We start from the raw sequence: 107,425 nt of genomic DNA, 5'->3' as shown, positions 1-107,425 counted from the left end.
ACTGGGTATGATGATGGAAAACCCTAATTCATTGATAATGGAAGGGATATTAACAGGTGGGGTATTGATATATATGGCACTTGTGGATCTAATAGCAGCTGATTTCTTTCATAATAAGATGATGGGGATTAAGCCACGGGGTTAGAAAATTATGTTGTTACTAGTCAAATCAATTCCCTATAACCCTATAACCCTATAACCCTATCATTGGTCTTTGCCTATAAACCCTAATCATTGGTCTTTGCCTATAAACCCTATAAACCCTAATCATTCTTCTTTGTTTTGCTTTGACACGTACATACACATTGAATATTGCTTTGTTTTTAAATCAATGTACAACTACTTAATAGTAAAAATTTCTAGCAATAAATTCTTACCTTAAGATTAGCAAGGAGAGAGACAAGAAGGAGACAAGAAGGAAAAAGGTGGTGGAAATACAACCGTAGGAGAAGAAAAAGTAGGGTTTCATATGGTCTATTCGTTATTTATATAAATAATTAGAAAGAAGTTTTTTATTTTTGTCTATTTTAACCCAATATTTTCATGTACACCCAAATAGAAAGAATTTCAAAGATCCACCTAAACTAGTGAAACTTTGGATTTGACAAAATTACTATAAATTTGTCTCCAAAAGTGCTTGGGTCGGATCTTTTGCTAAAAGTTCTAAATTTTTTTCTAAAAAATGAATAACGCGGAATTTTAAAGTTCTTAAAAAAAAATCCAAACCAATAACACTAAACTTCGAAGTTCCCAAAATAAGGTCTAAACCAATAACGCTAAACTTCAAAGTTCTTAAAAAAAGACTTGAACCAATAACACCGATCTCCAAAGATCTTAAAAAAAGGTCTAAATCAATAACACCAAACTTCAAAGATCTTAAGATCTCACGAAAGCTCCGAACGAATAACCCCCACTAAGTACTTTTTTTAGTTCCATTTTTTTTTTTATTAAAATTGAATAAGAATCAACATTAATAGATCGCTAAGATATTCATACTTTTTAGTTTATGTTCGTAAATGTCAAACTTGTTTCACTAAAAGTGTATTGATATATGATACGATAATATGATATAAATTATTAAAAATCTTAGGAAAAAAATTATTAAAAAGTCATCCATATGAACTTCAAATGTTCTTGAAGCGTTCCAAGAAGTCGGCTTGATTTCCGATTCTATAAACTAAAAAGGAACTTGTTAGCATCAAATAAATATCGTCAAGGAGCCGCCTATTTTGCAGGCTAGGCCGGCCTGTGGTCTTCATTGAGCCTGTCCGAGACAGTCTATTTTGCAATATACACGTTATTTAGAATCAATTACGTATATTTCTACAACAAAACACATTTAGTATAGTTAAAATATGTCTAGATGTCAAAGTTACAGTGTTTTTTGTGTATTGATTCTTGTTTTGTTTCATAAATAACGTGTTATTTATTGTTAAAGTTTCATACTTCATTTCATTTTTTTTGTATATGTGTCATACATAACATATTATGTATTAACAATGTTCTTTCCAAAAAGGAAAAAGACTACTTGGGCCTTTGTCCATTTCGGAATTTTATTTTGGACCTAAAATTTGTGGACCCTTAATATAATCCTCTTGGTTGAGTTTTCTAACGATTTAGCTTTGGTGAGCCAAACTCCAACGGTTGGATTTCTATTCCCTGCAGACTCCTCTTCTATGTGCCATCTCAAAGCCTCCATTTAGGTCCGTCTATAATTGCCGAGTTCTTTCTAGCCTTCTTAAGCTAAATTTCTCTTCATCCTGTGGACTGAAAATGAAAAAAAAAAAAGTGTTTCAGCATTACTAAGATTACACGGTTGGGTTTAATCGTAATGAACTTTCACGTCTCATCTGGAATGCATGAAAATTCATGGTCGCTTCAATGGGTATGGACGTTGTGTATATACATAATTCATCGTGTTTGACCATGCACAAAATTGTATTAGATCCACTAAAAATTTGTGTAAAACCTCAAAATAGTTACTTCAGTAGTTCGAAAATTTTTGAAAACCTAGTATGGAAACAAAAATGTATAGAAGTTGACGGGTGCTTTGAAGATGATCCGATATGATTGTTGATTTACGTGTTCCACAGGAATAATCACATAAATCACATATCACAAGAACACAATGAGAAAGAACTTAGAGTAAGTGATATCAAAAGATACTCTCGGTCTCCAGCCTTAATCTTAGGTTGTCTAGACTCTTTCAAGGCATGCCTTATATTGCCTTGTCTACCATGAGATGGCGCAACAGGTTCAATTGAATCTACAAAATAGTAATTCGTAAATTTCGAGAAACTTTAGTTTGTCTTTGTAAGAAAAGAGAAATTGTATTGATTTGTATTGATATTCATAGCTATTACATAAGATCATTATAAGGAGTAGTACAAGAGAAAAGTTTAAGCAATTGGACAATGTGGGACTATATTGGACTATATTTCTAACATTCCCCCTCAAACGAATGACTTTTACTAGTGAAAATTTCATGAGTTTGCTAAAAAAATTTGTAGATTTTGACTTGATGGAGGCATCATTGTGAGGTTGTTATGTTGTTGTTTGTTGTTGATTTTGCTTTTCTTCACTTGAAGAAAAGTTGGCACCATTGCCAGGTTTTGTTGATGTTGATATTGTTGTCGATTTTGTTTTTCTCCACTTGAAGAAAAGTTGGCGCCATTGCCAGATTTTGATGTTGATATTGTTGATTTTGCTTTTCTCCATATGAAGAAAAGTTGGCACCATTGTCAGGTATTGACAATTACTAACCATTGTCAGATTGACAATTACTAACCATTGCCCGGTTGACAATTACTAACCATTGTCCGGTTTTGGAGATCTTCCTACCTTGGTTTTTAATAACCCTCACACATGATTATTACTCCAACATCATCAATCCAATTCAAGTTTTTGATCTACTTGATTTTATGTGATGTTGAACATAAACACTAGCAATCATTCAATCTTGACCTTCCCACTTTTATTCTTCATTTATACTCTTTCTCATGTCTCCTCTTCTTTTGATCTTATAGAAAATATAATGGAATCAAGTAGCTTACTAAAGTAACAAACATTCGAGAGTTCTCATCTTGGATATAAGAAGTATGAGCAAATCAATTTAAGAGAATTAACTCTTTTGCCATAAAGGAACCCACAAACATGTTTTCAAAAACATCAAAAGAAAACCATCTTTGAGAATAAGCATGATTTCTTTGATACATTCTATCAAACACTTCATGTGCATCATATTGTAAATCAAGATTTTGGAGAACTATAAGTATAGTTTCAAAATAAACATGGGGTATATAACTATTCTAACAAAGAAATCCATGAATTCTTTTCCCCCTCTCTAATAGCTTTCCAATTTCTCTCAAATAACTTCATGGACCATGGATACACATAGATTTGATGTTGGGGAGGACTTGACATTTGAAATGCTTGAGATCATTGAAGAGTATATCATGGGATTTCTTTAACAAATCACTCTTCTTTGGATCTTTCATCTTCTTGTTAATCTTCATCATCTTCAAATACTATTGATAAAAGTATTGAAGAATGATTAGATCTCAACACTAGAAGAGAACTACTCTTATTTGAAAGAAAAAAAACACTAAACTTGAACTAAAAATCGATAAAAGTCCGGCGGACGATAGCCATTAATGGGACTACCGCAGCCGGCTAGCGGAAGACTATAAACGACTAACCCAAGAAAGAAACCTAGAAGCTCTGATACCATGTAAGAAAAGAGAAATTGTATTGATTTATATTGATATTCATAGCTATTACATAAGATCATTATGAGGAGTAGTACAAGAGAAAAGTTTAAGCAATTGGACAATGTGGGACTATATTGGACTATATTTCGAACAATCTTTTTTGCTATCTACAGGGAGTTCTTACCAAATTTTCTTAAGGATATCCCAAAAGAATTGTGAATTTATGAGAGACGGAGGCAAAATAATGTATCCCTAATAACACTTTTTTTGTAGCGAGACTTAACATTTTTGTATTGTTGAAAGGTAGCGAGTTAACATGTTTACCAATATATAATTGGGTGCTTTTAAAGGCACCGGGCCAAAAGGCTGTTAGAATCCGGAAATTTTATTGACTCGGGTCAATGACCATTGATCTGAGTTCTATAAGCACCGGGTTTAAATGTGGGTGACGTTCACCTTCGCTTGCTTCTTCTATCTTCTTCCAAAATAATACTTATTTACATCAATACTCTTCCATTTGTAAAAACATATTTGTTGTTTTTGTGAAGTCACCATCTATTACTCTATTTCATTTTGGGGTTCCATTTGCATTACCTTTCTTCTCTGTTCTAACTCTCCTCAACATAAATACACCTTCCTCTATCCATCTTTCTCTCTCTCCCTAGAGCTCAGATCGTTCTCCACTTTCTCTCTCTAAAATGCTAACAAAAAGTCTCCAGCATTGCTTCACTAAACTCCAACGAACATCTTCATTTGACACTGACTGACCCATCCCACTCGACAGCAAAAATCACAACCGTCAGTCCGTCACCCCTTACCATCCGCCACCCCCGCAACCACCACCTCTTCATCATCATCAATTTTGATGATGAAAAACTTCAATTCTATTTATGATCTTACCCTGATTCTTCAACTTCAAAGTCAATAATCAGTTACTCAAGTGATTATTTCTCCTCCTCAGATTCCGACGCCACTAAACCAACACCACCGGACCTAACCACCGTCTTCGCCTCTCAACGTTTCTTCTTCTCATCGCCTGGCCGTACAAATTTCATTGTAGAATCATCAATACATGAATCCCCACCACCTCAATCTGACACATTAATCGGCCGCAAAATTGTTGTTCCATTTCCGACTTACTCGTCTGATCCTTACATGGATTTCCGACTATCAATGCAAGAAATGGTTGAAGCTAGAGATTTAATGGTTGATGTAAAAGAAGATTGGGACTATTTACACGAATTACTCTCTTGCTATCTTACCCTTAACCTTAAAAACACTCACAAATTCATAATTAGAGCTTTCGCCCATCTCCTTGTTAGTCTTATGTCAACTGCAACAGAAAAGACATAGTTAATTATCGATTCTTCCTTCTGATTTTCACTTGATTTGAGTTTTTCTCTCTGTATAAAGAGATTGATTTTTAGAGAGAGAAAAAGAGGATGAGAAACAGATAAACGAATTAGCCAATCCATGAGCATGTGAAAAGTAATAATGGAAACGGACGGACTGGTCCAGTCCGTCTAGTATGTCTTAGGGCATTATTGTGATTGAATTTTGCGAGAATTAGATGGAGGGGTTAGAGTTAACTCCACTTGACCGGTGCCTACATAATTGGACGGTGCTAATAGAGAAATAAGCGGTTGGGCCTGGTGCTAACAGAGATGGATGCTAACAGTCTTTTGGTCAGGCGCCTTTAGAAGCACCCATAATACCCAAATTCGAACCATCACCATAAGACTAGCAGTACATACCTCAAATACTTATCTATAATATGGCGACATTCTTTTACTCGCCTCGACCCACCAAAAAGTTAAGACCAAGTGATGTGGGCACTACACCTAAATTTAGTAAAGCATTTTGAAGAGAAAATTGGGCCAATTATCAATTCATTTCAAAGTTTTTTTTTTCCCTTTGTGGCAAAAGTCATTTCAAAGATAGATCACCCATGCAACAGTTGGTGGGAAAAGAAGGAAAGACGAAAACAAAACCCTTTTTTAGGAGTAAAAGACAAGAGAGAGAAAGTGAGAACAACACTAGGCAGTCAGACTCCCAAACTAGTGGCAGTTACATTTCTACCTTATTTGTCTTCGTTCTCATCGACAGAGAGATTGAAAGAGAGATAGAGATCCAATTTGGGTTTGGGTTGAAGAGAAGGAAGAAGCACAAAAAAACTATAGTAAAGATGTTGATGAAAGGAGTATGTAATGCAGATCTTGTAAAAACCCTAATTCATAACAAATTCATACCCACATCATCCAAAACCCCTCTTACTAATCCAAGATTATCTCTGATCTCCTGTTCTTCACGAGGTGCATCTTCTGATCTAGTCCTCTCTGAAGGTCTTGTGGGTTCTGCTGGAATTTTGAAGAACAATGGAAATGGTACTTCTGTAAGTTTGGCTGATAGACTTCGACTTGGTAGCTTAACTGAAGATGGGTTGTCTTATAAAGAGAATTTCATAGTGAGATGTTATGAGGTTGGGATTAATAAGACTGCTACTGTTGAAACAATGGCCAATATCTTGCAGGTAACTTCCATTAATGATTTTGTGGGGTTTTAGTTAAATACAGAATTAATTCGATCTTGGGTCTGATTAAATTTAAGTTAAATTTAAAATCTAAATCTTGGGTTTTGTTTTAAAACATACAATTAATTGTGGGTAGTTTTTGTTTTCTTCAAATTCTGTAATTTGAAAATTTTGAGGTAGATGTTCATTTCAAGCTAATTGTAATAGAATTTAAGTGAAATAAACAATTGATCCTTTAGATATCTGTTTGTTTGATGCAATATTTGATTATATGAATGCTTTGGGGGATCTGTTTGATGTAGGAAGTTGCATGCAATCATGCTCAGAGTGTTGGATTTTCTTCAGATGGATTTGCAACAACTCCCACCATGAGAAAATTGAATCTTATATGGGTGACATCTCGAATGCACATCGAGATTTACAAGTACCCAGCTTGGTGAGTTTTACCTTGTTTTCTTTATTCTAATTATGCTGATTTTAGATTTCTAGGGTTATTGAAAGATTTGTTTGTATCAAAATGTGGCTGGATAGGGGTGATGTGGTAGAGATTGAAACATGGTGTCAAGGTGAAGGAAGAATTGGTACAAGACGCGATTGGATTCTGAAGGATTTTGCTACTGGTGTTGTTATTGGGAGAGCAACGAGGTAATTTCCAAGTAAAATCTCCTCTTTTACTTTCTTGCTGTCTTGTTTCTTAGATCAGATCAGAGAGATGGGATATTGACTTGTTTCTGAGATCAGTAAAGCAAGCATATCATGTTCTATAAAATCAAATCTTTTATGTATTAGGCATACTAGGTTCTGCGTTTGGTGGAACAACTTTGTTATAAGAAACGAATAAAACCATACCGACCAGTATTTATGTAGGTAGATGTCATCTTTTCGTCTTGATAAGTTCTGTTTTCTACTATGAAGGCTTAAATTATACTTCAAAGCTTTCCCATTTCCACTCAGATTATCAACAAAAGTACCCAATCGATTCATTTGGTGCCTTGGAGATCCCTTCTGTTGACCGAATAGAGTACTTATTGTGTTTAGGATTTTTTCTTCAGTATGCAGTTATCGATGTGGGGGACGGACTATTTCCCCACACATTTATCGAAGTGATCTAAATTAGTAGTTCTTGTAATCTTCTTCTCAAGTAAGGTTCCATTTTTTTTGGTTGCAGCAAGTGGGTAATGATGAACCAGGACACAAGAAGACTTCAAAAGGTCAATGATGATGTTCGTGATGAGTATTTGATTTTCTGTCCTCGATCACCTCGGTAAGCTTGTTTAGCATATGGGCAACGACCTTTTCTTCATTTTCCTGGTTCACGGATATTTAATTACGTTATGTGGTAGATGTGAAGACATGCCCGACTCTTTTTCTTTCTTGTCCTTTCTAACTCATGAGTAACTTCTCTAGATAAATATTTGTCCATTCTTGTTTCTATATGCCTTGAAGTATTTCTTACTGGTTCTTTCCGTATATAACGTGTTAGAAATAAAGATCCAATATCATTATAACTTCAATTGGAGTGATGGTATTTACTATTTGTTCTGTTCTTCGGTTAACTTTTCCTACAAACTGCAACAATATACTGTTACTCTAACCCATACAAATTTATTTATTGTTTGATAAAGAATTACCGATATGTTTACCTTATTCAGATTAGCATTTCCTGAGGAAGGTAACAGCAGCCTTAAGAAAGTACCTAAGCTTGAAGATCCTTCACAATATTCCAAATTAGGTCTTATGGTAAGTTTATTTGATTTTTTTTTCTCAATTTTATTAAACTCCATAGATCCTCTTTCATGTTTAATTTTATGTTTTCTTGTTTAACAGCCTAGAAGAGCTGATTTCGATATGAATCAACATGTAAACAATGTCACCTATATCGGATGGGTGCTTGAGGTACGTTGAAATTTCTAGTCATTGGTAATTTATTTCTTGCTCTATATAAAGAAAAATCTTATTGTCACCATTTCAAACTCATGGATGACTGTAAGCAAAAGCAAAACATTAGGAACTTTAAGCACATTTATGGACTTGGAATCCGTCCCGTAACGAGATAGTCTCTTTCGGAACAAACACAATATCATGATTTGAACCACTTTGTTTAACTGCATTATCAAATTTTCGAGTATTGTGAACTTTTGCATATTATGTAGTTTCCTTATGCTGAAGTAAGGGTTCAAAAGATCTTGTTAGAATAGGGGTTGTTTTTGTTTTAAACAGCAAAGTTTATATAACCTCTTTTTGCCAGAGCATTCCTCAAGAAACTATCGACACTCATGAGTTACAGAAGATCACACTAGATTATCGACGAGAATGTCAACATGACAGCATTGTCGATTCCCTAACTAGTCCAGAACTTGAAGGTGAAGAAAATGATCCAGGGCATCAAACAAATGGGTCTGCCTTTAGCAGTAAAAATCGTCTCGAGTGCTGTCAGTTTCTGCATTTCTTGAGATTATCGAACGATGGTCTTGAATTAAATCGTGGAAGAACCGAGTGGAGAAGGAAATCTGCAAGATAAAAAGTAAGGCAAGTCGGTCTCTTCTATTTCTTTTTTATCTCTTTCTTGTGGTTTGTAAGTTTTGTTTATCTTTTAATAGTGACCTAAGTATGTGATCAGGAGCAATGGGTTGTTTGTTTATAAGCTTTTGGACTTCTTTTTAGTTGTGTATTGAGTTTGATCTTTAAGCTTCATGAACCGTATCTCAGACATTTGTGTCATTAACTTACACTTTTGTAGTTACTTATTTGAGTTTGGCAGTATATTTTTTTTAAATTGAGATCTGAATAGGCTCATATCAGATTTCAAAATGTTCGGATTCTTATATGATTTGTGCGTCTGTCTCGTGTAAATTACTTGTTCATGTGACTTTAGGCCCATCTGAGTCTGACAGAGAATGAGTCTGAACTAAACACCCATTGTTTGAAATAGTATTATTGTGCCTCTGAAGTCTGAACGAAATAAGTTGGACTGAGGCAAAACAAATTTAGATATCTGACAGGTTAGTCAAGGTGAGAAGATTAAAAAAGTCCCTTCTCATAATTGTATTTTAACTTTCAAATTCCATTTTTCCTCTGTTTGTCCTCATCATCTTCAACAATTATCTCTTCAGTTGTTCTGTAACAGAAAAATTCCTCTTCCATTCTTCGCCCACCTCATCCTCCTCCATTACCATCCAAAGCTGAAGCAACTCCAAAATCTGAGCCAACAACCCTTGGTTGGAGTTGTAAGAGGTATAGTCTTCCACCTTAGATGTCAAGGGTTCGAGGCACGCTCAACAATTCAAGAAAAGAACTCCAAAATCTGGTACAGTGAATCTGGTACAGTAAAATCACTAGTAATTTGGAGTTTGGCATATCTAGAAAAAAGATAGACCAATTGAGCACTAGTTGTACCCAATAACAACTGTATTTATTATTCTCCACCAAGAAAAGTCGATGCTGTTGCCATTTAACTTCATTTCCGTCCTTGGGTTTAGGTTTCGTCCAGCTTGAACGATAATTAGCTGGTGCGTGCACCTTGCGGGTTGCCTGAGTCTGACTTGTCAACTTGAATTCGCCATTCCGACGAACCAAACTCCACAAGTCAAAGAGAAACAGTTGAATCAGATGAGAAGTGGAGTCAAATTTTAAATCGTAACTTAACACTACCATAGTCTTTAGAATTTGATTTATATCAAAGCTGATTCCCAAAATACAGCACGATTCCAAAACAATCTCAAATCAATACTAATGCCTTGTAACATCACAAAAACATACAAATGCTAATATAAAATGTTCCTTCTCAACAAAGGAAAGTATAAATCTTCAGGATGCTTTCCTGCACTCTTCCTATCAAGAATGCTCTAAAGCTGTTGCTTTCTAAATTATCAGCTATATACCCATGCATAAGTTGAAGAAGTTACCTGCAAAAATGGCGAAACCAACTCCAAATTTAAGTGTGTATACTAGGACCAACAATCTTACAGATTACAGAATACAGACACACAGAAGTCGAATCATTCAGAAGATAATTAATAATGCTGGAGGTTGTTTGTGAAATCAATCCTATCTTCGCATTAACTCTCCATTCTATGTGTCCTTTTTATTTATTGGGCTTTTGTGGAAAAAATGGATGGGATAATCTTTGGTAGACTGTGTCCAAAAGAACACAATTGCTTATATCCGTTGGAAATTTTGAATGTCAAAGGAATAGTTTCACAAAACAATTTGATGGGTTAAAGGTTTTAGAGCAATTCGTATTTTTTTGTAAACGATTCACCCTTTGATAAAATCGTTATTACAAAAGCACAAATACGATTATCTCATAGTGAACCACATACTTTGGAGTAAACAAGATGGCAAATATAAGTGAGGTGCTTGAGAAAATGAAGTGAAGACTCAACAAAATGTCTATTAGCCTTCCAAATAAAGAAATAAAATGATGAAACTCACATATTTGGGTGATGGGTAGGACTCAGCTCAGTTGGCGGTGGCCGGAAGGTAGATTCTAAAGGTGTCTTTCATTGTGAGTTTTCGTCTACATGTAGGGCATTTATTCTGTGCTGTTAGCGAAGCTTTAATGCATTTCTTACAGAAGATGTGTCCACATTTTGTAGACACTTCCTCCACAAGTGTGCCCATGCAAACTGGACAAGTAAAGGTAGGCTCCCTCGGTGGTGGTGGTGGTGCTGCTGCTGCTGCTGCTGCTGCTGATGGTTCAATTTGGATTGGAGGTTTCGCTGCATTTTTCTTCTGCCAAATACGTTGATCATAAAGTTAGGCTTTTGTCATGAATTCTAATCACCTTTTCACTCTCACAGTTTTATGAATGCAGAGTATGGATATTAGTTTATACTGATCATGGTACCAAAAAAACCTGAAAATTTACGAAATTCCGACATTGTCCCAGGAGAAACTATAAATTAAAAAATAAAAACCCAAAAGTAAGATGAATAAATATGAAATCCAAAATACTCGAGCTAGTTCTTTGCAATCATGTTTAATAGAGGAAAGACAGAAAGGAGCGTTTATCAGAAAAAAAAAGAATTTAATACATCAGGCAAATGACTTGAGCCACAATTCAACGACTTTTGAGGTGACAGAAACCATGATAAGACAGAAGTACCAAAATAGCCCAAGATTTCACGATTGAGAGCATGCGAGTAAAACAGAACAAAGAACCTAACATGAGGGTGAAGCTATAACAACTGAACTATTTGTTGCTAATAAGCAGTGTTAGATGAACATGAACCCTTAATTTACGTACAGAGGGGTGAAACTGCATATACACTCTTAGATATTTCACAAGTGACCTGATAGAATGAGACCGTCGATAGAGTTACAAGGGAAAGTAACCCAAGACAACTGGAAATTGGAATAAACAAATATTACATCATATCAACTGTCCAGGAATAACATGCTATTTACATGGCTGCCCTCTAGTGTAAGTTTATTACTTAGTTAATCTACACAACCCGACATCTTGAAAACTACTAAAACAAAAAAAACTCGTACTGATATACATCAGTAACATCTTAAGAAGACGCTTACGTAAAACTCCTAAACGGATGATTAAAAACAGTAAACCTCGTTTAAAACAGTAAACTCTTTCGTACAAGAAAAAATTTATGGGTATCTAAGATAACCAACAATTCGGTTTGGAGAAGGCATTTACAGTGATTACATTCATATGATGATCTTTCAAATTACAGAAACCACAGTTCCCACCAGATTGAACTAACAAATATTACAGTTCAAATAATAAAAGGTCATTCTGAAGACCTCCAACCGAATGAATATGTTTAAAGGAGACAATTAAATTAAAAACAAACAGAGCAATAATATTCAATATTCTGAAGACAATAATGGAGACATAAATGCAACTATTACACGAAATATGCAAGATGTTAAGAAGGATTTTGCAATGAAAAATGCGACATTTTTATAAAGAACAATGAACCTACAGATTAAGAAGAGAAGAAACGAAAATTCAAAGAAATTAAATTATGATAAAAAAAATAAAAAAAAAAGTTTGACCGAGAAGGAGATAATTTCCGAAAAACAGTGGTAAATATTTGTCAAATATTAGCAATCTTACCTTGGCACTGCTTCTGGCTTCTAGATTTATGCAATCACCATCGATAATTGTCAGATTCAGTCGAGGTCTTCTGCGCATGTTGTACGTATTGAGAGTCGATCTAGTTCTTGCTTCCTCTACAATTATTCACATGGAGAAGAAAAACATTATCAAACAAGCCCCTAAATAATGGTTTATCTAAAAGAAGAATACAGAAATAAGAAAATGAAGGACCTATAACTAAGATATGAAAATATAAGCACGGTTGATCCCCCGTGACCTATCTCCACTCACTGTGGTTGACACTTCGTACTGGTACGGATATCAATAATATTTTGCATCTATGAACTTTTGAGCAATAACAAATACATATTAGTTAAGAACCATCAGCATAACATATTAAAGGACATAAAATTGAGTTGATAAGATGTATAAATAATTAGGGTCTTTTGAGTTTACCCCTCAGTAATTGGTAATTGAGTTAACCCCCTTGGATTTACTATTTTTGCTAAGAACACTAAGACAATGTTTGACGTGTGGAAAAAGAATATGACTACCAAGAATAATGATTGGGTTATGTGATTTTAGTAATTGTAACACCTCATTTTGGTGTTGGTTTTAGTCAGAATATGATTTGTAAGGACTTATTTTGTCCATACATTGTTTAGTTTATGATTCCAATTCCTTTAGCCAAACATGACCCTAGTATTTTGCCGACAATGGTAATTAAAAAGAGTTAAACTCAATTACCAATTACTGAAGGGGGTAAACGCAATTACCAATTAGTGTTGAGCGGGTGAGGTAAAAAAACCCGGATAACTATCCATTCAACTAAATTCCATGTAATATCTGAAATTTCAAATCAGTTACGCTGCATACCAGTATGGGGAGGAATTTGAAGGTCAAAATATGGACCACAAAGTAACTACCCTTAGCATACTGTATAATTTTAGTGTGGGCGCGACATAGTAATCCTAATTATTTTCAACCATTTGACCTCGAATTGTGCCTCAAACGACACATCATTGTAATAATTTGTTCCAAAATTTACAGTCCAAAAAGTGTTGTCCTTAACTCTCGATGGCGCTCAAACTCAGGCGGAGTTTGTCAAAGCTACTCGCTCCTATATTGGAAGGAGTCGGGCACTCGGGCTACCTACAAGCGCGACCCCATCCAGAGGAATTTGACTGAGTCCGAGTTTGACTGCCTAAGATAGTAACCTCATCGCAGTGGAGCACAGAAAAAAAGTAGTTACCTCGACGAGCTGGTGGAACTTCATCAAGCATGGTAACTTCCTCGTTTCTTCGTGACTTGTTTCTTCTTGCCTAACAACAAGAACCAACTAACAAAAATCAGTCCAAAAGATAATTGTAAGCCAGCCACTGAAAAAATACAAAAAAAATTCAATATAACAACAAAAAGGTTAAGAATTTAACAATTCACACACTTCAGCAAAGCTCCTAGGTGATGTAATCACAACTTCGTCATCAATTTCCTCAAGATCCTCAAGATCAATCGTAGCAGGTGGTGGCGGTGGCGGTGGCTGTACATACTGCCCTCCTTGCTGGCTGCTACCACTCAAAGCAGCTTCCCGACTTTCAACAGCAGGGTTAAGGTTTAGGTCTAGGGTTATCTTTCTCCTCCGATTATCTCTTACATAAGCCTTCATAGGTCTACTTGATTCTTGAGTATTCATACTGAAAAACCAGAACTTTTTCTGAAACTTTAAAACTTAATCAACCCTAAATTAGAGAACAATTTCATAGAAGAGATAAAATGAAACCCTAAAAGTTATTCAAAGAAAAATCGAAAATAAACAGAAGATTGAATTTAAAGATGATTACCTAATAAAGAGTTGAGACGATTGAGTTTGTGTTCTTGGTTCATATTCGATTTTTTATTTTTACTGATAGATTATATATTTGGGCGGTTCTATAGGCGCCCTTGATTAACTCTGTTAGCGCTCCATCAAAATGCAAAGTTCGATAGCCGTTTATTGTATTTGGGGCGCTGAACGCAATCATATAAGGCGTGTTTAGAGCTTTTACTTTTTTATTTTAATTTTTTGAGAAATCGACTACGTTAGTCGTTATAAGGCATTGATACATCATGAAGATTTGATAAGCACGATAACCGTCTAAATTAAATCAATAATGAAAGAAACCTAAGGGTGTGTTTGATTCCAAGTTAGGGAAAGGAAAAAAATAAGAGAAAGTGTTTCTCGGAGAAACATTTTCTTCTAGAATTTGATTCCTTGAAACATTTTCTAAATTTTCTACTGTTTGGGTCACCGAAGAAAATAAAGTTATTTTTCTCATATTGTTAGTTTCCGTTGTTTGTCTGGCATATAGAAAAATATTTATTTACTAAATTATTTTTCTATAAAATATTATCGGTAACATAATACTTCATTAAACTAAAAAGACATTTTTCTTAAAAGCTTAAAAATGACTCAAATACTTGTCTTACATTATCTTAATTAAAAAATTTATCGAACTAACTTATTAAATATCATCATAGTAGATGTCTTCACTTCAAAGAATGTCCCCAAGCAACAAAAAACTTAATAAAATAAATTCAAAAGTTTTTACCCCTTTATCACTCTTTTGACAACTTTCCTCTTAGCCATGTTCCTCGAAATCTCTCAGAAAGTTCTAAGAATAGCGGTGCAAGTTCTGGGTTATCCAAAAACAGGACCAAAGCAGCTTGAAACTCGGTATCTGTCAAGTTTGGAATGGCCAATAATGCATCTTCTACTCCATTAAGTGAAGGAGTTTGACATGCTTCTGCAAGTTTATTTGCAGCATCTGCAAGCAATGCGCCTGTATCATCTGATCCTGATCGCCGTTTACGTTTTGGTGTTACAGATCGGGCACGTTGAGTAGAAGTAGGAGAGCCAAGACCATCATCTTCATCCAAATTGATTGGCTCTACATTTGCACTTTCACCTAAACCAAAATTAAGTAAATATGAAAATTTTAGGAAAAATGACACAACTTTTAGATGTTAATGTTGACATTAACCACTAACCACGTGTCTCGGTCGAAATATCATCAGCTTCAATTTGTCGACTGCCAGTGGCTTGTTCCGTTCCAATAATCGATCCTAGTTTTTCTTGATACGGAAAAGTCCTAGTGCGCAAGTCTTTTGCATTTGGGTGCTCCTACAAAACAAAAGTCAATAATACTAATATACCTTATTATTAACAAATTCTGTATACGGAAATTAACAAGTTGAGTACACCTTACCGCTACATAAGCATTCCATGAATCATCATCAGCCTCAATATGAAAAGTCTCAGTATTAAACGCAAAACCGCTAGAATTGATTGCAGCTCTCGCGGTAAAGTAATGTTTTCTGAATGTTTTCATTCGAGCTTTGATGTTTTCAATAGTAATGGTAACTCCAACTTTCTTGAATATCTCATCTATTACTTGTTGATTTCCATTTCTTTTTCCGACCAATATACTCTCGTAAAGAGTATTCACTAAAATGTCGTCCATTAGATTGCTCCAAACTACAGTGGGTCTCTTAGTCTTTTTGGTTGAGTCCATGTTATCAGACTGAGAAGCCATCTTCATTGAAAAAACACTCACAATGTCATCAATTTTGACTAGACAGATTAAATCTAATAACAGTTTAATATTAAAAACTAAACATATCAAATATTCTATTTTAATTTAGTAATAGTAAAAGAAACATCTCTAAAATAAAATCATAATCTTTAACATGCTAGAAAGTACGAAACACATAAATATCAGTTTGAATACTCGGCCCACATGTCTTCTGCAATCGAATCCCTATTAGCTGTCCACAATTGTGATGGAACAATGTTAATTTCTGCGTCTTGCACATCATGATCTTCGTCTTCTTCACCACCATTTTCTTCTTCTTCTTCTTCTTCATCACTACTTATATCATCAGGATCTCCATCTCGTAAGAAATTATGCAATGCACAACATGCTATTACTATTTTAGCTTGTGTGTCGATGTCGTGGAATGGAGAATTTCGCAAATATGCAAATCTTTTCTTCAACAACCCTATAGTTCTTTCTACAACATTGCGCAATGATGAATGATAATAATTAAATAACTCTTTGGGTGTTTGGGGACGATGACCAGCGTGATCCTTAAGATGATATCTAGTACCACGGTATGGTGTGAGGAATCCAGGCACAAGAGACAATCCCGCATCAGCAAGATAATATTTGCCTACATGGACGTGGTTCATTATGATTATTATTAGTAACGTAAAACTTCAGTAGTATCTTTCATTTAATATACAACTAAATCAAACTATCTACCTATTGGAACAGTTAGTTTTCGTCCAGAACGACTGACTGCACATCTTAATAGACGACCATCATGAGCAGACCCTTCCCATCCGGCAAGTACGTAATGAAATTTCATATCAAATCCACACGCTACAAGAACATTTTGAGAAATGAAACCCTTCCTATTTCGATATCTAGGTTGGTCCTTGATTGGAACATTTGCTCTGATGTGTGTACCATCAATTGCACCTACAACATCCTATATGATATCACATAATGTCAATTAAAACTAATTAAGTAAATAAAATTTAACTAGATCAGTTAATTTCATATTCGAAACTAACCTTGAAGTTATCATGCCAAGATTTTCGACGACTTCCGTCTGTAGGAGAGTTTGTTATTGTTGCTGGTTTCACAATATCTTTGTAGAGTCTAAGTACGGATGTTAAAACTAAGTGGAAATACCTACTCACAGTTTCTCCTGATCGAATGAATTGAAGAACTGAATTGCGGTTACGTTGGTCATGGCCAACAATATTAAAAAAGATAGCTACTTGTTCTTCTACCTTTACATGGCGTTTGTCAACTAACCCATAACCACGCAACCGAGCACACAGACGTTGAAACGGACCTCGTTTCATTCGCAGTTGTTCATGACAATAGCGGTCACTCTCTAAATACATCCTCTTTAAGACACTTGTTCTCTCTTGGTCTCGATTAATATGAGGCATTCTATTGAGATTTGCATTTCTTCTACGACGATGACTCCAGTATGCATATATGATGATAATCATCATCATACACGCAACCCTTAAGCGCAACTTTCGCGTAAGCATTTTACACCGTTAACCGAACTAAACCAAATAGTTATAAAAATTAAGAAATGAAGTACATAATGAAATAAAGATATATGAAAATGAATTGTATATGTTGGTCCATGCTAGGTAAGACTCATCTTAGAAGTGATTTGGTTGACCTAAATACTAAAACAAGCCATATACAAAATTTGCTCTTTACAAAATTAAAACCTAAACAAGAATGAAATCAAAACCTAAACAACAAAAGAGACACAAAGAACTCTGAACTATTATTAGTACTACCACCACCATGAAATAATCCAATACTAAGTAGAATAGAGAACTCATAAGCAATACATCATAAGCAATACAAATTCAAATGATCAGTGAGTAAGAAAGTTAAACAGAAAATCCATCTTAGAAAGTATAGTAATTAATAAAAACTATATTTATACTATTGCATAATTTATTTCAAACCTTCCCCATCAATAATTATGTAACAGTGGATGCCATTTTAGTTATCATTCTTTTCTTTTTTTTTTACTTTTGGGATTATCTATGATGGATTTTTTAGTTCTCTCTAAAGATTTGAGTTTTCCAAAAATAATTTAGAAATGATATTAATATGAATATGAAATCAGACCTCCAAATGCCAAAACAACTCTATCTTTCTCTGCAACATTCTCTCTCTCTCTAAAAACTATGAAACTCTTTACAAACACAGAAATTAATTGAATACTATTGTTTTTGTTTCTTCCTTCTTGTATTCTCTTTCTCAAAATTTATATTCTTTCTTCTTATAATCATAACAAGAATCAACAAGAGGAAGAAGCTTTGGTTGCCCTCATTGAACACAGAACTAAAGAACTTGAAAACTTCAAGAACAGGTTCAATTATTACAAAATCCAGGTTGTTATTTTTCATAATTTCATTACTCTCTCTATATGTCTATTTGTGTTATCAAGAACCAGAGTTGTTATTTATTTTATAAGTTGTTACTTGAAAAGTAGCAGTTCTTTGATTGAACCTTTCAATAATCTAAAATTCTTTATATTCTAAGTTGAATTTGGTAAGGACTTACTTAGATATTTAAAGACTGTGATCAACTCTAAGTAAAGAATCATGTTACTATTGGTTATATGAAATTTGTAAACCGAAAATGACCTGTATCAACTTATGTCAACAATCAAGTAACAATTTGTCCAAGTTAATACTATCATTATTATATTCAAGTTTTAGTTTTGAAGGAAGAACACTACCATATATTTGAAATAACAATATAAATTAAGACTTTGATATTAATGACATACCTGGAATTGATATTTTGTAAACACAAGATAGTTCAAAGAGAGAGAGAGAAACGTGTTGAGATTTTTAAACCGAGTTGTTGAAAGTTGTTGCTCATATATTCAGTGAAGAAGTCGAGAGATAGAAGAAGTGATTTAGATTGAGAGAAAGTTGTTGAGAGAAAAATAAGGTGAAGTGGGAAAAATGGTTACTGAGAAAGAGATTCTTTAGGGGGAGGTGGGTAACAACTTTCCTTGTTTTTAGAGAAAAATAGAAAATTTTGATCACGTGAGTGAAAATCTCATTTTCCCTAAAATACTCAACAAACACATGAAAAATATATTTTTAAGGTAACTGATTCCCTTTTCCAAGGGAAATTTCCGAATCAAACACACCCTAAAATCCAACAACAGGAAAGAGACCTAAGAGCAATTGTAGTGCAAAACTCAATCTTAGAAATTCGGAGTGTCACATGGGATTTTCTGAGTATTTCTTAAAAAATCATCTCCAATACAAATCTCAACTAAGACCTCAAAGATGATGTGTCCAGGGTGGAATAGAGATATCTCAAGAGGACACACTATTTCTAGAGTGTCCTCTTGAGATTTCTCTAATTGTCCAACTCATCAAATATTTAAATTTCAACCAATAGAAATCAGTCTTCGTATATTAACAAAATAACTAATTATTTTTCTACAAAAATAAGCATGCCACATAAGTAAAATAAAAAAATTTACAGTTTTGCATTGGAGAATTGAGGATCTCTATTTCGTCACTAAGGAGTGAGAATCTTAATTGGAACTCGACAAATAAGACGAATACAGGGTTTTTTGAGTTTTACATTTGAGATGCTCTAAAACCCGACATACTTTATTACATTACTAGGGTATATCCCGTGCCCTAGGGCATGGACACTCGTATCAATCAAATGTTACGAAATTTATTGATATATTTTATTGAGAGAGAGAGATTTTTATTAGTTATTATTTCTTTGTATTACGTTTTTGTTTCTTTTCTCTTAAATTAGTTATTATTTTATTGAGAGAGAGATAGAGAGAGAGATTTTAATCTCTTTTTAACCCTTGAAATTTATTTTGTTTCTTTTTTTCTTAAATTAGTTTTTTTTATTTCTAAGAAGGAAAGGATTATTGTTTTTTAAATATGTCACTTTAGTTCTACGAAGGACTATATTTTAAATTTTGAGAAGGACGTCTAGACAATATCATTTATTAAAAGGATGTTTGTCCCGTGCCTTAGGGCACAAACACTTGTATCAATCAAATGTTACGAAATTTATTGTTATATTTTATTGAGAGAGAGATTTTTATTAGTTATTATTTTTTTGTTTCTTTTAAACTAGTTATTATTTTATTGAGAGATAGAGATTTTAATTTTTTTTTAACCCTTGAAATTTATTTTGTTTATTTTTTCTTAAATTAGTTGTTTTATTTCTAAGAAGGAAACGATTATTGTTTTTTAAATAGGTAACTTTATTTCTACGAAGGACTATATTTTAAATTTTGGGAAGGGCTTCTAGACAATATCCTTTATTAAAAAAGGATGTTTGTCCCAGTCATCGTTTTCCCTTCTGTTTTATTATATAGATTTATACTTTTAATAACTCAAATTCAATAACCATGGACCCCGACACCTCCATGCTTTTGGAGTTTATGTCAACACTATCAACCACTTGGGCAACCAAATGTTGTCAAAACTATTATTTCGATTGGCGCTAGACGGAGACTCATTTTGCCTTTGACAGATAACCAACATCTAAAAAGAGTGTTTAGTTGAATAAAATAAGTTATATTCTTGACTAAACTTAACACTAATGGTGTGTTCGGAAGAAGGAACTAATAAGAATTCTAGGATTTAAAATTATATATGTCTTTTTAACGTTAATTTAAAAAAAATCGAAGAAATCTTTTTTCAAATATTATTTTTGAAAACCGTTTTTTTTTTCAAATATCATTTTCTTTGAAAATTCGCCTATCATTTTCGAAAATTGATATATTTTTTGTCACAAACTGTTTTTTCTAAATGATTTTCTTTTCTTTTTTTTCCCAAAACAAATTTTTTCAGAATTTTTTCTTTTCTTTTGTGATATGTTTTTCTCGAAAACCACTTTTTTCTGAAAATTTTTTTTTCCCATCAAACCATTTTTCTTTTTCCCTGAAAATCTGTTATTCCCCGAAAACCCGTTTTTCTCTTTAGAAAACTATTTTTCCCTAATTTTTTTTTTTGAAAAATTAATGGTTTTCAAGGAAAAACGATTTTGGGGGAAAGTGGTTTTAAAAAAAATCAGTTTTGGAGAAAACAGTTTCGAGAACAAAAAGAATGATTTAAACAAAATCTGATTTCGAAAAAAAGGTTTTCGGGTAATAACGGATTATTAAAAAGATCCCATTTTAAAGACAATTATTTTGTAAAAAGATTATTATTTTTTTGTCTATTTTATAAGTTTGAAATTTTAGTTTATTGATCCAAAATCTTACCAAATCTTAGAGGGTAGGGTGAGATTTTGGTCTAATACAAATTTTGGGCTTAAGAATCCTTAAGATTTAAGAGCCCTATGATTTTTGGTAACCAAACAGACAAGGGAATTATGATTCATACTAAATCTCATTTTTGGTAGGAATCCTATTTAGAAATCCTGCATCTAAGCACACCATAAAGTAAGAAATTACAAACACTCAAATTATATTACCCCACATTTCTTTTGTTAACTATATTCTATTTACACACGTCAAACACCTTCTTAGTGTTCTTAACAAAATTAGTAAGTTAAAGCAAGAAAACACAAGTAGAAATTATTAGAGGGGTATACTTACTAATTAGTATTGATGAAGTAAAGTCAGAAAACATTGTTTTGTTTCTCAAAGCTTGATTTGGATCTCACTTGCTTTTGGTATGATGAGTTAAATTCACAAATGAAAAAAGAGAGAAAAAAAACAAACACCTATAAGAGGCCTTAATGTTAAAACTACCATGCTTATTACTCCTTACTTGATTGGGCTAGGAAACCGTTTGGAAACCCCGCGACCCGGGCTTGACCGTCCAAATTGCGAAGGTCCGAGGACTAAAAAAAGTCGGGTCCGGACTTACCAAGCCTGAAGTTTCGGGGTATACCGTTGCCCGGAAAACCTGACATGTACAAGTCCACGACAACAACCCAATAACCCATCTGATTTTTCATCAGCCCTCTTAACTTTTGTGGTGCCCCTCACCGTCAGATTTAGGGTTAGGTTAAAAGCAATATATAAACCTGTTTTGAGACAAAATCTCAAATACACCTCTGCTGTTTTAGAGTTTAAGAGAGATAGAGTATTCTACAGAGGGAGAAAGTAAATATTCTACAGAGAGAGAGAGTATTCTACAGAGAGATAAAGTAGATCGAAAAGGTATTCTAGAGAGAGAAAGAAGATCAAAACTAATTCTCTTTCTTTTGCTTTCTCTTATTTTTTTAGTTTCACGTCTTTTTAATTTCTATTTTATCTTGTACTTCATCAAGATGTAAGTTATCTTTCATTCGAAGATCCATTATGCACATAATTTTGTGGCAAAATGACGATTAATTTTGATATCTAAATCTATTCTGTACATCTTTTTTGGTTTCATACGTATTTTTTGGTGAATTTTTGGTATTTTTCTATGTAAATCTTTAGATATCCAAGATGTAAGTTATCTTTAGTTTTAAATGTTATAGATCTAGAATATCCCATCTAGGATATCCAATCTTGGATATCTAAGGTCTTTTGTTGTATTTTTAAGTCTTGGAAAATACAAGTTTGTGTATTTCTTTTAACCATCTTTTTTTTTTTTGTAAAATTTGTCTTATTTTACAAATGAAATTTAGTTTGTCGTTTTAATTTAATTTTTTCTTTCTCAGGTAGCTCGAAATCACACTGTTGCTCACGTCTGGTAAAGCTCGAGCTGCCTCGCAGGCGGAAACGGGCCACAGACACTCTGAGTGTCAAATTAATCTGGCCTGAAGTGCCCGCCCGAGTCCGTGAAGGAGTTGTTAGAGCCCGAGCGGGCCGGCCCGATTTCCACCCCTAGCTGGTTTTGCAGGTTTCACTCAGTTGCGGATAGGGAGGGGCTAACGGCCCTGGTCGGAAATGTTGTAGGCCCCCAGATTATACATGGGACCTCTCACCATTTGTGCTTAATCTGGGGGCCTACCACGTTTGCGACTGGGGTCTTTAGCCGCACCCTTGCGGATATACCAACCAAACTATTTCTCTCTCTCTCTCTCTAGCAGAGCGAACGAACCAGACAGCAAGAAAATGATGCTAAAATTTCAATTGAGGCATGAATACTGGGTGGTTTTACTTGTAGTGATTCTTCTTCAGTTAGCTAAATCAGAGGAGTTGTTCTTCAAGCCTTTCAACGTGAGTTACGATCACAGAGCTTTAATCATCGACGGGAAACGACGGATGCTTATCTCTGCTGGAATCCATTACCCTCGTGCTACTCCTCAGGTCAACCCTATTTACAGTTCTCAATTCATCAATTGATTCAGTTATCATCACTAAATGAACATTGACCAAATCAAATAATTCAGGTCAAACCCTTTTGACTCCACGAGGCCACCCAAAAACCCTTGACATTTACTAAGATTGAGCTTGCACCTATAGCCTAGGCTCCATGATGAAGCGAGCTTGCACCTATATATTCCTCGACTCTTGTACTATAACTATTTGTAACAACCCAAGCCTTGGTAGTGTCTCCACTTCGGATACCCGGGCCCAAGCCCAATGAGTACGAGATTTTGTTCTTGTTACCTACTCGAACGCCTCGACACTTGCTAAGCTTGAGCTCCCGCATGCAACCCAGGTTCTGGACGCTCTCCCAAGCGATGTTGGACTATCTTTTTGAGAAATCGACTACGTTTTATGTTAGTCGTTACAAGGCATTGATACATCACGAAGATGTGATAAACACGATAACCGCCTAAGTTAAACCATGAAAGAGGCCCAAAGCCGAACAATATGAAAGAGGCCTAAATCCCGACAAATTTATTGCATTATTTATACTAATAATAACCCATGTTCAATATTCCCGGATTCGCACTTCCGGTGGATTGAAATTGGGACCTCTGCATTGCAGAGTAATGCACTAACCAACTGGGCTACCAATTGTTGGCAGCGATGTTGGACTATTGAACATCCATATGAATAAGACTTTTTACCAGCTCCCTTAGTTTTAGTTTGATATTTTGATTTTAGATAATGTTTATAAAAAAATTAAGTTTCAAAAAAAGATAATGTATATATAATTTTAGTTTACCAACAACCTTAGACACCTGATTTTATTTGCAAGAGTGAGCTAAGCTTGATTTTATTAGTGAAGTTGGTCCTCAATCTATTGTTCAGATTCATGTACTGCTACCCTTCTCTCATCAAGTCTAATGTCTATAAGATGATGTAGGTATGGCCTGATCTAATTGCGAAAGCCAAAGAAGGTGGGGCAGATGTTATCCAAAGTTACACATTTTGGAATTTGCATGAGCCTATTAGAGGTCAGGTACAAAATCTTTTCTGACTCAATAAGTTGTGTCTGGTGGTAAATATTGATCTCTGTAATCAGATTTAAATGCATTGCTTTTTCCAGTATAATTTTCAAGGAAGAGGAGATATTGTCAAGTTCGTAAAGTTGGTTGGTTCTTATGGACTTTACTTCCATCTTCGAATTGGACCCTATGTTTGTGCAGAGTGGAATTTCGGGTATTCCCTTAATCCCTTTCTTTCCTATTTCTATATTATATTATAATTTCTACCTTGTGAAATATGTATATTGTTTCTTATTACTATTTTGATAATGCTTGACTTGAATCTTATTAATGATATTTTTCTGATTTTTTATAATAAGTATGATTTCAACTAAAAACTAAAAGAAGAAAACGGAAAGTGGGAAGAATTCTTTTTATTACAAATTGGGCCATGCATAAAAGTTATTTGCTTATGCTAATGTGGTGGAATAATATCTGAATTCTGAACATGACAGTTTATGAGGTCTTTATCTTTCTTTGGTTGTTAATCTTGCAGGGGTTTCCCAGTGTGGCTACGTGATATACCTGGCATAGAATTCCGAACTGATAATGCACCATTCAAGGTATTGCATGGCTTGGATACATGCACACAGTATCGTGGATAATCTATATTACCGTAAACTCTAGTACTCTACCCCTTTATGTACCACAAAACAGACTCGATGTATTGTTTTTGGGTACTTTGATGATCCAATACTCTGGATCTGGTGTTACCAAACTCTTGAGCCAAATTTATACAATCTTGTTTTTGTAAAAAGTCTATTTGAATTTACAAATTGAGTAGGTAACTACAAGTTTTTACTTATGTAGTTAAATGATCAAAATTTTAAGTTTAATTCACATCGAATTGTGGTAGTGTAAGGCATCTATCATGGGGATCGTAAAAAGGTTACATAGTAACTAGAATACAAAATGGCATTCGAACCGAAATAGCAAAGTGACGAGGTACATGCATAACATACATGGTAGGATCCTGCGTACCTGAGTAATTTGCTTCCCAAATAACATTGTGCAAAATCTATTATGCATGTATTGCCATCATTTTCTGGATTATTAGTTGCATTGTCTAATTATTACTACAGTTCTCAATCTTTTCGGATGTAAAAGGGTACAGTTTGGAACTAGTTTTCCTCTAGCTGATTAGATACTTCAAGACGAAATCCAGTTGGAAAACTTAGATATTAAACTTTGCTTAGCTTTTTCTGTTGTTGATTTAAGGCTATCTAAACATCAGAATGACTCAACTAATGAATCCCAGGACACAGAGTCGATGGCATTTCATAATTTTTATCTGGAGCTAGAACTAGGTACACAATTTCATGAGTTTTTGACTTCTACAGGAGGAGATGCAGAGGTATGTTAAAATGATGGTGGATCTGATGAAACAGGAAAAACTGTTCTCTTGGCAAGGTGGTCCAATCATATTATTGCAGGTTGTTCAGCATTTTTATCAAGCATAAATAAGTTGATTGTCTTAATTCCCTTTTTGTGATAGTTTGTGGGTTCTGTTATTTTGTACTTCCCAATCTAGTTTAGTGCATTTGAACATTTATTTAAACAATTGCTTAACTTGTGTTGAGGCTGTCTCCTTGTTTGAACCTTGGTACTTGAAAAACTTGAATAACATGGAACAATTTAACAGATTGAAAATGAATATGGAAATATTGAGAGCTCTTATGGACAGAAAGGGAAGGAGTATGTTAAGTGGGCAGCCAGAATGGCGCTTGGGCTTGGTGCTGGTGTTCCATGGGTTATGTGCAGGCAGACCGATGCCCCGGAAAATATTGTAAACTCTTCACTTGCGATCTAAAGTCCTGTTCTGGTTTGGTGATGACTTAGAGTTATTCTCTTTTCGTTAAAAACGTAAAGCTAATTGGTGATCTGAACATTCAGACTAGTACGCCTAGACACTTAGTTATTCATGTTTTGTTTCTCTCACAGGTAGATACATGCAATGGATTTTACTGTGATGGTTTCAAGCCAAACTCGTACAAGAAACCGACATTTTGGACAGAGGATTGGAATGGATGGTTGCTTTTTTTATTCCTTAGTATTGATTCTTTTATATTTGTTTCAAATTCGTCTTAAAGGTCATGTCTTATTCCATTTTAAGTCGATAGCCATTTAAACAATGTAGTGACTTAGCAATCTCTAGAAGATGATTATTGTTAGTGTTAGGTGGGGTGTAGAAATCATACCATTAGGCTGTAATGAATTGTGGTTCGCTACAATTCTCTGCCATCATCTAAAGTTGTGTAATATGGAATTTTCAAAAAAGGAAGATTTTGTGTAGCATGGATATACAAGTTAGCTATTTTTGCCGTGTCTACCTGCGAACACGGTCGTACACGGCATGAAACAACTCTTAGTAGGGGGAATCAGTGGAAGCAGCATGAAAAACCTGCTCTGATGCTCCCACAACTACGATAGTGGTAATTGTCTAAGTTACTAATCTTTTTCATGCACCTTTCCCGGTTTCGGTGAAGTTGGACTAAAATTAAGCCTTATCAAGCCGAGCCACTTCTCTTAACCCCAATGCTCTCTATTGCCCTAGGCCCAAATGAAAAAAGAAGAAGATTTATATACGTATAATTGTATATTATACATATAACACACATGCATCTTATATAATGTATAAATTCACTTCCTTATAAAGTTTTATCATATGAGAGTATCACCATCTTGGATTTTTTTAGGTTGTCGTATGAGCATCTGATACCTCGTATAGGAGTCGAAACAGATATAGGTTCAGGTGTCAGGTGTCCATGTTTCTTTGATCCAAACTAATAAGGTGGCATCAATGAAAATTTAATACAATACTTCTACAGCAATTTTGAGATGGTTTCGTATTCAGACTGCCATAGGTTAAATGCATTTGCCATAGAGTTCTTAAAGTTTATAGGCTTTTGTGTTTTTTGCTTTCATTTTTCCTTTTTTGATTGTATTATTCCGTATCATGCTTCAGTCTTCGGCACTTAATTTGCAAAGTTATATTTTACTTGTCCGAAGAAAAGGGCAAACACGGGATTCATAAATAATTAGCTCTATTTTTCTATCCATTTCAAAATAAACTTGATTGTAACTTTGTAAAATCTTGCCTCTAACGATGCCTAAAATTTATATCTCCTTGATTTTATATGTTCTTTCAAAGGTATACAACTTGGGGTGGAACAGTGCCCCATAGGCCTGTTGAAGACAATGCATTTGCTGTAGCTCGCTTTTTCCAACGTGGAGGAAGCTTTCACAACTATTATATGGTATATACGCTTTTTTATATAATAAAATCGACACAATAACTGCTATTGTATCAAATAAAGCAGAGGTATCTGTGACGATTGTTGTTAAATTTTTATTAGACAACGCAGAGACTAATATAAATTGAGAGAAAATAATTCACTACTATAATCTACAAAACATGTCAGCCCAAGCGGAAAACAAGAAAATACACTCCACCTAGGCATCATAACTCGCAGTGTTATGTCCATTTCATCCCAATCAAGTGTAAACCTGTAGGAGAGGCATCCAATGTTTTCTCTTACACCGTACTGGTAGAAGGAAAGAGTTGCTAGTTTGTTCTTCTCAAAGCCCAGAATCGCTTCTCTGAAATTAGCCCTGCTTCTGTCATTCCAGATGGCTAGTCAATTTTTTTCTGTACAATTGTTGCAGTAGTTTCCTTCCTGTGGAAATGCAAAGTTTGCAACTTCAGTATCTTAAATTGTTCGTGCTAGCCTACTAGGTGACATAATTTAGAACCACAGTGTAGTCTTTGTATTTTGTGATTCCTTTGTGATGAAAAGTGCATACAGACTTAGCTCGGCAGTTTCCATCGTTATATGGTGACAATGATGCAATTAAACATTGACGTGATCAAATGGAATGCTATTAGTGATAGATACAACATTTTTGTTCTTTTTAAATTTTAAAAATAGGTTTATTTCACTTCACGTCATGTGTTTTTATGTGGTTTTCGTATGCCACAAACTGTTTCCAAGATTAACAATTGATTATTTGTTACATTGTTGAGGTGATACATGTGCCACAAGCTTATCCCTTATTCCTGTAACTGATTGCAGTACTTCGGCGGCACAAATTTTGGCCGGACATCTGGTGGGCCTTTCTACGTCACCAGTTACGATTATGATGCTCCAATTGATGAATATGGTATGTCAAAGTCAAACTATTTTTCTGTTTAGTTTCTCAGCTACAGATTATAGTATAGGGTTTGCTCTCGATTATCAATTTTAATCTCATAATTTAACATGAATTTTAAAATAACCACTTGGTATCTGGTTTGTTTGTGTCGTATATTATCTTTTCAGGCCGAATAAGCCAACCTAAGTGGGGCCATTTAAAAGATCTTCATGCTGCTATAAAGCTTTGTGAACCAGCTCTAGTTGCTGTTGATAACTCGCCTCAGTACATAAAATTGGGATTAAAGCAGGAGGTTCGCATAATTGCATCAATCTATATATCCCCACTAATTGAAGGACACTCCTTTTCTTAATTACCAATTGTTATGTGCATGTGGGCGACATTTCTTGCTCTGGAAATCGGCTCTTCATGTGTAGTTCACTTCTTTGTCTTGATTCTTAAATTCACGTTATTTGTTTTAGATGGGTTATGGATCAGAAACTTAGGAATACAATGGTTTGACAATATTGGTGACTCTAGCTGTCGATAATCTGATGGTCTAAACATGGTGAAGTATCCTATTGGTGATTGAAGCAATAAGGGTTATTTATTAGAGTACCATGTGGTACTACTGTCACAACTATATATGTCAAAACTCCTACAACCAAACATTTTCAAATTCAATTTAATCTTTTTGTTTTAACAACATGAAGAGTATCAATATAACTTAAAAAAATCTTGAGTACCCAAATTTGGAGTGTTGACTAGCCGAAGTACCCAGGAGTGGAATGTGGTACACAAGGAAGGGCATGATATCTGGAGAACAGGTCACATAGGTCCAACAACCTAATTTCTCGGAATTCATTAAGAATTAAGATCCATTACAGTTATCTCTTATAATTTATTTTTCCAGTGTTTCACTTATTTCTTCTAATATGCATGTTTCAGTTAGAACCTTGTTGTGGTCGAATGATACAAAATAATTGGTTTTTTGAGACAATTCTTTAGGAACTTTTTTGGTCTTTTCTAGTTCTATGTTTTCTTTTACTTGCATTTCAGCACCCTTTGTTTTGCTCACTTCCAGGCACATATTTATCATCGATCTGTTCAAACTGGGGATCTGAATTTAAGTCGGTCAGGAGATGGTATAGGTTTATGTTCAGCATTTCTTGCAAATATTGATGAAGTTAAAGAAGCTACAGTGAGATTCAATGGTCGACAGTATACTTTACCACCATGGTCTGTTAGTATATTACCAGATTGTAAGACTGTGGCTTTCAACACAGCGAAGGTAAGATGCAACCACTTTCAGTCTTTCACTTAACACTTCTCAAACTAGTTTTTGATTGAAAATGGTTGGTGTGATTCCTCTACATGGTTTCCATTTTTGTCGTGAGGATGCAACAACTGTCTTCTTTCTCGCACTTTTCAAGACAATTTGGAATTCTAGAAGCAGGAAAGTTGTGAGTTATCTGTATTTTCACAAGGAAAATGCCTAAGATATAGCCAAAAGAAAAAACCCAAGGTAGCATTAACACATATAAAAGAAATAACAAATGTGCTCTGAATAACAGATTAGTATCAGTGTTTCTTGAAAAGGATCTACTGTTTTCTTTACATCTTCATTAGTAAGGAGGTTCATTAAATTCATGATCAGTCTCCGGATGTGCATTCTGATTACATATTTTTCCCAGGTTGGAGCTCAGGTGTCAGTTAAAACGTTATCATATTATTCTGGTTCAACTAAAACTGGACAATTGTTGCTTCAGAATGAAGTTCCATATTCTGCAAAGGCCTGGATGGCTCTAAAAGAGCCGATTGGTGCATGGGGCGATAACAATTTTACTGTGCAAGGTATACTTGAACATTTAAACGTGACAAAGGACACCTCCGATTATCTTTGGTATGTTACAAGGTATTTATATCTTACTTTTGTTGTATGATATTCTTATAGTGAGTACATTAGCACTTAACAGTAATTTAATTGTCAGCTGCTACTCCCTTTATTCCTACAGTGCATCGAAGCTAATGTTAGCAAAAGTGCTATAATCTGATTTCCTTTCCTATATGTGTCTTTTTAGTGGAAATGAGAAAAATCAAAATTTACATCAATCAAATTATACAAGAGACGACAATTCCTAAGAAGTTTCTTCCTTTAAAAGGACAGAGCATTTTCTATTTTGTATAGAAAATTATGGGACTCAATCCTCAGCAGACAATATTCACCAACCTAAACACCCTTTGTGTTGAATAACAATCGACACTAAACTGAACAATAATACAGCACATTGAGTGTAATAAGCCAAAATAGGGTATAAAAACTAATAAACAGAGATGGAACATCATACGAGACAGAAAAGTAATTCAGTGAATACCCTCTTTGTGGAATGTGATAGCTTCAGGAGGTGCACACATCATCAGTGTACATGAATTATGTAGATATGTTGATGGTTGACATGAATTAAATGCTCCGTTATCTGAAAACATGACTAGCTTCTTCAGCAATCTTAGCGGATGGTTCACAACTTCACATTAATTAAGCATTCAGTTGTTTACCAACATTTCTTCCTTAATGTGTATGATTTTTTGTGATCGCTAGCGAGTTCTTGAATGAAGTGCTTTTACTGTCATTTAGTGTGTACTTTTAATGTGAAAATTTCCTTGCTTGCTATTACTTTTGATTAGTTACTTCTCTTGTTTGTGAAATCGAATCTAGAATACACATTTCTGAGGAGGATATTGCATCTCTGGAAGCAAATGAGGATACTCCAACTCTTGTTATTGGTAGCATTCGTGATGTAGCTCACATTTTCATTAATGGGAAGTTTGCAGGTAAGATTAATGGGCAATTTTCTCTATGAAATATGATACACATTTCTAGCAGACAACTGATTTGGATTGAAAAAGAATTAGCTTAATCGAAAACATGAAAGTAGTATTGGCCTACAAAACACTTTATGCAAACCCTGTGGTTTAATGATGCTTGTAGATTTCCAGGAAGATAATTCAACAATCTTAGATATCTTTAAATCTAGTTATTTTAGTAGTATAATATTTAAGGTTAGTAGAGAAGTATTATTTTTATTAGTTTTATATTTTTAAGTAACTATCTAAGTTTTAGATTTTAGTATTTATGTATTTAGAAGTTGTTAATTCTAGTTTGATTAGGTTTAGGAAACCCTAGTGCTATATGAAGGGGATCTAGTAGTTGTTTAAGCATAAAATTTAATCAATAAAATTGAAGTATTTCTTTTACTATTTTTGAGTTTTTTTCTCCTGAGTCTCCTCCACTTCCTTGTAGTTAGGTTTAGAATATCAACGTTTCCATCGTCATACAATACTTTATGCTCATTGTCATCAGATTAAAAGAATCAACTCGACCTATATAGTACTCTTTATCATGGGGCCACCATACTTTTATCTTGTTTCCAACTATGTACTCACCAAGTCCACTAGTCCCTTCTATATCAGTAATCAATTTCCTCACAGGAAAACGTTTTCTCTTAGGTATTGTGTTAAGAGTTTTTTCCGCCTCACTTATATCTTTACTAGATGATTTTGCTGTCTCTGGTGAAGACCCCACTCCCGCGTCACTCAGTTCTCCCGTCACATCCTTCTTGGATGTATGGTTATCCTTCCCTGTCTTTATTGTGACATCCTCTTTCACTTGAAAGGGCTCATCCTTCTTTGATTTGGGGTCATCCTTCCGTCTCTTTGTTGTAACTTTATCTTTCCCCAGAGATTGTTCAATCCTAGAAGGGTGAAGTTCAATCCGAGAAGGAAGAAGTTAAACCCAAGAAGGATGAAGTTAAACCCAAGAAGGATGAAGTTAAATCCCTAAAGGATGAATTAAGTCCAAGAAAGATGAAGTTAAATCCATGAAGGATCAATGCTCCCCCCTTTAAAGAGGAACATACAACAAGTAAAACGAAGGATGAAGTTAAATCGAAGAAGGATGAATCCTCACCTTCAATTAAAGAGGAAGTTACAACAAATAAACGGAAGAATGAATCCGAGAAGGATGAAATAAATCAAAGAAGGAAAAATCTGTTTGTGTTGAAGAGGAAAAATCCAAAAAGGATTAAGTTAAATCCAAGAAGGAAGAATGTTCTTCAAAAGAGGAAATTACAATAAAGAACGGGTAGGATGACCTCAAATCCAAGAGGGATGAGCCCTTTCAGGTGAAAGAGGATGACACAATAAAGACAGAGAAGGATGACCATACATCGAAGAAGGATGTGACGGGAGAACCCAGTGACATGTGAGTGGGGTCTTCACCATAGACCGCAAAATCATCTAGGAAAGATATAAGTGAAGCGGAGAAAACTCCTAATACAAGAATCTAAGAGAAAACGTGTTCCTGTGAGGAAATTGATTGTAGATATATAAGGGACTGATGGACTTGGTGAGGACATAGTGTATACAAGATAAAAGTATCGTGGCCTCTTGATAAATAGTATTATGTAGGTTGAGTTGATTTTTTAATCCGATGACAAATAAGCATAAGGTGTTGTATGGTGATGCAGACGTCGAGATTTTAAACCTAATTATTGTGAAGTAAAGGATACTGACGCAACAACAACTCAAAAAAGCCTTTAGATATGTGCTTCAGACTTAGAATACTCGGAACTCACAAAGAGTAAAAGAAGTACTGCAATTTTATCGATCAAACTTAATGATTTAAACAACTACTAGATCCTCTTTATATACCATTAGTGTTTTCTAAACCTAATCAAACTACAATTAACAACTTCTAAATAAATAAAATCTAAAACTTAGATAATTTCTTACAAATATAAAACTTATAAAAATAATAATTTTCTACTGACCCTACATATACTACTAAAATAACTAGATTTGAAGATATTTAAGATTCTTGACTTATCTTCTGAACAAATTAAGTGACACATGAGGAATTTGGGAAGTGACTGTTAAATTAGAAGTTGTCTAAGTTTAGTAGTTTTAGTTATACACTTATAGATCACTAATTTTCTGTTTTGATACTTCATTGATGATTAGAAGTAAGAATTAGGAAGTCTAGTACCATTCAACCTAATAATTGAGTAAATTGGCTATAGGTAAAAGTAGTTGGCCGGATTTCAGCCTGAATAGGAGATGTAAATGCTAACAGATCTTAGAGAAAGAGGGATAAAGTCTTTCCGTCGAAGCCTCTACCTTACAAGAATTAAATTTCAAAATATTTTGGTCGAAATGACCAAATTGTTATCCATTCCATGCCTATCGATTTCCGTCGCTATCCGAAATTTAACTAAGTTTCTCTTGACAATGTCTTGTCAAGGAAATAATTTCGAAATACTTCAGTCGAAATGACCGAAATGTTTCCATTTCCATGTCTACTGAAATTTCCAGCAAAACCGAAATTTCCAGCGAAACTGAAATTTCATTCCTTGCTAACCTATACAGCAATGCTACCTTGCTCCTAAACTTAACTTTAGACTTCACTCAGTCATCCACTTTTAGTCCTTGTTCCTTCGCTTGTCTACATGTGTGCTCTTTATGTTTGCTACTAAGGTTCTGGTTTTCGTGTACTAACAATTTTTTGGTAATTGAAGGCAGTGCAGCTGGACATTGGGTTCGAGTCACACAACCAGTTCACTTGCTGACCGGGCACAATGAAATAGCAGTATTGTCTGAGACAGTGGGCTTGCAGGTAAATAACCTAAGAATGTCCACAACTGTAGTGAGAAAAATAGTGTATACTGAAGCTCTAAATCATACATAATTCATCCGACTTCTTTCTTTTGCTCTCATGCATTTATTATGAAGCTTGGTTATCTATGTTTGTGGCTATCCTTGAATTTTTTCAGGATAAAGAACTCTAGGGTACTGTGTAGCTTTTATAGTCTTAATTTGGTAAAAAATCTCAGTAGAACTTAGAATCCTGAACCCTAGAGAATCCAGTCTTTCATGGCCGCTTTGTTATTAGAATCCAGGCTTGACCAATTATTGGGAGGTTAGCATTATGTAACATATGCTTCCTCCCCTTGTATAGTTCTTTTCCTTTTTAATGATTCAAAAAATGTCTTTACCAATTACGTTTGACTATATATTAAAGAGCAGGAAGTCTGTTGCATCAACTTATTGATTATATATTAGTATTTTGATTACTAAACATCTTCTTCTGATTGTAAACATAGGTGTAGGAACTGAAATTGAGAAACACTCAGATACTTTCCTGAACCCTAGAGAATCTGTCCCGAGTACCTCTCTAAATTGCTTAATAGAGAGTCCGGAGAATCTATCCTAAACGTTTCTTATTTAATATTCTAGAAAAACCTCTCTAATCCCAATAGCTACTTGCTCGTGGCACTCTAGCTGCCCTTATGAGGCCCAAGGTGTTGTTTATTGGGAAACTTTTATATTACAATTGTATCAGAAAGGTTCAACTACTCTGTTTCAAACCGCACAAAAATTTTCGAAGACGGCAAACTCGTTCACTCCCCAGAGCAACAGAATCAGGAGGTTTCTCCATGTACACTTCCTCTAGATGTTCACATGAAGAAATGGATTCTTGATATCCAGTTGATGCAAAGACCAATTATATGTAGCTTCCATCGAAAAAAACAATTGAACAGATGTCAATTTCGCAACAGGAGAAAAGGTTTCCGAATAGTCCGCTCTATAGGTTTGGGCAGAACCATTTGCCACATGACGAGTTTTAATCGTGCAGTGGACCCATCAGAATTGACCTTGATTGCAAATACTCATTTGCAACCTATAGGTCGTTTCCCTTCTATCATTGCATTATGACAACCTATAGGTCGTTTCCCTTCTATCATTGCAGTATGCCAAGGTATAGGTCGTTTCCCTTCTTGATTGCGAATACTCATTTGCAACCTATAGGTCGTTTCCCTTCTACCATTGCATTATGCCAACCATGATGAGATATGACTTCTTTAACAGTTTTAGGAATGGAAATAGGACCAAGGGAGTTAATAAAAGAACACGAGGAAGATGACAAATTATTATATGAAACAAAAGGAGGAATAGGATAAGTACATTGCCGTTTACCTTTACGCAGCGCGATAAGGAGATCGTCGCTTGAGACGGGATTTATTGCGAAGGAGCATGTGCAGGACAGGAATTCGAAGGTTTCCGTCTGTAGTAAACTTGTATAATAGGAGGCTTAGCCCGCCCTGTTATGGAACACGTGTGGAGGATGTAACTCAATAGACCAACACAAGACTCTATCTTAGGAAACCCAGTTAGGACTATATCTTAAGAAACTACACAACCGGGTAACACAATCTTAGGAAACTATACAATTAGGAAACTGAATTAGACAGCTAATATGTAACTATATCTAGCATTCTAGCTAATAACTAGTATACAGCTAACATGAGCCAATGACGTTGAGTTTCAAAGTTCTTAAAAGAGGTTCTCAACCAGTAAAGTTGGATTTCGAAGTTCTTAATAACTTTGAAAATCTAATAAAAGTTCTTAACAAATAACCGCCACATAGTTTCTTTTTATTCAATTTCCATTTATAATCTCCTAATTTACCAAAAAGTGTTCCGGGTGATCATTGGTTCATCTTGTTTTACCATGCTTTCATTTTGTGGTGCAGAACTATGGTGCATTCTTGGAGAAAGATGGAGCAGGATTGAAAGGACAAATCAAGCTGACCGGTTTGAAATCTGGGGAGTTGGACCTCTCAAATTCTTTATGGACGCATCAGGTGCATTTAAATGTGTTTCTTCATAACTTTTCTTTGCGTCATGTTATATCGCCATAGAGTAGAGCAAGGTGCATCAGTTAGCTCGCTCATTTGTTTATAAGTGCAAGTAGGGTCCTTTTGGCAATCCCAGAGGATTTAAAAGCTCTTGTAGAGTCATGGGGATAAGCGCCAATGTACGCTAGGGTGTACGACCCGTGTTGTCTTTCTCTGTGCTTTACGTTTTCTTTTCATCTTGTTTTCTTTCTTTTTTCCCCTTTTCCCCTCTTTCTTTAGTTTTCTTCTTTTTGTCTCATAGTTCTTTCGTTGTTTCTGTTTTTCTTATCTGAATTTTGATTCCTTTTTATATGCGTGTACATTTTTGACACGAGAATTTTGAATATTTCGTCATTTTCATGACTTGCTTCCTGATGTAAATTGTGGAAAACTTGTGGGCACTCCCATAAGGTTTGGCTAGACGAGTAGTTAATTTTCTATTGTTTTTCTTTACTCGTATGTTTTATGTAGTTTACTTAATTTTGTGTTCTTGTTGCTTTAGACTATATGATAAGTTTTCTATTTCTTATGTATTTTCTTAGTTGCTGTTGGGAGAGTATTTCGGAGGTCTAAATTTGTTCTTTTGGGTAAATTTGTCTCTGAAATGAGTCATGTTTGTAATAGGTATCTTAGGTAGGAATCTTTATGAGTTTTAGTATGTTCTTAGATCTAATACGAATCTTAACCTAGAGCTTAATCTCTAGTCTATTTTAAAGTTTTCGGATATGTACTGTTCGAGCAGAAAACTATGTGATTGTTAAATATTTCTAGTTGAAGTTTTATCCTATTCTAAAACTCTTTTAAAGCTTCCACCGATGTGCTTACTTGCTTCCTTTCTGCTTTTGGGATACATTGAAGCTTATCCAAGAAAAAACGAATAGAGAAAATTAGAAACATTGTAGTTAAATTTAGCAGATTATTGTTTCTGGATTGTCAAACAACATAAAGCTCTTGGATTTATTTTCAGTTCTTGTTGTTAGATCTTATGATCACTGAGTTTACTATAGGTTTGTCTTCAAAGTTGCAGCAACCATTTGGCCAGTGTCTCTATGTTGCAAGGCTTAGTTTATCATGAACATTGATTATGTTAGTTGGTATTTGTTTCGGCTTCTGGTTACAGGTTGGGCTGAAAGGAGAGTTCATGAAACTATATGATCCAGACCGACATGATTTGGAAAATTGGGTCAATTTGTCACCCGATGCATTGCCATCAAGGTTCACCTGGTATAAAGTAAGTCAAAATTGTTTCAGAGAGTATCCATTCTATCTTCAAGTATGTTGGATAGTAAGATGTGTTCATTCTACTTCTACCAGATTAGAAGCATATTATGTGATTTGCTTTTGCATTTGTATTCTTACCTTTATCTTTTGTTGTGCACTTATCGAGCTAATACGATTTTTGTGACTCTATGACTGAAATTTCGTTTTGATATTCAGATTTCTTACCATTGACTAAATTATTCATATTGAAAAAGAAAAGTCAGTAGAAATTATTTATTAGATGATGATTGAACTGCCTCTGATTCTTCTCATACTTTCTCTGACGACGTTTCCATGAACAGGCATATTTCAATGTTCCTACTGGAGTGGATCCAGTTGCCATAAATTTAGGGAGCATGATGAAGGGCCAAGTGTGGATTAATGGCCATCACATTGGGAGATACTGGTCGCGCATTGCCCCAGAACATGGATGTCAAGAAACTTGCAACTATCGTGGAGCCTATACTGAAAACAAATGTGCTAAAAACTGTGGAAAGCCTACTCAAATCTGGTATATACTTATCTTCATAAATTTAATGCTTTAATTAACTAAGACAACAGAGTGTTGTGCTCTTGTAGTTTCTCACATTGAGAGATATGAAATTAGAGTGTTGGTCTTGTTAAAAGAACATGCTATCATTTTTAGGCTTGGTTTCCATGTTCAATATGTTTATAAGCTTGCTATCCTTGACCCCTGTGTACACCTGGACAAACCTCTGCAAACCCGTGTAAACCTCTATAATTCCATGCAAAGCCGTACAAACCAAGTGCAAAATATGTGTGAATTTTGCAAACCTTAATGACGAGACCTACTTTAGCATTGAAGTTTACTATTGTTAGATTTCGAAGAGTTTCGAGATGGTTTCTTGGGAACTTTTTAGTTCATCACTTAATATTTATAATTATAAAACTGCAAGCAGATAACTTATCCTTGGGAACTACTTTTGTCATCCTTTATGTTTAAAGACTCCTCCATTTGAGCGATAAGTTGCATTAGTCTTGATGGGGTGTGGAATAATCACAGAGTACTAATAGTTTACTGCCAGGTACCATATTCCAAGAGCATGGTTAAACTCAGAAAAGAATCTACTTGTGATGTTCGAGGAAATAGGAGGAAACCCATTTGATATTACAATCAAGTTACATTATACAAAAACTCTTTGTGGTCAAGTGTCCCAATCTCATCTTCCGCCTCTCCACGTCTGGTCTCATCCACAAGGGAAAATCTCAAACGATCAGAAGACACCAGAAATGCACTTGCAGTGTGATAATGATTATATCATCTCTGAAGTAGCATTCGCCAGCTATGGGACGCCTCATGGTACCTGCGAGAAGTTCTCCAGAGGCCACTGTCATGCACATACTTCGCTTTCTGTTGTGTCCGAGGTATACTTATCTTTTGCACGATACTTATCTATTCTTGGATTGATACTTGCTGCAGAAGCGGGCATTACAAACTGCATTAAATGTCTATCACACAAGACATTGTTCAAGAATTTCTGTTCTCTTTCAGGCGTGCATAGGGAAGAACAGTTGCGCCATTACTGTTTCAGACGAAACCTTTGGAGATCCATGCAGGGGCACCATTAAGACTTTGGCTGTCGAAGCAAGATGCATTTCATCTTCAACCTCAAACGCTGATGGTATAGCTCAGTTCTGATGTTGTGACAGGACAACGAGATGAAAATGGTGCCCGTATGCTGTCCCATTCTGCTTTGATATCTGTATAATCAGGGGGCAGCATTTTCTGTAAGAGCTTGTAATTTCTCTGACAGGGTATTTTGGTTCACAAGAATATCCATGTAAAAAGATGAACTGTGTGTTAAATAAATATGTAAAGTGATAACTGCATTTGATACGGCTGACTGACTCTCTCGAACTGTGTGCTAAAATATTATTCACATTTGCCGTTAAACCCTTTAAGATTTAAAATGTCACATTTGCCGTTAAACCCCAAATCCACTTTCTTAAATACAAGATTACATGAGCTCCAGTGACAATCAAACATCACACGTCTATGGGTTTGAATACATTACAAAGATCGAATATGATTACAATAATCATAACAAGGCTCTAATGATACTCATTCACACTAACCTAAATATAGTTCTACACTAGTAATCTACTATTAATTATTATTTAACAGGGTTGGGCTACAAATCCACCCCCGTACTCTAGAAATGGGCGCCACATCTTGGCTCGAAAAAAATTGGGGAATGAGTTTTAGGTCTACAGGGTTAATGGGTTTAGAGTCCAAAGATAATATTAAATAGAAAATAAATCTACTAAGAGTAATTTACACGGGATTAGAAGATACAAATGTCTTTTCAGTTTCAAGAAAATTTTTTGACTTGAAATCCAATTGGCAAAACTGACAATTTTGTCCCTTCCTCTTTTCTACGAGGCATGAGAGAAATAACGTGTTGGGAATAACATATTATGAACAATTACATTGTCATGTACTTGTTCATAATGTAGTAATTCTATTTATAATGCATTATGACGAGAATCAAAACTTTGTTTAGGAACTAAAACCATTCTGTATTAGGATTTCGTCAAAATCCATTATGACAGTTAATAATTATAAAAATCATGAGAATTTATGGGAATTCACATGATCATACACCAAAGGGCTATTTTTGTCAGAAAAAAGTTAGATTTTAAACTTGCACTCAGTTACGATTTGTTTTTCCAATAATTTACTTAAAACTTGAAGTTTGTCCATCTTTTGTCGAATCAAGACTAATTATCTATTTCGTGACACAAAACAAATTGTATGATTTTCATTATTTATTCCGCTAATAGCATGAGTCAAGAAATAAGAGATTTATGTGCACCACCAATTCTTTTTTGTTTGTTGAGCATGTCCACCACCAGTTAGTGTTGTAGTTGTACACCTCCTATATATACCCGAGGTCTCAAACTTGATTACCATTGAAATAGAAACTTATGATTTATTAGCCAAGAACTCTTGGTTGGAGTGGCAAGAGGTATAATCTTCCACCTAGAGGTCAAGGGTTCGAGGCACACGCTGAACAGTTCAAAAAAAAAAACTCATGATTTATTAAATTTGAGTGTTGATAATGTAGGGGAACCAATAGGCTTTCAAGTCCCAAATAATGGCCTTAAGGGCCTGTTATTCGTTAAGGTCTTTTTACTAGATCTTCAAAGATCCAAAAGTTTTTTATGTTCCGGGACATTTTTTAATTAAAATTTTGAAGGTCCGGGATCTTTTAGGTGGTGAAACTTTTTATGTTCATGGGCATTAAAAATCCTAGATCTTTAAGTTCTGAACCATTCTTATTAAAAATTTGAAGTTCTAGATCTTTTTTGTTAGAAATGTAATGATCTATTTTAAATCTAAGTCGTTCAAACAAATGGTTAAGATTAAAACAAAAGTTATATAAATACTTGTTGTTTCTTTTATTCTCTGCCCTCTCTCTCTATCTCAAACTTATGTAAATACAAGATAACATAATTTTTTTTTATTCCCTCTCTCACTCCTATGTAAAAAACGAGACGACATAGAAAAAATATCAAATCTCATTTATCTCTCTCATTATTCTTGCGCAAACGCGAGATGCCATAGAAAAAAAATGAAATTTTATGTTGCTTTATTACAGTTACATTTTTTATTTAGAGCCGGAATAATAACTTGGTCATGGTACGTTGTTGAAAGGGCACTGTCTTTGCCGTATTTACCGTTATTCATGGCTTCAACAATAAGTTGCAACAATGATTTTCAATTTGAGACCATTTCATGTGTTTCTTTTGTCGTCTGTGAACTCATCTAATACAACAAATTGAATATAAAAAATTTTATCTCCAAATCTGTCATAGAATAACACAAACTTATAAATTTCGGCTCTATCTTCTTAAAATTACAATCGGACGACTATGATAATAAGAATTTATGTTAGTAATATGTTATGCAATAGTTGCCTATTGCCTAGTGTACTAATAAAATAAATAACAAAAACCAACTTTTAAGAATAAAGAACTCCTAATTATATAGTAAAGAATTTATTATTCCCAGCTACTAGGATTATGCATGGATTTAAAGAAGTGGCTACTACTGAGTTCTACTTGTTTTTGGGGTTATTATCGAGTTTCACACTTATTTCTTGGCATCATTGTCTGGGAAACCAAAACTGGGTTTAGCGTACAAACACCTGTTTTTAGGGTTACCACCTTTCACAAACAATGGTTACTTATTAAGAGTTTGTAGGATTATGAGTAATTGAGATGGCTACTACTGAATTCTACCTAGTCACGTGCAGGGACAGATCCAGGATTTTCACTTAGGGGGTGCGGATTTATATGCTTAAATTTTTTTTTCAAATATAATAATTAATAAAATATTTATATTTATTAATTATATTATTACATCAACGATTACAAACGCAATAGACCTCTACGAGAGTTTAATTTTACTAAATTTTTTTTTGGGGAAATTGTGGTTTTTTGGTTGAAATGGACCACGTTGTAAATAGTATCTACGAATTTCATCTCTGTATTTGGATTCATAACTTGAGCGTAGTCCAGGATCAATTCTTAAAGATGATAAAATAGAGTTGGTCGCGGTGTTGGAATGAAAATTAACGTTGAAGTCGAGTCTAGAACTTTTGGTGTTGAACTTGATGAATCTAAAGAAAAATTTCTTTTAAAATATATAGGATTTATGGTGGATGGGTTGAAGTTTATAGGGTTTAGAGTAGATGAATTGAATTTTATAGAGTTTATGGTAGGTAAATTGAATTTTATAAGGTTTATGGTCGATGAATTGAAGTTTATCCAGATTTATGGTAGATGAGTTGAAGTTTATAAGATTTATAGTTGAATTGAATTTTATAGGGTTTAGGGTAGTTGAATTGGATAATTTCGATGTGTAACGCTTTAAAAAGATTTTTATATATAAAAGTTAAAATATTTCAAATTGCTTATAGTGGGACTCGAACTCAAATCTCAGGGTCTCATTCTCCCACAACTACACTCCTTAATCATTGGGCCAAGCTATACAAGATGTTATCTAGGTACACACGATTGAATATATTTTTTTTTTTTTGATGAAAGCACACGATTGAATATATGTAGACATAGACAAATATACATAAAAAAACACTTAAAGTAAAAAAACACTAAAAATGCTTGTAGAGGGATTCGAACTCACACACTCTAGGTTGTGACCATAGTCCGATCATCTCTTAAACCACTAAGCCAAGTCATCTTCTGTGTTATTGCTGTACATGAGAAGATATCTATGTTTCATACCTGTATATATACAAAAACAATTTGCTACTACTACTATTATAATTTTTCTTCGGGCGGATCCAGGGGGTGCGGCCGCACCCCCTCGCACCCCCATGGATCCGCCCCTGGTCACGTGGGTAATCTTCTTTGACTACATAAACGTCATGATGAAACATGGTATCAAAGAATAGTGGGTAATCTTATCTGCTACAAAAATAAAGATTACCTTGTAGAAGCTCACAACTTAGAAGGTGAAGAAAGCGACTACCAACAGAGAAGAAGAAGAAAACGGCCACCAATGGAGAAAGAGAAGATTACCTGTTGTTTCAGGGTTTTTGTGGACTTGGTCTTTTTTAATTTATAATAGAGAAAAGAGTTTTCTTTAGTTATTCAACCCATTATTTTTAATATCCACTCATGGCAGTAATAACTCCAAAGATCCACCTATATAGGTGAAACTTTGAATTTGACAAATTATGAGTAAATTTGTCTCCAAAAGATCTTGGGTCGGATATTGGATTAAGAGTTCTTGATTTTTCTACAAAAAAATGAATAACACGTTCTTTTAAAGTTCTTAAATAAAGGTCTGAACCAATAACACTAAACTTTGAAGTTCTTAAAAAAAGATCTCAACCAATAACGTCAAACTTTAAATTTCTTAAGCAAAGATCTGAACCAATAACACGAAACTTCAAAGTCCTTAAAAAAAGGTCTAAACCAATAACGCCAAACTTTAAAGATATTAAGGGTCCCAAAATCCACTAACTCAAAAAAGCAAAAAATGGAATTTGTTATGGCAACAATCTCAAATCGATGAGAGACGGAGTGTGGTGCTCCTCTTAAGAGGTTAAGCACCCTTTCCTAGTGAGGCCTTTTAATAAAACTGTGAGGCCCAGGTGTGCCAAAGCGAACATTATCACTAGCAGCCGGGAAGGCTGGTCCGCACCATCCTATAACACGTTATCAACACGATTCACTCTACTGTGATGTGGTTTTTGGAGGGTGTGTTGTGGGAACAATACCACATTGGTGGGAGACGGAGTGTGGTGCTCCTCTTAAGAGGTTAAGCACCCTTCCCTAGTGAGGCCTTTCAGAACCGTGAGGCCCAGGTGTCCCAAGGCGGACAATATCACTAGCAGCCCGGATGACTGGTCCGCACCATCATATAACAGAATTGAGAAAATAGCTTTACTTTGGGTTTGCGGAGGAAAAATCGGTTTTTGCAAAGAAATTTTTATAAACAGAGATGCCCTTTACTTTGGGGTTCCCTTCAAAGTCTAAGACATTCAAAAGTGATCAGTTGTAGAAGGATTTCATCAAAGAAAACCCTTTTTCCTGTGAAGTCCAAAGCTTTAATTTCAGAAGGAAATATCGGTGTTTCTTTGGGGAAAGCGCGAATGAAGAGCTTCTAAAGTTGGTACAGACAAAGATTTCAGGCTCGATTGTTGGTTTGAAGACTGAACAATGTTTTAATATTGGAATTACTTCGGCATTGTCGAATGAGAAGCTTGAAGTTCTTCAATGGCTTCTAGCCTCTAGGAGAGACATATGACCTGAAAATTTGGGAAAACAATCAAAGAATGATGGGTTTTCTTCTGTGGTAGTCGAGGTTGGTCCTTGTTTATCATTTACAACAACATGGTCTTCTAATGCTGTATCTATTTGTAATGCGTGTGGATTGACGGAAATTACCCGTTTAGAGAGATCAAGAAGGTACATTTTAATTAGTTCAGGAGACAAGATAGATGAACAACAAATTAATGAGTTCGCTGCATTTATTCATGACGGAAAGACGGAATGTGTCTATTCTGAAAAGATATCATCATTCAAAACGAGTGTCGTTCCTGAGGAAGTTCAGTACATACCCGTAATGGAAAAGGGACGGAAAGCATTGGAGGGGATAAATGAGAAAATGGGTTTAGCATTTGATGAACAAGATTTACAGTATTATACGAGGCTTTTTAAGGAAGACATCAAGAGGAATCCTAACAACTCTGTAATCAGATTCAAGAAAAAATCTGTTTCGGAAGACAAAATATTTTTTAGAGAAATATTATTATTTTGTAGAAAAAAATATTTTTTAGAGAAATATTATTATTTTTTGTTGATTTTTGAAATTCTGGTTTATTAATAAAAAAAATCCAACCAAATCTTATAGGGTATGGTGAGATTTTGGTCCAATACAATTTTTTTGACTTAAGAATCCATATGATTCAAGAGTCATAAGATTTCTTATTGGTAGCCAAACAAACCAAAGAATCATAATTCTCTTATCAAATCCCATCTTTAGTGGAATCCTGTTTAGGAATCCTTCATCCAAACACACCATGATTTGTTTCTCAAAAGATGATTTGGATCTCCTTTGCTTTCGATAGGACGAGTCAATTCACAAATGAAAAAGAAAGGAAAAATGATCGGGAAATACGGCAATTTGGTCCTGACCGTCCGAACCGCGAAGAGGGGCGGCCTAGGCCCAAAGCCACTAAAGCGCGAGCTTTGGATGGAAACACGAGGCCCCCTAAATGAACGGACTATATAATAACTGAATGGTACAGTATGACATGTGCACACTTAGCTCAGTTAAATCTTTAAAGACCCAAAAGGTCATGAGTTCAATCCTCATTGTTTACATAATTTTGCTTGTTTTTTTTTTTATCGCAACTCATTTATTTCGTAAATATTTTATCTAATTGCTTATTTTAATAAATTCTCTTGATCGTGTTTTTTTTGTTGAAATCTTGATCATTAATACAAATCAAATTGAGTTTTACTTTTCGTAAGTAGTTTTTGTTATTCATATGTTATTTTTTTTACGTGTTATACGTACACATATTAACATTGGCAAGTCATACTTTAAGTTCTTGTCTTGTGCATCATTACTTGACATTTTATGTGATCAAAATATTTCCGTATGGTGATTCACGGCATAGTTGCAAATAAAGTTTAACAAAATTTTATAGTTATTTTTATAAGAGTTTTTTTTGTGGCAATTACAAAATATCGTATACATATTATTACCAAGAAAATTTGTTCTTTTGAACCTAATTTTAAAAAGTTGAATACCAATTGAACTACAGCAATATAATGATCTCTCGTTTTTCATATTAGAAACAAAGTGTTAAGTAAGATATATAATTTTTACAAGTATTTGAAATTAATATGCATTTCATATTAAAATTAACACCAGATTTATATTTTATCAAACAAAATATTGTTTTTAAGTTTTCAAAATTTTCTGCAAAAATTTATTTATAGAGCCGATGTAAGAGCATCTCCAATGGGACACTCAATCTCTAAGACTTAGAGTGCCACATATGATTTTTTAGAGCTTTTGTTAAAAAATCATCTCCAATAGAAAACTTTGTTAGACACTCTAATATAGGTGGATACATTTAAAGAGTGTCTAGAGAGAGAAACTCTAAAATGAGAGTGTCTACTTGAGACTCTCTAAGTGTTACTTTAAAATTCCAACCAATAGAAAATTTTGCTTTTCAACTACTTTTTATCTATTAGATTGAAGAGGGACATGGGTATTAAGTGTAGAGACTTTAGAGATCTCCATTGGAGACCAACAAAAATTAGAGTGTCTCTATATTGACATTTAGGAAAGCGAATCTCTATTGACACTTGACAATTAGGATTTATAGAGTGTCTCTATATTGACATTTAGGAAAGCGAATCTCTATTGACACTTGACAATTAGGATTTATAGAGTGTTTGTTAGAGTGTCCCATTGGAGATGCTCTAACTTAAAAACAAGTACACCTTATTACTAGAGATAAGGTAACAAAATTATATAAATTTTTCTTTTATTTTCTTTAAAAGGCCTTAATTTCAGAGTTCGCTTTAGGCCCACCACGACCTAGGGCCGGCACTGCCGCGAAGGTCTGAGGATTGAAGAAAGCCTAGCTCGGACTTATCCGACCTGAAGTTTCGGGGTATAGCGCCGGGACTCGGGCAAAGCCCTTCACCAGACGTCCGCCCCGAAAAACCCGCCAAATATAAGTCCACCCGAATTTTCATCACCCTATAACTTTTAGGTCATGTTTGACGTGCGGGAATCGTGTGGGAATGGAATGTGATTTCTGGGAATCACAATCCCGTTCATTGTTTGCCTCGCGGGAGTGCAGGGGGAATCCTATTACGAAAGAATACAAATCTCCCTAAATAGGCCAATAGCAAACCCAGCGAGGGGGTGGGTTTGTCATTCCCAATCCTGGGAATGATACGTTTTAATATTTATGGACAAGATTATCCTTAATAAAATATTGGAAGAATTAATATTAAAATCCTTCTTTATATAATATCACAACTAAAAATAAATTAAAAACTTAGGGTTTCAGCCAACACCATAGAATCTCTCTCTCACTCGAACGTTATATTTTTAGTTTTTTCCTTCTATCTTCTTTTTTGTTCATTCGATGGATTTCATAACGTCTAAAAAGAAAACGATTTAACCGAGACCTTTATTTATTTTAAATAAATTTTTGAGTATTACTTAAATTGGTGTATCGCGTTACTAATTGATATCTACAAATTTGAATAGACAATACCGATTAAAATACATAACAAAGTTGACGTATAATTTATGTAGTTTAAGTAAAAAGGCATAACAAGACTTCCACAAAAATTTAAAATCTTATTCTTGTACGAACCAAACACCAAGTTAGGAATCTACCAGAAATCGAATTCCTATTACTGGTCAAACCAAACATCAAACAAAAATAATCTGATTCCCAGGAATCGCATTATGGGAATGCGATTTTCAAGAATCACATTCCATACCCGCCCACCAAACATGGCCTTAGAGTGCCCCTCACCGTCAGATTTAGGGTTAGGTTATAAGCTATATATAAACCTATTTTGAGACAAAATCTCTATTACGCCTCCAATTTTTTAGAGTTTAAGAAAGAGAGCGAGAGAGAGAGAGAGAGTATTCTACAGAAGGAGAAAGTAAATATTCTACAGAGAGAGTATTCTAGAGAGATAAAGAAGATCAAAAAAGTATTCTAGAGAGAGAAAGAAGATCAAAACTAATTCTCTTTCGTTTGCTTTCTATTATTCTTGTAGTTTCACCTCTTTTTAATTTCTATTCTATCTTGTACTTCAACAGGATGTAAGTTATCTTCATTCTAAGATCCATTATGCACATAATTTTGTGGCAAAATGACGATTAGTTTTAATATCTATATATCTAGAACTATTCTGTACATTTTTTTGGGTTTCATACGTATTTTTTGGTGAATTTTTGGCATTTTTTGATGTAAATCTTTAGATGTCTAAGATGCAAGTTATCTTTACTTTTATATGTTACGGATCTAGGATATCTAAGATATTATGTTGTACCTTCAGTTGTATTTTTAAATCTTAGAATTTTTTTTTGTGCGTTTGGATGTCGAAATCATGAATTCGTGGACTTATGAGTCCCTCAGATTCATGATTGCACGGATTCATGAGTTCAAGTAGTAATTTGTTTGGTTTGTTTGGTAACTAATAAGAATCCTAGGATTTATTAGTGTTTGAGTTTTGTAAACGCTTCTCTAAATTATTATTTTTGAAGAAATCTTTGTTTTGAAATTCATTTTGTCAAAATTGTTTTTTTTAGTTCAAATATCGTTTGTTCAAAAGTTGTTTCTTAATTGTAACTTTTTTTTCCTAAAAACCATTTTTTCTTCGAAAATCGATTTTTCTCGAAAACAGTTTTTCAGTTGAAAATCTTTTTTCCCGAAAATATTTTCTTTCCGAAAACCGTTTTTTTCGATGACTGAAAATTTCTGAAAACTCTTTCTTCACGAAAATCTATCTTTTTCCTGAAAACCGACTTTTTTCCAAACTGATTTTTCCTTTAAAAAAATGTCAAGCGGCCTCGCGGGCAGAAACGGGTCGCGGGCACTCCTAGTGTCAAATTAGTCCGGCCCAATGTGCCCGCTAGACCTAACGGACAGCCAAGCTTCGAGCCCGAGTCCGTGAAGGAGTTGTCCGAGCCCGATCCCCCCCCTCCATCCCACACATAAGACTTCAGAGTCACCCAAACTGGTTTTGGGGGTTTCACTCAGTTGTCCGTCAAGGATCTACTGTTTTCTTTACATCTTCATAGGTCAGGAGGTTCATTAAATTCATGATCAGTCTCCTGATGTGTATTCTAATTACATATTTTTCCCAGGTTGAAGCTCAGGTGTCAGTTAAAACGTTATCATATTTTTCGGGTTCGACTAAAACTGGATAATTGTTGCAAAGGCCTGGATGGCTCTAAAAGACCGATTGGTGCATGGGGTGATAACAATTTTACTGTGCAAGGTATACTTGAACATTTAAACGTGACAAAGGACACCTCCTATTATCTTTGGTATGTTACAAGGTATTTATATCTTACTTTTATTGTATGTTATTCTTATAGTGATTAGTGAGTACATTAGCACTTAACAGTAATTTAATTGTCAGCTGCTACTCTTTTTATTCCTACAGTGGATCGAAGCTAATGTTAGCAAAAGTGTTATAATCTGATTTCCTTTCCTATATGTGTCTTTTTAGTGGAAATGAGAAAAATCAAAATTTACATCAATCAAATTATACAAGAGACGACAATTCCTAAGAAGTTTCTTGCTTTAAAAGGACAGTGCATTTTCTATTTTGTATAGAAAATTATGGGACTCAATCCTCAGCAGACAATATTCACCAACCTAAACACCCTTCGTGTTGAATAACAATCGACACTAAACTAAACAATAATACAACACATTGAGTGTAATAAGCCAAAATAGGGTATAGAAACTAATAAACAGAGATGGAACATCATACGAGACAGAAAAGTAATTCAGTGAATACCCTCTTTGCGGAATGCGATACCTAGAGGTCCACACATCATCAGTGTACATGAATTATGTAGATATGTTGATGGTTGACATGAAGTAAGTGCTCCGTTATTTGAAAACATGACTAGCTTCTTCTGCAATCCTAGCTGATGGTTCACAACTTTACATTAGTTAAGCATTCAATTGTTTACCAACATTTCTAAAGTCTTCCTTAATGTGTATGATTTTTTGTGATCGCAAGCGAGTTCTTGAATGAAGTGCTTTTACTGTCATTTAGTGTGTACTTTTAATGTGAAAATTTCCTTGCTTGGTATCACTTTTGATTAGTTACTTCTCTTGTTTGTGAAATAGAATCTAGAATACACATTTCTGAGGAGGATAATGCATCTCTGAAAGTAAATGAGGATACTCCAACTCTTGTTATTGGTAGCATTCGTGATGTAGCTCAAATTTTCATTAATGGGAAGTTTGCAGGTATGATTAATGCTCAATTTTCTCTATGAAATATGATACACATTTCTAGCAGAAAACTGATTTGGATTGTAAAAGAATTAGATTAATCGAAAACATGAAAGTAGTATTGGTCTACAAAACACTTTATGCAAACCCTGTGGTTTAATGATGCAGGGAGATTTCCAAGAAGATAATTCAACAATCTTAGATATCTTTAAATCTAGTTATTTAGAAGTATAATATTTAGGGTTAGTAGAGAAGTATTATTTTTATTAGTTTTATATTTTAAAAAACAATCTAAGTTTTAGATTTTAGTATTTATTTATTTAGAAGTTGTTAATTCTAGTTTGATTAGGTTTAGGAAACCCTAGTGCTATATGAAGGGGATCTACTAGTTGTTTAAGCATAAAGTTTAATCAATAAAATTGAAGTATTTCTTTTACTATTTTTGAGTTTTTTTCCTGAGTCTTAAACACAGATCTAAACAATTTTATGAGTTTCTCGATGCATCAGTCTCCTCAACTTCCTAGTAGTTAGGTTTAGAATCTCAACGTTTCCATCGTCATACAATACTTTATGCTCATTGTCATCAGATTAAAAGAATCAACTCAACCTATATAGTACTGCTTATCGTGGGGCCACCATACTTTTATCTTGTTTCCAACTATGTACTCACCAAGTCCACCAGTCCCTTTTATATCAGTAATCAATTTCCTCACAGGATTACGTTTTCTCTTAGGTATTGTATTAAGAGTTTTTTCCGCCTCACTTGTATCTTTACTAGATGATTTTGCTGTCTCTGGTGAAGACCCCACTCCCACGTCACTCAGTTCTTCCGTCACATCCTTCTTGGATGTATGGTCATCCTTCTGTGTCTTTGTTGTGACATCTTCTTTCACCTGAAAGGGCTCATCCTTCTTTGATTTGAGTTCATTTTTCCGTCTCTTTGTTGTAACTTTATCTTTCCCCAGAGATTGTTCAATCCTAGAAGGGTGAAGTTCAATCCGAGAAGGAAGAAGTTACACCCAAGAAGGATGAAGTTAAACCCAAAAAGGATGAAGTTAAATCCCTAAAGGATGAAATTAAGTCCAAGAAGGATGAAGTTAAATCCATGAAGGATCAATGCTCCCCCCTTTAAAGAGGAACTCACAACAAGTAAAAGGATGAAGTTTAATCGAAGAAGGATGAGTCCTCACCTTCAATTAAAGAGAAAGTTACAAAAAATAAACGGAAGAATGAATCCGAGATGGATGAAATAAATCAAAGAAGGAAAAATCTGTTTGTGTTGAAGAGGAAGAATCCAAAAAGGATCAAGTTAAATCCAAGAAGGAAGCATGTTCTTTTCCAAAAGAGGAAATTACAATAAAGAACGGATAGGATTACCTCAAATCCAAGAGGGATGAGCTCTTTTAGGTGAAAGAGGATGTCACAACAAAGACAGAGAAGGATGACCATACATTAAAGAAGGATGTGACGGGAGAACCGAGTGACATGTGAGTGGAGTCTTCATCAAAGACTACAAAATCATCTAAGAAAGATATAAGTGAAGCAGAGAAAACTCTTAATACAAGACCTAAGAGAAAACGTGTTCCTGTGAGAAAATTGATTATAGATATACAAGGGACTGATGGACTTGGTGAGGACATAGTTGTATACAAGATAAAAGTATCGTGGCCTCTCGATAAACAGTATTATGTAGGTTGAGTTGATTTTTTAATCCGATGACAAATAAGCATAAGGTGTTTTATGGCGATGCAGACGTCGAGATTTTAAACATAATTATTGTGAAGTTAAGGATACTGACGCAACAACAACTCAAAAAAGCCTTTAGATATGTGTCTCAGACTTAGAATACTCGGAACTCACAAAGAGTAAATAAAGTACTTATATTTTATTGATCAAACCTAATGATTTAAACAACTACTAGATCCCCTTTATATATCATTAGTGTTTTCTAAACCTAATCAAACTATAATTAACAACTTCTAAATAAATAAAATCTAAAACTTCCTCCCCTTGTATAGTTTATTAGTGTTTTTCCTTTAATTCAAATGATTCAAAAAGGGTCATTACCAATTACTTTTGACTATATATCAAAGAGCAGGAAGCCTGTTGCATCACCACTTATTGATTACTAAACATCTTCTTGTGATCGTAAACATAGGTGTAGGAACTGAAATTGAGAAACAACACTCAGATACTTTCCTGAACCCTAGAGAATCTGTCCCGATCGAATACCTCTCTAAATTGCTTAACAGAGAGTCCAGAGAATCTATCCTAAACGTTTCTTATTTAATATTCTAGAAATTACAGAAACTACTTGAAAAACCTCTCCAAACCCAATAGCTACTTGCCCTTGTGGCACTCTAGCTGCCCTTATGAGGCCAAGGTGTCTCTCATGTATTAAAAGAGAACAAGATTCCAGTAGGTTATAAAATATTAAATATGAAACTGAATTATACAGAACAACCAACTAAAGGATGGGGTAATTGTATCAGAAAGGTTCAACTACCATTTTTTGGATTTGATCTCATTTGGTTGTTTGTTGGGAATGAAACCTTCATGGATTTTTATTTTTGTGTAGTAGCTTTAGGGACTGTTACTGGTTAAGAACTTTTTGCTATTTCTCAGGATTTGAAAAGATTTTATAAGTTCTAGAACCCAAAATTTTTTAGTCGTGAAGGGCCTGTTAGTGAAGGTTATTTGTTCGGAAGTTAGGTCGGATCTTTAAAGTTTTTAAGAACTTTGAAGTTTAGCGTTATTGGTTCGGACCTTTTTTTAAGAACTTCGAAATTTTGTGTTATTGGTTCAGATCTTTATTTAAGAATTGTAAAGTTTAGCATATCGATTCAAAACTTTTTTTAAGAACTCCAAGCCTTTGAAATCAATGTGAAGTAATTCTTACACGTTCTGATTGCAACTTCCTGGGATGTTCTAGTAACTTCTTTGGAAGCAGCATACAAATTTTAGTATGGCTTGAGATCATATCAGATTTCCAGAATGTATCCGAGAAGGTATGTGAAACAAAACCTGGTCTTATTCTAAAGTTGGTTAAATCAAATGCTTATATCTACTTGGGGTTTATGAGGATCGATTTGAGAAAGAGAGGGGGAGAGATATACTTGGGAAGAACAGTGGCGAGGCCAGGATTTTTCTGATGTGGGGGCACATTTAAGTCAAAGTAACAAAAAGTTTTTTTTGTTGCAAATATAAAATGAATATTCATATGCTATAAGAAAAAAAGGTTTTCTATGATGGCATATCTTTAAGTGGTTTATAGCAATATCTTTTTGGTGGATCAAAAAACTCAAACACATTAAAAAGGATATTAACAATCACCAATCATTAGCAAACATAAACATAAAGTAATTATTTCAAGATTAGTAATGAATTAAAATTACTTTGAACTTAATTTATAAGAAATTAATCATTAAAATATTTTCAACTTAGAGAGATAAAGAGATGTAAAAGGAAAAGATACCTTAGAGCAACTCCAATGTGTATGGGCTCCCAAATTCAAATTTGGAAGCGCTAGCCTAGCCTTGGGTTGCTCCAACCCGGGAGCCCCACCCTCCCGGGCTCCCAACCCCAAATGTTACCGTTAGGTAACTCCGAACGGTAACAAATGGGGTGGATCCCACAAAAACGGGAGTTCAGCCCACTTACTTATTTTTTTTGAAAAAAAAATTTAATTGATTTTTTTTTTCAATCTTGTTTAATTGTTTTAACTCTTTTTTTGAAATTATCTCTCTCGAGTAATATCAAATTTAAATTTTATTTGGAACTAATAATTTATGGTTAAAAATATAAATAAAAAATCCACGTGCATCACACGTACATAATTTAAATTTTGGAGCCTCTGTTGAGAGCCCGACATTGGAGTTCAAAAAATTCAGGGGGCTCCCCAATTTGGGACCCCGAGCCCCCACATAGGACTTGCTCATAATTTTGAATGAAATGAACTGAAGGTGTTATGAATTTCAATTTAATCTAAATAAGATGTGAACAAAAAGATTATACCTTCGTAAAAAAAAACTTAATACAAAAATTTTGAAAGTTTTTGTAAACTTTGTTTCGTATTTGGGTTAGAATTAGGGATTAAATTAGTAAACGATTAATTGAGTGAGAAGTTGGTTTCAACCAAAATTGAAACATCTATAAAAAAGAAAATCAAGGATTTTGGTGGGAAGTTGATTTAAATTAGTATATGATAATCGAATTTTAAGCGTTCATAATTAATGGTGTTGGTGGGTTGAAGTAGGCGGGTCATTTGAGTTCTTACACTTTAACTTTTATAAATAATGATTGTACTGAAGTTTCTTTAGTTACCGATGCACTCCTAAGGACTAAATGACCTCACATTTGTGCCTGTGGGGGCACGTGCCCCTATGTGGGCCCGCCCCTGGGAGAGAAGAGTGGTTTGGAGATGCTTTCTTGTGTTCTATCAGTGAGTGAAAGGGTAGAGAAAAGAACAAATTCTTATGGGACAGTTTTTTGGTTGTTTCAACCCCAAGAGGTTTTGATCTGGACCCCTACTACAAATATGTTGGGACTTCAAAGTTCTACCTGAATAAGTAGAATTGTGAAATGAGCAATATTTTAAGTAAAATGGTATCCAAAAGTTCTCAAGAGTTCTTGGCCCAGATTTTGGGTTAAAAGTTCTGGATGTCTCATAAAAGGCGAATAACATGTCATTTGGAAGTTCTAAGAATAGTTCTGAACTCTATACCGCTCAATTTTGAAGTTCTCAAAAGAAGTTCTGAATTGTCAAGCAACACACACACGCACAAGCACACACACGCACATGCACACGCACATGCACACTCACAAGCACAAGCACAAGCACACACACACACACGCATATATATACAACTAGGACTCTCTATCTTAGGAGACACAGGTAGGACTATATCTTAGTAAAGTCACAACCGAAAGACACAATCCAAGGAAACCGTATAATTAAGAAGGAATTATACAGTTAATATGTTAATAATATCTAGCAAATAACTAGTTTACATCTAACATTCTCCCTCGAGTTGGAGCATAAATATTAATCACGCCCAGCTTGTTACAAAGATGATCGACTTGAACCCCGTTTAAGGCTTTCGTAAAGATGTCCTAGTTTCCCAATGTTCACATATCTTGTAGAATTCGAGCCTTCTTTAATTTTCTCATGCACAAAATGACAGCCAACTTCAATGTGTTTAGTTCGCTAATGAAACACAGGATTAGAGGAAATACGAAGAGCAACTTGATTATCACACCGTAATTTGGCTAGTACTGAAGTCTTGAGACCTACTTCGGTTGAGAGGTGATATGCTACATAAATTTTCCTCCAACAAAAACCCAATAATTTGAAGTTGATCTCCTGTCTATTTTGGAACCTGCCTAATCGGCATCTCTAAAAAATTCAATATGATTGTGGCGTGATTTGCGTACACAATTCCACGTCTTGGTGTTTCTTTCAAGTAAAGCAAAATTTGTTCTAGCGCTGTCCAATGTTGAGTTGTTGAGGATGACATAAACTTACTAACAACACTGACCGAACATGCAATATCTGGGTGAGTTAGTGTATGATAATTCAGCTTTCCACCCGACCTTTGATATCTCTCAAGATCTTCAAACGGTTCTCCATCTCTCGTAAGGTGTACAGTCAGAGTCATTGGAGTGCAGGAAGATTTTGCCCCTAATTTCCTGTCTCACTTAATAAGTCAAAGACATATTTTCTCTGAGATTGAAATATTCCCTTTTACTCTTTTAACTTCGACACCCAAGAAATATTTCAGCATCCCCAAATCCTTCGTGTGAAACGGTGTATGAAAAAAGATTTAAGAGATGAGATTCCCATAATATTAGTTCCGGTTGTAACAACGCCATCCACATATACAACTAACAAAATGATACCATTTTTTGATTGTTTATAGAATATCGAACGATTAGACATGCATTTCTTTAAACCAAAATTCTCAACATCACAACTAAAATTCCCAAACCAAGCATGAGTACTCTGTTTCAAACCGTACAAAGATTTTCGAAGACGACAAACTCGTTCACTCCCCCAGAGCAACAGAATCAGGAGGTTGCTCCATGTACACTTCCTCTAGATGTTCACATGAAGAAATGGATTCTTGATATCCAGTTGATGCAAAGACCAATTATATGTAGCTTCCATCGAAATAAACAATTGAATAGATGTCAATTTCGCAACAGGAGAAAAGGTTTCCGAATAGTCCGCTTTATAGGTTTGGGCAGAACCATTTGCCACATGACGAGTTTTAATCGTGCAGTGGACCCATCAGAATTGACCTTGATTGCAAATACTCATTTGCAACCTATAGGTCGTTTCCCTTGTACCATTGCATTATGCCAACCTATAAGTCGTTTCCCTTCTATCATTGCAGTATGCCAACGTACAAGCCGTTTCCCTTCTATCATGGGCACAACACTTTGCCACATGACGAGATTTTAATCGTGCAGTGGACTCGCTAGTCTTCGGTTTTCCACTCACTCCCAGGATACTTGTATTCGTATGGAAAGTGCTCATTCATACTTAAACTATCCGAGCTCGTGACTTCGAAGGAAGCGAACTCCTCTGGGTGAGTTTGTGCTTTAACAAAATGGATAATATAATAAAGGGCATGATTCAATCTACTAGGTATAGTTTATATTCTTCTAAAATACGCTCTTCAGACCCATCAGAATTGACCTTGATTGTGAATACTCATTTGCAACCTATAGGTCGTTTCTTTATGGACTCATAGAATAGAGCAAGGTGCATTAGTTATATCGTCATGTTATATCGTCATAGAATAGAGCAAGGTGCATTAGTTAGCTCGCTCATTTGTTTATAAGTGCAAGTAGGGTCCTTTGGGCAATCCCAGAGGATCTAAAAGCTGTACGACCCGTGTTGTCTTTCTCTGTGCTTTACGTTTTCTTTTCATCTTGTTTTCTTTCTTTTGTGCCCTTTCCCCCTCTTTCTTTATTTTTCTTCTTTTTGTTTCATAGTTTTTTCATTATTTCTGTTTCTTATCTTAATTTTGATTCCTTTTTATGTGTGTGTACATTTTTGACACGAGCATTTTGAAATCTGGAGAGTTGGACCTCTCAAATTCTTTATGGACTCATAGAATAGAGCAAGGTGCATTAGTTATATTGTCATGTTATATCGTCATAGAATAGAGCAAGGTGCATTAGTTAGCTCGCTCATTTGTTTATAAGTGCAAGTAGGGTCCTTTGGGCAATCCCAGAGGATCTAAAAGCTGTACGACCCGTGTTGTCTTTCTCTGTGCTTTACGTTTTCTTTTCATCTTGTTTTCTTTCTTTTGTGCCCTTTCCCCCTCTTTCTTTATTTTTCTTCTTTTTGTTTCATAGTTTTTTCATTATTTCTATTTCTTATCTTAATTTTGATTCCTTTTTATGTGTGTGTACATTTTTGACACGAGCATTTTGAATATTTCGTCATTTTCATGACTTGCTTCCTGATGTAAATTGTGGAAAACTTGTAGGCACTCCCATAGTCCCATGAGGTTTGGCTAGACAAGTAGTTAATTTTCTATTGTTTTTCTTTACTCGTATGTTTTATGTAGTTTACTTAATTTTGCGTTCTTGTTGGTTTAGACTATAAGATAAGTTTTCTATTTCTTATGTATTTTCTTAATTTTGAGGTCTATATTTGTTCTTGTGGATAAATTTGTTTTTGAAATGAGTAATGTTTGTAATAGGTACCTTTATGAGTTTTAGTATGTTCTTAGATCTAATACGAATCTTTAACCTAGAGCTTAATCTCTCGTCTATTTTAAAGTTTTCGGATATGTACTGTTCGAGCAGAAAAACTATGTGTTTGTTGAATATTTCTAGTTGAAGTTTTATCCTATTCAAGAAAAAATGAACAGAGAAAATTAGAAACATCGTAGTTCAATTTAGCAGATTATTGTTTTTGGATTGTCAAACTAAACAACATAATGCTCTTGGATTTATTTTCAGTTCTTGTTGTTAGATCTTATGATCACTGAGTTTACCATGAACATTGATTATGTTAGTTGGTATTTATTTCGGCTTCTTGAAACTATATGATCCAGACCGACACGATTTGGAAAATTGGGTCAATTTTTCACCCGATGCACTGCCATCAAGGTTTACCTGGTATAAAGTAAGTCAAAATTGTTCATTCTACTTATTGAGCTAATGTGATTTTTGTGACTCTATGACTGAAATTTCGTTTTGATATTCAGATTTCTTACCTTTGACTAAATTATTCATATTGAAAAAGAAAAGTCAGTAGAATTATTTATTACATGATGATTGAACTGCCTCTGATTCTTCTCATACTTTCTCTGACGACGTTTTCATGAACAGGCATATTTCAATGTTCCTACTGTGGAAAACCTATACTGGTCGCGCATTGCCATAAATTTAGGGAGCATGATGAAGGGCCAAGTGTGGATTAATGGCCATCACATTGGGAGATACTGGTCGCGCATTGCCCCAGAACATGGATGTCAAGAAACTTGCAACTACCGTGGAGCCTATACTGAAAACAAATGTGCAAAAAACTGTGGAAAGCCTACTCAAATCTGGTATATACTTATCTTCATAAATTTAATGCTTTAGTTAACTAAGACAACAGAGTGTTTTGCTCTTGTAGTTTCTCACATTGAGAGATATGAAATTAGAGTGTTGGTCTTGTTAAAAGAACATGCTATCATTTTTAGGCTTGGTTTCCATGTTCAAAATGTTTATAGGCTGGCTATCCTTGATCCCTGTGCACACAGAATACTAATAGTTTACTACCAGGTACCATATTCCAAGAGCATGGTTAAACTCAGAAAAGAATCTACTTGTGATGTTCGAGGAAATAGGAGGAAACCCATTTGATATTACAATCAAGTTACATTATACAAAAACTCTTTGTGGTCAAGTGTCCCAATCTCATCTTCCGCCTCTCCACGTCTTGTCTCATCCACAAGGGAAAATCTCAAACGATCAGAAGACACCAGAAATGCACTTGCAGTGTGATAATGATTATATCATCTCTGAAGTAGCATTCGCCAGCTATGGGACGCCCCATGGTACCTGCGAAAAGTTCTCCAAAGGCGACTGTCATGCACATACTTCGTTTTCTGTTGTGTTTGAGGTATGCTTATCTTTTGCACGATACTTATTTATTCTTTGATTCATACTTGCTGCAGAAGTAGGCATTACGAACTGCATTAAATGTGTGTCACACTAGACAGTAGTCAGGAATTTCTCTTCTCTTTCAGGCGTGCATAGGGAAGAACAGTTGTGCCATTAATGTTTCAGACGAAACCTTTGGAGATCCATGCAGGGGCAACATTAAGACTTTGGCTGTCGAAGCAAGATGCATTTCATCTTCAACCTCAAACGCTGATGGTATAGCTTAGTTCTGATGTTGTGACAGAACAACGAGATGAAAAGGGTGCCCTGCCCCTGTACTGTCGCATTCTACTGCTTTGACATCTGTTTAATCAGGGGGCAGCATTTTCTGTAAGAGCTTGTAATTTCTCTGACAGAGTGTTTTGGTTCACAAGAACATCCATGCAAAAAGAATTGTGTGTTTAACAAATATGTAAAGTGATAACTGTTGGACGGTCCTGGCCCTCTCTCTGTTGAGAACTCTAAACACAAAGTAGTTCACAGAAATCTAAATTGAAAGATAAAACAGGAAAGGGTTATTTTCCAAATGACCCCCAACTTTGTGACCAGCTTCCTGCCTGCTCCCCTAGATTAGCGAAAATACCAATATGGCCCCCTTTTTCCGTTATCTTTAACTTTCCGTTACTCTCTCTCCTCCGTCTCATTTTCTCTCTCTGTCACATCATTTGACCACGCCACATCATCATCTTCTCCGACATTGATCGCCGACCATATGGGTATTTTTGCTAATCTAGGGGGCCAGGCAGGAAGTTGGTCACAAAGTTGGGGGCCATTTGGGAAATAACCGAACAGGAAACTAAAACCCACATAAGGAAACATTCCAACTCAAACTAAGTGCCCTAAATAATAGACTTTATTAACTGACTGACCTTTGACCTAATAACCTCAACCATTGCCCCCCTAAACTGATCACAGGGATGTTTTCAGTTTACTTGTGGGACCACACAGACACCCATTAACCTACGGAGCCTTAAGAACACATCTAACTTAAGTGGTTTTGTCATAATATCTGCAACTTGTTCTTGTGTAACACAATGCTGCAGCTCGATGATTCTTTCTTTATTTAAATCACGCATGACTAGATTCTTAGATAATTTAATGGTAGAACTGTTGTCACATAAAACTGTGGTACACTTGTTTTAAGACTGACCAAGCTTTTCCAAAATTCTCCTCATCCAGACCCCTTGACAAGCACAAGAAGTAGCTGCGATAAACTCTGCTTCAGTAGTGGATGAAGTAACTGCAGGTTGTTTTTTAGAAGACCAGGATACAACTCCTTCACTAAGTAAAAACATATATCCAGAAGTGTTTTTCCTATTCATCTACATCACTAGCATAATCACTATCTTTGTAGGTTATCAGCTCCCCATTGCCTTCTTTTCGATAATAGATCCCTAAATCGATCGTACCAATCAGGATCTTAACACTCTTTTGGCAGCATGTAAATGCAACTCAATTTGTCTAGTCATAAATCTGCTGATGAGACGTACTACATACATTAAGTCTGGTCTTGTTGCAGTTAAGTACATAAGACTTCCCACCAATTGTTTGAACATGGTAGCGTTCAGCTCCTTCTTCATCCTTCATTAATTTAACTCCAGGAAGAATGGGATTATTCACACTATTACTCTTCTTCATCTTAAATCTCTCCAGAACTTCTTTTGCATATTCTCTTTGACTAATATAAATGTCTTCCGGGTTTTGTAAAACCTCCACACCAAGAAAGTATTTCATCTTTCCCAAATCAGTCATATCGAATTCAAGTTGCATAGACTGTTGAACCTAACAAACATGTTTTCATCATTACCTGTAAAATTAGATCATCAACATAAACTAACAATTAAAATTTTACCTCCATATTCTAGTTTTATGAATAAGGTATGTTCATAGTTACACCTCTCAAATTCTTTTTTGACAAAGTATGCTTCAATCCGACTGTACCAAGCACGAGGGGCTTGTTTAAGGCCATACAATGCCTTTTTCAACTTGTATACTTTAAACTCTTCTCCTTTCTTCTCATAGCCTTGTGGTTGCACAACAAACATTACTTCATTTAGTTCTCCATGTAGGAAAGCGCTTTTGACGTCAAGCTTATACACAACCCAACTATTTCGAGCTGCTAAAGCAATTACCATTCGAATAGTGTCCCACCTAGACACAGGTGCAAACACTTCATTAAAATGTATGCCTTTTTGTCGGGCATACCCTTTTGCCACCAGCATAGCCTTACACTTGTCAACCAGACCACTTTCGTCGAGTTTTTATTGAAAACCCACTTCACATCAATCTTCTTCAGTGTTAGTTCCCAAGTATCATTTCTTTCAATAGCTTCTATCTCCAAGTCCGTTGTAGCTCTTTACTTGGAACTTTGAACAACTTCTTCAAAGGTATTTGGATCGGAAATTGAGGTAAACAAAGCCAAATTGTTGTAATCAATTTCTTCTTCTGACAGTTCTCCTCCACTCACATAATCTTCCATCCAGAATGGTGCTCTTTTGTTCCTCCTTTGTGGTAGGGTTTCTTCGGAATTGTTAAAACTTTCTCTAGGTGAATCTCTTGTAGGGAGACCAACCTCTCCCTCTTCTTCTACTACCACTTCCTGTTCAGATTCTTCTTCACTATGATTCTGTTCATTGCCTTCTTCATTACTATCCTACCACTCAAGAACATCTAATTTTGCATCTTCATTACTTCTCCCCCATTCCCAACACTCATTTTCTTCAAAGACTACATCATTGCTTACAACTATCTTCTTGGACACTGGATCGTTAAGTCTATATGCTTTAGATTCTTCACTCGTTCCTAAAAGAACACACTTGGATCTCTTATTATCCATCTTCTTTGGTTTATTGTTGGGCATGTGAACATGACCAATGCATCCAAAAACACAAAAAAAAAAAAATCAACACCGGGTTTAACACCACTCCAAGCCTCTTCATGAGTCATGTTTCTTACTGTAATGTAGGGCTTCTATTGAGCACATGTGCTGTCCAATTTACTGCTTCCGGCCAGAAATTCTTGGGTACTTGCTTTTCCGACAACATACTTCTTACCATGTTCATAATTGTCCGGTTCTTTCGCTCAGCTACTCAATTTTGTTGGGGAGTGTATGCTGCGGGGAGTTGTCTGCTAATTCCATTAGCTTTGCAAAAGGCATTGAACTCAATAGATGTGAAATCCCCATCCCTATCGGTGTGTAGGCAACGAATAAAGGCTCATGTCTCTTTCTCAACAAAATGCATATAATTATTGAAACTAGTAAAAGCTTTAGATTTTTCAGCGAGAAGATACATCCAAACTTTACGACTGTAATCATCAATAAAGCTTAAGAAATACCTCTTTTTATTGTTGGAGATAGGTTTGATTGGCCCGCAAATGTCAGAATGTATTAGCTGCAGTCTTTGTGATGCTTTCCACAAGCTCCTCTTTGGAATTGATCCGCGTGTGGCTTTCCCACCATGCAACCAATACATACTTTTGATGATGCTTTCAGTTGCGGTAACCCTTTCCCCATTTGCTTATAATGCAATGTTCTCAAACCCTGGAAGCTTAGATGCCCATATCTACAATGCTAAAGGTGAGAGTTGTCTTCAAGAGTTGTTTGAAAGCAAATGGAGGATTTCGGCACAGTTCTTGCAAGCAATACAAACATCCTGTTCGTAGTATTTGTAGATTACATAATGAGTCCTTTCTTGGGATGATAGACTTTACATACTCTATGTTGTATAGAAATAGCTACCCCTCTTTCTTGCCATTGTCCAACACTCACTAAGTTATTTTTCAACTCAAGTATATAGAAAACATCAGTAATTGCGAGAGTAACTCCAACAAATTGAAATCTAATGTTACCTTTGCCCATTACAACTATCCTTGAATTATTCCCGAGTTTGCACACATATGTTTGCTACACCCCGAATTAAGGATTCACACATCTTCCCTCCTTAATTGATTTACTTCCACATGTGCCATTAACAACATTTCTACTTTTTCGTCAAGTTCGACATAGTTTTCTTCTTTATCCCATTTAGGACACTCATATTGAAAGTGCCCTAATTGATGACACTTATAACATTCAAACATAGTTCAGTTGAATGTTTGTCTGACTCTACCTCTTTCTCGAAATGCTACTTGAGTTCGACCGCCTCCTCTACTAACAATTTGATCATCATAGGTCACCTTTAATGCCTGCTCATCTTCTCCATGCCCTTTCATCCTCTACTTATGGACTAGTAAGCTACTTTACAACTCATCAACAGTTAGAGCGTTTAAGTTATTAGACTCTTCAACAGAGAGCACAACATAGTCGAACTTTGAAGTCATTGAACTCAAGATCTTTTCAATGATTACTACTTGCAACATGTTTTCACCATGAATCTTCATTTTGTTTGCTATGGAGAGATCTAGAGAAGTACTCATCAACGCTCTCACCCTCCTTCATATGCAGAACCTCAAAATCCTTTCGGAGAGCTTGGAGTTGTGCTCTTCTAACTCTTGTAGAACCTTGGTACTTTTGTTTCATAGAATCCCAGATGTGCTTGGAAGTATCTCTATTAAGGATCGTCTCCAAAATGGTTATGTCGATAGCTTGGAACAAATAATTTTTACCTTCAAATCTTTTAACTTCTGGTCTTCAATTGATTTCTTTTGTGCTTCAGTAAGCACCACTCCTTCTGCTGCAGTAGGGATCCCATTCTCTACCAAACTCTAATACTCCTTTGAACGAAGAAAGTTTTCCATAAGCATGGACCAACGATCATAGTGACCATCAAACTTAGGGATTGCAAGTTGAGCGAAGTTGTTTTCAGCTGTCATACTATGATTCTCTCTTTCTCTTTTCTCTCTTTTCTTCTCAGGGAATTGTTGTTTCCTTTCTTTCACAATCAGATCTGTGATGCAGCTCTGATACCAAATGCTGAGAACTCTAAATACAAAGTAGTTCACAGAAATCTAAAGTGATAGATGTTTTATTCAACGCAACTTGTTAGATTATATAAGCTTTACAAAGATATAAAACATGAAGCTAAAACCCACGTATGAAGTGGTTAAGGAAACATTCAAACTCAAACTAGGTGCCCTAGATAATAGGCTTTATTAACTGACTGACCTTTGACCTAACAACCTCAACAGTCTCACATCAAAAGCTAGCTCTAGAGGTAAGGCTTCTCCCGCACTTATTAACACACCTCCTGCCCTTTCCACAACCAATATGGGATTATCTTAACAATAACAACATTCTTGTGGAGAGTATGTGCTTGAGCAGTTGATACGGCTGACTAACTCTCTGGATTATGGGAAGAGGCTAAAATATTGTTCAAAATAAGTGAAAAAAAAACTGGGATTTAAAATGGAATGAACCCAAAAAAAATTGGGAACCCCAACATCCACTTTCTCAAATACGAGATTACATGAGTTCTAGAGACAATCAAACACCACAAGTCTATGGGCTGGAATACATCACAAAGATGGAATATGATTACGATAATCATGAAACATCACAATAATCATGACAAGGTTCTAAAGATACTCATTCACACTAACCTAAAATCGTTCTAAAAAATTCTATTCATCCTTCCATTTTGGTCACTCCCCCAGCCCTTTGTTGATGTGGCGACATATTACTGGAGTACATTTTTTCATCATTCTCTCTCCAATTTCTCCACACTCAAGTGATATGTCGCTACATCAGCGGAGGGCTGGGGGAGGGGCCAAAATGGAAGGATGAATAGAATGTCTCAATCGTTCAAGAATAATCTACTTTATTATTTAACCGGGTCTGAGCTATAAATCCACCCCATACTCTAGAAATAGGCGTGGGATCTTGGCTCGAAAAAAATTTGACCTAAAGTCCAATTGGCAAAACGGACAATTTTGTTTCTTCCTCTTTTCGACACGCATGGGAGAAATTACGTGTTGCGAATGACATGTTATGACCAATTACATTGTGTTGTACTTGTTCATAATGTATTAGTTCTATTTATAATGCATTATGACGAGAACCAAAAAATTTGTTTACGAAGTAAAACCATTATGTATTAGGAATTTGTATAATCCATTATGACCGTTAATAATTATGAAAATCATGAGGATTTATGGGATTCCACATGATCTTATAAAGTTGGTACAGAAAAAGATTTCAGGCACGATTGTTGGTTTGAAGACTAAACAATGGTTTAGTATTGGAATTACTTCGGCATTGTCGAATGAGAAGCTTGAAGTTCTTCAATGGCTTCTAGCTTCTGGGAGAGACATATGAGCCTGAAAATTTGGGAAAAGAATCAAAGAAAGATGGGTTTTCTTCTGTGGTAGTCGAGGTTGGTCCTCGTTTATCATTAACAACAACATGGTCTTCTAATGCTGTATCTATTTGTAATGCGTGTGGATTGACGGAAATTACCCGTTTAGAGAGATCAAGAAGGTACATTTTAATTAGTTCAGGAGACAAGATAGATGAACAACAAATTAATGAGTTTGCTGCATTTACTCATGACGGGACGACGGAATGTGTCTATCCTGAAAAGATATCATCATTCAAAACGAGTGTCATTCCTGAGGAAGTTCCGTACATACCCGTAATGGAAAAGGGACGGAAAGCATTGGAGGAGATAAATGAGAAAATGGGTTTAGCATTTGATGAACAAGGTTTACAGTATTATACGAGGCTTTTTAAGGAACACATCAAGAGGAACCCTAACAACTCTGTAATCAGATTCAAGCAAAAATCTGTTTCCGAAGACGGAAAAAATCGGTTTTCGGGAAAAAAAATGTTTTTCCTCCGAAAACAATTTTGAAGAAAAATCTCGACAAAAAACGGTTTTCGAGGGAAATTTAATATTGGGGGAAAATGATTTTTAGAAAAAATCTATTTTGGAAAAAAACGATTTTTGAACTAAAAACGGTTTTCGAAAAAAACAAATTCGGAAAGAATAATTTTCGGGCAATAACAGATTATGAAAAAAAACTACAACTATTTTGTAGAAAATAATATTTTTTTAGAGAAACATTATTATTTTTTGTTGATTTTGAAATTCTGGTTTATTAATAAAAAAGATCCAACCAAATCTTATAGGATAGGGTGAGATTTTGGTCAAATACAAATTTTCTGACTTAAGAATCCATAGGATTCAAGAGTCAGAAGATTTCTTATTGGTAGCCAAACAAACCAAAGAATCATGATTCTCTTATCAAATCCCATTTTTAGTGGACTCCTGCATCCAAACACACCATCATTTATTTCTCAAAGGATGATTTGGATCTCATTTGCTTTCGATAGGACTAGTCAATTCACAAATGAAAAAGAAAAGGAAAATGGTCGGGAAATATCGCGATCCGGTCCTGACCGTCCGAACCGCGAAGGAGGGGCGGCCTAGGCCCGAAGCCACCAAAGCGGTGGCTTTGCGCCCCAACTCTTGATAGAAACACGAGGCCCCCTAAATGAAAGGACTATATAATAACTGAATGGTACAATATGACATGTGCACACTTAGCTCAGTTAAAACTTTCTTTAAAGACCCAAAAAGTCATGAGTTCAATCCTCATTGTCTACATAATTTTGCTTGTTTTTTTTATCTCAACTCATTTACTTCGTAAATATTCTATCTAATTGCTTATTTTAATAAAGAGTCCATGGGTATATAGTCCAAAATAATGTTCAAAAAGGATTTAGGATCCAATCTTCCCAAAAAATGGATTTTTAGTCCTTTTACCATATAGACATAAAAACCCTCACTTTCTAAAACATAGTCCCGTCAATGTCCCCCGCCTTCATATTTCACGGGTTTTTAATTTGGGGGCAAAAAGAATCTGGAAAGGCAAGATTTGGACGTGATTTGGGGGTTTTTATAGGAAGTAACGGATCAAGGATATTTTGTCAAAACAGATTTTCCAAAACAGATTTGGAAAACGGATATTTTTCAAAACAGATTTTCTCTCTCATCCTTTCAGATTTGGAAACCAAATCTATATATCACTTTCTCTCACTTAACTTTCAGATTTGGAAAGAGTATATTTTCTGAGATCAATTAGCGTGATTTGGGGGTTAATATTCAAAACATATATATCAACTTTCTCTCACTTGACTTTCGTTTTTATTCATACATAAACACACATCGAATACAAATTATGAAACAAGTTCGTAAATTATGTGTTATTTATGACGAGGAAACCATCATTTGTCATGTATACAACGTAATTTATCATATGTATGTGTGTCATGTCCATTATGTACCATTGAATACTTAGATTATTTTCTGACATAAATTACTTGTTTTTTACGCGTACATGTCCATTATGTACCATAAATTATGGTAACATGTTAGAAAATGTAAATCTGAAATCATGTTTTTTGTTATAAAGTATGTGATTTTTCATAAATTATGTATACTGTATAGTAAATAACACAACCTTTGTACAACTGAAATGTAATTTTATTGAACAATAATCTGTGTTTTATTGTAAATGAAAATAACATACTAGACTAGGTAACTTAAAAACAAACTCCGTTGGAATGTTGTCCGAGCTCTCGATCCTTACTGTCTTTGATCTTCCAGGTCTACGGCGAATCAAACATGGTAGTGTTTTTTACTCTTCATTAAATGTACGTGGTTCATCAAAGTTAGGGGCAGGATTTATATGTTCCTTGTAAGTCTTCACATAAGACTCCGTTATCCAAACAGGATCATAGAAACAATCTTCTTCATTGTAATTTATACTTCTATAGTTTATGTGATGATTCTGTAGGAAATTCCATCAGTGTTGGTTTACTACAAGAAAAAAAAAACATGTACATTAGTTAGAAAAACTTATAATTTATCATAAACGACATTAAACAATGAATAAATTATCCATAATGTTTGATAAACTTCAACATGTGTTGGGGATAAATAGTATTTTAGTTTGAATCACATTGACACTGTAATATAACACAAATATGTGTAATTTGCTATAAATTACATGTACTGTTTCAGATTTACGCAATTATACGTACTTTATGAATAATTAAACATTCTTTTTAAATAAGGCTGCTAAAGTATGTATAACTGTTAACAGATTACATATATTTTACATTCTGTTATACAGTTGCAGTACAGCCGAAATTGGCGTAATTTACTTTAAAGTATGAAAAATTTAATACGAATTACTTATAATGTACATTCTATTAAGAGAAACCGTACAGAATAATATCTTGATAAAAAATTGTACTGATGCAAAGTTCTGATGTGAAGAAATGTCAGAAAATCAAAAACCTAATATCAGAAAATAAAAAATCTAAATTACAAATCTGAAATCTTCTGTATGAAAAAGAGAATGAAAGATGTTTCGGTTTTAGAAAGAGATCAAAAGCTGGTTTGTAAACAAAATAATTAAAACGATTTATTATCAATAGGAAAACTAAATCTAATGAAATATGATATGATGATTCAATGATAAAGTGATTACAACCATTTATATAAAGAAAATCATATAAATGTTAGAAGATGTTAAGCGAAAACATAAATTTGAAAGATGGTTTCTTACCTTATAATAAGATGAAACTGTAGATCTTGAAAATAAACTTGATATGAAGAGATATAAATGGAAATGGAGTTCTGAGCTTGTGTATTGGATTAGAAGACGAATGTTTAAAAAACAATCTAATGAAGATGAAACAAGATTTCTGAGTTTAATGGAGGTTTTGTTATGTGAATCGGATTTAGAGAGAGAGAATAAAGAGGTTTCGGTTACTGAAAATAATGAATCACGTTTCTTTGTTTAGAAACGTGATTGGAGAGAGAATGTGGGAGATAAAAATGGAAGAAGATTTATATGGATTTTAAAGATAAATCAGTTATAATATATATTTCTTTGTTTCGAAACGTGATTGGAGAGAGAATGTGGGAGATAAAATGGAAGAAGATCTTTATAGATTTTGAAGATAAATTAGTTATAATATATGAGGAAGGTTAGATTAGGAATTATGATTTATTTGGTATTCTAGAGATTTGTGTTTTCTCTCTAGATGAGCCCAAACGGAATAGATATCCATTTATATTATTATTTTGGTTTTGAAACCCTTTATAGGATTATAGAGGACTATATCTCCTATTAAGACACGTTTTTTGGACTATAAACTCAAAAATTATTTAATAAATTCTCTTGATCGTGTTTTTTTGTTGAAATCTTGATCATTAATACAAATCAAATTGAGTTTTACTTTTCATAAGCAATTTTTGTTATTCATATGTTATTTTTTTTTACGTGTTATATGTACACATATTAACATTGGCAAGTCATACTTTAAGTTCTTGTCGTGTGCGTCATTACTTGACATTTTATGTAATCAAAATATTTCCGTATGGTGATTCGCGGCATAATTGCAAATATAGTTTAACAAAATTTTATAGTTATTTTATAAGAGCTTTTTTGTGGCAATTACAAATTATCGTATACATGATATTACCAAAATTAAGTCTCTACCAAGAAAATTTGTTCTTTTGAACCTAATTTTAAAAAGTTGTTATACCAATTGAACTAAAGCAATATAATGATCTCTCGGTTTTCATATTAGAAACAAAGTGTTAAGTAAGATATATAATTTTTAGAAGTATTTGAAATTAATATGCATTTCATATTAAAATTAACACCCAATTTATATTTTATCAAACAAAATATTGTTGTCAAGTTTTCAAAATTTTCTGCAAAAATTTATTTATAGAGCGGATGTAACTTAAAAACAAGTACACCTTATTAGTAGAAATAAGGTAACAAAATTATATAAAATTTTCTTTTATTTTCTTCAAAGGGCGTCAATTTCAGAGTTCGCTTGAGGCCCACCACGACTTAGGGTCGGCACTACCGCGAAGGTCTGAGGATTGAAGAAAGCCTGGCTTGGGCTTACCCGGCCTGAAGTTTCGGGGTATAGCGCCAGGACTCGGGCAAAGCCCTTCATCATACGTCTGCCCCGAAAAACCCGACAAATATAAGTCCGCGATTGCAACCCGATAGCTCACCTGAATTTTCATCACCCTATAACTTTTAGGTCATGTTTGGCGTGCGGGAATCACGTGGGAATGGAATGTGATTTCTGGGAATCTCGTTCATTGTTTGCCTCGCGAGAATGCAGAGGGAATTCTATTACGAAGGAATATAATTCTCCTTAAATAGGGTAATAGCAAACCCAGCGAGGAGGTGGGTTTGTGATTCCCAATCCTGGGAATGATACATTTTAATATTTATGGACAAGATTATCCTTAATAAAATATTGGAAGAATTAATATTAAAATCCTTCTTTATATAATGCCACAACTACAAATGAATTAAAACCTACGGTTTCAGCAAGCACCATAGAATCTCTCTCTCGCTTGAACGTTACTTTTTCTGGTTTTTCCCTTGTATCTTGTTTTTTGTTCATTCTGATGGATTTCATAACGTCTAAAAAGAAAACGATTTAACCGAGACCTTTATTTATTTTAAATAAATTTTTGAGTATTACTTAAATTGGTGTATCACGTTACTAATTGATGTCTACAAATTTGAATAGACAATACTGATTAAAATACATAACAAAGTTGACGTATAATTTATGTAGTTTAAGTAAAAAGGCATAACAAGACTTCCACAAAAATTTAAAATTTGATTCTTGTACGAACCAAACACCAAGTTAGGAATCTACTAGAAATCGAATTCCTATTACTGGTCAAACCGAACATCAAACAAAAATAATCTGATTCCCATGAATCGCATTATGGGAATGCGATTTTCAAGAATCACATTCCATACCTGGCCACCAAACATGGCCTTAGAGTGCCCCTCACCGTCAGATTTAGGGTTAGGTTATAAGCTATATATAAACCTATTTTGAGACCAAATCTCTATTACGCCTCCAATTTTTTAGAGTTTAAGAAAGAGAGCGAGAGAGAGTATTCTACAGAAGGAGAAAGTAAATATTCTACAGAGAGAGTATTCTAGAGAGACAAAGAAGATCAAAAAAGTATTTTTAGAGAGAGAAAGAAGATCAAAACTAATTCTCTTTCGTTTGCTTTCTCTTATTCTTGTAGTTTCACCTCTTTTTAATTTCTATTCTATCTTGTACTTCAACAGGATGTAAGTTATGTTTCATTCTAAGATCCATTATGCACATAATTTTGTGGCAAAATGACTGATTAGTTTTAATATCTAGATATCTAGAACTATTTTGTACATTTTTTTGGGTTTCATACGTATTTTTTGGTGAATTTTTTATGTAAATCTTTAGATGTCTAAGATGCAAGTTATCTTTACTTTTTTATGTTATAGATCTAGGATATCTAAGATATTATGTTGTATCTTCAGTTGTATTTTTAAATCTTAGAAAAAAAAATTTGTGCGTTAGGATGTCGAAATCATGAATTCGGGGACTTATGAGTCCCTCAAATTTATGATTGCACGGATTCATGAGTTCCAGTAGTAATTTTTTGGTTTGTTTGGTAACGAATAAGAATCCTAAGATTTATTATTGTTTGAGTTTTGTAAACGCTTCTCTAAATTATTATTTTTGAAATTCATTTTGTCAAAATTGTTTTTTTTTTAATTTCAAATGTCGTTTGTTCAAAACTTGTTTCTTAATTGTAATTTTTTTTCCTAATAACCATTTTTTTCTTCGAAAATCGTTTTTCTCGAAAACAGTTTTTCAGTTGAAAATCTTTTTTCCCGAAAATATTCTCTTTCCGAAAACCGTTTTTTTCGATGACTGAAGTTTTCTGAAAACTATTTTTTCACTAAAATCTATCTTTTTCCTGAAAACCAATTTTTTTTCCAAACTGCTTTTTTCCTTTAAAAAAAAGGTCAAGCGGCCTCGCAGGTAGAAACAGGTCGTGGGCACTCCTAGTGTCAAATTAGTCCGGCCCAATGTGCCCGCTAGACCCTAACGGACAGCCAAGCTTCGAGCCCGAGTCCGTGAAGGAGTTGTCCGAGCCCGAACCCCCCCCCCCCCCCCCCCACATCAGTTTTCAGAATCACCCAAGCTGGTTTTGGGGGTTTCACTCAGTTGTCCGTCAAGGATCTACTGTTTCTTTACATCTTCATTGGTAAGGAGGTTCATTAAATTCATGATCAGTCTCCGGATGTGTATTCTAATTACATATTTTTCCCAGGTTGAAGCTCAGGTGTCAGTTAAAACCTTATCATATTTTTCGGGTTCGACTAAAACTGGATAATTGTTGCTTCAGAATGAAGTTTCACATTCTGCAAAGGCCTGGATGGCTCTAAAAGAGCCGATTGGTGCATGGGGTGATAACAATTTTACTGTGCAAGGTATGTTACAAGGTATTTATATCTTACTTTATTCCTACAGTGCATCGAATCTGATGTTAGAAAAAGTGCTATAATCCGATTCCCATCCCTATATGTGTCTTTTTGGTGGAAATGAGAAAAATTAAAATTTACATCAATCAAATTATACAAGAGACGACAATTCCTAAGAAGTTTCTTGCTTTAAAAGGACAAAGCATTTTCTATTTTGTATAAAAAATTATGGGACTCAATCCTCAACAGACAATATTCACCAACCGAAACACCCTTCGTGTTGAATAACAATCGACACTAAACTAAACAATAATACAACACATTGAGTGTAATAAGCCAAAATAGGGTATAGAAACTAATAAACAGAGATGGAACATCATACGAGACAGAAAAGTAATTCTAGGAATACCTTCTTTGTGGAATGTGATAGCTTCAGGAGGTGCACACATCATCAGTGTACATGAATTATGTAGATATGTTGATGGTTGACATGAAGTAAGTGCTCCGTCATCTGAAAACATGACTAGCTTCTTCAGCAATCCTAGCTGATGGTTCACAACTTCACATTAATTAAGCATTCAATTGTTTACCAACATTTCTAAAGTCTTCCTTAATGTGTATGATTTTTTGTGATCCCAAACGAGTTCTTGAATGAAGTGCTTTTACTGTCATTTAGTGTGTACTTTTAATGTGAAAATTTCCTTGCTTGGTATTACTTTTGATTAGTAACTTCTCTTGTTTGTGAAATCGAGTCTAGAATACACATTTCTGAGGAGGATATTGCATCTCTGAAAGCAAATGAGATACTCCAACTCTTGTTATTGGTAGCATTCGTGATGTAGCTCACATTTTCATTAATGGGAAGTTTGCAGGTAAGATTAATGGGCAATTTTCTCTATGAAATATAATACACATTTCTAGCAGGCAACTGATCTGGATTGAAAAAGAATTAGCTTAATCGAAAACATGAAAGTAGTATTGGCCTACAAAACACTTTATGCAAACCCTGTGGTTTAATGATGCTGGGAGATTTCCACGAAGATAATTCAACAATCTTAGATATCTTTAAATATAGTTATTTTAGTAGTATAATATTTAAGGTTAGTAGAGAAGTATAATTTTTATCAGTTTTATATTTTTAAGAAACTAAGTTTTAGATTTTAGTATTTATTTATTTAGAAGTTGTTAATTCTAGTTTGATTAGGTTTAGGAAACCCTAGTGCTATATGAAGGGGATCTAGCGGTTGTTTAAGCATCAAGTTTAATTAATAAAATTGAAGTGTTTCTTTTGCTATTTTTGAGTTTTTTTTCCTAAGTCTTAACCACAGATCTAAACAATTTTCTGAGTTTTCCGATGCATCAGTCTCCTCCACTTCATAGTAGTTAGGTTTAGAATCTCAATGTCTCCATCGTCATACAATACTTTATGCTCATTGTCATCAGATTAACAAAATCAACTCGACCTATATAGTACTTTTATCATTAGGCCACCATACTTTTATCTTGTTTCTAAATATGTCCTCACCAAGTCCACCAGTCCCTTGTATATCAGTAATCAATTTCCTCACGGGATTACGTTTTCTCTTAGGTATTGTATTAAGAGTTTTCCGCCTCATTTATATCTTTACTAGATGATTTTGCTGTCTCTGGTGAAGACCCCACTCCCACGTCACTCAGTTCTCCCGTCACATCCTTCTTGGATGTATGGTCATCCTTCCTTGTCTTTGTTGTGACATCTTCTTTCACCTGAAAGGGCTTATCCTTCTTCGATTTGAGAGCGTCCTTCCCTGTCTTTGTTGTGAATCCAAGAAGGATAAATTTTCAGGTGAAAGAAGATGTCACAATAAAGACAGAGAAGGATGACCATACATCGAAGAAGAATGTGACGGGAGAACCGAGTGACATGTGAGTGGGGTCTTCATCAAAGACCGCAAAATCATCTAGGAAAGATATAAGTGAGCGGAGAAAACTCTTAATACAAGACCTAGGAGAAAACGTGCTCCTGTGAGAAAATTGATTATTGATATACAAGGGACTCATGGACTTGGTGAGGACATAGTTGTATACAAGATAAAGTATCGTGGCCTCTTGATAAACAGTATTATGTAGGTTGAGTTGATTTTTTAATCCGATGACAAATAAGCATAAGGTGTTGTATGGCGATGCAGACGTCGAGATTTTAAACCTAATTATTCTGAAGTAAAGGATAGTGACGCAACAACAACTCAAAAAATCCTTTAGATATGTGTCTCAGACTTAGAATACTCGGAACTCACAAAGAGTAAAAGAAGTACTTCAATTTTATTGACATAACTTAATGATTTAAACAACTACTAAATCCCTTTTATATACCATTAGTGTTTTCTAAACCTAATCAAACTACAATTAACAACTTCTAAATAAATATAATCTAAAACTTAGATAATTTCTTAAAGATATAAAACTTATGAAAATAATAATTTTCTACTGACTCTACATATCTATGTTGTTTGAGGCGCAAGGCGAGGCGAGGCGATGAGGATCTCGCCTGCGCCTTGCGCGCTTCCACGCGCCTTGGCGATCGCCTCATACTACTTGAGTTGCAGAAAGTGAGGTGAAGAAGAGAGGTGTTGGAGAAGGTGGAGGAGTTATGAACAAGAAAAAACAAAGTAAAAAAACAAACCCTATGGGTGGGGAAGGTAAAGGAGAGAAGAAACCCTAAGAGATTTTATTTGTGGCCGTTAGATTTAAAGGAAAGGTTCAGATTTAGTCAAACTAGTGTTTAGATATTCTTATAGTCCTCCCTTTCTAATAAGGCATTTCGTCCTCCAACATTTAAGTAAATAATGAACAGAAAAAGAGGTGTATTGTACTCCTCATCCCCACCAGAATAAATTGAAAATTAAGTATGGCCAAAATTTGGCCGCGTCCTCTTTTTCTTTCTTTTAATTAAAACCCCAACTACCCACAAAACCCTAAAACACTCAGCCTCTTCTCCTTCTTCACCAACAACCGTCTCTTCTCCTTTAACCTCTAGAAAGCCCTACAAATGTCTTCTTCTCAGTTTTTTTTTCTTGTCTATCGCCTCAAACTCGCTTCTTCTCCGAGTCAACCAAAGTCTATCGCTTAAGCGCGCTTAAGCGATACCAGGGGAAACCAAGGGAAGTGTGTTTGAAGCGAGTCGATGTCTTCAAATACCTTGCGCCTTGGTCGCCTTAGGCGCGCCTTTGACAACATAGCTACATATACTACTAAAATAACTAAATTTGAAGATATTTAAGATTTTTGAGTTATCTTCTGAACAAATTAAGTGACACATGAGGAATTTGGGAAGTGATTAGAAGCGGTCTAAGTTTAGTAGTTTTAGTTATACACTTATAGATCACTAATTTTCTGTTTTGATACTTCATTGATGATTAGAAGTAAGAATTATGAAGTCTAGTACCATTCAACTTAAGAATTGAGTAAATTGGCTATATTTAAACGTAGTTGGCCGGATTTCAACCTGAATAGGAGATGTAAATGCTAACAGATCTTAGAGAAAGAGGGATAAAGTCTTTCCGTCGAAGCCTCTACCTTACAAGGATTAAATTTTAAAATATTTTGGTCGAAATGACTGAATTGTTATCCATTCCATGTGGGGCTGGGAAAAAAGTCTGCAAACCCGAAACCCGTCACGGGTACCTGAGTCCGTTAGAGCCCGCGGGTACCTGAAACCCGAAGGCGGGTTTAGCCCGACTGACCCGATTAAATCAACGGGTCGGGTACGGGTTTTGAGGTGTTACCCGACATCCCGCCCGAGCTCGCCCGATAATCTTTATCCGACATAACCCGCTTAATAATGTCATCCATTTATACGATAATACCTATGCACATTATATGTATGCTTGCTTGTATGTGTTTATGTATGCATGTATAACATATATAAATATATTTTTAAAGTGTTTGAAGTGTATAATATAGATATACATACATATATTGTTGTCCAAGTGCGGAGTGTCCTTAACACAACATTGTTAAGAGAAACTTAATTGAATTTTAGTTTCGATAGAAATTTCGGTACCATCGAAATAGAAATATTTTGTTCATTTCGACCGAGATGTTTTGAAACTTTGGTGAAAACCCGATTCTCGACCGCCTGATACCCGAGAAACCCGAAAAGTTTGACGGACTTGGATGGGTTTTGGACACTAGGATTTTTCAAATTACCTGCCCTATTAAACCAGAAAGCCCGAATGGACAGAGAGTTTAAAAGCCCGACCGGCCCGACCCGATGAATGACATGAACCCATAGGCCCGGCCCGGACCGATTCCCACCCCTAAATCTCCATGCCTATCGATTTCCGTCGCTATCCGAAATTTCCATTCCCAAGTCTACTGAAATTTCCAGCAAAACTGAAATTTCCAGCGAAACTGAAATTTCATACCTTGCTAACCTATACAGCAATGCTACCTTGCACCTTAATTCAACTTTAGACTTCAGTCAGTCCTCCACCTTTTTGTCCTTTTTCCTTCGCTTGTCTATTATTTTAGGAAACAAGAAGTTAGTTTCGGTTTTAATGATAAGTAGGAAGTAATAGCAGAACCCTGTTTTAGTAGCAATACTTGCACCTTGCGTAATCATGTATCCATATTTTCACTACATGTGTGCTTTTTATGTTTGCTACTAAGGTTCTTGTTTTCGTGTACTAACAATTTTTTGGTAATTGAAGGCAGTGCAGCTGGACATTGGGTTCGAGTCACACAACCAGTTCACTTGCTGGCCGGGCACAATGAAATAGCAATATTATTGTCGTGCACGTGAACAATATTACAATTGTATCAGAAAGGTTCAACTACTCTGTTTCAAACCGTACAAAGATTTTTGTTATAACTAAAAGTCGCGGAAGCTATCGAACCTATCCTAGAAATTGATCCGATTATGAAGATTAATTGAAAAGCTAAGCCAAAATCAAATATGCGAACATAATTTAACAAGGTTCGGCTTTAAAGCCTACGTCCTCGGGCGAACAAGAAATCTTTATTGAAGGATAGATGAAGATGACTAACACAACCCGCAAGTTCGTCCCAAGATGGTACCGTATAGAAATTAACCTTCTATACTAAATCTTCGACGACCGAGAAATTTAACACCGCTAAAAAAACTATGAAAAATTTCTCTCACTCTTGCTCTCTCTCTCTCTCTGGCTCTCTAAAGAAGAGTTGTTGATGTGTTTGTTGATGTGGTTTAGTCAAGCACTCAATCCCTATTTAAATATGTTATAAGCCGACATAACCAGGAAATTTAGAAACCAAAATTGAAACCAAATTGAATTGGCACTAAACCGCCAATGCATCTAAACCGCCAATGTCATATTTGGAAACTGCCTTAAACCGCCAATCTAAGAAACCATCCTAAACCGCTTCTTACTAGTTTTGGAAACTGCCTCCTACAATTCTCCACCTCGTACACAATTTGATATACTTCAAATTTTGGACGAACACCAGGATAGTCCTTGTAAGATATATCTGCTTCTTGTAACTTCATCTGACTGCACCATATGACCATGGTTGCCTACGTACCCTTTTTACAGGATCAAGCCTACCGTAGTTCTACCAACCCTTCACATAAAGATTATCTTGTCGCCATTACGCCCTTTCGGGCGACTTAACACGAGCCTAGTTGTAGCAATTCCAAGCAATGCTGAAACTTGCTACACGTCACCACTTTAGTCAACATGTCCGCGGGATTCTCATCTGTGTGTACCTTCATGAGAGAAACATCACCTTCCTCTATGACATCTCGTACAAAGTGATACCTGACATCGATATGCTTAGTACGAGCATGATGGACCTGATTCTTCGCCAAGTGGATCGCACTTTGACTATCACACCATACATCTACGCACTCCTGCTTAACCCCTAGGTCATCCAGAAGACCCCACAACCACAATGCTTCCTTCACACCCTCGGCCATAGCCATATACTCGGCCTCCGTAGTAGATAACGCAACTGTAGATTGTAACATCGATCGCCAACTAACTGGAGCACCATGTACCTTAAATACATAACCAGTAGTAGATCGTCTTCTATCTAGATCGCCAGCATAATCTGAGTCAACATAACCGCTTACCTGACATGTGTCTCCACCAAAGCACAAACCCGTATCAACAGTACCCTTCAAGTACCTCAAGACCCACTTCACAGCTTCCCAATGTGTCTTCCCCGGGTTTGCCATAAACCTACTAACCACACTGACCACTTGTGAAATATCCGGACGAGTACACACCATAGCGTACATCAAACTACCAACTGCACTAGCATACGGTACACGATCCATATGATCCTTCTCCACCGTAGTAGTGGGAGATTGTTTTCCCGAGAGCCTGAAGTGTGGTGCCAAAGGTGTTGACACCGCCTTCGCATTCTGCATCCCGAATCGAGAAACTACTCGTTCGATGTAACCTTTCTGATTCAAGTACAGTTTCTTACTTGACCGCTCTCTCTTAATCTCCATTCCCAGTATCTTCTTTGCAGCGCCCATGTCTTTCATCTCAAACTCTTGACTGAGTTGAGATTTTAACTTATCTATCTCCACCATGCTTCGAGAAGCAATAAGCATGTCATCCACATACAAAAGGAGATAAATAAAGTCACCTTCGCGAAGCTTCTTGATGTATACACAACAATCATAGTCACTTCTGCGAAAACCATGCTTTAGCATGAAAAAATCAAATCATTTGTACCATTGGCGAGGGGATTGTTTCAATCCATAAAGAGACTTCCTCAAACGACATACTTGATTTTTTTTACCCTCAACCTTGTATCCCTCAGGTTGAGCCATATAAATTTCTTCTTCCAAATCACCGTGCAAGAAGGCGGTTTTAACATCGAGTTGTTCCAGCTCAAGATCACTATGAGCAACAATACTCAATAGCACCCGAATAGAAGTATGTTTCACGACCGGTGAGAAAATCTCATTGTAGTCGACCCCTTCTTTCTGTGCATAACCCTTGGCCACTAGTCTTGCCTTATACCTTGTACCCTTGATTTCGGAAGAATCCTCATTCTTCTTGTACACCCATTTACAACCAATAACAGACTTACCTTCGGGCAATGGGACAACCTCTCATGTCTGGTTCTTGTGAAGAGACTCCATCTCTTCTTGCATAGCAACCAACCAACTCTCTCTTTCCTCCGCGGTAATAGCTTGTTTGAAGGTGACCGGCTCGTCGTCTTCCACCGAGAGTGCATATTCAACCACATTTGCCTGCCCGTAATGCCTAAGAGGTTTGTCTGACCCTAACCTCTGTACCGGCTTATATAACCGTTTCGGACTAGTGTGTACCGAAACATCCTGCTGTTGTTGTTGTAAAACTTGTGTACCTTCCCCTTGAACCTCCTCATGATCGGGTTCATCAATTTCCTCATCCTGAGTTTTATCCTGATGCTCCACCTGATCATGATTCCTAGAAACCCGTTGGTCTTCGGTTTCTACTTCCACTACTTGAGCTTTAGTAGACCCAACATCACCACAACTAGGCACCGTAGCTTTCGCCATAGCTACAATAGATGACTCATCAAACACCACATCTCTGCTGATTACAAACTTCTTGTCTTCCGTACACCATAGCCGATAACCCTTGACTCCTGTAGCATATCCTAAGAAAATTGCCTTCTTTGCTCTATTGTCAAGTTTGTTACCTTTAACATGGTAATAGGCCGTACAACCGAAAACCTTAAGTCTCTCGTAATCTGCATGTTCACCTGACCACACCTCGTAAGGTATGCCGCCATCTAAAGAAGAATGTGGAGACCTGTTCACAATATAACAAGCTGTAGCAACAGATTCTGCCCACCATTCTACGCCTAATCCCGAATTGGAGCGCATACATCTAGCCTTCTCAAGTAGTGTACGGTTCAATCTCTCTGCGACTCCATTCTGCTGAGGTGTGTTTACTACTGTCCAGTGCCTCACAATGCCTTCCTGATTACAAAACTCCTTGAATGCCCCATCCGTGTACTCGGTCCCATTATCTGATCTTAACGTCTTCAGCTTTCGACCAGTTTTGTTCTCAACCATTGCTTTCCACACCAAGAATATGTTGAATACCTCATTCTTATGCTTTAGAAAATAAAGCCAGACAAATCTCGAATGATCATCAACGAATGTAACAAAATACCTGGAACCACCCTTGGAAGGTAACTTTGCCGGTCCCCAGACATCGGTATGTACGTAGTCTAATACCTCTTTGCTCCTGTGCTTGCTTGTAGAGAACGTCACCGTGTGTGCCTTCCCGAACACACAATGCTCACAAAACTCCATGCAAGGCTTCTTCATGTCCTTCAACAAGCCTTTCCCGCACATCAAAGATAGACCCTTTTCTGACATATGCCCAAGGCGCATATGCCAAAGCCTCGTACTAGCCGTTGGATCCCTTCCACTGATTCCTACTGCTACATCTCCAGTAATTGTTGTCCCTAAAAGTTTGTATAAATTACCGTAACGAGTACCTCTCATTACCACCAAATAACCCTTAACGACTTTTATGGAGCCATTCTCTATAATTATCTTACAGTCGTTCCTCTCCAACACACCAAGGGAAATTAGATTTTTCCGTAAATCGGGTATGTGTCTTACGTCCGTCAATGTTCTCACCACTCCATCGTGCATCTTGATACGTATTGTTCCGAGTCCCACAGTTTTACATATACTATCATCACCGAGTATAACTGTACCACCATCTATACTCCTATAGGTAGTAAACCACTCCCTATTTGGACACATATGGTGTGACGTCCCTGAATCAAGCATCCACTTATCGGAGATCTTCTCAGACACCTCTGTCACCGAGAAACATTCGTCAGGGTCTTCTGACACATATCCCGCCTCTTGCATCTCTTGTTTCCCCTTGTAGCCTTCGTTCTTTTGCTTCAAGTTTCTCTTTGGACAAGCCGCTTTAAAGTGGCCAAGCTCACCACAACTAAAGCACGTTTTCTTGAAAGAGCCTCTAGATTTGGATCTAGATTTCCCGCCCTTTCCCTTTCCCCTTTCATTACTTCTCCCCCTCGTTACAAACAACCCTTGTGCTTGATCCTTGTCTACTCCACCCGACGCCATACTGCTAGTAGCAACCTTACGAAGGTCATCCGCTAATAACGAATTTCTCGTCTCTTCCATGCTTAGACTGTCACCAACAAGCATCAAAGTTTGAACAAGGTTCTCATAGGATTTAGGCAATGAAAGTAACAATATGAGGGCTTGGTCCTCATCCTCAACCTTAACATCAATATCCTTCAAATCTGAGATAATCCTGTCAAACCTATTCACATATTCCTGAATAGAAGAACCCTCTTCCATTCTACATGTGAATAATTTGGATTTTAAGTAGACCCGATTCGTTAAAGTTTTCGTCATGAAACTGCTTTCTAGCTTTAACCACACACTCGCCGCCGTTGTTTCTTCGTCTACTAGGAATGTCACGTCCCTCTCAAGACACAACATAATGGTAGCCCGTGCTTCGAGATCTAACTCCTCCCAATCCTCATCTGACATATCTCCTGGTTTCTTTCCCGTCAACGTCTTGTGTAATTTCTGCGAGATTAGCAGATTCTTCATCTGCATCCGCCAATAAGAAAAATCGTTTTTCCCATTGAACTTCTCTATCTCATATTTTCCTGATTTGACCGTACCACTTCTCGATCTCATCTCTTTCTTCGTTCAATCTCAACAAGGCTCTGGTACCAATTGTTATAACTAAAAGTTGCGGAAGCTATCGAACCTATCCTAGAAATTGATCCGATTATGAAGATTAATTGAAAAGCTAAGCCAAAATCAAATATGCGAACAGAATTTAACGAGGTTCGGCTTTAAAGCCTACGTCCTCGGGCGAACAAGAAATCTTTATTGAAGGATAGATGAAGACGACTAACACAACCCGCAAGTTCGTCCCAAGATGGTACCGTATAGAAATTAACCTTCTATACTAAATCTTCGACGACCGAGAAATTTAACACCGCTCAAAAAACTATGAAAAATTTCTCTCACTCTTGCTCTCTCTCTCTGGCTCTCTAAAGAAGAGTTGTTGATGTGTTTGTTGATGTGGTTTAGTCAAGCACTCAATCCCTATTTAAATATGTTATAAGCCGACATAACCAGGAAATTTAGAAACCAAAATTGAAACCAAATTGAATTGGCACTAAACCGCCAATGCATCTAAACCGCCAATGTCATATTTGGAAACTGCCTTAAACCGCCAATCTAAGAAACCATCCTAAACCGCTTCTTACTAGTTTTGGAAACTGCCTCCTACAATTTTCGAAGACGACAAACTCGTTCACTCCCCAGAGCAACGGAATCAGGAGGTTGCTCCATGTACACTTCCTCTAGATGTTCACATGAAGAAATAGATTCTTGATATCCAGTTGATGCAAATACCATTTATATGTAGCTTCCATCGAAAAAAACAATTGAACAGATGTCAATTTCGCAACAGGACAAAAGGTTTCCGAATAGTCCGCTCTATAGGTTTGGGCAGAACCATTTGCCACATGACGAGTTTTAATCGTGCAGTGGACCCATCAGAATTGACCTTGATTGCAAATACTCATTTGCAACCTATAGGTCGTTTCCCTTCTATCATTGCATTATGCCAACCTATAGGTCGTTTCCCTTCTATCATTGCAGTATGCCAAGGTATAGGTCGTTTCCCTTCTTGATTGCGAATACTCATTTGCAACCTATAGGTCGTTTCCCTTCTACCATTGCATTATGCCAACCATGATGAGATATGACTTCTTTAACAGTTTTAGGAATGGAAATAGGACCAAGGGAGTTAATAAAAGAACACGAGGAAGATGACAAATTATTATATGAAACAAAAGGAGGAATAGGATAAGTACATTGCCGTTTACCTTTACGCAGCGCGATAAGGAGATCGTCGCTTGAGACGGGATTTATTGCGAAGGAGCATGTGCAGGACAGGAATTCGAAGGTTTCCGTCTGTAGTAAACTTGTATAATAGGAGGCTTAGCCCGCCTTGTTATGGAACACGTGTGGAGGATGTAATTCAATAGACCAACACAAGACTCTATCTTAGGAAACCCAGTTAGGACTATATCTTAAGAAACTACACAACCCGGTAACACAATCTTAGGAAACTGTACAATTAGGAAACTGAATTAGACAGCTAATATGTAACTATATCTAGCATTCTAGCTAATAACTAGTATACAGCTAACATGAGCCAATGACGTTGAGTTTCAAAGTTCTTAAAAGAGGTTCTCAACCAGTAAAGTTGGATTTCGAAGTTCTTAATAACTTTGAAAATCTAATAAAAGTTCTTAACAAATAACCCCTACATAGTTTCTTTTTATTCAATTTCCATTTATAATCTCCTAATTTACCAAAAATTGTTTCGGGTGATCATTGGTTCATCTTTTTTTTACCATGCTTTCATTTTGTGGTGCAGAATTATGGTGAATTCTTGGAGAAAAACGGAGCAGGATTGAAAGGACAAAACAAGCTAACTGGTTTGAAATCTGGAGAGTTGGACCTCTCAAATTCTTTATGGACTCATCAGGTGCATTTAAAGGTGTTTCTTCATAACTTTTTTTTACGTCATGTTATATCGTCATAGACTAGAGCAAGGTGCATTAGTTAGCTCGCTCATTTGTTTATAAGTGCAAGTAAGGTCCTTTGGGCAATCCCAGAGGATCTAAAAGCTGTACGACCCGTGTTGTCTTTCTCTGTGCTTTACGTTTTCTTTTCATCTTATTTTCTTTCTTTTGTGCCCTTTCCCCCTCTTTCTTTATTTTTCTTCTTTTTGTTTCATAGTTTTTTCATTATTTCTGTTTTTCTTATCTTAATTTTGATTCCTTTTTATGTGTGTGTACATTTTTGACACGAGCATTTTGAATATTTCGTCATTTTCATGACTTGCTTCCTGATGTAAATTGTGGAAAACTTGTAGGCACTCCCATAGTCCCATGAGGTTTGGCTAGACAAGTAGTTAATTTTCTATTGTTTTTCTTTACTCGTATGTTTTATGTAGTTTACTTAATTTTGCGTTCTTGTTGGTTTAGACTATAAGATAAGTTTTCTATTTCTTATGTATTTTCTTAATTTTGAGGTCTAAATTTGTTCTTGGGGATAAATTTGTTTTTGAAATGAGTCATGTTTGTAATAGGTACCTTTATGAGTTTTAGTATGTTCTTAGATCTAATACGAATCTTTAACCTAGAGCTTAATCTCTCGTCTATTTTAAAGTTTTCGGATATGTACTGTTCGAGCAGAAAACTATGTGTTTGTTGAATATTTCTAGTTGAAGTTTTATCCTATTCTAAAACCTCTTTTAAAGCTTCCACCAATGTGCTTACTTGCTTCCTTTCTGCTTTTGGAAAGCCTACTCAAATCTGGTATGTACTTATCTTCATAAATTGAATGCTTTAATTAACTAAGACAACAGAGTGTTGTGCTCTTGTAGTATTTCACATAGAGAGATATGAAATTAGACTAAACACCAAATTTTGTGTTGCTCCTAGTTAAAAGAACATGCCATCATTTTTAGGCTTGGTTTCCATTTTCAATATGTTTATAGGCTTCTCTCCTTGACCCCTGTGTGCACCTGTACAACCCTCTGCAACCCCGTGTAAACCTCCGTAAATCCATGCAAACCCGTGTACCATATGTGCAAATTGTGCAAACCTTACAGTTGGGACCGACTTTTCCATAAAAGTTTAGTACTGTTAGAATTAGAAGAGTTTTGAGATGGTTTCTTGGGGACTTTTTAGTTCATCAGTTCACATTTACAATTATAAAACTAAAAGCACATAACTTATCCTTGGGAACTACTATTGGCGTCAAACTTTATGTTCAAAGACTCCTCCATTTGAGTAAATTGCATTAGTCTTGATAGGGTTGTGGAAGAATCAGAGAATATAAATAGTTTACTTCCAGGTACCATATTCCAAGAGCATGGTTGAACTCTGAAAAAATCTTCTAGTGATGTTTGAGGAAATAGGAGGAAATCCATTTGAGATTACAATCGAGGTGAAATATACAAAAACTCTTTGTGGTCAAGTGTCCCAATCTCATCTTCCGCCTCTCCACGTCTGGTCTCATACACAAGGGAAAATCTCAAACGATCAGAAGACACCAGAAATGCACTTGCAGTGGATAATGATGATATCATCTCTGAAGTAGCATTCGCCAGCTATGGGACGCCTCATGCAGAGGCGACTGTCATGCGCATACTTCGTTTTCTGTTGTGTCCGAGTATGTGTATCTTTTGCACGATATTTAGTTGTTCATGGATGGTGTTCACAAATTTCTTTTTTTCTTTCAGGCGTGCATCGGGAAGAACAATTGTGCCATTAATTTTTCAGCCGAAACCTTTGGAGGTCCATGCAGGGGCACCATTAAGACTTTGGCTTTCGAAGCAAGATGCATTTCATCTTCAACCTCAAATGCTAATGGTATAGCTCAGTTCTGATGTTGTGACAGAACAACGAGATGAAAAGGGTGCCCGTATGCTTGCATTCTACTGCTTTGAAATCTGTTTAATCAGGGGGCATCATTTTCTGTAAGAGCTTGTAGTTTCTCTGACAGTGTTGTGGTTCACAAAACATCCATGTAAAAAGAAGAACTGTGTGTTAAATAAATATGTAAAGTGATAACTGCATTCTTGTGGAGAGTATGTCTCTGAGCAGTTGATACGGCTGACTAACTCTCTTGATTATCGAGAGAGGATAAATATTATTCAAAATAAGTGAAAAAAAATGGGATTCAAAACGGAGTGAACCTAAAAAAAAAATTGGGAACCGTTTAAAATGTCTCATTTGCCATTAAACCAAAAATCCACTTTCTTAAATACAAGATTACATAAGTTCCAGAGACAATCAAACATCACACTTTTATGGGCTTGAATAAAGATGGAATATGATTACAATAATCATGAAACATCACAATAATCATGACTAATCTACTACTATTTATTGTTTAACAGGGCTTGAGCTATAAATCCATCCCATACTCTAGAAATAGTTGCGAGATCTTGCCTCGAAAAATGTTTGACCTGAAATCCAATAGGTAAGACGGACAATTTTGTTTCTTCCTCTATTCTAGACGACGCATGGAAGAAATGACGTGTTGGGAATAACAATACTATGAACAATTACATTGTGGTGTACTTGTTCATAACGTATTTTTCTATTTATAATGCATTATGACGAGAACCAGAAAATTTGTTTAGGACGTAAAACCATTTTGTATCACGAATTCGTCATAATCCATTACGACCGTTAATAATTATGAAAATCATGAGAATTTATTGGAATTCACATGATCATACACCAAAGAGCTATTTTTGTCAGAAAAAGTTGATTTTGGCCAGTCCGTTAAGATTTGTTTTCCAATAATTTAACTAATGCTAAACATTTGTCTGTCTATTTTTTATCGAATCAAGACTTATCTATTTCGTGACACAAAATAAATTGTATGATTATTTTTTCATTATTTATTCAGCTAGTAACATGAGTCAAGAAATAAGAGATTTATGTCCACCAATGTTTAGTATTATAGTTGTACAACTAATCCGCGTACAGGAGTGCCAACAACCATTGATTGGAGTGGTAAGAGGTATAAACTTCCACCTCAGAGGTCAAAGATTCGAGGCACACGCTGAACCACTCAAAAAAAAAAGATCTGCGTACACGAGGTCAAATTTAATTTTTGAGGGTTAATAATAGGAGTACCAATAGGCTTTCATGTCCCAAATAATGGCCTTAAGGGTCCCAAAATCCACTAACTCAAAAAAGCAAAAAATGGAATTGAGGAAATAGCTTTTGTCTTTTTTAAGTCAAAAGAGTCAAAATAAAACCCCAAAAGGCCAAAACCCTAGCCGTCTCTCCTCTTCTCGTTTATTCGGTTCTCTTCACTATTCCTGAATACAACAAGTAGAAGAAGAACAGGTAAAAACACCAACACTGATTCTAACTTTTTCATTTTCCTGGGTACTTCAAAGCAGTTCTCATTTTAATGCCTAGGGTTTCTATTGATTATCTGATTGTAGACGATTTCTGTTAACTTATGAACTTCAATTTCACTCTTTTTATGCGTACCCAAAGAAAAAGTTTCGTCCTTTATCATTAAAGATTGGTGTTCTTATTTGGCACAGTTGTTAATGGCTTCTACTACATCTGCTGCTACTGTTGGGGAATTTACCCAGGTATGATCATGATTCATATTCTTCCGATTGTTTTCAATTTATTTTTTTTTTTGATTAATTTGTAGGTTTTTGAGTCATTTCTGTTCTTTTCATTCATAGGGTTTGCGGAGAAAAAATCTGTTTTTGCAAAGGAATTTTTATAAACAGAGATGCCCTTTACTTTGGGGTTCCCTACAAAGTCAGAGACATTCAAAAGTGATTAGTTATAAAGGGATTTCATCAAAGAGAACCCTTTTTCCTGTGAAGTCCAAAGCTTTAATTTCAGAAGGAAATATTGGTGTTTCTTTGGGTGAAGATGCTAATTCCACATTGGATCGGAATGACGAAGTTAAACATTATTATAGGATCCCATTGATTCAGGAAAGCGCGAACGAAGAGCTTCTAAAGTTGGTACAGACAAAGATTTCACGCTCGATTGTTGGTTTGAAGACTGAACAGTGTTTTAATATTGGAATTACTTCGGCGTTGTCGAATGAGAAGCTTGAAGTTCTTCAATGGCTTCTAGGAGAGACATATGAGCCTGAAAATTTGGGAACAGAGAGTTTCCTTGATAAGGAAAAGAATCAGAAAGATGGGTTTTCTTCTGTGGTAGTCGAGGTTGGTCCTCGTTTATCGTTTACAACAGCATGGTCTTCTAATGCTGTATCTATTTGTAATGCGTGTGGATTAACGGAAGTTACGCGTTTAGAGAGATCAAGAAGGTACATTTTAATTAGTTCAGGAGAAAAGATAGATGAACAACAAATTAATGAGTTCGCTGCATTAATTCATGACCGGATGACGGAATGTGTCTATCCTGAAAAGCTAACATCATTCAAAACGAGTGTCGTTCCTGAAGAGGTTCAGTACATACCCGTAATGGAAAAGGGACGGAAAGCATTGGAGGAGATCAATGAGAAAATGGGTTTAGCATTTGATGAACAAGATCTACAGTATTATACGAGGCTTTTTAAGGAAGACATCAAGAGGAACCCAACAACCGTGGAACTCTTTGATATTGCACAATCTAATAGTGAGCACAGTAGACATTGGTTCTTTAATGGAAAAATTATTATTGATGGGAAGCCCATGGATAGGACATTGTTTCAGATTGTAAAGAACACATTGAAGGCCAACCCTAACAACTCTGTAATTGGATTCAAAGACAACTCAAGTGCAATTAAGGGTTTCACAGTGAACCAGTTGCGCCCGTCCCAGCCTGGTGTGACATCTCCTATGAGCCCAAGTACGCGTGATCTGGATATCTTATTTACTGCCGAGACCCACAACTTTCCATGTGCTGTCGCACCTTATCCTGGTGCTGAGACAGGGGCTGGTGGTCGTATTAGAGATACCCATGCAACAGGAAGAGGTTCTTTAATTGTGGCTTCAACAGCTGGTTATTGTGTAGGAAACCTTAACATTGAAGGTTCATATGCTCCATGGGAGAATCAGGGATTCAATTACCCTTCAAACTTGGCTTCCCCTTTGCAAATTCTCATTGAAGCAAGTAATGGTGCTTCAGATTACGGGAACAAGTTTGGGGAACCCTTGATTCAGGGGTATACTAGAACTTTTGGAATGAGACTTCCAAATGGTGAGAGACGGGAATGGTTAAAGCCAATAATGTTTAGTGCAGGAATTGGGCAAATCGACCATACCCACATAACTAAAGGGGAACCTGACATTGGAATGCTTGTTGTGAAAATTGGAGGTCCAGCTTATCGGATTGGAATGGGAGGTGGTGCTGCATCTAGCATGGTTAGTGGGCAGAATGATGCTGATCTGGATTTTAATGCAGTACAAAGAGGAGACGCTGAGATGGCACAAAAGTTGTATCGTGTAGTTCGTGCATGTGTGGAAATGGGGGAGAATAACCCAATTATCAGTATACATGATCAGGGTGCTGGAGGAAATTGTAACGTGGTTAAGGAAATTATCTATCCAAAGGGTGCTGAGATCGATATTCGTGCAATTGTGGTTGGTGACCATACTATGTCAGTTTTAGAGATATGGGGTGCCGAATATCAAGAACAAGATGCAATATTGGTTAAGCCTGAAAGCCGTGACTTGTTACAATCAATATGCGAAAGAGAAAGGGTGTCTATGGCTGTTCTTGGATCCATCAGTGGTGAAGGAAAAGTGGTACTAGTTGATAGCTTTGCTTCGGAACGTTGCCTTGCAAGTGGCCTTCCTCCACCTCCCCCTGCAGTTGATCTGGAACTCGAGAAGGTTCTTGGTGACATGCCCCAAAAATTCTTTGAATTCACTCGGGTCTCTCAAGCGGGTGAGCCGCTTGATATTGCTCCAGGGACTACACTAATGGATTCTCTGAAGAGGGTTTTGCGGCTTCCTTCAGTATGCTCTAAACGGTTCTTGACAACAAAAGTTGACAGGTGTGTAACAGGTCTTGTAGCACAACAGCAAACTGTGGGGCCCTTGCAACTTACTCTGTCTGATGTCGCAGTCATTGCCCAGACATATAGTGAGTTCACTGGTGGTGCATGTGCTATAGGGGAGCAGCCTATCAAAGGGTTGCTAGATCCAACTGCAATGGCTAGACTAGCTGTCGGAGAAGCACTAACCAATCTTGTTTGGGCTAAAATCACTTCACTTTCTGATGTTAAGGCTAGTGGAAATTGGATGTATGCTGCTAAACTTGATGGGGAAGGTGCAGCTATGTATGATGCTGCTACTGCTTTAGAGGACGCAATGATCAAACTGGGTATTGCCATAGATGGCGGAAAGGACAGTCTATCCATGGCTGCCCATGCATCTGGTGAGGTAGTAAAGGCTCCTGGAAATCTTGTGATTAGTGTATATGCTACTTGCCCGGATATAACATTGACAGTGACCCCAGATTTGAAGCTTGGTGATGATGGTGTCCTTTTGCACATTGATTTAGCAAAAGGAAAACGAAGGTTAGGTGGGTCGGCTCTTGGGCAGGCTTTTGATCAAATTGGAGATGAATGCCCTGATCTTGATGATGTTTCTTACCTCAAAACAGTTTTCGAGGCTGTACAAGCTCTGCTTACGGATGAGTTGGTCTCTGCTGGTCATGACATTAGTGATGGTGGTTTGATTGTTTCCGTACTTGAGATGGCGTTTGCTGGGAATTGTGGATTGAGCTTGAACTTGACTTCACATGGTAAAAGTCTCTATCAAACCTTATTTGCAGAAGAGCTCGGTCTTCTCCTTGAGGTTAGTAAGAAGAACATGACTAAGGTCAGCGAAAGGCTTCAAGAAGCCGGTGTTTCTGCTGAAGTAATCGGGCAAGTGACTTCTTCACCCATGATTAAGTTATCCGTCGACGGGGTAACTCAGTTGGAGGAGGAGACATCCTATCTTAGAGACATGTGGGAGGAAACCAGTTTTCAGCTTGAGGGGTTCCAAAGGCTAGCTTCTTGTGTGGAATTAGAGAAAACGGGATTGAAAAGCAGACATGAACCTTCTTGGGCTCTATCCTTCACTCCCACTTCCACAGAAGAGAAATGGTTGGCAATACCTTCGAAGCCGAAAGTAGCAGTGATCAGAGAGGAAGGTAGCAACGGAGACAGGGAAATGTCTGCTGCATTTTATGCTTCTGGTTTTGAACCTTGGGATGTTACAATGTCAGATCTATTAAAGGGTATCATCTCTCTCGACGATTTCCGTGGGATTGTGTTCGTAGGTGGTTTCAGTTATGCCGATGTGTTAGACTCTGCGAAAGGTTGGTCAGCTTCTATACGTTTCAATCAGCCTCTCCTAGCTCAATTCCAAAAGTTCTATAATAGGCCCGATACATTCAGCCTTGGTGTTTGCAATGGATGCCAACTCATGGCTCTATTGGGTTGGATCCCAGGAGGCCAAGTCGGTGGAGTCCATGGCGAGGGTGGGGATCCATCACAACCAAGGTTTGTTCATAATGAATCTGGTCGATTTGAATGCCGATTCACAAATGTAGCAATAGGAAATTCACCTGCAATAATGTTCAAAGGAATGGAAGGTAGCATCTTGGGTGTATGGGCCGCTCATGGGGAGGGGAAGGCATATTTTCCCGATAACGGCATTTTAGATCGGGTTCTAAACTCGAACTTGGCACCAGTTAGATACTGTGATGATAGTGGAAGGACGACAGAAGTATACCCTTTCAATCCGAATGGGTCTCCGTTAGGAGTGGCAGCAATATGTTCCCCGGATGGACGACACTTGGCCATGATGCCTCATCCGGAACGTTGCTTCTTAATGTGGCAGTTCCCATGGTACCCAAAGAACTGGAATGTAGAAAAGAAAGGCCCTAGCCCATGGCTGCGAATGTTTCAAAATGCAAGAGAGTGGTGTTCTTGAAACAGGTTAGTTCGTCCTTCATTCCATGTCCATTATCCTTCTCTTTAAATATAACTTCAGTTCAAATTATTTATAAATGTTAAGTTTTTTGTTGTATTTGCTTTGCAGATATGTATTACTAGTACTGAGTGGAATCTCTAAGTTAAATTTTAAAGGTATGCCGCATTCTTACATTTTAACATGTGTCGACCAAAATACCGTACTAAGTGTTGATATGTTTTCTGTTATCCAGTTTTATATTAACAAAGGTGGAAATGTCGAATGAAGGACTCAAGACTGGGATATTCGGTATTTTCTATTTTTAACTTATCAATTTTATCCATACAAGTTATTTCTTGGTCTTTGTTAACTTCGATGTTTAAGCACAAGAACTGCGAGATTTTCAATATTTCAAGTCCAACCCTTTGCCATTCCATATCGATTGAGTTTATTCTTCTTATTTTGCCGCTCAATATCGTAACTCGCTTGAACATAGTGAGCTCTCTACTGTAAATTCTTCTGCTGTGAAGTAGTCCTTAGAGTGCACATTTGCTATCTTACAATCGGTGTAGTTTGTCTGTCTAAGAATCGAAATTAATATACATGTCATCCTGTGAATGACGCTTGCTATGTTCCAGAAGTTGTTGGTGATATTTAAATATCCGTTAAATCTATCTTCCAATTTCCGTTGATAAGCTTGACAAGCTCTGACCTAACTGATTATTTTTTGTAGATATAACATCATAATGTTTGGGTGGAGAGAAGTGGGGGATTAATCAAGCTCAAGAAGACTTCTTATTGTTGATGACTGAATTGGTTTTTCTGCGCGTTTTTTTATCGTCTTTGAAACTTGGATTGAGCAAGAATGTATTATTTATGTTATTTCAGAACAGAAGTTCTGGTGGGTAAACATGTCTCATTTTCATAAATGAGTCGTTCCTTTTTTTTTTGTTGAATCATAATGGTTTCTTCCTTCTTCCCATACTTGCAGAAATAAAAGACAGATAATGGCTATTGTTTCGCTGTTTTAATACTGTTTGCGAGAGAAGTGAAATTTCCAAAGGTGCTCGAGGCTAATTTCATATTACTCCGTATTTGTTTTTGTCTGACATATTTGACTTGTCTAAAGAGAACTAATTTCGGGTGTAGTTAATTCAGACAAAATAAATCCGAATGAAGAGCATATTGTCTAAAAGTAACCGAAAATTACTACCCGTTCCCTAACGAAGAACATTTTAGATTGAAATGAGTTAAACTAGTAACTTCTGAGGAAGAACAGTAAAAGCATAAAACAATTGAAATAAGCAATCATACAAGAACACGAAAGATGTACGTGGTTGGCTTGTAAAACCTACTCCACGAAGAACAATGATGCTATAATTTTACCATGTGTATGAAGAACAAGATTACTGAGATTTTTCAGGACTATCTAAATGTATATAACCCACGAACTCTATCAAATGGTTTCTTGGGATCGCACTTAAGGTTTGATTACAACCCATACTCGAGGCGCTTTTCAACATTGAGATCTTCATACTTGATGCGGTTTAGCAGCCTCTACATTACATCTATGTCACCCGTCTAGGAGCTACTAAATGGAAATAACATCACATGTAGAACAAGCACTCAATCGGACTTGCTAAATATGTCGCCAATTTCTATAATTTGTATTGAAAATCTTACAGATTTCGATAATCTCAATCCTTTTCATTTTCTCTAAATTAAAGAGATTTTGTTTAGTCTTTCCGTGGTCTCACAAAACAAACAAAACTAACAACCTAAGATCTAAACTTGAAAAGAGATTCTCCTAAAGATGATATGAGTAGTGAAATGAGTGTTGATTCTAGTAGACAGAGGGAGTTTTTAGAAATTTTTGAATTCTATGAAGCTAATGTTTTTATAAGGGTGCGGCCTACGGCATTCCCTTTTTATAAGTACTGAAAGGGTAACTTGGGAATAGAAATTCTGACTTTACACTTTTTGGTCTTTTTATGTTAGGGGACGTGGGATGATTTCTACCCCCTCGGACCCGGTCAAAGGGGCAGCCTCCCCTTGGTTCATACTCAACTCTTCCAAATGAGCCTACATATTCCTCCTTCTCTCCTCAGTCCGTTTGAGCAACAAATGCATAGTTTTTGAACTATTGCCGTTTTTAGGGAGGTGTGTATGCACCTGTTTCCACTTTTCAACGTCCTTAGTTTTCTTCAAGGAAATGACCTCTTGAAATTTGAGAGGTTTGGCTGCAAAAATTGCATGTTTTCCAATTTTCATGTCTAGTTGTTTCTCTACTTTGAGGTATGCAATTTCAGCAGCTAAATCTTCTAGTGCCTATCTGATGATGTCTAACTTGGCTTTAGGTTATCATTTAGGATAAGAGACTGCTTCGTTGGATCTTGAACTGCTCCATACAAACTGGGGGCGCAACCTGCATAAAACTCGGAACCTCTTCAAAGCTCAAGTCAATACAGGCATTCTTGTAGTTAATATAATGAATATTGAGTGTTCCGAGTTTAGGAATAGGACCTTCAATTGATCGTTAAGCTTGAGACTCAGCTTGTGATTGCATTTGTAGTCGTGGTTTGCTCAAGACGAGATTGTTACCTTTTATAGGCTTGTTTCGCCGAGTGTTGATAGGCGACATTGATGAGGCGAATTAGGTCCACCGTCTTGAGATGAAACTGCTATTTCGCAGTCGTGAGATATCGAGATTCCTCTACGGGATTATCACGTATATTTGATAGTGTAAGTTCCCTTATTTAAGGATATTCATTAACTTGGATAGATCGAGTTTCCGATCGTATTTATCTCGTGGGGTAAGTTTCCTCCCTGCGGGACTCTTGTATGCCAAGTCGGTAAAACATTAGACACGCCCAAATAATTCGAGATTGAGGTATTGACCCCACTTACAAGGACCCCCTTTTCTTTTTCGAAATCCCAGTGTATATGTGGTTGTATTTGAGCCAAAACAGGGCCTAGGACACTCATACCGACCCCCAGTTAGTTCTTTTCGAACGAAATCATGGGCTTGACGAGTTGGTATTAATTAAATATTTTAAGGTGAAAATAGACAATTACTCATTTTGTATGACTTAGAATTAATATAACAACAAAAATCATGCACTTGCCGACCATTCCACGTATCCAAATCTTCATCTGGAAAATTTGTAACAAAGCTCTCCCGGTTAGAGAGAGAATTGGAAAATACATTGATAACAACACTAAATGCCCAAATTGCATAGACATTGAATCTATTGAGCATGCTCTATTACACTGTGCTATAGCGAAAAATATATGGTTTAAATTCAATATCATCTCAGAGAATATCACGTCCATTGAGGAGTGGATCTTCTCGTGGGAAGAAAACCCTGACCTTTGTTATACCAAAAAGAATATTCACTTTACTACTATCTTATGGATCTTATGGAAAATACGATGTGACCACTGTTTTCAACATGAAATCAATGATCTCCATAAAATTATCAAAATGATAGAAAACTTTCCGAAATATAACAAAAAACCTAAGAAAACAACCAAAAAACCAAAGAAAAATGGCAGCCTCCGACCAATGACTTTATTAAGATTAATGTAGATGCATCGTTCTTAAATGTAACATCCAATACGGGAATCAGTTTTATTGCTCATGATGTAGAATCAAAATTTATAGCAGCGCAAGCCAAATCAGCGAGAGTGAGAAACAGTGAAGAATGTGAAGCCATGACAATCTTATTCGGTTTAGAATGGGCGAAAGTAAAGAATCATAAATCAATAATCATTGAAAGTGACAACATCAATCTCATCAAACACCTTCACAACAAACATCATACAATTAGCTGGCAATCTCATATCCACATCAGAAGAATTCGAGAAAGTAAAAAAGAATTCGATGCGGTCCAATTCAAATACACAAGGAGAGAACTCAACTCGAATGCAGACAAATTAGCGAAATGGGCAAGGAAAAAAAACAAAAGCAAGACGTGGAAGAATGTTCCTTGTATTTTAGTTGATAAATATTGTAATAACGTTTTTATAAATTAATGCAAAGCTAGTCCAACAAAAAGAAAACAAGAAAACAAAAATCATGCACTTAAAAGTGATGTAAAACAAATGAAATAGCACTTACAATTGAGATTAGTTACTAAGAGACTATTACTTAGTAAAGGCTAAAAAATCAAGGGTTATTCCCAAATGGCCCCTAACTTTATGACCAGCTTCCTGCCTGGCCCCCTACTTTAGCAAAAATATCCATATGGTCCCATTTTTCAGTTACCGTTAACTTTCCGTTAACCAGTCATCATTTCTCTCTCTTCCATCTCATTACCTCTCTCTTCCACCTCACGTTATCGCCAACTCATCATCTTCTCCGGCGAAGGTCGCCGGCCGGCAACCTTCAAACATTAAAAAAAAAATTTCTTTTTAATTTTCTCTCCCCTCTCTCTCTAAATTTTTTTTCTTACCTCTCTCTCTAGAACAGATCTAGAGAGAGGCCTGTTCGTGTTCCATCACGAACAGACCTCTCTCTCTCTCTAGATCTGTTCTAGAGAGAGAGAGGTAAGAAAAAAAAACAAAAAAAATTGAGAGAGAGAGAGAGAGAGCGAAGAGAGAGAAAAGGGAAGAAGTAAAAAAAAGAAGATTGAGTTAAGATTGCTAGCCGGAGGTTGTCGACCATAGATTTTTTGCCTAAAACGAATGATAAGGTGGCGAGAGGGTGGGATAAACACCCTAAAAAATGAGGATAAGGAAACTACGTCTACCCATACTTGGTCTAACTTAGGTGAAAATCACATTCCCTCTCACGTCATCGCCTATAAAACTTCCCAAATGATAAGTCAAACTAGAAAACAAACATTCTTTAAAGAAAAAAAAGTTTAGATAATTCAGATTCAGCCAGTTCAATTCATTAAATTCAGTTAAGCCAATTAAGATTGAGACACAAAAAAAAAAAGAGAATACACAACTGAAGCCAAAGAGATCTGGGATAAACCAAGTCTTTCTTCTTAATACATTTCATTTATTCCCAGTGGAAAGAAAACAAATACTTATACCCAGTACTACTTACACCTTTCCACTTGAACCAGTTCTTCTATCATTGATCCACATCTCTAAAGGACTATAATCAGAAAGCATGAACTTCTCCAGAGCTATTTTTTCCGCCACAATTGAAACCAACGGCGCTTTTTTGGAATGTTGCCCTGTTGCTCTGGGCTTCGAGGGTCAGATTGATCTTCAGAACTGTCTGGACTGTTTTTGAAATTATTTGGGTTAATTATATTGCCACTGGTGAACACATCAGAGGGGTTTCCCTTGTCCTGTCCGCCATTAAAATCTCGATTCTTCATTTCTTCTGTACTTTCCTCCCGTCTAATTCTTCTGCGATTGCTGGGCCTATTAGCATTCTGACATGTCTGCAATCAAATCAACATAACCTTCCTTGTATTCTCATGATATCTTTACAATATTCAAATTCTTTCCAATTTCTTTACAAAAATTATTATCATCTAATCACTAAATCTGCAGATACAACTTGAGCAAGTCATTGATTTGTGCTAGTCAATAAGTTTATAAAGAACATCCGAACACAGTTACACAGACTTCACACGGTGACATTGACACTAAATTTTTTTTCTTCTCGTGTTTGACACTCGCAACTGCTTACTTCGTTGGGTATCATGTGAAAAGTGTATATGTACATCTTGTGTCACTATTATAAATCATAACTTAATATCAGTCCTACACAATCAGACTACCATTAGACTTTTGTATAATCACATCAAATATACCTAGTCAAAGGGATTTTTTGAAATATTTACATTTAGTTTTCAAAACAACAATACTAATATACTATACCAATTTTTTTGAGAATACCAAGATTTCCCTTACTATAAACAAATTGTGGACTACCCTAGATGAATTTGAGATTGATCCAGACAAATTGCAGCTAGAGAATTGGTTAGAACTACCTACAGTCAAATTTCCTTTTGTCAAAAAGTATCATACAATTCTATTTGCAAGGTAGTCCAAACCTACAAAAGATTAGCTTGTATTTGACAATATGAAATTTGTTCCTTTTCAAAAGGAAATAGCCCTTTGGCTAAGTATATTTGCAAGTTACCCTACACTTATACATACTCATAACTCAGGTCTAGCCAACTATAGACACAAACCTTTTATATATTGTAACATTCACTTTACTCAATGTGCTGAGGAAGAAAATGAATCCTGTCTTTTAATTTTTGAAATCTGGGTTTTGGTGACAATGTTGGCAACTCGCAATTAAGTTGGAATATGTTGCTATTCTTTCCACCAACATAGAAAGCAACTACGCTTCTCCTAAAAGTTGACAGAAGAATCAAGTAGATAAAAGATATGCTGAAACTCGAAAACTGATATATAAATGAAGTAATGAAAATATGTAAGCAACATAGAAAGAATGACTAAATGATCTTTATGCATTTAATAATATTTTTCTTGTGGATTGCTGAATTCAGATCGTTTATTACACCATTTGCCCAAGAGGTGCGGGTGCAAGGAATAATATAAAGCGAATGAAAAGTTGGTTACTACTACCTCAGTGTAAATGATTCCCTGTTGGTCTGGGGTTCGAGGATCAGACTGATCTTCAGAACTATCTGAACAACGAGAATGTGTAGCGCGAAATCGGGATGTTCTACCCATTTTAATAGATTTTCTTCCATGCTTTCTGCCACGAATGGATAGGCAAATTAGATCTGGCGAATGCATTACAATTTCTTCACTAAAAACATATATATAACATTCAGTCACTAGAAATATTAGGTAAAACTTTGAGCAAATCATTGATTTCTATTAGCTATAAGCGTATCAACAACCCAAACAGTTACTTCTGTAAAAGACTCTGCTATTTAACATGGATACCCCGTTCTTTTTTTTCAATGTCTAACACTCTAACCACTTCAATGGGCATCAATGTTTGAAAAAAACAGTTGAGCCGTATGCCTCGAGGCGTACGTATTTTAGACCCAGAAAGAAATGTATGCAGCTTTTGTGTAACGCGTATGCCGATGGAAGTAGTGATGACGTAGATGATGACCACATCCTTGGTTGATGATCTCATGAGGCATTGAAAATTGAAGAATAACTCTTTGGAATTTTTGGTTTTGCTTTTCACTATTATTTTTGAGTTGTTTGGCAACACTTAAGACTTTATACCATGGTAGTGAATTAGAAAAACTTGTTATGCTATGTTTTTACATAATTGATTTCATTTTCTTGACCAATTTTTTTCTTCGTATTTGACGCCACAAGCCACCGCCTCGCCTTGTGAGAGCAAACCGCCTTGAGGCGTAAAATCGTATTTATAAACCTTGACTTGATGGGCATAAATATAATTTTGTAAGTGCATTTTGTGCTTACTTGTACATCATCGTATTATGGTAAAAAAGATCACTCTGGGTTAGTGTTAGTTGGTACAATAATAATTTAATCATAGTTGAACCGAAATAAAGCAATAGCATTTCTCTACTTTATTCAACACCTCGCAATGGTGGCAGTGAAAGGAAAGAATTGCGTAACAATCAGGGAAAATAAGTCGTCAACGAACATCAAGGTGGATGCAGCTCAAACAATCTTATGTGGATCATGGATATTGATCGGGTTAAACAAAAGACTTTTGTATATTCTACTTTTTGGGAGGCAATGGCAATTTCTTTATGTTAAATTTGTGGTCATTCAACTCAAAACCTGTGACATTCCCACATCGCTCGCAAGAGTGTTCGGAGACTAGGGTATAGGTGTACCCTCAAGCTTAGGAAGTACCGAGGCCTTTTGGGTGGGCTCGTGGTGCCTTCACCAAGAACAAGACTTTGTACCGGTGGGCATGGCCTGGGTGGTCAAAGCGGGGACAATATCGATAAGTGCTAAGGCTTGGGGCGTTACAAAGTGGTATCAGAGCCGAGGACGGCTCTTCGCTGAGGGTGGGGGATTGTGATAGTCCCACATCGCTCGCAAGAGTGTCCGGAGACTGGGCTACAGGTGTACGCTCAAGCTTAGTAAGTACCGAGGCCTTTTGGGTGGGCTCTTGGTGCCTTCGCCAAGATCAAAATTCCGTACCTGTTGGCACGGGTCTGGGTGGTCAAAGCGGGGACAATATCGATAAAGTGCTAAGGCTTGGGGTGTTACAAAACCAATTGGCAATGACCGGAGAAGACGTAGATATTATATTATTGCTTACTCGATTAACCTTTTCCGATGTAGGAGTATTCTCACACTTCGTAATAACACACTACTATTATATGATACACACATTATAGATCATTTTCTGCCCGTGAGAAAAGGCAAGCTGTGTGAAAGTTAACAAGAAAACTGTAACAGGGAATGAGATAGATATCATAACAAGATACGGTTCACATAACAAAAAGAACCTACAGATTATTAAATACGAGTGTAGGACAGTGGTACCTCAGGCTCAGAATTGTCATACACCGATCTTGACGTGTGCCCACTCTACTTTTCCTCCCGTAATTTATTAAAGATGTTAGTATATCCATCAGCATTAGTTGGATAGTTCGCATCCCAACCACCAAATTTGAGTGATGAAATGTCTTTCTTAGGCTGCCAACTCCAGAAACTACATCATCCTTCCCACTCTGAACCAGTATTTCACATGTCGGTAAGCACTTCTAAATTATATATTGTGTGATATTGTAAACTAAATGATCAAGATCGAATGAGTCTGAGATATCCAAGATTCTAATACATCGAACTCAGAATTAGTAGAGTACTTAGAGTTATATCTGACGTTTAGGTGTCTTGTATAAGTTAGCTACCAAGTATTTGAGTTAAACTATAAACCTATTTTCGTAAATCATAGACAAGACAGAAGTCTTGGGAAACTAATCACCTAACCCACTATAAATATGAGTGAGTTATATGTTGTTTAGCATGAGAGGGACATATGTAGTAATCAAATGATTGTAATCAATGATCCCAATATTATGGTGAATAGTAGATACATTTCTCAGGGCTAGACGCCTAGACCCGCCTATTCATCAAAAGAAATGTGGAAGATGACTAAATCTTTCTTTTATTTATGCAGACATTCAGCTTTTATGATTTCATCAGAAATAACAGTCCGGACACACCAGCAACTATTATATGCTCAAACTATCTGCAAAAATGTTAAACAAGTTTATGATCATAACTAGTGAAATATCGTATCTAGGTATATATGCAGCCTTGCAGGAGCCAGGAGGCATGCTTTCTTAGGTTTACCTCTGGTTCCAAAGTAGAAGCTCTCATTGTGGGTGGGGGAATGATGTCAAGGTTCTGCTGCTCATTCGGGTTGTTCATCTTCTCCCTAAGTGGATTCCTTACATTATCGATATATGTTATATTAAAGGCTGCATCTTCACTCTCCTTGTCTCCAAAAGGAGGTACATTCCCACCTTGCTGCAACAAAATGAATATCAGCTTTAGTAGATGATAAATTTCTAAAAAATGAATTGAAAGACATTCAATTTCTACAGCGAGAGATTAACGTCATATTCATTTATAAGTTAGATGCTAGAAATGTATTGGTAATATGTTGTATTTATCACCGAACAAAAGAAATGGAAAATAAGTATCTAAAAAGAAATTTGAAACCTCCATGGAACCATTATCGTACGTAACTACATAGACAGACTGGCCAGCCTTCAATAGGGTCTGGTTTGTGGTACTAAGGAATGCATTCTTAATCAATTCTCAGGTTTAATTGATCAGAGAATAAGGCACGAAACCAACATGTAGTATATAATCTTCTGTGCAAATGTAATACAAACCAACGAATGAAATTTCGGTTTTGGCGGAAATTTCGGTAGACATGGAAGTGGAAATATTTCGGTCGAATTTATTTCCTTGACAAGGCATTGTTAAGAGAAACTTGGTTAAATTTCTGTAGGAATGGAACTGGATATATTTCGGTCATTTCGAACAAAATATTATTCAATTCTTTGATGCACATAACGCTCAAAAGAACAAAATCTAACAGGTGAAAAAGTAGAACTATTTTTCTGAGGAACAAATAATCTATTATATAAAACAGAATGAAGAGTGCTTACTGGAACAAACATATTTTTTTAATAAAGGATATTGTCTGGAAGCCCTTCCCAAAATTTAAAGTATAGTCTTTCTTAGAAATAAAATAACTTATTTAAAAAAAATAACCGAGTCCTTCTTAGAAATAAAATTTTAAGAAAAAAGAAAAGAAAAGAAATTACAATGGTTTAAAAAAGAAATTGGAATCTCTCTCTCAATAAAATAACTAATTTAAGAAAAAAGGAAACAATAAGTAGAATACCAAAAAGTTAGGATATCCAGAATATAGCAATAATAAATATGAGAAGTCAGGAGGAATGTTTGGGGAGAGCGGCTATAGCAATACTATTGGGCACCTATAGAAGCACTGGGTTAAAATTTCGTCAAATTTGATACAACTGTTCGTTCCCTAGCGCACGGGATATAACCTAGGATATTATTAGATGAGGTCCAAATGATCAAAACAATGTTCGTCGACACTATTTGATAACTCGATCGTTATATTTACAATATGAAGTCTAATGTTTTCTCAAATTTAGTTGGGACTGATTCTCTTGCAAAAAAATGGGTGGAAACAAAAGGAGAATCCCTTGGTTTATTTGTTTGTCACTTTAGCGTTGACTTTGCGGGTTTTAGCATCACCACCATTGAGAGAGTTGTTTCAGTTATGAATCTCATCAAGACGCTTTTGAAAAATAAGATGGGTTATGGAAGACTTGAGTGGTAATTTAGTTGTCTTTATTGAAAAAGAATTTTTAGCAAAATTGACAACGAGTTTGTTATGACTACATTTCAGAACAAGAAAACTCGTAGAGGTCAATGGAGTTTGTAATGCTTAACACATTAGTATTATGCAAGAATATTAGTATGTTATTATGTATAAATTCTATTAGTTATCTTGATATATAACCCCGCCCGCCCATAAAGAAATCTTGGATTCATCCCTGGTTTAAAGTGCAACTACCAGGGCGGACGAGGAGAGTTCAGCATCAAGAAAACAAAGATCCAGAATGAGCCAGCCAGCAGAGATCGCATCCCCTCGCGGGTTTCTTATCAAGAAAAGAGGTGGACTGCATTTCGCAGACTGTTGAGCTGAAACGTTTGGCAAAAGGACAGAGGAGATCGAATACTAAGGTAGTGTTTGTCGTTTTTTCTAAGTCAGATCTGGAGTTTTAGTCGAGGTCTGAATGGACTTGAGTTAGATCTCAAAGTGTTTATTTTTGTCCTTCCACTTTCTTTTTAAGAGCTTCTTCTCTCATTTGCATCTCTCCAATCTAATCTTATGTTCTTCTAATCTTTCTTCCCTCCTTTTTCCTCCCATCTTCTCGTCTTTTCTTCTCTCCCTGTTTTCTTTCTCACCATGGCAGGGCGTTCCCTTTTGTTGATTGTAGACAGAAAGCTTTTTTGGTTTGAAAAAATGAACGCCAAATTCGTAAGAATTAGGGAGGTCTATAACTCTCTGGAACGGAGCTGCAACTTACCCATTTAAGGAGTTTCAAAAGCTGGCATGTTTTGTGCGCTCTCTCGCTGATCACTACTTCTTAACTCTTGCCCTTCAACCTTGGGGAGATTTAGAGATGGCAGCTGTGTCTGGTTCTGGGAGATTAGAGAGAATAACTTCGGTCCTTTCATCCGAGTCTTTCGTACCGGAGCTCAAGATAACTCCAGGAGTTCTTTATGTTTCCCAGCAGGTATCGATGGTAGTCATTGGGTCAAGGTTGCCGAAAAACTAGATGAAATTCTTCCCAGCAGGTATGTGGACTAAGCTTTCTGAGGTCTACAAGGGAATACTGGGTAAGAGCCCATTGCCTCCTCCTACGGCTCAAAAGGGGAGAGGGATCTGAAGGATGAAGGGGCCAAGTGTTTCAAAACCTAACAATACTTTAACAACAAGAAAAGAAGATACAGTTGATCAGTCGGTCATTTTAGTTAATGAGACGATGAATCGACGTTTCAATGAGTTCATCTCCACAGGGTTAGATTTGGGCTTCGAAGTTATCGGCAGGGAAGGAAGAATGAAGGACTTACTAAAGGTGATAGGCAGTGATTTGGAAGGGGTTTCTAAATCTAGTTCGGATACCTCAGCAGAATTGTTACCCCTATCAATGTTATTTTCCCTGAGGCAGAGGAAGATGGAAGTAGAAGAGGCAGATGTAGTGTGTCTTTGCTTGGATAACAAAACTTTCAATGAGGGCGAGAAAGATGGGGTGGACAAGGTTGGCATTCAGACTCCAGTGACCAAAGCAGCAGAGACTGTGAGAGGTAGGAACAAAGGCTCTGGATCTAGTTCAAAATCCAAAAGATCTGGATCTCTCTTAAGGCTGATAGGGAGGCCCGTCGATTACAGTGATACTCTTAGGGATCCAAGTGTGGAAGGGGAGAAAAGGGCAAGATCCTGTTCTAGTTTGGGTAGTTCACTTTCATCAATTATGTCAATTAACATCATTAGCTGGAATATAAGGGGTTTAGGGGCTGCAAGGAAGAAAGCATCTATTAGGAAAATTCGTCAGGAGAACAAAGCTAATATTGTCTTTTTGCAGGAAACCAAGATCGATGAAATTAATAACTTTTGGGTGTATTGGTTATGGGGTAACTGTAATGTTGATTGGGTTTGTCTCCCTGCCTCTTGTTCAGCAGGAGGGATTCTATGTATGTCGGATCGTAGTCTCTTTTTGTGTTTAGACAAGTCGATTGGCAATTTATCAAACTATGTAATGTGACTGATGGTTTTGAATGGATTACTACTTCAGTTTACGGGCCTTGCGTTCCTAATCTTAGGGAAGAGTTCTGGGATGAACTCCGCCTCATTCACTCTCGTTGAAATTTGCCCTTGTGTTTAGGGGGGGATTTCAACATGACTCGTTCTGTCCATGAGAAGAGAAACTCTTCTTCAATCAGCAACAAAATGAGAAGGATTGATTCTTGGGTCCAGCATAATTTTCTCATCGATCTGCCAAGTAATGGCATGTCGTTCTCCTGGACTAATAATCAGGAATCCCCCACTATGTGTCTCCTCGGCAGATTTCTTGTGAACAAAAAGTGGGAGGATAAATATCGCTTAATTTATCAAGTTATTTTACCTAAACCTATCTCGGATCATGCTCCGGTGGTGCTAAAATCAGAATCTAATATCAAGAGTAACCCCCCTTTTAGGTTGGAGGAAATTTGGTTGTGAGATGAGGAATTCACTCCCAAAGTGAAGGATTGGTGGGACGAGATGGATCAGTCTATTCCCCTACGGAGTAAGCTAAACTTCTGAAAGATAAATTGAAGCCGTGGTCGAGGGAGAAACACAATCGTCAGAAGGAAACTATGGATGGTTTGCAAGTCCAAATTCATAAATTGGATAAGATTGAAGAAGGCCGTGATTTAGATCAATCAGAGAGAGAATACAGAGCTACTTTAAGAGCTGAATTGGTGAAACTTCTCAACTTGGAAGAAATTAGTCTTCGTCACAAATCTCGACTCTCGAGTCCTATGGTTGGAGGTTGGGGATAAAAACTCTAAGTATTTCCATCGTGTCATCAACTGTAGAAAAATATCTAATAGAATTGCTGCTTTAAGAGTCAACAACCTGGTCATCTCAGACTTAGAAGACATCAAAGGTCAGATTACTTCTCATGTTGCTTCTGTTTGAAGAACCTGGGCTTTGGAACTTGGAAGCCAGGGGTCGAAGGAGTTGTTCTCTCCAGGCTAGAGGACTCCGTGGCAGATGAGCTGGAATGTGAATTCAAGGAGGAAGAAGTTCTAGTCTTCTAGAAGCTATAAAAGACTTAGCCAAAGGCAAGGCTCCAGGCCCGGATGGATTCCCAATCAATTTTTATGTGAAATGCTGGAGTATTATGGGGAAGGATGTCAGAAGTTCTCAGGGAGTTATGATTGGCACCTAAATCAAACTTCTATGGTCTTAATTCCCAAGAAAAGTGCCACTGAGACTCTTAATGACTTTCGTCCTATTAGTTTGGTAAGTGGTCCTTATAAAATTCTTTCAAAGTGTTTGGCCAACAGACTCAAGCCATACCTTGAGCCTTTAATTTCTTCTAATCAGGGAGCTTTTATTGAGGGTAGACAGATTCTCGATGGGGTGCTTATAGAAAATGAGCTTCTGGACTCGAGATTAAAATTTGGGTTGAAGGGAATTATGATTAAGGTGGAGTTAGAGAAAGCTTATGATAAGATAAGTTGGGATTTTCTTCATTCGGTTATGCTTAAGATGGGTTTCAAAAGAAAACGGTTATGCTGGATTCACAATTGTATCTCTACAACTTCTTTTTCAGTTTTGGTTAATGGGTCAACAACGTATATTTTCCAGAACTCTAGGGGCATTCGTCAAGGGATCCTATTTCGCCTCTCTTGTTCTTATTGGTCCCTCAAGTGTTGAGCTCTCTAATTTCTAAAAGGGAGGAAAGAGGCTGGTTCGAAGGATTTAAAGTGACAGACTCGGGCATTATGAATTTATGGTTTCCCACCTTCAGTTTGCAGACGAGACGCTGTTTTTCTTGAAAGATGATCCACGGCAGGTGTTAAAGCTCCAAGACACCTTAATCTGGGATGAAGCAGCTTCGGTTTAAAGATTAATTTTTCGATAAGTCAGGTTATCGAAGTCGGGAAAGTCGAGATGTTAGATTCTCTAGCTGATATCTTTGGCTACAGTAAAGGCTCCCTTCCTATATCTTATCTGGGACTGTCTCTCGGGCAGGGATATAGATTGAAAAGGCTTTGGGATCCTCAACTAAAACCCTACATAGCTAATACACTTAACCAACTAAGCAACCACACAAAAACCAGATTGCCAAGTAATTCAGAAGCTCAAAGACAGACCAAAACAACCATTTTAGGCAAGAATTAAAGAAACTAAAAAGTAGCAGTATATGATCTAACAAACCCAAAACCAACTCAATATAAGAAACTGAAGCAAAGATTTCACAATTTCATAGAAACCAATATCAAAAATCATAACTTGTTCCTCCTACAAATGATTAAGAGAGATAGAGAGAGAATTACTCACAGACATATTGGATTATAGAAAAACGATTCAACTGTCTATGCTTTCCTCGTCGTCTCCGACACTTGAAAAATCAAGCTGACTGGTATATGAAATATTCACAAATGTGGGAAAGTAAGGAAGAGTCAAAGAAGCCATCGCCTTGTCCCGCGTCAACAAATCTGACTTTCATTTTTGGGTTTTTAAAATGATGCTCTCCACGGTGCGTTTCCCCGCCCAATCTCGGCGCGTTGACGTGGTCCGTCACAGGCGGTGAGCATCTCACATGGATTTAAGTTTGTGATGGATTTGTAAGCATCTCACATGGATTTAAGTTAGTTTGTGATGGATTTCTAATTTTCAGAAATGATCCCTTGAAAATATTTTAATTACAAACAGGGGCTTCCCATCAAAAAGAGGGTAAGTAAATCCCTTCCTTTTTTTTCCAAAAACCTTTCATTACTGACATTGGGTTACACAATAATTCGTATATGTCCACCACCCTTTGGTGCAGCAGTTGAACACCCCCTCTTAAGCTCATGATGTCGTGAGAGCGAATCTCGGTCGACGCAGTCTGACATCAAGATTTATCTCATTTAATTTAGACAATATATAAAGTAAATAATATAATAAATTTGTCGGCTTT

At 36.0% G+C, this 107,425-nt stretch overlaps 8 protein-coding genes, 1 long non-coding RNA gene and 1 pseudogene across 12 annotated transcripts; 6 read left to right on the top strand and 4 right to left on the bottom strand.

Moving 5' to 3' along the window:
* The first annotated feature begins 4,321 nt into the window (after positions 1-4,321).
* Positions 4,322-5,063, top strand: LOC147539403 (transcription repressor OFP16-like; annotated as a pseudogene).
* Positions 5,064-5,504: 441 nt separating this feature from the next.
* On the top strand, positions 5,505-9,016 carry LOC147539402 (oleoyl-acyl carrier protein thioesterase 1, chloroplastic-like). The gene is made up of 7 exons (XM_086639960.1): positions 5,505-6,240; positions 6,543-6,676; positions 6,772-6,885; positions 7,409-7,504; positions 7,893-7,980; positions 8,068-8,136; positions 8,489-9,016. The coding sequence occupies exons 1-7, from the start codon at positions 5,659-5,661 to the stop codon at positions 8,759-8,761; spliced, it is 1,356 nt and encodes a 451-aa protein (XP_086496086.1). The 5' UTR covers positions 5,505-5,658; the 3' UTR covers positions 8,762-9,016.
* Positions 9,017-9,893: 877 nt separating this feature from the next.
* On the bottom strand, positions 9,894-14,186 carry LOC147539401 (uncharacterized). Of its 2 annotated transcripts, none has more exons than XM_086639961.1 (6): positions 14,143-14,186; positions 13,746-13,995; positions 13,554-13,623; positions 12,320-12,435; positions 10,675-10,974; positions 9,894-10,145 (listed from the first exon to the last, which is right to left on the bottom strand). In XM_086639961.1, exons 2-5 carry the CDS (start codon positions 13,992-13,994, stop codon positions 10,702-10,704), a joined length of 708 nt encoding a protein of 235 aa, XP_086496087.1. In that variant the 5' UTR covers position 13,995; positions 14,143-14,186; the 3' UTR covers positions 9,894-10,145; positions 10,675-10,701. The 2 variants fall into 2 exon arrangements, with proteins under 2 accessions (XP_086496087.1, XP_086496088.1); XM_086639962.1 differs by having other exon boundaries at positions 10,675-10,971.
* A 710-nt stretch (positions 14,187-14,896) lies between these two features.
* Positions 14,897-15,873, bottom strand: LOC147539400 (uncharacterized). The gene is made up of 3 exons (XM_086643116.1): positions 15,547-15,873; positions 15,329-15,461; positions 14,897-15,246 (listed from the first exon to the last, which is right to left on the bottom strand). Exons 1-3 carry the CDS (start codon positions 15,871-15,873, stop codon positions 14,897-14,899), a joined length of 810 nt encoding a protein of 269 aa, XP_086499242.1.
* A 70-nt stretch (positions 15,874-15,943) lies between these two features.
* On the bottom strand, positions 15,944-17,408 carry LOC147539399 (uncharacterized). Its single transcript, XM_086641583.1, has 3 exons — positions 16,917-17,408; positions 16,603-16,831; positions 15,944-16,510 (listed from the first exon to the last, which is right to left on the bottom strand). Exons 1-3 carry the CDS (start codon positions 17,406-17,408, stop codon positions 16,056-16,058), a joined length of 1,176 nt encoding a protein of 391 aa, XP_086497709.1. The 3' UTR covers positions 15,944-16,055.
* Positions 17,409-21,943: 4,535 nt separating this feature from the next.
* BGAL9 (beta galactosidase 9) lies at positions 21,944-39,235 on the top strand. 2 transcript variants are annotated; one of them, XM_086641580.1, is made up of 20 exons: positions 21,944-22,169; positions 22,546-23,137; positions 24,087-24,182; positions 24,270-24,382; positions 24,704-24,770; positions 25,548-25,640; positions 25,850-25,993; positions 26,149-26,237; positions 27,359-27,464; positions 28,281-28,368; positions 28,527-28,651; positions 29,423-29,629; positions 30,033-30,253; positions 31,055-31,170; positions 33,912-34,009; positions 35,927-36,037; positions 37,191-37,301; positions 37,633-37,841; positions 38,377-38,716; positions 38,844-39,235. In XM_086641580.1, exons 2-20 carry the CDS (start codon positions 22,943-22,945, stop codon positions 38,988-38,990), a joined length of 2,676 nt encoding a protein of 891 aa, XP_086497706.1. In that variant the 5' UTR covers positions 21,944-22,169; positions 22,546-22,942; the 3' UTR covers positions 38,991-39,235. The 2 variants fall into 2 exon arrangements, with proteins under 2 accessions (XP_086497706.1, XP_086497707.1); XM_086641581.1 differs by having other exon boundaries at positions 21,946-22,169; positions 24,087-24,177.
* Positions 39,236-47,462: 8,227 nt separating this feature from the next.
* Positions 47,463-59,457, top strand: LOC147539397 (beta-galactosidase 15-like). The gene is made up of 4 exons (XM_086641584.1): positions 47,463-48,489; positions 58,077-58,421; positions 58,639-58,978; positions 59,106-59,457. Exons 2-4 carry the CDS (start codon positions 58,267-58,269, stop codon positions 59,244-59,246), a joined length of 636 nt encoding a protein of 211 aa, XP_086497710.1. The 5' UTR covers positions 47,463-48,489; positions 58,077-58,266; the 3' UTR covers positions 59,247-59,457.
* Positions 59,458-84,531: 25,074 nt separating this feature from the next.
* On the top strand, positions 84,532-85,916 carry LOC147539396 (uncharacterized). The gene is made up of 2 exons (XR_015225557.1): positions 84,532-84,651; positions 85,581-85,916. It is a non-coding gene; the product is annotated as an uncharacterized LOC147539396 (long non-coding RNA).
* Positions 85,917-87,000: 1,084 nt separating this feature from the next.
* Positions 87,001-92,776, top strand: PUR4 (purine biosynthesis 4). Its single transcript, XM_086641579.1, has 6 exons — positions 87,001-87,204; positions 87,411-87,461; positions 87,561-91,771; positions 91,875-91,921; positions 91,999-92,054; positions 92,479-92,776. Exons 2-3 carry the CDS (start codon positions 87,417-87,419, stop codon positions 91,764-91,766), a joined length of 4,251 nt encoding a protein of 1,416 aa, XP_086497705.1. The 5' UTR covers positions 87,001-87,204; positions 87,411-87,416; the 3' UTR covers positions 91,767-91,771; positions 91,875-91,921; positions 91,999-92,054; positions 92,479-92,776.
* Positions 92,777-96,593: 3,817 nt separating this feature from the next.
* LOC147539394 (uncharacterized) lies at positions 96,594-107,047 on the bottom strand. Of its 2 annotated transcripts, none has more exons than XM_086641576.1 (5): positions 106,804-107,047; positions 100,992-101,168; positions 100,179-100,366; positions 98,307-98,442; positions 96,594-97,147 (listed from the first exon to the last, which is right to left on the bottom strand). In XM_086641576.1, the coding sequence occupies exons 1-5, from the start codon at positions 106,807-106,809 to the stop codon at positions 96,884-96,886; spliced, it is 771 nt and encodes a 256-aa protein (XP_086497702.1). In that variant the 5' UTR covers positions 106,810-107,047; the 3' UTR covers positions 96,594-96,883. The 2 variants fall into 2 exon arrangements, with proteins under 2 accessions (XP_086497702.1, XP_086497703.1); XM_086641577.1 differs by having other exon boundaries at positions 98,310-98,442.
* Positions 107,048-107,425: the final 378 nt, after the last annotated feature.

Source organism: Eschscholzia californica, unplaced genomic scaffold, assembly GCF_041429995.1.
Source record: "Eschscholzia californica isolate CP2 unplaced genomic scaffold, dmEscCali1.0.p SCAF_5, whole genome shotgun sequence".
In the NCBI taxonomy this organism is placed as follows: domain Eukaryota; kingdom Viridiplantae; phylum Streptophyta; class Magnoliopsida; order Ranunculales; family Papaveraceae; genus Eschscholzia; species Eschscholzia californica.
Note: the sequence above shows the minus strand (reverse complement) of the source record. Positions and strands in the feature narration are given on the sequence as shown.

Bases quoted from the DNA above. Each gene is read 5' to 3' on its own strand.
- LOC147539399 (XM_086641583.1), bottom strand. From the start codon at position 17,408: ATGCTTACGCGAAAGTTGCGCTTAAGGGTTGCGTGTATGATGATGATT. The intron at 16,832-16,916 runs GTTAGTTTCGAA...GATATCATATAG, and splicing joins CTTGGCATGATAACTTCAAG to GATGTTGTAGGTGCAATTGA. The intron at 16,511-16,602 runs GTAGATAGTTTG...ACGTCCATGTAG, and splicing joins AAAACTAACTGTTCCAATAG to GCAAATATTATCTTGCTGAT.
- LOC147539401 (XM_086639961.1), bottom strand. From the start codon at position 13,994: ATGAATACTCAAGAATCAAGTAGACCTATGAAGGCTTATGTAAGAGAT. The intron at 13,624-13,745 runs GTGTGTGAATTG...TCTTGTTGTTAG, and splicing joins CACCTAGGAGCTTTGCTGAA to GCAAGAAGAAACAAGTCACG. The intron at 10,975-12,319 runs GTAAGATTGCTA...CGTATTTGGCAG, and splicing joins AAGCCAGAAGCAGTGCCAAG to AAGAAAAATGCAGCGAAACC.
- BGAL9 (XM_086641580.1), top strand. From the start codon at position 22,943: ATGATGCTAAAATTTCAATTGAGGCATGAATACTGGGTGGTTTTACTT. The intron at 23,138-24,086 runs GTCAACCCTATT...AAGATGATGTAG, and splicing joins ACCCTCGTGCTACTCCTCAG to GTATGGCCTGATCTAATTGC. The intron at 25,994-26,148 runs GTAAACTCTTCA...TTTCTCTCACAG, and splicing joins CCGATGCCCCGGAAAATATT to GTAGATACATGCAATGGATT.
- PUR4 (XM_086641579.1), top strand. From the start codon at position 87,417: ATGGCTTCTACTACATCTGCTGCTACTGTTGGGGAATTTACCCAG. The intron at 87,462-87,560 runs GTATGATCATGA...TTTCATTCATAG, and splicing joins CTGTTGGGGAATTTACCCAG to GGTTTGCGGAGAAAAAATCT.
- LOC147539402 (XM_086639960.1), top strand. From the start codon at position 5,659: ATGCAACAGTTGGTGGGAAAAGAAGGAAAGACGAAAACAAAACCCTTT. The intron at 6,886-7,408 runs GTAATTTCCAAG...TTTTGGTTGCAG, and splicing joins GTTATTGGGAGAGCAACGAG to CAAGTGGGTAATGATGAACC. The intron at 8,137-8,488 runs GTACGTTGAAAT...TCTTTTTGCCAG, and splicing joins ATATCGGATGGGTGCTTGAG to AGCATTCCTCAAGAAACTAT.
- LOC147539397 (XM_086641584.1), top strand. From the start codon at position 58,267: ATGATGAAGGGCCAAGTGTGGATTAATGGCCATCACATTGGGAGATAC. The intron at 58,422-58,638 runs GTATATACTTAT...GTTTACTACCAG, and splicing joins GGAAAGCCTACTCAAATCTG to GTACCATATTCCAAGAGCAT. The intron at 58,979-59,105 runs GTATGCTTATCT...CTTCTCTTTCAG, and splicing joins CGTTTTCTGTTGTGTTTGAG to GCGTGCATAGGGAAGAACAG.
- LOC147539400 (XM_086643116.1), bottom strand. From the start codon at position 15,873: ATGGCTTCTCAGTCTGATAACATGGACTCAACCAAAAAGACTAAGAGA. The intron at 15,462-15,546 runs GTAAGGTGTACT...TTTGTTTTGTAG, and splicing joins CATGGAATGCTTATGTAGCG to GAGCACCCAAATGCAAAAGA. The intron at 15,247-15,328 runs GTTAGTGGTTAA...ATTTTGGTTTAG, and splicing joins TATTTCGACCGAGACACGTG to GTGAAAGTGCAAATGTAGAG.
- LOC147539394 (XM_086641576.1), bottom strand. The intron at 100,367-100,991 runs GTAAACCTAAGA...ATACTGGTTCAG, and splicing joins CTTCTACTTTGGAACCAGAG to AGTGGGAAGGATGATGTAGT. The intron at 97,148-98,306 runs GTAGTAACCAAC...ATTTGATTGCAG, and splicing joins GAATCATTTACACTGAGGTA to ACATGTCAGAATGCTAATAG.